Here is a 121,896-nt window from a genome sequence, read left to right on the forward strand (position 1 = left end):
CACCTGGTAATAGGAGGGGGGATGGCGTTCTAATACTGTGTGTGACAGAGCTGCACTGCTTCCAGCTGATTTAATAACTCCAGAAGGAGGGGGAGGTGCTGGGCTAAATGAAAATTTGAGCAAGGTTTTAAAATATATGATTACAGAATGCAATGGCAGTTGCCCTCATTTCTATTTGCTTAGTGTTCCTTTTCTTTTGTGTGCATTACAGCTCAGCTGAATCTGAGCTGTCATTCAGTCATTGTCAGGCCAGCTTTGATAAGGGTGGTAACACTTTAGATCTGTGCGTGCTCAGAGTACAATTCTTGCTTTCTTTTTCCTCACTGAGGCCAATGGGAATATAAGCCCTTTTTAATAATCAGACTGACTTTGTTGATGTTTTTGACAAGTTTCCACAGAGGAAGGCTTTTTTGTAATCAAGGTTGATTTGTTAAGAAGCAGCGAAATATGTCATTACAGCAGCAGAGAACATGCTCTATCAGGACCGGGACTTTCACTGATGCTACTACACTCCTACACTTAAATTCATAACAATAGTCGCCCATACCACTCTTATAACACAGCCTACTAATCTGATTTAAAATTTCCACATGGTATAAATTTTACAGACTACGTGCTGAATTGCAGTTTAATTTAATCCTTTGCAGTCTTTTCACATCCTTTTGATATTGAGATGGAGTGCAGCAATTGAACATGACAAAACAAATCAACCCTGGCTTTTTATGTGTACATGTTTTCATATTTTAATGAAACTGAATTGTTTATGAGCAACATTTAAGCGACTAACCGCTTTTCCTGTTTATGGAGTGCTGCCATGTATTTATGATAAAAGCAGAAATGGAATGAAGCAACTGTTTTTAATGAGAAAAGACAACGTAACTCTATTATTACAATTATTTTGCCACGTTCATTTCTGTAAATTCCCCCATCAAAGCAGCTCATTACATTTAGTTAATTAGACCTAGAATAATTGAACCTTACTTCAAAATGCAGTAATACAAGAGCAGATTTCTGTTGCTTACTGAAATGTAGATTGGACCTCAGTAGCCTAGTTTTTCACAACATCTAAGGCAGCTAAAGGTGATTTTCCACTTTTTAAATTATATTATTATTCCCCTGCCCCCATCTTCTCTACTCCTATTCCCCTTTTTTCTTTTTTCCTCTAGTTTGTCATTTATTTTCTGAACACTCGCAAGGTAAGGCACTCAGCTAGCTCAATCCATATCCTTCAAGTAGCATGGAGACCACTCTCCTTTTAGTCTGTAAATGCTGCAGAGAAATATGTGAAAAGACAGTTATGTTGCTGCAAATATTAATGGCGCTTCGAGTGCTTGCTCCTTGGTAAACAGAAGGATTGAGTTGACATGTAGCCAAAGACATAATTTACATCTGGGGAGGTCACAGGAAACATTAGCAAATTATCTATCCAGTGCCTTCCAAGATCTCTCTGCAGATAATGGAAAAGCCAATCTATTTGGCTGATCAGTATCTTATCAGAAAAGGCTGAGAAAAGCTCACAGTAATTTCAGTTGATATGATAGAAGATTTCCCTTCACTATGAGATTAGGTTTGCCTCGGGGGTCTGTGCAATAATTGTAAGCTTCTAACAAGGTGAAACATTTGTGGAATCCACAACTATATTTTTCCTGAAATATGCAAAGAAAGGGCAGCCCTGTGTGAGATGTGCATGGTGTATCGGGGGGGTGGGTTACTTAATGTAATGTTAATTTTAATTTACAATGAGCACGCAAATACAATCAATTTTGTTTATGAACTGTCAAATAATTTTTGCTGTATAAGCAGCAGTTAATGGTAATCATGAATGTAGCTGCCATGAAGTTGATTGTTTTCTTTTATGTAGAATTCTGTGTCTGCACTTTATTTTGCATTTTCACCTCAGTGTATCTAACTTGGCTTACTCCGAAAATGAACGCGAGTGATCAAAAACACTGATTCATGTGCAGGAAATGGCACACCCAATACTTTTGTGTGTAAGCATTACACACAACAGTCATTTATGCAGTTGGTCAACTTGACTGTGAGACTGTGTTCAAGCTTTGTGCTAAACATGACAACGTTAGCAAGTACACTGCCAATGTGGTCATTGTTGATGTGAGTGTACTAACGTTTTAAATTAGAACTTAACCAGAAGTGCAACTGGGGAAAATAGAGGCCTTCAGTTTTACAAATATTGAGTCATAAAATAATGAATTGTAGAAATAAAAATTTTGACTGATGATTTTGTCAGATTGAAAGCCAGACAATCAGCAGAGATATCGATTGATCCTGTGGATAACTGGAGGACAATATTTCATTTTCAAATTTCCCCATTGTGGGACAAATAAAGGAATATTTTATCTTAATACATCCAATATTTGTTAAGATGTTATATATAAAAATAAACAAGTGGACCTGAGGAACTGAATTTAACGTCAGAGGATAACAGAAGTCAGGAGTGAAGCATAAATGTCAGAATATGGACCCTCCCTTGTCTCTCTCTCTCTTACCTGTCTGCAGCTGCAGCCCTCTCCTCTCTGTCTCTTCCTTTCTGATGGAGCTACCAAACTCAGCTGTTTCTGTCAAAGATAACGTCTTGTGTCGGGCTTTAATACAAGCTAGGCTAATGGACGTTAGCATTAGAGCTGGCCAGTTAGCTTACCTTACAAGCTAACTGCACTGTTTCTTACCTTGCTCCAAGTTTCTCATTCCACCTTCACCATCGCCACCTTTTTTTAAAACATTTTAAAATATTTGCTTGGAAAATTTACCCTTTACCCTTAACCCTTTATTTTCTTATTCTCTTTTCTTTTCCTTTCTGGGTACTGGATTTATAATAATATAGCATAGTAACAGTTACCAAAGGGGGCGGTGCTCAGTGAACGTTTGGTGGCCAAACCATTTGGGTGGGGGGGGTTGACAATTAGGAAGAAAACTAATAAGAAGCTTAAGTAACTCAAATGTTACAATTCTTTCCACAAATAGGCTTACTTTGAGAAATTTTGAAGATTGAATAATTTAATGAGGGCCCAGTTCTGGGTCCCCCACTACCCTGGGCCCGGGACAGCAGACCCGTTTGTCCCCCCCCATCGGCAGGCCTTGCCCCACCCACTGACTTCAGTGGGTGAGTTTGACAGATAAAATAAATTCATGAAGCACTGCAACAGGACCATAAAATAATTAATTAAATTGTGAAATAATTATATATATTTTTATATTTAATGAACTGGTATATTCAATTCTGACCCCTTTTCCTCCATAAATAAGTCATCCCAGTGGATGATTTGTCCTGTTTTTTCCTGGTCTATATTATCTAGTCTAGTTTCTGGAGGGGTCCCATCTCTGGTCTAGTCTAGGTCCTGTGGGGGGGGGGGGGTTGCCATACATTGCTGTAGCCCAATCCATTACTCGTAACTAATTAACTTAGACATGTTCAGGTGCAACATGTGGGTGGAATTGAACCCCACCCTTTGTATTGCGGGGCGGCAGCGCTAACCACGACGCCACCGTCCTGAAAATAACTGGTATGCATCCTCCATCTGTATTTTTCCTTTACATCCCGAACTGGGAAACAGAAATATGTTTTTTCAATGTATTTTTTATTATAAATATGATAAATGATATATATATGATCTACTTTATTTATCCTGAAGGAAATTCACTTCCATGCATCACTCACACAACAGACAAGCAATAAGACACACAGAGACATGCTGCCTCACCTTTACACTGCAAAGTGCTTTACGTCCAACATGACAGACACACAGCTCGTTTTTGTAGAAATTAGATGATGAAAGGTTTAAACACAAAATAGGCTCAACAATGGGGAACTATATTGAAATGTATGTCAATACAATGTGGAACATGAGATATTGTGCTAAAACAGCTGGTTAATATCCACACAGCTCCACTTTAGGGGATCAGACTCCGGGTCTTCTGTCCTGAGTCTCTCGTTCACTTGTCCCATGGCCGCTGCTGCTGTGTGACCGTCCTGAGCGTTCCCCTTTAAGGAGGTGAGTAATGTGTGACATAGTCAGCACGTAGCCGTGTTGTGTTGTGTGTCCCTCTCTCCGGTGAACGGTGTGAGAAGTAACACCAGATATAGCCGCTGTAAGCTTTATAGTCAGTGTGATGAAACCCATAAAAGTCCTGTGTTGTGATGTTGGAAGGACGAAAAGATGTGTTCACCTACTCCGTCTGTCCTCTTATGTTTGTGCGAAGCCCGGATTGCTAGTTACCAAGGTTACCAGCGTCAACGAGCCAAGCTAAGGTGAAACGAGACTTAGCTTTTTAGCTAGCTAGACTAGCATAAGCTGAGCTAGCTAAAGTGCGGAGCCGCGAATCTAACTCACTAATTCTCGCCTCCTTTTCTGCCGTCATCCTGAATCCATGACAAGAAGTACTATGACAAAAGGAGGCAGAGGAGGAACTAGACATGGAGCACACAGGACAGTCTATTAATCAGGGTGAATAGCAGAGACAGCAACACGAGGTAACACACAGCACAACCAGCAGAGACCAGACCCCCCACAGACCTCCACGGACTGGACCCCTCCAGAGACTAGAGACTGGACCGGATCCCTCCACAGACCGGTTTTGTAGGGCCTCTTTAACTGAAGATATTTTCGAGCTATAAACATGTCTGTAGCAGAATCGCGTCAGTGTAATGTGTAATGACAATAAAGCTACTTTCCTGTATTTTCTCAGGTATTTTTTTATACTATAGTAATATTTTAAGCAAATACTTTTGTACTTTTACTTAAGTAATACTTTGACGAAGCTACTTTTACTTGTATTGGTAATATTTGACAAGGAGTATCTGTACTTTTACTCAAGTAGTGAAGTTGTGTGCTCTGTCCGCCTCTGGTGGAGATGAGCCATCAGTGAACTTGAACCCATCTGTTGCACATCTGCAGACTGTAGATCCATCAGAGCGGAGAGGAGAGGGAGGTGGCAAGTCTGAGGCAGACAAAAGCAAATTTTACCTTAATCTTCTGTCTATTCTAGAGTGGTTTCTGGCCCACAGTACTCAACCCTCTAAGGTTTTAGTTAAGCCCAGCTGAGCTACCTTCAGAAACGGTGGTCTGTCTTGACAGGAATGAACTCTGACAGCTGTGAATATAAAGTGGAAACTGATCCGTGGCCCTGTGTATAGCCTCTGGAATTCCACTGCTCTCTGGGGCCAAATCAGCTGTCCTTTACACCGATCGATCCGTGTCCACTGATCCCCACACCAATTTAATTTTCCTTCTGGTGTCTGATTAGTAATGATTTACAGAGCCCTTTGTTCTTCACTCTGAAGCTTGAGACAAATATTCTGATGAAGTATCTGATTTTCCTCTGTGCCTTCCACGTGTGAACCTTAAAAATACATAGGTTATGACCTCACGGGGCCGACAGAAGCCTGTCCTACCCTGAGGTGACCAGGGAGAATTGGAGGAGCTTGTTTTCACCTCCCAACAGTAAATCTAGTGGCAGAGGTCGTCAACGCTGAGAGACACTAACGAAAAGGAGAGCACACGGATTTCTGCTGTTTGCCCACAAAAGTATTGAACTGCACGGATTGCAGGGATTTACAGAAAAGTATTGAATATATATTTTATATATGAAATATGAAATTAGATTATTATAGTTGTTTGTATTACTATGATCATTATTAATATCATCTAAGCTTCAATAGATAACAGATTAAGAAAAAACTGAAAACCTGAAAATGTTGTTAGTGTCTCAGGTTCTTGTGTTATGCTAAACAGTCACAATAGCAACTGTTTTATTTAAGCTTTCCTCCCTTTGGTTAACAGTAACTGCACTATTACACTCACCTGCACACACCCTGTATGTAGCTAATCACTTTTTGAATAAATAAATAAGTAATACATAGTATATGTTAACTTCTTTAGTTTTTCAATTTCCCTTTACTTGTGTGAATATATGTCTCCTTATTTAAAAAAAAAAAAAAAAAAGCATCTACAATGTAATTTTTGAAAAATGCAAGAGCCAAGAGTATCAAGACTGAAAATACAGGAATAGACTACATTAGTTCGAGACCAAGCCTGCATGCCATGCTCTTTACTCGTTATAACCTCCTCCCACCACGCAGTGCAGAGAGCGCTGAGGTCACAGCTGCAGTGTACCGGGGATGTCAGGGCAGGCTGGGTGGAAACCTGGACCTGAGAGAAGAGGTTTTGTTGAAGGGAAGATTTAGAGTATCTCTCCCGCTGTCAGGAGGGAGGGCAGGAAGTGAAACTTGTACCAATGCAGCCTCGTTGGCGGAGGCCTGTGGGTAAATTGAGTTTCACAGCAGGAGCATCCCCGCCCCCTCCCCCTGCTGTGACCCAGTGACTCGTGCTGCAGGTTTCTCTGCTGTTTACGGCCCATTGATGAAACATGAGAAAAGCTCAGACGTGCAGCAACATCCTCACATAAAAACTGTAAGGCATGAGTTTCGTAACCCGTAAGAGATGCTGCTTGTGGCACAGTGTCTGACAACACAATAACAACATTGGGCAATTGGTTTCAGCATCTTTTAAAATACGTTGATGCCCACGCTAACATGAAGGCCGAAAACAAATGGAAACAAACAAGCAGCCTGTCTCCTAACAGTCACATTTTAGATTTAAAGTTATGTACAAATTAAACATGTCTGCACTCAAAGCTCATACTTGAGACTGATATCAAAGTTCACATCTCAACTAAGTACAATATGTATCCTGAAATGTTTAGCTTTTTTCTTGTACAAACCAAGCAATGAGTAGTATGTGTGATTACATGTGTGATTTTAAGACAGAGAAGCCAAACTTTTAATATTTAAAATCAATGAACACTGTGGTTTTTACCATATATTCTTTTAACCTGATCATCTGTACCACCACTGCCACTTAGGAAAAACCAATAAATAAATATCAACATCAGCTTAATAGTTAATTTGATATCGTCCCATAAAGGTAAGTTGAAAATCAATATTTAAGATAAATTATAATTTCCAAATATGAGCATGGCTTGAAAAGTGAGCGGGTTTATTTTGATAACGATTGTAAGTATTTTTTGTTATGACGTCACCAACACATTCAGAGCCACAGCACTTACTGCCTACCTGAATTCAAGTACCACGTGGACTGTAGTAAAGGAAAGTCACGTAACTTGTGGTGTGTAAATGTGAATGTTTGCCCTAAGTCATTTGCCTGCCAACAGATCCAAAGACTCGGGGGAAATGAGGTATGACACGCAGGCCCACACACGTCAGGTTGTGGCAGTTGTTGCTTTGATGATCCAGCGAGCTTAAAGATCTCCAGGTGAAACAGCAGCTCCTGCAGCAGCTCCTGCTTCCAGACGTTGACTGTAAATATTGTACTGTTGTCTATACCACGCATGTAGGGGTTTGACTTTCCTTTCGTGCCCTTTCATGCTATTTATTCTTATGTGTTATGTACAATCTTCCAGAGAACTTTTCTTATTTGTTGCATTACACAGCAGCAGCGCAGCAGATTATTATCCTTTGTTATGTGCGTGCTGGACTGTCTAAGTGGAACATTGGGTAGAGATAGTCTCTGATTATTATCAAGGTGCTGATAATTGATTATGGTGTTTGAGCTTCGGCTGCAACAGCCCGGTAGATTACGAGCTCTGTTGGGTACCCCACTTCATGATAACCCCACACGTGGCCTGATAGTGAGATAGAAACAAAAGGAGCCTTGATAAACTCAAGATACCGAAGTATAAAATCATCTAAAACAAAACGGACAAACAGTTGGGGAAAACAAACTTCTTAAAGATGAAAGTGCAGTGTTCACGCATTCCCGAAAATCAAACACGACCTATGTCTCACGGAATCTAAGATCATATGGGGTGAAATTGGTAATGAAACCAATTTGTTTTCAATCAGAGACTAGATCGTGTGCTGAAATTCCTCCGTGTTTTGAGAAACAGGCCTTGATTAATGTTCTGCCCTTGCCTTCAAAGTAAGCTTCAATAACCCTGTCGCACAAAGTACAAGGCTTCAGAATATACACTGTCATATTCCCACTTCTGTCAAATTATTCCTCTTTGTCTTTGCACTTTGTTTGCCATCAAAAAACATCAAGCGGCCTGTATGCTATTTCCAGGCTCCTGTTTGTGTTGTGTGTGTGCGGTTGTGAGTGTGTGCATTTCATGTGCAAGGTACCTGTTCGCTCATACACAAAGTAAAGCTGATGATGATGGCAGCTGATGGTCTGATTGATTTCTGCAAGAATTCAAGACAAACAAGGCTGCACTGAGGCAACAGGTGGAGATTACTGTTAATGACAGAGTAGTCCAGCATGAGACTCCAGGTGTGTGTGTGTGTGTAGCACTCTTAAGATCACCGACCAAGTGTTTGTATGTTGAACGCACACACAAACAACTGGGCAAGCATCATTTGGGAACAGGTGTATTTCTTTGTCCACATTCATTACATACAAGATAATTAAGCAATTATGAAAACCATCCCCTGAGCAGTAATTGTCCAATTATACCTTAGTAAGGGTACTCAGTAAGTAATAGATCGAACCATGTGTTTAATTGCTCTAACCTAAATGACAAATGTCTACATAACTATCATCATGTTCTCACCACATTTTATGGCATTGCGGGCTATTAAATAAAAGTTGTGGGGAAGATGATCGAGGGTAGTCCGAGTCTTTCCTTCTTCTTTTTTCTTTTTAATATACCAACTCGCTGGTTAGTTCTCATTGTATAAAGCTTTTAGTCTTGTAGCATTAGAGATGAAACCTCAAACACATATTACCTCCATGCCTGTGAAGCCTATAAAATGTATAAAAAAATCAAATAAATAAATCGCACGGATAAGATTAAACCTACCCGGCTCTGCTATGCAAGAGCAATCTGCACCTTCATTTCCATGTCTTTAGCAGCTTTAGCTCTCTTGGCATTATATCACATATATATATTGAAGAAGTACATATTTAATTCAAATTTATGCCGTATTCAGATAATAAGAAATAACCTGGAAACAGTCTGTAGAGCTAAACAGTTGTACTTTAAGTCAACAGAATTGTACCGTAATTATGTAAACAGATTGGTTGGCTGTGGGAGTTTGTTATTAGGCTGTTTGTACCTGTCCTAGTCTTAAAAAAAAAAAAAGATCAGCCACTGGAAGAAGCAAAACTGCCACTGACACCACAGTCAGCTGCATTTGTGTCCAGCAAAAACCAAAGCTTGACATTTGTTGGAACTAAAGAGGGGTGGAGCTTAATGAATGATCAACTGTCTGTAAGAGGAACCTTTTATGTCCCGTCTGGTTGCTTCCTGCCTCCACCCACACGTCTCTCTCCTGTCCTGTGGCAGTGGTGGCAGTGGTCGGGTGTCCTCTCACCTCTCCTCCCCAGAGGGTTCTTTTTCCTTATTCAGTTCCCCCCGTATCCGCCAAATCAAAGGATCTCATTGCGAGCTGTGACACCAGCCAACCTGGTTCTATCAACACATTTAAATAGTATCACATTGTGTCAATAATAGGTTTGTGGTGTCTTACAAATCCTTCTTTCCTTCCCTTTCCTTTCTACGTCTCTCCCCATTTCAACCCCACATCCCCGACAGACACCCCTCTATAAAATTCTCTTTTATTTACAGCTTGTTTGCTTTTTATAAGGCAGCTGTGTAGACCAAAGTCGCTCGTCCTGTTTGATGTGCACATCTCTCATCTGTGATTATGGAGTGAATCTTAAAAAAAAAAAAGAGGGGGGGTGGGGGGGGGTGGGGGACAGCTGTTAAATGAAACGACTGGAGTGGAGCCTCCTTAGTAAAGATTATTCTGCATGCATTTTATTTGCCCGCTCTCCGCTGACAGCACATAACTTTTGTCTGAGATGCTTCCTGAAGACCCCCAACACCCCTTCCTGTGGGCTGAGGGGCCTTGTTTGACAAACCCACCCGGAATCATCTCTACTCCACAGTGTACCTGCCTGCTCAGGACTCCCAGAGCTGCAGCCATGGTTGTAATTAACATGAGTGGGTTCCCACTCTTGCTGCTTGCTGCCCTCATTTACTCACTTAATTTATTTACTAAACAGAGCAGTACTGCTCTTGTTCCCGGTAGCACTCTCTACGCTGTCGGGGCCGTTGCAGAACAGAGCAGTACTTTCTGTGCGTGTCGTAAATAACCCCGGTGCCAATTTTTTTCTGGGGCCACGGAGCTCAGCCAGAGATGAATCCGATTGTAATAGCGAATGGGGAACTTTCATGAGCTGCATTTATCATGACCAATGTGAAGACAATTGGATCTGGCAGGAATGATGGATCTTAAACTCCCCTTAAAGTCTCCTCTTTGTGCTCAGTAGTTTGACAGATATCATTCACTCCTTACTTACAGACAGCCTATTGAATGGGTATACAGTCCACCCCATATCACTTGACTGACCCAGCTACGCTATGCAGCTGTATGTGTAGTGTATTGGTGGGAAGAGGGCACATGCAGAGTTTAGGCAGAGAAAGCAAAACTGCAAGGACTTCTCCATCTCTTCCAGACATTTATCTGACACTTGAGGGTAATAGATGAAGGTTGCAGCATTTTTTGGAAGGGGATGCCAGAGTTTTATTTCACAGGATGTTTTGTTTTTCCCATGGAGGATTTATTTTGGCAGGGCTGTTACTCAGAAGTGCTGCTCTTTCCTCCCTGCTCTCTTCCTCTCTATCTATCTCTGTCCTCTCTTCATCTCCATCCTTTATTTCTCTCCGAGGCGCTGTCTCTTTTCTTACAGCCTCCCCTTCGTTTGATAAACTTTTGAGATTTTGTATAACAAAGCACACAAGAAACAGCAGCCATGAAGAAAAAAAAAAAGGACAATCACACTGTCAAGGTGCTTTGAAGAGCAGAGCACTGCAGCAGCAGATTAATGTCCTCATAAAGCGAGGGAGCTGATTTTGATGGAGGACTTTATAGATTTTGTAGGTGGACCACCTCCTTTGGGTGATATTTCTTTTCTCTTTTGTTCTACATAGTTGAGGTAAGAGAGAGAAAGAGTAGGGAGATATAAGAGTTGTTCCAAGTATGGATGTTGATGGTGACAGTGACTATAACCAGATCAGCTACACAGTCAGTCATGTATATGAAAATTTCCGCCTTCTGGAAGACTGACACACAGTTTCAATGATTATTACTTCCCGGGAAACAAAAGGCAATATGCATCACCTTTAGCCTTTCTCTACCTAACACATACAGACAAACCGTTTTCAGACAGCTGAAAACTGCCATTGATACTGCACCATTAAGAGGCAATTATCCAAGAATGATTGGCCCCTTACAAACAATGAATCAGTAGTTACTATGGAAATACAGTCAAAAAGAAAACAGCAGTGGCTATTGATGTGGGCATGTAATGAAATGATAATACCTCACAGATGGAACGGTTGTCAAGGAGTCATTGACCTTGACCCTCCTTACTGAGTTCCTTTCTGTTCCCTCTGCACATGGTTTGTAAGAGCATACAAGAAATGTGCAAGATCAAAAGATCTGTCACATAAACGCGTGTCTCTGTGCACACATTTAATAGATAGTAACTATTTGAAGCATTTTAGAATTTTTTCCCATACTGTGCAATGTATATCTGTGTTTCATAATGACGAACAAAAGTGAGGGTTTATACTCTACTGGTGAGTAAAGTCTGCTGGAGTGATAACTCAGATGGTGTTTGCTTTTTATAAAATCAAAAGCAAACAGCAGCTCTTCCTGAACATTGGCTATATGTGATTGCATATTTGTCTTGAGGACAAATGAAGAACCTGTGGAATACAAAACCCTTATGCTATATATCTTCGCTTTTTTGTTGAGACCTTTTGATGAAATTCAATTTGATGGGCCAAACAGTAGTAAAAAGCGAGGCTTGATGGAGGAGAGTCGAGTCAGAGCCACACAAGCCAGGGTAAGGAGACCTCCCTCTGGGCCTGGCAGCCCAATCCAGTTTATTGATTTTCTGTCTTCTCCTTCAATATCTGGAATGCGCCATACCCAATAGATTATGACAAACGTGCCCGCCAGAGACCACCGATCCTCTAATTGAACTTGATGGAGTACAGCTCAGGATCAAAGGTTGGGAAAATTCAGTGACATAGCAGGTTTCTCTCCTCCTCACGACGACACCACCTCAAAGTCTATAAAACAGACCAGTGTCACGGGGGAAAAATGGTGTCTTTCTTCAATCCAACCATCTCTCCTCTCTTGTCTTCTCCGTGGCCGTGGACAGCTAGACTTTCACCGCACCGCTGAGCACAATGGAGTCAGTGCTTTACAATAACAACCTCCTGCCAAAAGCACAAAAAAACAAGGCAAGAGAAAAGCTCAGTGCTCTATTTTGATGAAAGTAACAAGCACAGCTTGTTGTAAATAGGCTCTCTGAAGCCTGAGGCAGCTTTTCTCCCCAGGGGACGTGCTTTCTGCATCTCTCCCAGGGTTGCTGTCGCCAAAAGGTTCTCTGTAAGGGAAAAAGGAGGCACAAACAAGAAGTTGCTTTAGCTCTTCTGGCAAGAGGAAATCATCCCTCAGTAGGGTACACTAGCTGGGATTTACCATCCATTCAGATTAGGAATAAGATGTTTGGGTTACAATACACAATTGTGTATGGACCTCCTTGTTAGCTGTGCTGGTAGGATTACAGTCCAGGTGCACCCAGAAGCACATTCTTAGCCGACTGCGTCGAGGTGTTGAGCTACTCAGGAAGGCGGTAGCGCCCTGTCTGTCTGTGAGCTCTTTCTCCTGATCCCTGATAACTCGGATGTGTGCTTATTCAAATGAGCGCTGCTCCGGGCACCCTCTTGCAAATCAGGTGCCATCCACTGTGGCATTGTCACACAAATTAGAAACGGATGTTTTGGGCAGGCAGAAGTGCAGAGTCTGTGGACATAGTTAGACCTGCTTTTTTGGCATGTTCATGTCTTTCTCCACAGCACCACGGGAGGCTGGACCACAAGGCCACATCTCACTCAACCCTTTCCCCCTGAAGGAGGGAAAAGGAACATAAGAGATGATTGTCTCCAACCTGCCACCCACATTTGAGAGAGTAGTTTTTTCTTTAAATAAATCTCCTCAAACCTCTCTTCAGTTACCTTTCTCCCCAATGCCTATAAGCCCCTCTGATCCTTTCCAATAATAATGGCATTGCCAGCCAATCTCTCTGAAAATGGGTTCAGCGCATACCTAATCCCATTTAATTACTTAGACACACAGGGCTCAGGACACACTCCTCAGGCGGCACATCCCCCCCCACCCTCTGTAAGCATGCCCTGTTTGCACCCCATCCACCTCTTCTCATGAATTATGGATCCCTGGCTGCGAGGCGAGGGGTGATCATTCCGCCTGCTCTGTCATAAGGCTCAGGGAGAGCCTTAGCACAGTGTAAATATGGTGCCTGTCTGGGGTTGAGGTGCCCTATTGTGCTTGGTATTAAAAGCTTACCACTCTCCCTCTCAGTCCCTCCGCCGCTGCAGTGCTCACAGCAGGGGGTCAGGGGTAATCGCACAGGCCTTCCAGCACTCTGCTCAACTGCAGCCGGGCTCATGCTGACCGGCATTATGGCTGACAGTCATCATACCTATGAGGATGGGAGAAATGAGAAGGAGATGGAAGCTGAAAACTGTAGAAATGGGCTGAATCAGCTGAGTTCCGCTGTTGATTTGTCAGCACAAATGCCAGCTTACACAGTGAGAAAAAACATCAACACTTTCAGCGTGATCGGATGTCAAAGTCCGCCTGACCCCTGTGCTCTGGTTGATGTAATGGTGATCTGACTCGAACAGACAGTCCCTGAATGATAAGCCAGGGAATGTTTGCAGTTTTAAAAGGGGGTATCTGTATGCTATCTGAACACACTGAGTTGCTGCTGTTGATTCCACTGGCTGCCACAGCGTTAGCAGCTGAGTAGAGCGGTGGAGCACACTGGATAAATCATGCTGTCCGCTCCTTATGTGCTCTGCTGACAGGATCAGACCTCTCCTTTCCTGCTACTATCAGATGCTTCAACTGCACACACTTCTGGGCATGATATACCATTCTCCTGTGTCACTACCTGGCTGGAAGCATGGCGACATGTTTATTGAGAATAAAAAATTAGAATTGGCTTTGCCAGGATTGTATACATTCTCTCACAACGAGTTAAATGAAGTTTGAGATGGCCACTTAGAGACTCTGCAATCGGCAATGTCACAGCTCTCCTATTGTAACATAGGAAGAAAAGAAAGATGATGTCTTTGTCAGCTCTGAGATGGTTCGATGCTGTCTGTCAGGGCCCTGAGCACATATCCCTGAGCTTGATACAGACAGGGCTTGTCTCGCTGCCCTCAGCAGCAGACAGACGTCTCATCTTTATCTCTCCAGATTTCTACCTAATCTGTTTCTCTCCCCTTGGCCTCTCTTCATGAATCTGTCATAAATCATTTTTGGATTCTGGCCCCGTTTGCACAGACGGTTTCATAAAGGGAGAGGAATGGGCATCAGATATCCAGACTAAATAGCGATCAAATTACACGGGATATGAAATGCTGTAGTTTGGAATCCATTATACTACTCAATAAGAGTCTTCTCACTGTAATATGTCAGCTCTGGCCCTGAAGGGACAAAAGCACAGATGGTACTGTATATGTGCAATATGCATATGACTGAACAATCTAATAACTATTGGTGACAGCTGAGTGAATAACGTACGAGCTGAGCGCACACAACTTGTTCAAAACACAAGCCTGCCTTGGTATTAGTTTTCTATACATCTAGCTTTCCCCTATTGCAGCTATATCATACAAAGACGCTCAAAAACATCATCAAACTGTTGGGGACCTTGAAAATCAGTTTTCTGTTGCTTTCAAACCACCCACAGCAGGTGCTCTTATCCACAGAGAGGGCTCATCTCGTGCCGAGCCTTCTTTACTGGCTGCATTGATTCTGCAGGTTAATTGCAGTGTTTTGTTTCTCTTTTTTGTTGTTGCTGTTTTTTTTGTTAACTTCTCTTTCTCTTTTTTCTCTTTCATTTTAGGGTTCACATGAAAACAACTAATTACATTCAATAACAAGCTAAAGTAATGATCATACTAAATGGACTGGACCTATCTGCCTCCATCTGTTAAAACAAGTCTTTTTTTCTTTTTTTCTTTTTTTTTTAAGAGCTCTTCATTTTGACAAGTATCATTGAAAAATTCCATCGCCATGGCAACGACAGACTCATTACATGTAATCCACTAATTGCTAACTGGCTCCACAATTGGCTGTAATTGCTTTGGGGAAACAGTTAACCCCTTGGTTGGTATGCAGAGCAAGGCTACTTCTGCTGGAGTCGGACAAAGGCCAGAAATGAAAGATGGTGCGTTGGAAACCTGGTCCATCAACCTCCCCCCCGACCTCCACCACAAAACACCTAAAGACAAAAAATAATCTGTGCACACTCTGTCCTCATCATCCCCGCATTGCTAAATCTCCCTGTGCAATATTAATTAATGGGGATGGTTGCCATGGTGATTGATCACCATATTCTCTGTCAGCAGTATTTAGTCAAATGGGCCCTAACGTTTGTTTGTTAATGGAGCAGTAAACAATACTGCTTGAAGTCTTTTATTACCTCCTCAGCAGCTCTGCTAACACCTGGGCCATTCAACAGCACACTGTACAGCCAACATCAAATAAAGAGGAGGAAATCTGCTCGCCGTGATAAATTACTTTTCTTTGGGCCCTCGTGGTTAGTGAAAATGATAGACAAAGACTGACAACTACCTAGAGTGATGATCGCTATCATGATATATCTTCTGATAGTTAAAAACTGCAAAAATCCCTGACACGCGAAATGCGTTCTGATAATACAGGTTACTGTTTAGGTTTAGGTCACATATTATAATGTAGTTATTGAATTTACCGTGATGATGAAACATGCAGGAAGAGCAATGTGCAATGTGCTCTTACATTAGTGTGTGCGTGTGTGTGTGCGTTCGCATGTCGGCGTTAGAGTATGTTTTAGTGTGTGTGTGTCTGTATGAGTCGGGGCACTGAACAAACCCAAACCCCTTTGAAGAGTGAAAGGCTCAAAGGATGGAGAGGCAATCCGAGAACTTCACAGCCACAGAGGGGAAATTGCCTTGAACCTTGAGGTGTATGAAAGTGCAATTTGTGTCCCATCTGTTCTGCTTCCCTTCCATTAGGAGGAAGGGTGCTCTAAGGCCACCAAGGAGAAAATGCCCCAGTGAGGGTCTCTGGGTACATAGAGGCTCTCCTAGATTTAATTTGCCAGACTAGTCATTCACTTTTCCTTTCTGTATTATAAGGGCTTTGAATTTCATTACTTTTATCCTCTTTTTTTTTTTTTTTTAAGGATGAAAGAACAATGTATTTTGGTTTTGGAAAAATGTAAATTTTCCTCACAAAACCAGCCTTTGGATTCATGTCTCTGTTTGAGAAACTTGGCAATATGGTCTGTAATATTTCCACATCATATCGACCATCCTTCCAGACGATATGGGAACAATGGGAAAGAGAGAATAAAAATGAGAGTGAGAATGAGAGGAAACCTCGCAGGTCTATTGAGAGAGGAGTCTCTCCACCTTCACTGAATCCTGTCTTCTGTCATACCACTCTGCAAAGTAGATGGATCGACTTCCTTAACTTTTTGCCCTTTCTTCAGAGGGATTTGCATGACAGAAGCCAGGCGAGAAGTTTGTTGCCCGGGCAACGGATTGCCTCCATTTGCAGTTGGAGCAGAGGTGTTACTAGAGGAGTTGGAAACCATGGCATCAAAGATGTGATGGGCCCAAAGGATACATGTTTGTCAGCGCTAAGGTAGCGGAGTGCATTACTTGCCCCAGAGACAGCCACTATCATCGTTTCAGATTTGAAATATAGACAGCATTTTTTGAAGTATCGCAGGTGCATTAGGTCAGCTGCTGACCATTTCAGCCTGCAGGGATCAGCGCAGAGTTTTACATTTGAAAAGATAGAAAACGTCAACATATTTTACTCTAGATATTGAAGAGTATTCATACAGAATCAAATATATGAAAGTTTAGAATGATATAAAATTATAAGTTAAATATTTGTATCATGAATATTAGTTTTATTAAATGGACATAAATACAGGAATGACTATTAGAACTATAAGAACTCTACACATACAGTAGCAAACAGCTGACAACCTGGTGATTTTACTTGGCCTCTTCTTCGGATTTCTTGTTGTCATAAAAAAAAAAAAAACATAAAAGAAATGAATTACCTGATTGGCTGTAACTCTGGCCTTTTTCTTTGGAAATGTTTTGATGGCGCTACTCCAACATTACTGGGGTAAGTTGAACTATTTATTGGTTAACATGTGCATCTTTGAAAATAAACTGGATTCATGCTATTTTAATTTGCATGCATGTCTAATAATGATACCTCTACATACAGTAAGCATACACATATTGTGTGTAATGCCTTTTGTTGTACTTAACCCTAATTATGTCTTTTCTAAAATGGTCTATGCTAGCGCCTGTCAAAATCAAGAAAGCCTTCATTAGGCGTGGTTGCGGTTTCTGAAGAAGGGAGTAAGGTCATAGGTGCATACTGCCACTGATATTAGAAGATCCTAATGGCACCTTTCAGTGAAACCCTCGTCTTGACAAATTGATTTCGATGTGCGAAACAGAGAGTTGTCCCCAGAGACAACAGCTCCTACAACCCTCTTCACGGGTATATGCTGCTAATTCCGAGGAAAGGACAGAAAATGAATGTGAAATGGAAAAGGGGCTGCACTGCAAGCGAAAATTAAAAGTCAAAGTGATAAGGTGGGTGCATGAAGTTGGCGATTAGAGACACAGTTTATGTAGAGGAGAGTGCACACAGTCCCTATTGCCAACTGTGAAACAAATGGCATCTAAATTGAATAATTCAGTCTGGGGGAGAAAGATGTGGGATTTGCACACAAAGACTGACTGACAGATATAGAGAGAGGAGAGGCAGCCAACCTTTAGCAGAGCTGGAGAGGAAAAACAGTAAATGGCAAGTTAGATTAATAGATTGGCAAGGTCTCACAGAAGATGGGATAATAATTCACCAAGTAAAAGAAAGGCAGCGTTTTTTGAGGTCAGAGTTGAGTGAGAAGGAATGATGAAGATGGAAATATGAATACTGAATAATGCAGTCAAGCTCCTTCCTTGAAACAAAAAGGGATTAAGAGTGGTAGACAGAGTCAAAGGTCAGAAGCAGTTGCGGAGAAAGATAGAAATGAGTCAGGTGGGTGTAAAAGGAAAATCTGTGAAGGAAGTGAAGCGTAGTGCAGACAGAGCAGCTGGAGAAAGAAGAGCGCTGGACAGAGGTCAAGGTGTTATTATAATCCACATCCAGCACCCGCTTGAGCACTCACCTCTGTCTGTGTGCCATCTAACCTACGGTTGACATGCAGACATGAAGCTGCAAACGGACATGTAAATGAACACCTGGATTCCTGAGAGCTTCTTTGGATCCACTTTCTTCCTCTGTAATTTTAGTTTAACAAATATAAATCACTCTGGAAGTCAATTATGTCATGGTAAAATGGGAAATGGGCTATTTAAGTTTTACAAGGCAACCTCTAACGCCGACTAATTGCATAGCTCTTATTTCAGCTGGTTTCTCTTCCCCTGTGAGTTGACTGCACGTTTCTTCCCTGCACCAGCTTTGTGCTCCCAGATTTTCCTCTGATCTCATTCATTCGTTGTACTTCGAGCTAAAAATTTCCTGTTAGGATTATTAACTGGCTTTCAACATGCACTTTTAACCTGCTCCTTCTTTCTTGGTTATGTTCAAACCCTTTATTTTCTACAGTTCAACACAGGCACTGGATAATGAACCCACAGGTAATTATCACTACAATCTGCTGTGTTCCTTTTTTCAACAACTGCACCATTTGTGTTTAGTTCACCCACAACAACACAGTTTTCAGAAAGAGCTAGCAGTGAGTACTTACTGAAAAATGTCGGCACCAAGAAGCAGCAAACTGGAACATTTAGCTGTTACTGTGCCCACAATAAGAAGGTTGCATGTTCTCCCCGTGCCTGTGTGGCTTTCATCCATGTGCTCCGGTTTCCTCTCACTGTCAAAAGACATGCATGTTCAGGTTGGTTGGTGACTTGGTGAATTGTCTGTCGGTCTGAATGTGAGTGGTTGCTTGTCTCTGTGTGTTGGCCCTTGTGATGGACTGGCGACCTGTCCATCACAGACACCCAATATGAGCTGTGATTGGCTCCAGCACCCTGCGACCCAGAAACAGACAAGAGGTAGAAGATGAATGAGTGAGTGAGCTCTAGATATTTCCTTCTGGAGTTGATGGAGACCAACATAGAGATAAAAGGAGGGGTCAGGATAGGCACAGGCAGAACATGCACACTCCACACAGAAAGGCCACAGGCCTTCTTGTTGTGAGGCAACAGCGCTAACCACCATGCTGCTGGGCTGCCCAAATGCCCAAATGGTTTTGTTTTTTTTTTGTTTGTTTGGGGGTTTTATTTTATTTATTTATTTATTTTTTTCAGTTTTGATAGGCTTGTGCTTGGCATCCACACTACTTTAGTATATTTCAAATCCCCTAACTGTAGACCTCTGGAAACACTGCAGTCCCTGCTCAGGTTTGGAAGCACTCACTGAGGGCTGCCTCACCTCCTCAGTCAGGACCAGTGAGGGCTCAATGCAATATGATTAACCACCAAAGTCAGCTCGACTGAGTATCAGCGCCGGGGAAAAAAAAGAAGAGTTAAAACAAATGGGGGGTTAGGAGTTGGGGTTAGGGTTAGGGGTCTTTTTGTTGCAAATTGCATCGTTGCAACGCTGTTACTGTTATGGATAACTACAATAAACTGAGCTTATTATGCTGTTGTCTCCAGCTCTCTCAGCCAAAGAGGAGCTGCAAAATTGTTGGGTTTTTTTTTTTTTTTGGAGGGGACTACCACATGATAAGTGATGACTGTATTCATTGACATGTTTATCCATGTCTGTTAAAAGCCAGCCCAACGAGGCACCTTTGGACAAAACCACAGGTGGGGATTGAAAAATAGTATATTCTTCCACAGTGACATTAGAACTGTGCAGATTAGCCTGCAATGTTTTCCATAGTAAATCATTTTTATTTATAGGGTTTTATTGTAAATAATTGAATAAACTGTTGAATTTAAAGTTCATTAAGGGAAAAAAGTGTGTACATTCGTACTTTAAAAAAATTATAACACAACAGTTACTTTCCCTGGTGACTGTAATCTAACCCTAACCCTAACTCAAAGTAACACTGCCGAGCATAAAAATAATAGACCTCCAAAAAAGAGAGATCTTTCAGACGCAGTGACGCCTGACATTTGTGTCAATAGGTTATCAGTCAGATCTAACAGCCGAGGATACAACAGGGACAATCAATTCAAGCATTCCTGATGTTTCTGTCTTTGTGGTTGTTTTGCAGTGACATTATGCATTTTATGATGCTGCATGTGGAAAGGTCATGTGATATATATTTTCAGATGTATTTGTGTGGAAGGGGGTTATTTCTGAAGCAGCGCTTAAATGTTTGTTTGGACCAAGATTTGAAAATGTTTTTTTTTTTTTAAAGAAAGTGTTATTTCTTTTTGAGACCCAGTAATAACCACCTTCATCTTCGTCTTCAGAAAAGGGACAAAAATACAACAAAATTCGAAACGTGTCTCCAAAGGCTAAAAACAAGCCAAGAAAACTTCACATCCTCATGGTCATCATTATCATCATTGCCATTATCATTATGTTTATGCCTCCTGTAGTTAAAACTCTTCTCTTTAAACTATAATTGTTGTTGTGATTATTTCAGCTTCTCAATTCCGTTGCATGGAGGTTTGTACAGAGTTAAGTAATTGGACTGAGAATCCAATGAGAGTTTGAACGCAGCGATTGCTTCTAGGAGACAGCGGTACCCAAATGTTGTGGAGAGGCTCTCTAATGTGATTAGCTGTCTGTTTCGAATTAAACACAAGCCAATAATGTAACTAGGGACGAAGTATCCCATTGTCCTGAGGTTCGCTACAGATATCCTCACTTCTCTGTTTCTTTCTTCACTTTGACAGCTTTTGTTCCACCTTTCATTTCCAGCCCTCATCCTTTTAAGAGACAGACAGTAGAGATGAGGTGAATGTGTGTGATTGTGTGTGTGTGTGTGTTTTGGGGTTGCAGGGTGGGTGAAAGGAGGGAGTGCTCAAATCCCAGTGGCTCTGGGGAACTGTCAGAACTGATAGCGCTCTATCACTTGCGAACGGCGGTGCAAAATTGGGTAGAGCTGAGCATTGTGCGAAAGCAGAGGATGATGGTCCCTCTGTCCACTGGAGCCAGGCTGACTGAGATGGAGACACATGCAGAGTGTTCAACCAGCTGCCTTGACAACATGAAATGAGCAAGCCTTAGCAATTCAAAATGAAAGAGTAATTCTGAATTTAGCAGAACCTGCTAAAAGGAAGAAAATCCTCCAGTTCTATTTCATTTCTATCCAAAAAATACCTAAAACATTACAATTATGTTAAAAATATCCATACGCACACTTTTGCAGGTAGTATGATCTAAAAAAATATATTAAATGGAAAAAGGAGCGAGACGAGCGTCAAACTGTGGCAACTGATAGACTGTAGTTTTTTGATGGGGATCTTAACAGAGAGGAAGGACACTATCTTCCTGAAGTCTTCCTGAAGAGTTTAAGGAGAGTTTAGTGACTGGATCCAGACTGTTTGATACGTGGTGTAGATGGAGAGGAAGTGGACCGTAAGTTGGAATTGTTTGGTCAAACTATTTTTCTTTAGACTCAGTGTAGCTTTTTTTAGTTTAGATGCGCCTGCAGTTGTCTCTCAATACGCCCTTTAATATCTCACCCAAAAATCGAGTGAATGTCACTTTTGCATTTAATCTGTATACTTTTTTTGAAATGCAGTCGGAATAAGCAGTATGGAACTAGGACATAGGGTAGGATTTCACAGAATTTATATTGAAATTACAGTCACATTTTCTGAAGATTAAGGTGTCTAATAGATGACACATCATCACAGAGAAGAGAGGAGTAAGTACATAGCAGTGATGGAAACATCACACTTCTTTTACACGTGTCGATGGCATGGAAGAGCTTGTGTTTGTGCTGAGGGGGCCTCTCTTTAATAGAGCTTGACTAAAACAAAGCAGCCCCTCACCTGTCACAGACACCAGTGCTAAGCTGGCCCTGCATTGTACGGAGAGAGGCGAAGTACAACATAGGAAGCTCTCAAACAACAGGAAGAATAGATGTGTTCTTGGCAGACCTGTCTTAACCAGCTGTCGGAGAAAACCAAAAGCATAAATATACAACTTGGTGTGTGTGTGTGTTTGTGTGGGGGGGGGGGGGGGTCACATAAAGACATATTTTGATAGACGGCAGCATTAGCTACGTTGTTAATATTTAGTGCTTGAGCTATTGGTGGATGATCTTTTTTTTTTTCATTTTACTATCATGCAAATGATTTAACTCGGAGTAGAATATCATTCAACTTTAGCACATTTATATCAGTAAATGAATAAAAAATATGGATAAGTATATATTTTTTCTAATGCTTAATTTTTACATTTTTTTAACGACAAATGCCATGAAAGCTGTTAAATGGGGTCTTTTTTTTTCAGTGTAGTGACAGTTAGCTGTCAGAACTTCTTCCTGAAAGAGTTGCAATTACTGAAACATAACATCTTACCTTAGATATAACAAAGTCAAAGGATTTTGATGGCTCCTCTCATGTGTTTTCAGTTTTTATGAACAGGAATCCGGTGTAATACATGTGATGATGGTCGTTGCTCCTCCTGACCTCCTGAGACTCGTGCACTTTTATGCTTCTATTTCATGGCGACATGTTAAAACCAGACAATGTGAAATAAACAGCTTTTCATCTCTGATCGGCAAGTTTTGTCAAAAGATATGAACATGTCTAACTTCTAGTTCAGTTTCTGCTTTTCACACCCTTGTGGCTGTAATTTGATTTTGCTGTTTTTTTTTGTTTTTTTTTAATGAACTTTCAGGTGCTCCAATGACAAACAACATTCCCACCCAAAGGCACAGTTGTATCACACATTCAGGGTACCAAATAACCTCAGCTCAACCTGTCTGCAAACAGCTTCCTGTGTGTACTCATGTGTGTCTCATGGAGACATCTCTGACTGGTCGCACACAGGAAACCAGATGCTTTCGAGGGTTGAACCAAAACACTGCTCAAGAAAACAGCCTTCCAAGACATAAACAAGTGACAATCTTTGTGTCAAGTCAAGTCAGCTTCACTTAGACTCTACTGTGAATACAAAACAAGCGACAGTCACTTGCAACCAACTGCTCTGGGAACACCTCGTCCTTTTTTAAACACAATTAAGCGACAGTCACTACATATTTTGATACAACTTGAAAACTAAATGTTGATACGTAAAGCATGATAAATTAAAAAAGAAAAGAAACATAAAAGACTAGTTCAAACCTTGACAAAATGTATGCAATGTCCCAATAGAAAAAAAAACAAAAAAACACAGGGTTTCTCCACAGCTGGGATCAAATTCAGAAAGTAGTTCTCCCCTAGTGTGGACATGTGAACACAGGCAGCTACAGAGGAGACAGTGATGTTGTAAAGATACCAAAGTTCATGAGTAACACTTCTTAGTCTGCGTCTGTGTGGCTGCATCGGCCTGTGATCTCTGTCCTGGCTTCCCTTTTGTTCAACAACATTTGGCTGACAGCATGAGGTCCCCTGAGAGACAATTATTTGCCAGTTGCTGATACTTAAAATATTGCGAAAGATGCTCGAGTTTTTCAGGCACTTGCGACAGCAGGATTTCATATATGCTTACTCATACAGCCCTGTCGAGGCCAACAACCTCTGACTTCACGCTGAATGAACCAATGAAAGTCTACTGTTGTGCTTACAACTGTTAAAGCAGGCATGGCTGAATTCTTTTCATTTAATTTTCATTGATATTGTCAACAGGATAGAGAAGTCTTGGTCTTAACTGGTGTCTTGGTTTATTTGATGGTTTTCGCTTCAGGCCTTCTGCTCTTTCACTAAGCTCTTTGCTTTCATGCTGATCTCTTCTCGCTTCTGTCAAAGACATTTAGTGCAGCACTATGGAGACTCAACCCCGCGTAGTGCTGGTGTCATCCTTGCAACATTATCCTCTCTTATCAAGCCTTTCGTCTACCGCCTTCACTTTGTTTGATTTTTCATGCCCTCACTCCCACTCTCAGTCTACTCTTCCTCCCCTGCCACCTCTGGCTGCCCGTGATCTCATCCTCCACCTCTGTGTCCTCTAACCACTTGACACCTTTTCAGATTCATCCCCATCAGTTGGCAGACAGCGTGCATTTCACCCGGAGGGCACAATGCAGCGATCCTCACGAATCAATGGCAGATAAATCAATGCTATCTCTTTTTTCCATGCCTCTGCTGCCATCGATTTTCTTTTTCTTTTTCTTTTTTTTTTGTTACTTTGCTGTTTATGGAGACTTAAACTTTGCTCAATTAGACTGAGTCCACTTTGAGGAACAAATTGTAACAGCGTAAGGCTTTCAGCTCGGAGACAGTCACTAATGTTAGATCTGGCTGGGGCATATGAGAGCTTTATTTATGAGATGCCCCATTCAAACAGAAGCTGCAGTGGTTTTTACTGAAGCCAAACCTGGATTTATTGGTTCTGTGAACCCTCTTTCAGATGAGGCATGCCAAATGCTTGCCTTGGTACTGAAGTCTTTCATTTTGAACCAGAGCTAATACCTTCAACAGAGACAAAGCAAATATCCTTTGACCATATTTACGAAGAAAGAAGGAGGCCCAATTAGCATGTGAATAACCCTTGCTTTGGTGTTTCAGTTAAGCGATCATAGGTTTCTTGGCAGGGAAATATCTAATATGATTTCATATCCAATCTCCAGGCGCGATATCCTGTCACTGGGAATGATTCCTGGGGAATGCACAGACTCAGACATATTATTTTGAAAACTACATTTAATATAGCCCACAGAAAATTATCCGCCGTGATATTTTCGCTAGTCTCCCCCATAAATAATTCATTGTTTTTATGTGCCCTCATGCTGCCTTGGGGATTGGAACAGCTGAGTGTTTTCACAACGTATTTGTGTCCAATCTTCTGCGTATTGGGCGTACTCTAATCAAACCACAGTAAACATGCCTTGAATGTTTGTTGAGTCATCTGCTTATCAGCTAATCAAATGGCTTATTTGCCTGCCTGCCTCGCAGGAGCACAACACAGCCCTGGTTGAGTATTTTTCAATTAATTGTTCATCTGTTTGATAGGCTATGCAGCCGCATGGTGTAGGTGATATGATTGAACTCCACGGGCTTTAATGTATGCTCTATAGGTCCACTGCAGCAGGGAAGCAGCGATGTGATTGGAGCTAATACATTTAAAGGATTGACTTATTTCTGGTAATTTTTAGCCCCTCCGAGAGCTGCTGCTCACTGTTTTACTATCTGTCATGTAGGTGTAAGACAGCATAAAAGCGCCCACATGTACATACAGTATGTAACTATTTTTCTGTGAAAGAACTAGCATGAAAGTGCAAGTCATAGAGAGTATTTCAAAGGCAGAAGCCAGGACAGCAACATGGAGCTGCCAGGGATTGGTGAGCAATCAGATAGGGCAGAATTGATGACCTGGCTCAGGATGGATTTCTTGGAGCAGGCTGCCAGACCGAGGTAATACTTTCAGGCTCTTATCAGCACTGGCATAAGCTGAGTGCTGCATCACCCACTTCCCAGCGTCAGCTTATTATGAGAGTCCGTGATGTGTGATTGCTTGTACTGCCTTTGTGTGTCTTGGGAACTGTGTGCACCGGACACTGTTGGTAAGACGTAAAAGAACACTAAAGACCCTCTGACAAGTAAACCCTCCACACTCACACACACCCACACACGCACACACGGTTGTAATGGTGTAAGTTTTGCAAAAACAGGTGTTTTGCAAGGTTTCCTGTAACTCATGTCAGCTGGAGGTGTCAGTGGTAGAAATCTGCAAAGTTGAGCTGCCACAGATCTGTCGCACCTATTAAAAGACTGTCTTGGTGAAATACGTTTGGATAGTTTAACATCAGATCCAGCCAGTAGAGCCACATTGTGAATGTGTCTGAGTGACAGCATGCGTGTTTATGTGCGTTCTGCTGTAAGAACATAACATCCATTAAAAACACACTCCTAGGACACAATAAACCCCGTGTCTCCGAGGTTGCTCTTTGATGATTGCACAGCTGCAAGACTCTTCATGTTATGAGATAATTATTATCTGTATGGAATATTTGTCCTACAGGAGTTTCAAGACAATTAAGTTAAATAGCATTTTCAAATCAATTCATAAACAGTAGCTTCATTTAGCATGCTAATCACATTTAATTTTATTCAGGTTGCATAATAATACTTTATTTCTCCCCGCAGAGCACCATCCCTGCAGCTTGAGATGATTCAGTGTTTTGCTCAAGGGCACCTCTGCCCGCAGGTTCGAGCCCAGATCGTCCCAGAACAAGATGGTGTCTTTAACCTTTAACCGTGCTGCTGGGGAGGGGGTGAAGTGCCGTGAAGGATAAAAGAATGATTAAAGATCTCAATCTGCATTCTGCCGCGACAATTTATATCTGAGTTTGTTTTTTCTTCCGCGAATAAACAACGTGGTTTCAGACGCTTGGACGCCGCGCATCTCTATGGTAACAGTCCTCAATTATCGATGATTGGCCAGCCCGTGGGAATGTGGGAGCTCCCCCGGCGCCCTGATTGGTCGGTGGGCGGTCTGAGCAGCCTGACAGTCTGCAGCGTTCCGGGTTATTGTCAGTCTCGGCAGCTCGGCAGAAGGGCAGGACCGCATCCCGGAGCTGCCCGAAGCAGCTAGCTCTTTATCCAGACTCAAAGCTTTCCACTTTGGTTCGCACGCCAAAGAAAGCACCTCGGAACTTTTTTTTTTTTTTCTACCAGGCTTCCTCTACAGTCTCTGCGGGAAATCTGCGTCCGAACCGGGAGGCAGGACATCTGACAGAGGCTGCCGACAGCTCGGAGAAAGTGACGGACGGAGCGGAGCCTGATCGCCGGGATTTTTTTTTTATTATTATTATTTAATTTTTTTTAAACACATCGCATCAGTTTAGGATATTTCAGGCAGTTGCTTTGGCCGAGCCTTGATTTCTTTCAGGGTACCTTGACACAATATTGCCGAGGTAATATTACTAACAATTGCATGTTACATTTCACATAAGGTCGCCGACGGTGAGCAGGCGGACCACTTTAAACCTATGCGTAACAGCGGGGGATTTGGGAATACTGCGTAGCAGTTCAACCATCCGGTCATTCGCCTGTCAGCCCTGGTATTTGGAAGTATCTCCGAGAGGACAGAGGGGCAATCGGGACCTTTCACTTTGTTCCGGAGGCTAAACGGTGAAAAACGCGAAGCGCACTTTGTGCGCAATCCTGCCGAGGACGCTCGTGAAATTGTCGACCTGCCGCTTTCTGCCCTCCACAAAACGTTGGCCGCCGAGTCGAGAAAAAAAACGGAAAAGCTCATTAACTTTGCACGCTAGAAGCTATAGTGTGGAATCTAATTTTTCAGGGTTGCCGATATATTTGCAAACCATCGGAAGAGGATAAACTTAATCAGCGTCTGACGTCGACATAGCGGCTGCTGGATTTTGGAGAACAGAATGAATCCTTTTTAATTTGGACCACAGAAGTGTCGGCAGATTGCTCAGTGAACGCTACAATCTGCATGGAGTTCTAGTCTACACTACGGAGCAATTTATGGTAAATATATTTTCAGTGTTTGTTTGTCCAACTCTTACAGATCTTGGCTGTTTCGGGTCATGCTTTGAGCCCATTAACGTGCTTTCAGAGCCTCGCCGAAGCCTTTGGAGTGGTAAATACAGGAGAAGCAGAAAAAAAATAAAAATAACGAATGCTTCATTTTCCCAGGATGCTGCTCACATAACGAAGCCTCGGATTTAAACCCTTTGTTTCCACCCGACAATAGTAAAGGAAGTGTTGTAAAATTCGACTTGTTAGAAAGCCGCTCCCGAATGGCTGTAGGAGCCGCTTTGATGTGTAATACTGGTCTTTTCAAGTGCGGGTAGCAATTAAGTGTATTGTCGAGGGTATCGCACCGCAGGCACGAATATGTGGCACGGAGGACTGGAGCCTGAGCAAAAAGTGCGAATTTCTCATCTGCACGCCCCCGTGCGTCACTGCGTGCAGGGAGGGAGACTGGTGTCTGCTGCAATTAGTGATTTTTCACCCTGGCGTGTTAATGATATACACTTTGGTTTTATAATCTGACTGCATGTCGTGAGAGGCTTTTTATCAAGGAACTCATAAAATTTATGGAGGTGAGTGTGTGACGCTGTAAAACTTTTCACTTTGTGCTCGGCGACACGGATGATGCTCGGTGCTGCATTGAGGTCTGGAGGCAATCTGTCATTGTCCCTGGGAATTCTTCGGCAAATTTGTCCTCTGCAGCCCGGGCCTCCTATGCAAATAGACCATCGTGGGCGTAACTGAAGTCCAGGTTGTGTTAGAAGTAGCCGGCCAACTTTGAACTTTCTGGGATGCTGATGTTGCTTTGCAGCATTTAGCATCATTGCTCACTGTACACCTAAAACGAGCCTGCACCTCCTGCTGACTGTGCAGTCAAATAGCTGCACACAGTATGTTTTATCATTAGACTACAAGCATCCTCAAAATTGATCTCCCTCACCAGCCCCGCTCGCTCTCTCCCCAGCAGCTCCACAGACAGGCAGCTCCCTGAATGTAATATGGGCCCCTACAGCAGGGCAGGCGCCCCCACAGTCAGGGCACCTGCCTTCCTGGCTGTATTGAATAAAACATCCAGTGATGTATGAGGCAGGGGCTGCACCCAAGGGGGCAGAACTGCCTCATTTACTTCCTCCACTCTGTGCCTCTGACCTGCTGAGCAAATTGTGCTCATATTAGCTCTGCGGCTGCTCCTCACCTAAACAAATAGTCTTCCCAGCATAATGCTTGCCTTAACTCAACATGATGGTTGGACAAGGCAGGGGAGAATGAAATGGCAGAAAAGCTTTAATATCTAGGTCACTGAATTACCTTTTGGAGTTTGTAGCTGCAGTTTTGCCCCTTTATTTCCTGGCTGGGTGTAGATCTTGCGTTTTGCTGTGACATTGGAACTTTAAGTGCGCCGTTGCCGACTCAAGACTTCACTCACTTTTCATTTCTCTCTTAACATGCTTTCTTTCTTCAGTTAACCATCAACAAGGGCAAATGTCATCAGTATAATCTTTAAGGTCATATGTGCTTTAGGTTGAAAATGGGTGCTGTGTAAATTTTACCCATACAAACTGTTTATTGTGCTCTTCCTCCCCCTTGGTTGCTAAAATAAAGAAAACCCAAGTTACTGATCTGCTCTGATCATTTATGGTGCCAACAGTCAGAAAGTGAGTAACGTAGCATCACATTAACAAAAGTAATACTCTAAGAAGCCTGGCATTTTATCAATTTGCAACTCAAATTTCATATCATTTTGATTGATTGATAGCACTTGGGTTTCTTACTGTATTCTTTGCTTATTAAAGTGCCTGCCTGAAGTGAATAAGTGAGCTCCACTCATGAATATCGTTAAAGTCACTGAAGTTTAATTTCCTGCGCTGTGTATTAATCTTTTTTAATCCCTGCATGGCTTGATTGTCTCAACACCTACCCAGAGGCAGCAAAACTCATTTTGGCACTTAAAATGACTAAAATAGTGGATACGTGTGCGCGCACGCGTGCATGCATGTGCGTGTGTTTTACGAAAGATACTCATTGCTGAACTGTCTAAGGTTTGCATGTCTATTCTTGTGGCGTTTTCGTTGTTTTTTGTTTTTTTTTTATTTGCACAAATGTGATTTCATTTGTGTGAATGAATGCAATAATATTTTAAAACGGATTTACTGTCTTCAGGCTTTATTCATGGCATTAATAGTGCTGAAAAGTGATTTTTCTCCTGTCAAAGAAAATAATGGACAATCCTTTCTAGATTTGCTGATGTCCAAGGGAAGCATGAAGCTTCTTACTTGGAAATATGATGGGACACTTTAAGGAACATGAACATATTCCCTCAAAGCCATGTCAACAGCAGCTCATTAGGCACCTGATCAAAGTGTTTCACATCAGGAAAAGTCTCATATCGCCCTTGTTTTACCACCTTTCATGTGCTGGAAAACAGAAATGATGCGCCCCCTTTTTTTTGGCAATATTATATAGCTTAATATAAACCCTGCTATCCCTGCAGCGAGATTTGTCTTTAATGTCAGTGGCTGGGATGTGGAGGTAGAGTACAGAGGGGTAAAAAAAACAAAACAACATAAAACAAAAAGCTTTACACACAAATGATCGCTCAGAAACAAAGACACCCTTCAGCCAGACCATGTGAATGAAAAGAGGTGAACGCGCTGTTCAGTTTGGAGTGGCGATGATGGTGTTGATGAGATATTAATGTACAGGCACGGTCAGCAGGGATGGTTGTGTTAGTGTATTTGGCTGTAGTGACTGCAGGTAGCACTACCAGTATTTTATGCCTGACAGTTTTACCTTGTTGTAAACTTGGCTGCTACCACACATCATGCTGCATACTATTTCTAGTTTAGCAGCAAATCATTGACCCTCAGTCAGAATTGCAGCTCTCATTCTCTCCCCAGTGTGTCGGTCTTTCCTCTGTGTTGGGGTCAAACACTCGAGCGCAGGCTTTTTTGAAGGGTCATTGCTTCTAAAAGACAAGTTATCACGTTTCACTGTTTATCAGCCACATACAGTTTTGAGAAAAAATGTAGTGCATTTGCACTTGAGTGAATTTGCGCGAGGTCAATATCGTGGGGAAAGCACCATGATATTTCACTAAATTGTGGTATTTTCATGAACACTCGATCAACTATGGGATTCTCAAATGAGTAGGCACTTGTGAAGTCTTACGAAGTTTGTGGCACACAAAGTAATACAATCTTTTCAAAGTAGTCAATGTCTCAATGAGGCTTGTTTCAATTTATAACCGGGCTTAGTGATTTATTTATTTATTTTTATTTTTTGGTCTGTTACAGAAAAACAGACCAGAAGCCTGTAATTGCAGGGATGCAGTGTTTCAAGTGTATGCTAGCAAGAACCTGTGTGGTTCTCTGCTGGGTAGACGATGAGCCAGATGAGGCTCTTATTAATTTGGCTGCATGAAAAAGGTTTCATGTGCATGTAAAGTGACGACCATGATCCTTTTTACCGCCTCTTTCACTTCCCCTATCACCCTCTGTGAGGTTGAATGATAGTCATGTCTCACTAGGCTTTGGGGTTAATGTACACCGTTTAATTTGGAAAGTTGGAGCAGTTAGTGCATATTTATGTTTGAAAATGGTTAGCGGGTGAAATAAAGTCAACAGGAACTGTGGCGTTTATACGGGGTTAATGAGTATAGTAGTATGAGAGGGTGAGTGCTGTGCAGTTCATAGTTTACTCCATAACCCAGACAGGGGAGGCATGCTCTTTCCAAAGTGTTCTTGGGGAAAGAAAGAGAATAAAGCAAATCTGACAAGCTCTCCAACAGCGAATTTGCTCTCCTTAAAAACAATGCCGCTCTTGCCTTCCTCATGGTCACATTGATTTGTTCTGGGTGACAGTGCAGGCTGCTGTGAAATCACCCCAGCTCCATTGATCTCAAGGAGAGGAGGAGGAGAGGGAATGAAATCCTGGCGACAGTGAGCAACATGGGAAAATCCTCAGTATGCCCCCTTCAACCTTAACCAGTAATAAAATGAAGGCTTTGGTTACTATCAGATCAGCCTCTGCTGTACTTCTTCAGCCACTGGATTGCAGTCTAGTCAGTGCTTTGATTTGTTTTGGAGGCCCCTACATGCTGTTTGATTTGCTATTGTGCCGAGCCATGTTTCACATTATCAGCTGAACTCTTTATTGCCACTGTTTTCCATGCCAGAAGCAAGGCTGTTTTTATCTCATGCAGGCCTCTGATTAATCTTTCCTTCTATGCTGGTGTACTTTAATCTTGAATAGGAGATATCTGATTCTCCTCGGCTATTGAGGAAGATCAAACTTTAATGGAACAAGGAACTGCACATCATCCTAATCTCCGTCTCCCTGCATTTTGGTTGACTGCTCTCCCTTGGGCTTTGTAGCTTTCTGCAGAAGCAGGAAATACATCAGACAGATAAAATGTTTTCTCTTCATGCTTTGGTAATTTATTCCCTTTTGACAATGGCCACTACTTTACATATCTGCTGTTTGATTACCTGGTTGAAGGAACAGCGGGTAAAAGCAAGGGAACTGATTGGCACTTTACAGATGGATATTGTGTGTGACCTAAACGTGTGAAAGTTTTCCAGAAGCTTTAATTGGGATTTCTTGACAGTTAAGTCTTTCCACTGGAAAAACTTGCTCGGCCTCTCTCTCTTTATTGACATGCAAGAGACAGAGCCATGTGTGACCTGTGTCATCTGTCTATATTAGCCCGAGGAGAGATACGTTAGCTGCATGGATATATCAAGGTTCAATGCCTTTGATTACACTCAATCCAGGAATTAGCTATTGACAGCTATTTTCTCCATTCACTTCCCCCATATCACTGAATAATGCTGCACATTATGCTGACCAGCATCTGGACTGTGACTGTCTAGATGCATATTGTTGCAAATGGATAACTCTTATGGGGTGTCACACCTCCCGCAGACGGTTTGTGTCTCTGACAAAAAGAGGCTATTACCTAATTCTAAGGCAGTTGCTCTGAGGTAATGAAATTTCCACCGACTGGAGAAAACAATGTTGTCTGGTCTGGATTGTAATTGCAGAAGCCACCTCACCGTTTTCTTGAGTTCAGCGTGAATGCAACACGATTTAATAAAACTCTGGAGATTTTTATCATTTATTGCCAGGACTGGCAGCTGCATCTGGGAGAGAAGATGAGGCTTGCACAGATAAAACTCATTCAATTTACTTGTTGAATTTTAACCATGCTGGAGAGCATTTACTAGAGAGCCGCCATATGACCCACAGGGAAGCATTTTAATGTTTGTATAGGGCTTGAGCAGGTCAGCTATATTGTTAATGTAAAGCCTCCATTTCCTTAATCTAAATGGAAGAGTAGCCTGGAATTTCCGTCATTTTATTCTGTCTATTATTTGTGTTTTAAAAAAAAAAAGAAAAAAAAAAAGGTTGAAAATCTGTGGGATATTAGGCCCTGAGGCCAAAGAGCTTCTGTGTGCCTGCCTCCACTCACATACAAAAACATAGGAATACTGACATGAGGACATGTATGGACACACACACTCAGTTCCACACACACACGCTCACTCCTAGCCCTGTTTTATTACCTCCTGCCTGCTGCTGGAATTGCTTTCCTCCCTCGAGTGAGCCAGGCAAAGCCGGCTTTATTGTGTTAACCTATTTGTGTGTCAAGAGCGATTGCAGCGTTCTTTATCTCTGTTTGTATTCGGACGGGGAGACGGCGGAGAGGGAGGGAGCGAGGAAGAGGGGAGAGAGAGAGGTGGAGGAAAGAAGGGAGGGGGTTTTGCACAGGAGCCAGGCAAGCCACCGGAGTTAGACGGATGGCCGGTCACCTCGCTCCACTCTGGAGGATAATGACTGGTTGCTTAGCAATAACCCACCCCCACCCACTTCCAGACTTGCATCCAGAGTAATCACTTTTTTCCTCTAAAAGATTTCATGTGTAATTATAAGCCCACTGCTGGCCTTTGAAATCTGCCTAATGGGTCTTTTTATTTATTTAGCAGTAGTAGGTTGAGTAGGTTGAGGGTACGAGCTGAAATTTGAGATTTTGTTGTGGGGGTACTTACCAATTCCTGGTTATTGTTGGTTACAGAGCTGTGGGTGATTGTGTGTTTGTTAGCATGTGGTTATATCTGCTTTGCGTTGAGCCGTTGGTGGAGTTTGACCAGGATTATGATATATTTCCTTAGCTGTTGCTGTATAACCTTTGACCTACGTCATGCTGCAGTGGCAGCACTGCACTCGCTGCTCGACAGATGCGGCCGCACAAGCACGCACATATTCACATATTCTTGTTATGTTGAGCGACCCGAGGAACTGAGTGCTTGTTTTTGTGAGCTTTTAGTTTTATTAACATTTTTATTGAGTTGAACAAATTGCTGACCTTTTTGCGGCGTAATGAATGGCCCGGCTCGCTTAGTAAAAATGAGAGTTTTGGCAGAAGTGACTGGCGTCAATCCAAGCTGTTTAACTCATGATTTGTAGTGTGTTTATTCAGCAGGTGAAAATATTTAATATTGCTGAGTGTTTTTAGCATTTCAATTCTTTTCCAACAGATTTTTATTAGATTCTCCCACCCTCTGAATTTCCCCAGTCAGGATGTTAATCTATATGCTGTCTGTAATCGGCTGTGTTCGTCTTCAGGTCTCCATAATTTTGGTTACTGTGTTTTTAAGTGGCAGGATAAAGGTATCATTTCAGAACATGACCCCAATTTAAACTGCCTTTCATCACCAGCAGTCACTGATGTTGGCAAAAAGTCCAGGGTGGTTTTAATGTGAAGCCAATTATTCTTTCTGCTTTTGGAAATAGATTTTTTTTCCTCCCCCCTCTTTATGATGAAGTAAAACATTAAGTTGAAATTCCCTGTGAAGTTCATATTAAACTTTTAGTTGTTTTGATAATAAAAAGTCACAGCTGCTCAGACTTCATGAATCAAATGAAATGGTATGACTTAGCCATTTGGTGTAGCATTAGACTGTTTATATTCAGATAGACAAATTACAATTTACAAAAATCTGTTTTGTTATTGGAGCTTCTTTAAATAATGTCAGCCGTGTCTGATATTTACCCATCTGTGCTGTCTCTCTATATCCTGTTCGGTGCCATCTTTCCTTATCCGGGCTCATGCACCATTGCTAAAAGTGACAGCTTTGCACGTCCTGGGGAGCTTCATACAGATAAACCAAATACAGCACTATCTCCCACCCCCATCTCCATGGCATGCTTCTGTGGCTGCGTCTATAGGAACAGCTGTCCAGCTGTCACTGCAGCCAGCCAGTCAGCCGCTCTCCAAGGCAACATCTGTAGAGACTGAACGCACAAGGGCAGCCTGCCATTCTCTGCGCGTCCCCAAAGACCGTGGAAGTGTGTCAGGCCTTTTGGCTGCACATTATCACTGACCACATCAACCGTATCACTGGGTTTTGATTGAACGTTATCTGCTCTTGTGCTGCTTAAACAAGCTCTGCAGGCATCAGACTGCTGTTTTTGTTTTTTATTTTTTTCTTGTCACCCACTTTCTGTGTGATCTGTTACTGAAGCGATTCATATTATCACAGCAGTTCTTAAAAACAAAACATGTGACTGTACAGCCAAAAGAAAAAAGACACAACACATTATCGTATCCATTAATAGCCATCTGCCTCTGCACGGATGTGTGCGTGTACGTCTATGTGGATGCATACACATGCATGTGTGTGTCTGTAAACAAAATCCCAGCGAGCAAGGTGCAATGGCCTGGAACTGACGAGAACCCACTGGGAGAGCCTTGCCTTGATGTAGCCCCCCCACCCACACACACACTCCTGCTCCCGCTCCCCAACCTCACCATCTTTTCCTCCTGGCAGTGAAGCAACAGCTAGGTGGGTGGCGGCGGTGGTGCTGGGGGGGAGAGGGGGTGCACAGAGCCATGCGAGTGGGGAGAGGAACAGAGCTGCAGTCCTCTGTCAGACACAGACTAGGATCAGGGATATCGCATGGGACTCTCTCCTGGGATAAGCACCGGGAAGACGGGAGAAAGCAGCTGTTGAGAGTTTTTCTTTAACTTCGTCAGTAGCTTGCTTGTGTTTTTATTTATTTATTTTTTTTAAACCCTTCGTCATCTTCTCTTGGGCTGTCATTAGCTCCTGTCATGATTTTTTTTTTTTTTTTGGTGGATTGTCTTTACAGGAGGAAATGCTTCAAGTGTTGCTGTAGACATGGCTCAGATGAAAATGTGCACTCTGAGCGTGTTATAATCATTCCTGTGCCTCTTCTCGAATGTTTTTAGGAACCATTACAGGACTTGATTCTTTCATCAGTCCTCTAGATAACTGAGGGCCTCTCAGGCATACTGTGCCTCTCCCCACAGACAGCTGCAGACTTGTACAGGCTCTGGGTGAAGTTTGATGGATCCTGTTTACTGGAGCTGAGAGAATGCCTGGGTGTCTCAAATTAAGTGTCACTTAAAGCTTGTCTTTTAGTCAGCTTTCCATTTTTATTCTCCCATCTCTAGTGACAGCACTGTGCTGCCAATTGTAACGGGGTTTGAGAGGAAGACATTTGGTGATTACACATTCTGTCATGATTGAGGGGTGAGGCCAGCGACTGGAGGCAAAACCAAATTCCGTATGGCTGCAGTGAAATCTCTCCACCCATAGTGAGTTACACTGAAACAGCCCCTGTCCTGATGACAGGGAACTCGCCTGCTCATGACTTATCGTTTTATCATTCAAATTTACCCCATTGACGCTTGCCGTGGTGATTGACAGCTGGGCTTGAAAGCCACAGCTATCTCAATTGAGCTGCGGCAGCCAGTTGGTAACCGTGACAATGGTCTCTCCTCTTTGCCTTGTTTTCACACTTTTTCTGCTGTCACAGAAACCTCACTGATTGCTTCTCTGCCAAGACAGCATCCTATTAATCTTTTAAATAAGGGCCATAGCCCAGCTGTATTGTTTGCAGAAAACCGAGAGGACCTTGTGAGATCACACTGAAAAGGAAAAGGGTGCAACCAGGCCTGAATCTGTCTCATAATGGCGAGGAGACCAAGCAGCTTTAAAGCCAACAATATTAGAAACCTCCTGTTCTCGAGCTGCTTTGGAGGTAGATGGAGCTGAGCTTTGAATGCGACCAATGCTTTCTGGCCCCAGCAGATAACTCTGTGGGCTTTCTTGTCTTCCATCATTCTGCTTTGCTCTCCAGGTATATTCTATGCTTTCATCTGCATTGTGGCAGTCTGAATAAAAGCTTCTGTTTATGGCCATTTTCATTTTTCTGTGCACTTATTGATCCCTTTCAGAGTGGTTGGAATAGGCTTTATTTTTTCAATTTCTAGGCTCAAACAACATAACAGCAGCATACTCTGCAGTGGCAAACCATTGATGTCTTGTGATGTGACCTAGGGAAGGATGAATAACAGCTCAGTGCTTTGTCCCTCTGTATTTAGATGACACTTTGCTGGAATGGGACACAAACATGAATGAAATAACAGTATTTTTGCACAAACCTTTTTTTTTTTAACAGCCCTGAAAACCCTATCATGCTTGTCTTGAAAAGACAAACTGTTCTTTGATTTTTATGGACTGGGCTTTTGCATTTAATTAGGTGTGATTTGTGAACATTTCCCAAGTGGCAGGAAGTCTTTTTTTGAGGCTCTGTCTACTTTTGTGTCAAGTGGTTGTTAATGGAGAATTGCCGCAATGCTCTTGACACCTTCTGCTTTGTAATGAGTGCCTATCTTTGCAGAATAGCCCCACAAACAAACCTTTCAAGAATGGGGAATATGTGGTGGCAGTATTTGGCATCTCAATAGTTAGGATGTGTTCACAGTGTGAAGATAGAAGCTATGGGATCACTGCATACTTTCTGCCTTTGTCTCCTCTCTGGCCATAGAAACCCATCCAGGCAGGGATACCTGGATGACAATTGACTCCCAGGTCAAAGCCACATGATAGCAAGATGGCTGTTTGGTGGAAATGGATATACTTTCCTCTACAGAGAGCTGCGACTTGTGATCGTCTGTGTGATCTCACACTCATGCATGCGGACGTGCATGCTGCTATACATGCTTTTCATCCTCTGTGGCACCCAGTCGCTCCTCCACGTTCAAAACACAGGAAATCAGACCATTAATAACAACTTCAGAGCAATATAACACTACTATTTACAGAGGCATTTCTGCCACTTTCCTGTAATCTCACATGATGCTTCTGGGTGAATATTATGAGTCTGAACAACAATATGATTCTGGCTGATGGGAATAAATGTTGAAGCAAAGCATTATTTTTTTATTATTATTATTTGTTCAAATAAAAAGTATAGTGGCCAAGTTTTGTGTTAACAACTTTTTTTGCACCAAGATCACTCTTTATCAGTTTGACACATGCATCTGTGTTTTACCTCTGAATTTGCAAATGTGTATAGGAAGGGCTGTCCCATTGTTCTTTTTTGCAAATTAAAAAAAAAATTATTTCTGTCCTACTTTCACACAGAAGCCCCCTCCATCTGAGCCTGATCCCCAGAAACTAGCCCAAATGACTCGAATGCAACCACGAGCCTCTTCCTCTCCATCCATCGTCCACACAAGTTATCCTCTCAGTTCCTCTAGTTTCTAAGTGCTTGCATAGCTTGACTGTGTCAAAGCATGCCCCTCCTCTCTGACCCCCTCCTCTGAGAGACAGCACTCCTAACCTGCTGCCCCATTGTCTCCAGCCGGGATGGATGGGGAGCCGCCTCTGCCCGTGCAATCCTTCAGTCAATAGCAGCTCCATCTGTTGACTGCGTGACTCTGGGTTACAAGCGGGGATTTTGCTCCGCCTGTGCAGGGTGTGAATGGAGCTATCTCAGGGGGCTTCCTGAATAGGGTTTTAAAACTGCAGTAGCAGGGTCTTGTGATGCCCCTCAAAACCCACCCCTCCACCCGTCATCAGCCCAACACAGCCGGCTGGGTGTGTGCGGGATGAGAGGCCTTCATTGTGCCTCACAGGCCCCCAGGCAACAGGGTCACCTTGTCCCCTAACAAATGCTGCCCTCAGTGTGTGTGTGTGTGTGTGTGTGTGTGTGGGGGGGGGGGGGGGGGGGGGGGTATTTGAGTATAAGAATGCATCATCAGGAAGAGGGCAGAGGCCTTGGTTGTGAGGACATTTATCTAACATCCCTCCCTTTCACATCAAGGCCTATTCAGTGCAACCCTTCTGCATCAGGCTTTCAAAGCACATCAGAGATAGAGAAAACACTCTGGCCTGCTTTACAGGTCAAACTGCTCTCACTAAGCATTTACACCAACAAAGCCTCAAATATCATTTTCTATCTCTCTTGTATATTCAGCTCTGAAAGAAAATAAAAACCCCTTTGAAAATATTATTCGTAGTTTGTCTCTCATGAATTTGAGCTCCTGTCTCTTGAAATGGAGGTAGAGCGCCACTTTGGGTTTTTGAGTCTGGTCTGTTCTGCAGTTGCTCCTCTTAAACAGAGGGTGTTCGTGAACAAAAAGAAATCTGTGGCTGTTTTGACAGCTACCTTACCTTCAGTAATTAATGTTGAAATTACAGTCTGTCAGACATTTGTGCCGAGGTCCTCTGTCTATCTGCACAGGAGTTGTTATTTAGCATTTCCTCTCAGATGAAAATAAGCAGGATCCTGTCCTCTGGGATTCCCTGTGGTGGGGAAAAAAATCCCATCAACTAAAAGAAAAGCCTGTGCCTGGGATGATTCTGTTTTGGGGAAAGAGTTCTTTTATTGCAACACAGGTCCAAATAGTTACACATACAATATTTATTATGTTGATGCTGTTCTAAGCTTTTTGTTTGCATCCACCATGCTTTTGACAGTATAGATAAGTCAGCTACAGTTTAATTCAGTTCTCTTTTCTTTTGTTTTTGTATAATAGAGGAGTACAACTTGCCAGGAGTTTCGTCTTGAAGAGGCACAGCCAAACACCCTCATACCCCCTTTTCTTTTATCACAGGGCCACAGTCATCCTCAGCTTTACTCCAGCAGCCCAAACTCCTAAGCTGTCAGCGGATGTCCCCCAACACACCTTTACCTCAGTTAAGATGATTAAAGCAGCAGGATCGCTCTGCGCATGTCTTCTGCATGTGTTTCACCTCCGCCAGGGTGAGAAGACTAAGTGAGCAACAGTATCAGACTGAGAACCAAGCAGTTGGTGCAGGCGTGGAGGCCCCTCGCCAGACAAAACGGAGTTAAAGCAGGAGGGGGTTGTTGAGTGAAATGAGTGGAGGTAGAAAACTGCAGTGACAGCAGAATGAATAAATTGAAAAATTCTCTCGTTGTAAATTGTCTATCGCTCATGACAAACGATCTGATAGACGAGCGGCCCGGGTTCCCAACACATCCGTCGCAATAGAGCTGTGAATAACTGGTCTATCTCCACACTGCTTAGCACTGGCCCTTCACTTAATAATTCATACAGTGTGAAATATTTTCCCCGGTGCAGATATGCCAAAGAGCTGCCGCCAGCAGGCGGGGGTGGCAAGGGGGGTGTCCCTGCGGTGCTAATTTGGGGGATGGTGACGTGCATAGATTTCTAAGGGGGCTATAGTTTATAGAAGATGCCTCAGACCCATTTGCTTTCCTGTATGCTCTGCCTGTTATTGGAAAGTGCTGAGCTGGAGATGCAGAGTGAGAGTGAGAGAGTGCAGATGACATTTAACTCATGGCTGATCTGCCTGGAACTGGAAACACAGAAGGGAAATACATTTCCATTTAAGCTGTCTGAACACAGTTATCAGTGACAGTGGGGACAAAGAGAGGCTGTAAACCTACTAAGTAGATTTTGCTGTTTGCCCCGGTGAGCGTTGTGGTCACAGTTGACATCGGTGGCAGCAGGTGTCGGCGGCCACCTGGTTTATGTCCTGTTTCCATCAGGTGACTCCTCCTGCCTCAGACCCCTTGATGCCCTCAGCAGCCCAAAGTGGCTCTCATGGTTGCCAACCATATTGTCCCCTTCATTCACAGTTGATTCACATGTTTTGCACCACCTCACTCTTCACAGCAACGGACTTAAAGCCATAATGGCTTCGCTTGAATGTGCAGAAGTGTGCTAGTCTGTGAGAGTGTCCTTATCCCATGTGCCATTTTTGTCCAGCGGTCCTGTGTGGTTTTGTTTGACTCGTTCCGCAGCTCAGTCCTGTACAAACTGGGTTTTTATGGTTCGCATTCAGGCCCTGATACCAATTATGCAAACTATTAAAAATTTAAGGAGGACAGTCTTTTATAATTTAATCCTAAAGTAATAGATTCTATTAAAAATGCATGAGAGGAGCTTTATAGATGGAGCTAGAATTAGTGTCTATCAAAGACTCCAGTCAAGGATGCAGGGGAACGGGCAGCAGGCGTGGAGGTATTGCCTCATTATTCAAATGGTTATGATTACCATAGAGCAGGAGCCCCTCAGACCTGGAGCAGAGCTGGCTGGCCACTGTCATCACAAACAGGACTCCAGTTGGGCTCCTCAGAGGGAGACTGCTCCTTATTCTGGGGAAATGAAACTGGTTTAGGATTTCTTGTTTTAGTTTTCACAAATGGGATTCAAAGTGATATCCGATATGTTGTGGTTTAAAGAATTCCTTTTGGGGAATTGCTTTGTCTTCTTGGGTTTCTGCACCCTGGTGTTTCACTTAAGATTGTTTAGTCTTGTCCTTGCTGAGAGCACATAGAAGGTGTTCAAGCATGAAAACAGGAAGCCTGCAGTGTTGTAACTTAATGGCTCACGCAGCAAACAAGAAGCAGACCTTTTACTGGCCTCAACACTCCCTGGTTTACCCCACACAGCTTCCTGAACAGGTGAAAAGCAAGTCGCTGTCATACCTTACTGAATGTAAGTGTGGTTTTTAACAAAGCAGCCATTTTTGCGCAGTTTAACTTAAAAAAAAAAAAAAATCTGTCATTTTGTAACCTGCTTTATCCTACTCAGGCAGGGGAGCAAGCTAAACAGTTTTTCTGCATCAGAGGTTTTATAGAGTCCAGATAACAGTTGAACAGTTGAACAATTTTACTCTGTTGCCACTGTGATTTGCTTCAGTAATTGCAGGTATATAACTTTAGTGATTTAGATACAAAAGCGGCTTCTAAAAAACTGGTCTGTTTATTAATGTGCTGTATGAAGTGGCTTAAAAAAGCCAAAATATAGGGAAAAAAACAGAGCCTTCATGAAGCTTATATGGATTTTAAGTTTTGCCTCAGAGGTATATTCCTTGCCTTTTTGATGTAATGGTTGCCTGTTTATGGAATAAATCCAATGAGCTTAATCGATCATCTCCGTGGAAAGGTCAAGAGGAGAAGCTCTGGTGTTTGAAGTGCTTATCCTGTGGAGGAGAGCCAGAAATGTGACACCTCCCTGTGAGTGGGCGGTGGTGGGGAGATTAGTGACGGACAGGGTGGCCCAGGGGAATGATTTAGGGATATTTAGCTCTAAATACTCTGCATATATCAGAGAGAGGGAGGAAAATTGTAAGCTGCCTTCCCTTCCCTTCCCTTCTAGTCCCCAATTTCAACAGCAAAGCATGTTAGGAGATTAAAAAGAACATTTCCTAAATGAAGGAATAGGGTAAAAAAAACAAAATAATGTAGTCACAGTTGGTGGTGAAAGGTGAACAAGAGGTTGTAGGTTTTTACCCCGTGCACCCTCTTTTCGTTTAATGTGACTGCAAGTTACCAGCCAGTTTCATCCCTCCGCAGTCTAATCTAATCTGGAGTGGGTGGCTGTGGGCAGCATCTGTGCTCCGAGTTGAAATAGGGCTTTCTCTGCCTAATCCTCTATCCAGGGATCACTCAGTAGGGTGAAGACAATTACCAGCCTGCTTTCTCATGCTAATGGAATCTCTAACTAGATCTTACGGAAAGAGGAGGAAAAAAAAATAGACAAGGAAGAGGAGAAGCAGGGACAATGGTGCAGAAAGATGACCCAACTAAAATGGGTTTTTAGATTACCATTTAATTATTGATAGAGATCCAGTTGTAGGGCCTAAGGTCGGGATTTGGGGAGCATTTTCTGAGAAAGGAGATAGATTATAAAGTTATTTTGGTGTGTGTGTCTGTGTGTGTGTCTGTGTGTGTCTGTGGGGCCCAGGTCAGAAAGTTGCTGAGACAGGGCTGATGTCACTGACATATCAGCAGCTGTGTGCCTTTCACCTTTTTATCACCTGCCTCCAGCAAGGTGTCTGGAGTGGTTTTAAATTGCATTAATATGCAGGAATTTATAGATTGCCTCCCTTGGCATTTCTGCAGGGAGGGGAAGAGAGTATTACAGTCTCCATCTGCACTAATTACTGGGTCTTGGCAGTGTTACCTGTCTCTTGTGAAGGACAAACTAAGGCACCGAGCAGCAACATGCAGAGCAGAAGGAGCTCATCTGCTGGGGAGTCTTCAGCAAGAGGAATGTCTTGGGAGAATTTTAACTCTGATATGTTTGAAGTATTGGGAGCTTTGACTACCATAAAAAATAAATAAATCAATCAATATATAAATAAATTAATCTCTGCTATAAACATCAATAAACTGCCTCAGAGCTCGGAGAGTAAAATTGGGCGTAAAGCCTGTTAACTTGTGTGACAGCTCCACATTCACAACGGTTAGTTAAATATATCAGCATATATTTTCTGTTTATCCTGATGGAAATTTAAAGCAATTGTCTCCAGAATGTCAGTCAAGGCATCTGAAGAGTAAATCTGAACAGGTGTACACCTGCCATGTTTATCCTTGACATGTAGTTCTGAAACCTGAAACAGAAAACAAGTCTTTGTTCTCCCAAATAAATCACTGGAGCAACAAAGGGAATCAAAAATCCTTGAGAGGGGCAAGATAATCAGCCTGTGCACCTATGCTGTTATCTCCAAGATGACCTCGCTTCTCAATTCTCTCCATGGATGGACAAACTCGCTGATAATGGCAGCCCTTATCAGGTGGCTTTTGTCATGGAAAGCATTGGCCATTTTAAATCATTACAACCTGCCTACTTTTTCACTTTCCCCAACCATCAGGTGACACTTAAGACCTTGCGTGTGAACACAAGAGATCAATGCTTTAACTCTTTGTCCTTCAGGTAGCCATGTTTGATTCTGGGTTGCCAGGTTTCTGCATCAAATCAGCATAATTCCAGAGCTAGCTGTGAGTTTCTAAGGTTTCTGTTTGTGTTGTGGGCCTGTCAGAAAGACTTCTTGGATTGCTGTAGCTCGAACATCTTGCTGATGTTTGTGCCATCTGTGCTTTTAGCCAGCAGGTGATTACCAACCCCAGCCTCACCTCCCACTCTGTACAATTGGATTCCCTGTGCTGGCATGGTCAGGGCCACCTTCAAGAGCGAGCAGGATGACAACAGCTGGATGGCACACATTACGGAGGAAAGGCTGCTGAGTCTCGCTGAGGGAAGACTGAAGTGAGGAGAAAATGTGTGTTCTTGCCCAGTTAGCTTAGCTGTGTGCACTCGTGTCATCCTCTCTTTTAGAGTCCTTAATATCCAGCAGAGCAAAAATGGCTTTGTCACACTTCAAATATATCAAATGAGATCAGTGTCAACATTTCAACGGTGCACTATTTGATTGCCTTGTGGGCTTCACAACACACTAATGTTATGCATGACTGACTATTGGATCTGTGACACCCTCCAGTGAAAGACGGCTGAGTTGTCCTTCGGACCATGGGAATTGGGGTCACCTTAGGCCCTGCAGAAAGGGATATTTGGAGTGGAGGCTTCAGCAAGTGAGAGAAGAAATCACATTGTTTGAATTTAATTATATTCCATTGATTTATTGAGCGCCCATTAATAAGCATACATTTTGAGGCTGGGCCATTTAGCGTGAAGGTTTTTCTCCCGCTCTCTCGCTTTCCTCTCGCCTGCTCACTCCATTTCATCATAAATTGACATAAGCCTTTCTTTGAAGTTCAGGAGCCAAGCTGAGGAATGACAGCACAACAAACAATGAACAAAACACAAAAAGACAATCAACACTGTTTGAATATTCAAGTAAGCCACCATAGCATGGGTAGAGGGAAAAAAAGAGCCCTTGTTTTATTGTTGTTGTGTTAAGCCGTGAATGGACCTGTCTAGGACAATAAAGGATCGTGTCACATTCAGATACAAAATTTTGCAATATCAACAATGCTTTACAAATGGTGTGTAATAAGGTTTACTGAGGAAATATAAATCCCAGCATGAAAACCAAGAACGAAGAGCTCATTTTCCCATTTGATTAAAGTAAGTAAGGAGGATTTGTGAGTTATGTTGGGAAGTCCTGTGTAGTGACAGGGCATCTGCTGAAAAAATTTGAAAAGGATCCTCCCCCCCCCCCCCCCCCCCCCCCATTTTTGGTGCGTCTGTGTATCTGTGATCGACTTCTGTGATGAACTCCACAGCTACCCTTCACATTCACATGTCACAGAATTTACAGGGTGTCTGTGTGAAAGAAGTATTACATTACAGCTGATCCTGCCACTGTGCAAAGTAACGCATAACAATAAGGGTGCGGCTGTGGTTGGTGAAGGTTTGTCCACTACCAAAAACAGACACCCTGGTCTGCAAACTGCTAAGCTGTTCCTCTGTTACATGCAGAAATGGAAGGCTGTCTTCACTGCTGGGACAAGCTACTGCTTGGTGGACACCGGGCTTGTTGTGTCAGACACAAGAATTAAAACCTAATGTTATTTTTAATTGTATCATTTTCATATTAAAATAATAATGAATCAAGCAACAGAAATATACCAATCATCAAAATGAAGAATTAAATTTTTTACGCTGAACATTTGCAGTAAATTGATGAATTGGGTACCTAAACATGCAAAATATAAAGAAACATGAATCTTCTGTGTGTAGAAAGTGTGTATGTGGGTTTGATCTTTTGCATATTGATTTGGTAGAGTTAACATATTCTCGCTCTGGAACGAAGCCACCAACATGGCTTATTTTGTCTTACAGGATATGCTTATGATCAAGGTCACTTGCTGGTGTCAGCGGGAGCGCAGAGACCCAGCCATGTTGTAATCATGTCATGCTCCTGGTTTTCCAGAGCTGGACATGAACAGATTTACCTGAGTGAGCCTGAGACGAGTGTTGGTGTTTTCAGGCATGACTTTTCTGATTAGCTTGATATTCTGCTGCCTCTTGGTTTTATTTGTTTTTTTTTTGTTTTTTTTGGGGGGGGGTTTGAATAAATTAATGACAACGTTTGTCAGCAGAAACAAGAAATAATACAGTTAATTTCTTTGCCAAACAGCTTTCTGGCTGCACATGGTTGTTAAGATGAAGCTTGATTCGTTTTAAGTTGCTTTGAATAAAATACTGTCAGTCTTGCTATGGCTACTTTAAGTTGGAGCTTGGTGTTCATAGCCTCTGCTACACACACACAATCTTTTCTGAGTGGTACGTTATTAAGGACCATATTAGTTCCAAAATTTGTAGTAAAGATTTTCAATTATTGCTTCTGTTCCAATAAAAGAATATAATAAATACAAAATTTTCCTTATGGCAAGCCAAACTCTGCCATAAAATGTATGCAGGTGTGCAACTTTCCTGTGTGGCCAACAAGTGTCACTGTCAGGCTGATCAGGGTACGGTAGCCTCTGATCACTGCTCATCTATAGTGTAGGCGTCACTGTGTTGAGACTTGTGTAACTGATGCGTTGGTAAATCCTAGAGCTGAACATGTAATTCTTCAGAGAATTGGCAAGTCTGTTTTTCTTTGGATTGCAGTTGTTTTCCTCACCAGCTTGGGTGTCCATGGTGATACAGGAAGCCTGCAATAGTGTTACAAACAGTTTTTTTTTTTTTTTATTCCAAGTGATTCATTGAAGTAGAGCATGTTATGGTGCAGGGCAAAGCCAGAGGAGGATCTGGTGGCAGCAGGCAGCGGTCCTGACATGCAAATTGGTCGTCCGACCTCGGTATATGGGTGAAAGACTAATCTGTCTTTCAAAGAGTGGACCCAGGTTAGTTGGACTGCACAAATGAATTGACAGATCCTAACAGCACCTAAGGGTTCAATCCACTCAAACCACCTGTGGGCTACAATCTAATAAAACTCCTTGATTGATGGAGCACCCACACTAAATAATTTTCCACATCAAGTAAATACTGCCTGACCACTCAAAATTTCACCCTCAGAAAGCAGCTCGTGTAACGGCTGAAAATATACGATTTAATTCAGTATTACATTCTCAATTATTCATAAGCTCTTAAACATTCCTCGTCCCAGGATTTGTAAAACATCAACCCCACCTGAGTCAAGTTTTCCACTCAAAAATACCTGTATAATTAAAATCTAAATTTCATATTTTCTTGACCTCAGCCTGCATTTTCTACATACTAAGTGCGGTTGCCACACAGCAATCATGACTCACTGCTTTGTGTGCCCGTTATTTACCATTAATGAAACCTAACCCAGCACAAAGATGCAGCAGTTGGCTGTGAAGTCAATTAGTCCTCATCGCTATTACAGGGTTGACATTAGTCTAGGCAGGCGTGTTTTGATTAGAGATGACAGACGACTCGCTGCTATTGGGCTGCCAGACATTCCTCACCCTTCATCCCATGGGTGAAGCTATTGAAGCTGACTGGAATATGGAAAACTAACAGCCGAGTGTTTTTGCCAAGATGCCCTTCATCTGCACAGAAACCTCTTATAAATATGACTGCATGGCATACGAGGCTGTGTAAGCCTCAATAACAGCAGCATGCTGCATCGTATATATAAGACTCCGCTGCCAATATGTTATTCCACCACTGTATATCATGGCAATAATGCCTAAACTGTAGGCTTTTACACACAATGGCCTTTTGTTGTGCAGGTTATTTATTGTGCTGGTGTGAGGTTGTGCAGAGCGGGTGGGTGAGTGCATCCAGGGGCTTGTATTGTTAGGGAATCAGTGGTTCTTGTTTGTGGAGCTGGGAGGGTTTGTTAACAATGCCTTTTTTATGTCCCAGAGTGCGTGCCTGTCGGCAAACGTCCCCTCAGAATTTTTGTTTGTGTGTTGTTTTGTTGTGTGTGTGTGTGTGTGTGTGTGTGTGTGTCTGCGCGCAAGTGGATCAGGGTCGGCGAACAAAACCCTCTCATTGTGCGCCATGTCCAAACAGTCCAGTTTTATATCAGGCATATGTGAGCATTACTGTGTGTGTGTGTGTGTGTGTGTGTTTTGAATATACTGTACGCGTGAAAATTATTTAGTGTGGATGTGTAGAAAATGCTGAGCCAAAGGGGTTTACTGCCAGTCCTTCCTAATGGAGCCTTTCACTCTCCCTCCATTCATGTGATGGTATGGTGACAGAGAAGGGGGAGCTGGGGATTAAGAGGGTAGAGGCAGTGCCTTGTTAAAGAAAAAGAAAGGGTTTGAGTGTGTCGATTGGATTAACTTGTTTGGGCTTATTAAGAGGGGAGACACAGCAGCTTGTTAAAAGCACTGCATGGGGTGTCTCACAGTGAGACGGCAGGGTCACCATTCAATTAGGCCGAAGCTCCACCCCTGTTCATTGTGGAGGCTGTCTGCCAGGCTCTCGGACCTCGGTCGGGTCTACTCTGTAAGGGGGAGTTTCACTGGAGATAGTTTAACTAAGACAGTTGAACCTCTTTTGAAACTTAATGATTCATTCTCTGTACAAGCTGACAGTTGACTGCAAATAATCTATTTTTGCAGCCTTAGTCTGAGAAATATTGTCTACAGCATCGCCATTGCAAAATTCTGCAAAACCCCAGCCTGCTGTTGGTTGGTGGTTGGTGATGGTTAAATAAAGCTCACGTTAATGAGAAACAACAGCGTAGTTATAGTTAGGCATTCAGTTAAAGAGAAAAAGATCATGATTGCATTAAAATAAGAGCACATCCATTTCAGATTAGAACAGCTACACAATCCTTGGTGGCCTTAATGCTGGCTCCTAATATGAATACAATTCCCAGATCAGGACTCTGATCAAAGAATCAACATGACTGACATAAGCAGCGAGTCTCAGTATCAGCTCCCTCACTCTTTCTTTCACCTGACAAACTTAGAACTCAAAACACACGCATACACCCCGTTTATTCACCCATGACCACCCTGCTACACAGGATGCTTATCTTGGCAGACAGCTTTGGGAGCAGGGAGCCATCTCCTCTGATCTCCTCTGGAGTTTAAGAACCTTTTAACTAAGAAATAGCCCTCTTCCAAGCCCACCGCCTCTTGATTCCAGCTTATTCCCTCATCTCATGGGACTGATCTTCCACCCCCATTGCAAGCCCTGCAGCAGCGTTGGCAGAACGGGAAAGAGCCGATAGACATCCTGGCTTTTGAGATATCCCCACACTGGTGTAATAGGAGACCTGTGAGTGGATTTGATGAGTGAGTGAAGTGCAGGGGTGGTTTTTCAAGCAGTGTTTGTGTGTGTGTGTGCGTACGTGCGTGCGTGCGCACGTATGCATGTGTCCATCTGTGTGTATGTGTGTGCGCTCATTCACATTCTGCAGCACCTTTATGGGGATTGACCCGGGCATGACAGGCTGTTTTGGGGCAGCTGGATGATGGGTTGCAGGGATTTTGGTTTGTAGATAATTTCCTGCCATTGATAGACATCTGCCTAGTAGTACAATAACCTAATAGGAGGAGATGAGGAGAATAGGGGACATGACAAACACGCCAAAGACTTGCTCCTTCTACCTCGCTCTTAAAGGCAATAATAGGAGAAAATTGGTTCTTGAAATTGAATTGGAGAAAAAAAAAGCAGGTCTCTCTGCGAAGTATAATGCCTCAGAATACATTTGGCAAGCAGCAAATGGAGAAAAATGGAGGGTAGTTACACGATTGTCTTTCATTTCAGAGAGGGGAAAACTGCCGAGGTATCCACCGTTAAGACTAGCTTTTAGTCTCAATCTGAAACATCTGTCCCTTTCCTCTCTCTCTCAACCACTATCTCTTAACAAATGGGCTGTGAGGATGGACTCGTTGTGAAATTAGTATCCTCACAGAGAGGACACAGAGAAAGGATTATGTGAATAGCCAGTAATGAGCTCAAAGTGCTAGTGTGTTTGGGCCAGGCATGCCTGTGTGTGAGAGGAAATGGCACTGCAAGCGACCTTTTTTGCTCAAGCACCTGGCGAGAAATAGAGTGGTCCCTCTCTTCCATCTGCAATGTGTGTGTGTGTGTGTGTGTGTGTGTGTGTGTAAAAGGAGAACGAGAGCTGTGGCATTAACAAGAAAGTCTCAAAATTAAATGTATTAATGTATTAACATTTATCAGGAAGGAGCATTTTCTGTGAGCGTTTTCACACTGTTGGGTTTGTGCTAAAAGTGTGTCTTTGTGGTGTCTGACTGGGTTTAAAATACACTTTTGACTTTGACTGTCAAGTGTTTTATGCAAGCCTCGGGGTCTGAGGTCACATTTAATGTCTTATGAAAAATGTTTTATTAAAACGTTTTTTATGGGCATTTTTCTGCAACATCTGCTTCTGAACTTTAACTATTCACACCAGGAGAAATCATTCAACCTTAATTATAGGCAATAAGGTGTTTGTCTGCTTCCTTCTTCCAGTTCTTCTTTAAAAAATATATATATTACTTTCTTCTATGAGGAAAAAAATTAAAAATTGTCAAACTGTGCAGCTACAGCAGTGGCAGTGGCTTGCCAAATGTTTTAGTGCAAATGTTTATACAAATGTAACTGTCAATAAAGTAAAATTATATTAATTGGGTCTATATATTTAGCTTGAATGTGATTTCATTTCTTGGTAAGTAAATGGACAACAATCTAAATTTCCATATGAAACCAAAGAATGTATTGTTTTTCATATTAGTCAGATGTCAGATGACCTAGCGATTTCCTAAAAGTAAATTAAGTCAATGAGATAGAAATAACCATCTTGATTTGTTTGATATTTATTATGAGCCTCAACTTTATTTTTAATTCAGATGTTTAATTTTTAAACTATTATTTTTCAGCTTGGTCAATATTGCAGGAAAATGTTGTCATTTTCAAAGGTTGTAGTAATTCAAAACTTATATTAATGGTTTAATATTTTATGGGGAGCTATATTTTCCTTTGTTCCTTAAGTGAGCAACAACAGTAGCTGGTTCTTTTTGAACTTCCATTAATTCATCTCATAATCACTGTAATTGCTTTCTTTCATATTAAAATGATAATCTATACAACTAAGTAATGGACTGATGGCAGGTGGCTAAATGTTCATTTAGTGACTCACTGAGAAAATAAATAACAGGGGACAAGCCTGTGACAGGCGCATGAGAAATCATTTTTCAATAATCTGCCACGCATCATGGCAGGAGACGCTGGCGTTGACAGCATAGATGAAATATTTGCCTCTGTTCTTTGTTTTAATATGGGAGGAGGCTCAGATGGAAACGATAGTGGTTCATATCGATGCGTTTTGAAGGAGCGATTCAAACACAATGCTTCATACAGACACAGACAGCCATGCTTTTGAGGTGAGCGTTGTCTTCTGTTATACATAGTACAGTAACAGCACATGTTTCCTGGAAACCCAACAATATTTTCTAAGTGAACTATAGTGGAGTGAATTTTGATCCTTATCATATAAAAACCCTTTCTGAACCAAAATGGTTTGCTTTTGCTGTTCTCATCTGGCACATAATGCAAGTATAAGACTTTGTAATCAGTCATCATTGTGCTATGTGACATTGGTATGTTGCTGATGAATGATACCCTCCATACTACTCAATTGCTGAGGGTTCTTTGTGAGGGAGTTGTGGGGTGTGTGTGTGTGTATATATATATATATATATACACACACACACACACACACACACACACACACACACACACACACTGTGGCCTGTGTTTCCACTGGGACTGTGATGGGCTTTTTGAGAGGAAACTGGCAGCAAGTGCCTCCCTGTTCCTGAGTGAAGGTGGCTGTGGGGAAAAGGGGGAGTGTAGAGTTGGAGATTTATGGCCTAGAGGGAGATTGATTAGTGCCATCACTAGCCCTGATATACGGTTGGCAGTCTCCCCCTCCCAATCCATCGCATTCGCTCACACACACACACCCACATATGCACAAATGTAGCCATACAGTAGAACACACAGCTTCACACGCATGCAGATGCCGCTCAGTCCCCTAGGCCTTTCCTGACAGTCCCCCAGAGCTGTTGCATGTTAAGTTGTAGCAGCCTGACTGCTGTTTTTTCAGCATTACCATTTTTTTGCTGTTCATAGATAATGTCATCAATCACCACATACGCAGTGCCCTGGAAGGAATGTGCCTGAGTGTGAGTGTGTGTGTGTGTGTGTGTATGAGTGTTGCTACTTTCTGTGTGAGCCCGTGTGTTTGTTTTGCGAATGGTTTCATAGACAGGAGATGTGGTTGAATGGCTGTGTGGATGTGGTGTTTGAAGCTGCAGAGTGACTGGCCTGGACTGTGCTCTGAACCCGTGTCAACCGTGCTGCCCCAGTGCAGGTGTGTGTTTATCATTCAGCACACAGAGCTGAGAGGCAGGCAGCTGTAGGCATGCTTTCCCAATTAAATCCTGGGTGAGAAACCAAGCTCATCCATCCCAGAGCCAGCTCCCACCGGCTTAGTGGGCACGGCCATGGTGCTTTGACCTTGAATCATCCTGCTTAGCTCATTCAACATTCCTCTCTTTCTCAGTTTCTTGCTCTTTTTCTACTCCAGGTTGGCCGCAGAACTCCCCCGGCTGTAGTACTGTGCCCACCTCGCCATGCTGGCCTGTCTGCAGAGGAGGCAAAACCCTCCACCCCAACACCCGGTGTGTGCCAGCAAGACCCTGGAGCCCCCGCAAGTCCTTGGACGGAAATGTAAGTTAACAATGTATCAGGGAGCAGCGGAGGTCAGGAGTTCAGCCCGCCTGAAGCTAAGGAAGGAGAGAGGCTGGTGTTAGCCATTTGTATTTTATCTATTTGTCATGGTGAATGATGGAAACGGGTAGTTAACTCTGACTGTGAATAAGTGAAGGAGAAAGACTTTCCGGTTTCTGTTTGTCACTGTTCCTTCAATACTCTGGGGAATTCTAAACAGTTTTATTCGCACTGCACTTAGACCTTGGATGGCCATGTTGTTTGGCTACTCATTGAGAGCAAGGCTGTTTAGCTGTGCTGATTTTGCAGTCGTGGCAACAGGGCTGAGCAGACAGTGTTTAACGTGCCTCACTGGCCCTGGGTGACCCTGAGGATCTGTAAACATTTACAGTGTCTGGCCCTGGCTGTGCCGGCCGCCTGTAAAGCATGACAGCTGCTCTGTTTGCTCCCCGGGCACCACCCTCTGTCCGCTCACAAAATGGTGTAAAGGGACAGAGATGGACCAGTGTTGAAAACTGTTACGGAGCCGGCAAAACTAGCTCCAACCAGTTTTGGATTAGAGAGCGCTGCAGCAGTCAGGAGTCTGGAAACCTTTGGATAAGGTTTTTACAAGAGAGTATGTTCTCTGGCAAGAAGAAGAAAGGTCTCTCATCCTTACTGAACAGTCCTAAAGTCTACAGTGGCCTTTGTTTCCATGGCAGGCCTATGAGCTACCTCAAGCCGATTAAAGGACTGGTGGTTTGAGACCAGTAGAGCACTAACCTAGTGGTTTATACCTCATCTTAGAGAGGCTTACTCAGAATAGCCCCGTGCTTCTTCATTAGTGGAACATTGTATAAGGTCTGTAACTTGTTCCGTGAAAAGCTTTTAAAAAAAAAAAAAAAAAAAAAAAAAAAACAGTGATTGGATCTGAGCAAAGAAATAACACTGCCTGTGTTTTTTTTTTTTTTTTTCCTCTGTTCCTCACTGGTCAGTTCGCTAAATCTCAGTTCAACAGCACCTTGTCCAGACGACAGCAAAGTCAGAAACCGCTAGGTGGCTGGGAACTTCCTCCAAACTCAGATCAGGAGTTGTTTTTGCTAGTCTGTTGGGACGGGGGATGTACAGGTGTGTGTGAAGCAGAAGGGGACCTCCAGGTATGTCTAGAAAGGAGGACCCTTTCAGCTGAGTGGGGTTCAACTGGGCTTACTCATGAGGATTCAGAGAGAGGGGAGGTGAATGGGACAGGAAGCGGGCAAAACAGAATTAGGCAAGAAGATAAAGAAGGAGAGGAAGAAAGAGAAATGAGGGAGGGGAGTCTTCAACAGTTGTCTTAATCGATTCTCTCCTTCTAATTTAGCAGGATTAGCCCACTTCCTCTTCTGGTTCTTTACTGAGGAGCAGCCAGTGGGAGTCAGGACTCAAATCAATAGATAAAAAGAACAGTCTCCAGTCAGCCCCTTGCCTCCCTCTTACTGACCCTCTCTGTCTGGCTCTCCTTCTCCCTCTCCCTCTCTCTCCCTTTCCACCTGTTAAACCCTTTGATTGAAAGACTACCACAGCGACTGACTTAAGGTTCATAATGAGGATGTTTGAACATAATAGCCTCCTTTCTGTCCTTGGAGGGGGAGGGAGGAACAAGTGTTGGATTTCCACCAGCGAGCAGCTCTTGGCCTCAATAAGGCAATTGTTTGTCCGGGGCCAGAAGAGGTGCAGAAAGGCAGACAGTGGGTCCGGCTGCAGAAGTGGGCACACTCAGGTCACCATGCTGAGCAGGTCCCCAAGATTGATTGTTCATGGACCACTTTGCGCCAACATGGAAGGGGGTTATGAGTAAGGTGACCTGGGCTCTCAACGGGAGTCTGAATACCAGCGCTCAGCCCTCAAAATTATAGAGTGAGTGAGAGTTCAGGAGGAGGATTACCTGAGACTGAGGTAGAGGTTAGCTGTGCAATTTGCATGTTCTGTCCTTTGCACAACAGCTGTGTGTGTGTGTGTGTGTGTGAGCGAGCGTACATCTGTGTGCGTGTGTTTGAGGACTGAGGTGGCAGAGCAGTTGGGATGAGAGGGCGAGAAGGGTTTTAGAAAAAGCCCCTGCATGCAGATTCCGAGTGGCTGCACAGTTCATTGATGCGACTCCCATTAAAAATCCCTCATACCCTCAATAAAAAAGGACTTAACTGGCTCTACCATCAGCTGGAAGCGTTCAGATCGGCTCGCCAGACAATCAATTTCCCCCAAGCGCACAGAGCTTAGCGAGAGAAACGGGAGGCGGAGAGCGGGATGTTTCCATTATCACAGCCCACTCTGTGTCTGGGCTCCGGGGGGGTGGGGTGAAGTACTGTAGAGCGAAGAGTGCAGGGGAGGGAAAGCAGGGAGCGGCAGAGGGAGATGGGGAAAGACAGGCAAGTAGAGAAGAGAGAGAGAAGCAAAAAGAGAGACCGAGAAGCTGGCTTTTCAAAAAGCCATTGACCGCCTGCCCTTAAAAATATCATATTAGATTAGCCTCACAGGGTACGGCCTTTTGATATTTTTTTCTTTGGCCGTAGAATTAAAAGGAGTGCACAGCATTACTTGAATTATAAATCATAGGCACTTGCTTTCAGTGCACCCAAATTCCGCGCATATGTGGCTGCACTCCCCAGCGCCAGCCCCTGTCATTTTTAATTAAATCCCCCCTTATGGGTGACATCTGTAGCTTGCCCCCTCCTTCGTCCTCCCCTCCACGTCTCTCTACCACTGGCCTAGATGGAGACATGAAAGGCAGAAACGATAGCAGAGCCAGGGCCTCTCATCGTGTCATGCCCCAGAGAGAGGGCACCCATCCAGACAGATGAGAGAGAAAGGCACTGCAGGGGATTGGGGTGAATGGATGCCACTGACCCTGGTCGCCCTCAGCCAATGGAGACGTCGCTTGCTACCCATCCCTTTCCATGGTTTGCGTTCTCAACTGTGTGTGTGAAGATCCACGGAGCAGGGGTGCATTACAGCCATGCTCTGTGAGGGTACAGAGAGGTACACCCGTCCAGTGATGAATAACAGTGACATGGCTGGACAGGAGGCCCCGCAGCCCCCACCACTATGGTGCCTCCGCTCTGGCCCAGACAGTAATTACTTTGTCACGTATCAACTAAAGAAAATCTGATCCACAATGCCTCAATTGGTTGGCTAACGGAGATTTTTCTCTCTGGATTTTTTGTAAAATGATATCGCACTTCAACAGGTTTGTAGGTGTTTATTGTTTGTTTGTTTGTTGCCAGTGTGCCACATTGCCATTGTCACACTAGTTGTTGGGTTATATTTGTTTTCCTTCCAACAGGTTAGTGAAGCACACAGGTCACTGTCATTCCCATATTTTCCCTGTGATTGGATCAGACTTTGAGCTAAATGTAAGCATTCCTTCATCTCTGTAACCCCAGCTGTGCCTGACTGACTGACCACCATAGGCCCACGGTGATTTCACATTCTTCACATTCCCGTAACAATAATTCAGACAAAAAATGTGTAATTAGTGTATCTTTGGTGAAAACAACCTTGGTTTTATTCCCAGTTGTTTGTGTGTAGCCTATTATTTGTCCCCAAATCTGCCTTATAGCAGACAGATGCATACATGGGAACACCTGGAGCCGTAACCCTCTGTGACAAAACCCAGGAGGCCTGAGGTGCCAATCAGCCAGGTGTAGATGAAAAGTTTCCAGAAGGCCTGATATCCCAGGTTCATGCTATGTCAGGCCTGGTTCAGCCCTCTTAAAGCTTGATCGACAGAGACAACCTGGCCTTGTCACACACAGCCTGAGGACATGACATGGAGGTTCACCTGGGGATTGTAGTTTTCCTAATAGCCCTGTGCCTCTGCAGGCATAACTGCCAGAACCATTAGCTTGCTTTGCTTTTAGCAGCCTCTCTCCCTAAGCGCCACCACTAGCGCGAGGGAATATGCTCAGGTAATGACCTCCAGCCACCTTTCTGCCACTGTTGTCTGAGGCGGCGAGAGACATAACAGCTGAATTAGCAGGCCATATCAAATTGCAACACAGAGCCCCAGTGGCTGCTATATCGGGTGGTCGAAAAAGAGGGGGTACCGTTTTCAGTTGAATATTTGAAGGTGGTCGAGAGCAGCAGCAGAAATAACAACTTTTACGCATATTCCCATAGTACCCTTAGATGCAGGAGGCATAAAATGGAACTGGGGGAAAAAGAAATGGCGATAGAGTGAGGGTGAGCAAATCTGCATGCACTTGACCTTTTAGCACTGATTGAACTATCTCGTTTCTAACTCCCATTTGGAATTCCACGGAGATGGTCATTATTCCACAGTCTGCAGCAGGGAAGCAGAGGTCATGAGGTATTTTTCACAGTGAAAGGTGATTGACAGCTATCTATGGCCCCTATACCTCCTCCTGGACATCTGCTTATGCAATTTCATTTTGGACTTTCCATGGTTTGCGTGGCTCATGCAATAAATGATTTACATTTTCATCACAGTGCTGTACTTCAAAATCCAGAGTAGTTGCGGTCTATTTCAGAGAGACAGCCATGCGATACTGGTTGTACTGGTCTTACCTCATGCATACTGTCATGTTGGCGTCTCAGCGCTGGCACACAGAGGATCATTTCCGGCTGGTGGCGTCCCACCGAGCCATGCCTTCCCTCTGCCCTCTGCCTTCTGCTGAAAACACGGGGGGGGCGAAGCAATCTTATTGCCTTGGGAGGTGTGCTTGAGGAAGAGGGGCTCTGCTTTAGTTTTTGTCACAGCAGGATTTGGGTTGAAAAACAGGTTCCTGGTTCCAAAGCCTCTGAGCTGGCATTCAGGAGTCCCAGGTGCAAGGCATCGAAACCCTCTGTCTTTGCCTGCCAGAGACTGGGGGTGGGATGGGGGATGTAAGTGAGGGTACAGAGAGTGTCCATGGTCCCTTGCTGTCCCACAGGAAATGACAAGGAGCGTGTGCCATCTCAGAGCTGAGCCCACCGCAGACTGACCAAGTGAGGCAGGGAGGAGGTGCTGCACACTCTTAGCAGGGGTTTTTGAGTGGGCTCTTCATTATAAAACCCTAGAAAAAAATTTGTCATGCTCTAACATTTGGACTCACGAAGTGCGTAAGTAGGAGGACAGGTTGCCAGGCTGAACATTTCCAGTCTGTAATGACTTTATTTCTGGCCTGTCAGTCCAACCAAATCCCCGGGAAACTATAATACATTTGCGGGTTTTGAAGCAGAATGTTTCGGGGCTGCATCTAATGCTAAACAAATGTTGTAAAATGCTGTTATTGTGTTAGTGTATCAGAAAATTAAGCTTAAGAGAAAAGTAAGCCCAATTTATTTGGTGACCATAGAAGGTTCACTGCAATTACGAACAGCATAAATCAAGAAAATAGGTTAAAAAAAAAAAAAAAGAAAGAAAGAAAGAAATGAAGTCACTCATACCCATGAATTTAACTTTGATTTGAGTAAATTCAAATTTGTAGAGAATTTTTAAGTATTGAAAATATTATTCCAGTTTGTTACAAGCAATGCCTCATCTTGTTTCAGTTCAGTATAATTTCTTTTAAAATAATGATACGTGGCTAAATTTGGCTTATGTCTGTTCAAAGTTGTGTTTGAGTTTGTGTAGCATCATATTGCACTGAAGCATGCTTAAGCATGACAGTTTATACAGGGAATTAATTTTGTTATACTAGTTTGAGTTATTGTGAGGAAACTTGCAAATCAAAATGTAAATTTGTTTTCAATTTTCAACAGCTCAGTTATAGGAGGTAAATTAGACTTTTCTGTAAGAAAAGAGAGTTGAGCTGGGAAAATGCTCAAGAAGTTATGTGTGAACAAATTAAAAGCAAAGAGCCTGCAGCAGTGGAGTCTGATGTTTCGGTCCAGATCAGTCATAAACTTGCACCAAATTTTAAAACCATGCCTGGCTGTGGTTTTTCAGTCTACTCTAATAGTGTAGAGGTTTTGGCTGAGGAAGTTGACCACAGTGCAATCTTGAAATCATTGCTCCGCTGGGACATTTAACTACAGTTTTAGTGGTTTTCTCTTCAGGCTCGTTCTCATCAAGGCCATCTTCGCAGGCATTTGGTACATTGTCATTTTAGACTACAGAAATGGCAAGTTTTATCCTCTGGGTTTAAGATTTAGGGTAGGGCTGTGTTTTCTTTTGGTGACCCCTTCCTGTCATTTGCAACTCTGACCGTTCATTTTCACACAACCTCAAGGGCTTTGAACTGATCTCTTACAGTTCTTCAGTTCCACTGACCTTAGTGGAAACACTGCACACCCAGCCATGTGTGTGGAGCATCAAAAGTCTAATTTGTAAAGTTTATTTTACCATTCTGTTGCTGCCAGGCAGTGAAAATGTTATTGACTCGCCAGGTAACATTACAGCAAAAGAATTTCTTAATGAAGTTATAAAAGAGCATGTTGGCTCTGTCAGCCATTTGACCCAACAAAAGCAAAACACTTCAGTGATAGAATAGAATATGAAGAGCGTGTTTCACCACAGACAAAGAGATGGATTAATGGCAGTATATGAAGTAAGAAGCCTTACTGACTTCAACTTTAAGGAATAAATGGAAAAATCCGCTGAACCACTGCCATCCAAATCTCCTCTCTCTTCTCTTCCTCTCCTTCTCCTCCTCTTCTCTCCTCTCCTTTCCTCAGCATGTGTACTGCAGCGGAGTGCCTTGTTGTCTGTGCAGTGTTAAATATTAATTGGGAATCAGTGGAGGACTTGTCTCCTAAATGATAGAACAGAAGGGCCCAGGCTTGCCTCAGGCAGCCTGCAGGCGCCTTTCTTCTTCCATTTACCTGCAGGCCTGTGCACCAGCACTTCCTCCGGTCTGACAGGCCTGCCCAGGCGCCTCCAGCCTTCCCTCATCTCTCCCTCTCTCCCCCACTCGCCCTTCTTTTCCCTTCCTCTCTGCTTTGGTTCCTTTTCTTATCGCTGTATGCACTTACAATCTCTACCTCTGGGGTCTTTTACTCTAAACCTGTGTGTGTTTGTGCTGTTACTCTGTCCATTTGAGTTTGTGCATGACTGTGAATGCTACTGGCTCTCAGCTCTACTTCTATGTAAGAAAATATTGTCACAGCAGCATATTCTCTTAAAGACAGAACAGGCTAGGGGGAGCTTGTTGTTTCTTTCTGGGCTCACTAAGTGGTTTAATCTATGTTTCATATCTGTGATATTTCCCCATAACGCAGTTTATCTTTATTTTTCCCATGAGCCTGGTGTTGTTCGGTGCATCAAGACAAAACAATTCTGGCGCCAGCTGGTTCTTGGTACAATGGTTAGCTCTAACTTGGATGACCTTTTGGGATGGAGTCAACTCAGCTGCAGAGATTTTATTTTTTATTTATTTTTTTGTTATTTGTTTGTTTATTTTGGGATGGAAATCAAACCACTCTGTGCTGTTTTTGCATTTCCAACATGTCTGCTTATGAAAGAGCTTATGAAAGAGCGCAGCTAGTTACAAGCACCATTAAAGGTGTATTGATGAAGTGTTGGGGCTGAATGTATAATGGAAAAACCTAGAGAAAGAAGAGAGGGCAGTGATATAAATGGAGAAGAGTAGGGGGTGGGCTTGACTTTAATGCCACAGGAATGAGTTCACAGGCTCATGAGCAGAGCCCTAATCGCACATGACAATATTGGCTGGTGTGCCAGTCGCAATGCATAACCACCCCACTGCTTGTGCTGACTCGAGGTATTTGCTGATAAAGCTCTGCTTTCTAGACCATGCTGTATGCACAATGAGGGTGGCCCAGGCAGGCCCGAGGGCTGGCTCATCACAGACTGCCCACAAACCAGGGCCTGGGTCCCCTCATCTATACAAAGCTTTGCACTGGCTCTGTCCTCTAGCTAGACTTGATTATTAAACAGAGAGCAGTTTTGTGATGAATATGGTTATTTTTTCCATTTATGTTTCCATTATGTTGCCGATCCAGGCCCATAAATTATTGCAAATGGTAAGAGCCTAGCCAAACTCTGAAATGGGGTCGAGGCTGTGAGGGGGCTCTGTTCACAGTGTGAGATTTTCAGTGTTGATATTTTTCTATTGAAATGCCCTTTTTCATGGGGAGGGGGTTCGGCTGCCATGGGAACAAACATGAAGCTGCTTCTTTTTGTTTGGCCGTTATGTTTATGGAGTATAGTGTATAGTGTGTAGTGTGAGCTAAACGTGTCCCAATTTCTTTGTTTGTTTGGAGCACGTCCGTCCCACAGAAGGTCTGACATGGTGACTGCTGTCCTGCGTTCCTATGTGGCTCAAAGGAAACTGTCCACTTGTGTTGCTTTCGCTGGACGCTCAGCTGGATCGACACGAACACGAGAACTTGTTAACTGAAAGGGTGGGTCAAGGTTTAGTTCTCTGGAATAGAGTCATAGCACGCATAACAGAGAAATAAAGACAAGATGCCAGCATAAATGTCTTTTTTTGTCTTTTCATTAGCCATGTACACAAAGGTTAGTGCTGATGATAATGTTTTTGATCCCCAGAGAGGCAGCAGGTCTGCTCTGGTGGTGCCAGTGGTGTTAATGGGGCAGGAATGCAGGACGAATGCTTTCCCACGCTGTTAGTTTTCTTCTACCGGGCGTGTTTGAGACAAGGCTCTGGGCCGGCTCGCCTCTGCTAATGCAGCCAGAGTGCAGACAAATGGAAAGTGACACTTGTGTGTGTAGAATGGTATTTGTGGTGACGCTTTGACTACAGATAATAAAGTGTTCGCCCTGAGGTAATTTCGCCCGGCAAGCACCCCAGATGAAACTCACTTACTCAGAGAGGGAGATGGAAGAGACAGAGAGGCGGATGAGGAGACAGAGAAGGGAGCAAAGAGCAAACAAAGACCACAAAGACATAAAGAGAGAAGGGAAGGAGGACGAAACAGAGAGAAAGCAGCAAAAAGATCAAGAAATGCGTAGGGAGAATTTCAACTATTTGTAATTTGGGTGGTTTATAGGTCAGAGGGTGCAACCATCGTTTCGGAGATATGTGAATTTTAGAGGTCAGGGAACTCAGCTTGGGATCTGTCTGACCTGCTGACTCTTCTTGAATTTAGGTGGATATCATTTTTATTCACATAGATGCGTGTTTGTGCGTGTATGTGTCCGTGTGTGTGTGTGTGTGTGTGTGTGTCTGCAAGGCTGTGTGTACAGAGGAGTCCTTGAGGATCAATCAATCCTCAGTAATTTCCCCTACAGCCCATAAAAGCCAGGTCTGTCTGGAAGGAGCATGAGGTTGCCACATCAAACCAGCTAATTAATTTTCATGGCTGATTCAGTAACATCTAGCTTTAGAGATAAATTCTAACGAGAAAATGTAAACATGACAGTTCTCCGGTGTTGTAATATTTCACTTTTCTTGTGGGGGAAACCTTTTATTAATTAGCACGTAATCAGCGGTTTTGATTGGACACATTGTCCACTGGCACCCCATACACATATGTGGGACTGTAAAAGAATTACACTATTAATGGTCAAATATTTTGCCCTGAAAGTGAAAACTGCTCTTGTTTGTCTTCAGCTCCCTCCCACTGTCATCCATACCTGTTGTGGACGTTAACCACACTCATGCACTGCCTCACTGCAGGCTTGCTAAATGATCTCATGCTGCAGCCTGTGACAGGAGGAAGCCAAAATTACTCTCCTAGTTTGGTATTTTTTCTGTCTCCTAAATCTTAGATGTGATCAGCTTTAATGAAATGAAAGATTAGATTTGGGAGTTTTGTCTATATTTTCTTTTCCCCCTCCTTCTTCTTCTTATGATTTAATTCATTTTTGACTTTGTGCCATGTCTATTCTTGTGAGGATCAGTGTGCAGATTGCTTTAACATTCTCATTATCCTCTTTGTTATTTGCGAAACATGTTGGCAGGTTAGAAGCCCACTGTGTTGTTGTGGTATGACCCTCCCTGTTGAATAATGTTGTCCAACTACTTCTTTTATTTACTTAGTGATTTAATCAATTAAACACATATTTTTTTCCCCTATTTAGTGCTGATATTTGATTGAAAAGTAACTGTATGTGGCTATAGAATATGAACCTGTATAATGGTCAAATAGAAACATTTTTTATTGAACTAAGGTACATTCCAAATCATATAAGTCAACCAATTAATAATACACTTTAAGAATTTACTGAGGCAGAGAGGACTAAAGTGAAGTGCACATTTTCTTTTCAGCTGCCTACCAATGATGTTTGATGATTATGATGACACAAGCAGCTTTGAATTCAGACAGCTCTATCCTCTGAGAAATCATGGCAGTTTGATTTTTATCTTTGCAATTATAGATAGCAAAGGCCTGACAAATAATTTCCTTGATTTTTTTTTTTTCTCTGCCATGTGTTGTTGCACAGAAAATCAGCCTTGAGACGAACAGAAGGAGTTGAGTGTTCCTAAAAATGGCTTTTCTGATATCAAGCAAGCAGCAGGGTTCCCTTTTCCCTTCACGTGCTCTTGAATTGATTAGCACTCTGGCTGAGGGCATATTCAACATGTCTGCCCCCTGCGAGGCTGCTCTTCCCTGTTGATCACTGGCTCATGCATGCGCTTCCTCTGCTCTCTCTCGTCAGGAAGCTCCTGTGGGGCACTGAGGCTTTGATTGACTGGCGGCCGAGTCCACAGGACGCCTCTATTATTATCATCTCTACCTCGGCAGAGGGGCGGAAGGCTATGTCCAGGGGGTCTGGCCCACAGCCCCTGCTTTGTGAGCCCAATAGTCAATTAGAGGCAGCACACTGCCGGAGACGAGTGGGATGCAGGGTTAATTGCAGAGGACCAAACAGCTGGCTCTATCAGGGCCCATTGTGTTTGCAGCAGTTGTCACGGCAATTGAGGCCTGGCTGTAATCGCTGACTAATCAGCCCTGTGCCAGATGACACCTCCATTAGCACAAGGCAGGTATTGTTCAGGACGCAAAGCTGGTTCTGGCTTCCCCACCCGCCTGCCTGTCCTTTTACAGAAAGCTGATGGAGGTGGAGAGAGTATGTCATAGACCCTGATCCTATCTGCTCAGAGCTGACCAATAGCAATAGGTCAAGGGTTCCTCCATGAAACAGTGCTTTTGAATCAAGGCCACAACACACTTCACAGGCCAGACGTTTTCCAAGCTGAAGGATTCAGATTTAAAGGATTTAAAGACCGCTTTATCTTTTAATTATTAATTTGATTAACTTCATGAAAATGAGGTTAAGGGCAAAGTGTCCATTAGTGAAATGTGCAATGAGTCTGTGGAAAAATGGGTTGTCCTGCTGGCCCAGAGGTTTCATAATTGAAGAATCACACATTTTTTAATCCTGTAGGGTACTTTGTTGCATCTTATTCCAAATAAAAATAGTTGCATGTTGAGTGCAGCAGCTATTATCCCTCATATCGCACACATTTAACAAGGACTGTCGCTCTCAGAGGAAATGGCTCTCAGAAATTGCGGTTGAAGTTGGTCTGGAGCCGGCCTCTTGTTGTCTTTCATCTTTATGGTAATCTCAAAGCCTTGGGTTTGCCCTAACCTCATCACAGACTGCGCTCTTTGTCTGACTAAAGTCTTTGTATATCATGCACTCATTGTTCTGTGAAACTTAATTGCAGTTCAACCTTCTCTCCCTTCATCTAAACAAGCAGTCTTTTCCCTCTGCTCACCAATGAACATGGTCAGAGGGGATCAAAGCATGCAGTAAGTTAGGATATGGGCTTGTAGGAGTGAGTGAGAAAACACTGAGGGCTTTTTGATGTACTGGAGAATTTTCTCACTAATAAGAAGAAACTTCTCCAACCTGCTCATAATTTCACAACACTTGGACCACTAATAAATGGGCATTTCAGACAGTTCTCACCGACTTGTTCCTCTGCTTATTCATTTAAACCTCTAATTAAAATGCAAGGCATTCTCGTGGTCTTCTGGATTTGCTGCTAAACGCTCACACAGCCTCTGACTCCCTATCTTCTCTGTATTTTCCTCCACTGCCCCCCCCCCCCCCCCCCCCCCCCCCCCCCCCCCCCACCACCACCACCCCTCCTCACCTAACTTGCCGCTCTCATACACTCCGTGTCTGCCTTTGCTTCTTGTGATCAACACAATCTGACCTCTCACTTGGAAGAAGTGCACAGAATTTAATGGATTTTTTACAGTCTAATCTAACCAGTTCCCTCTTTATTGCTGTTTTGTACCCAGTGGACCTCATCTTTACCAGACCCCCCCTCCTCCTCCTCCACTACCTCCACCCTCACACCAAGAAAATTAGTTCATCAGAATTCAAAATGTACTGCTTGCTAATTAAAGGAGTGCTAATTGAGTGTTCAGAATTGGGTACCCCCTTCACCAAATACACACAGCTGTACACACACAAGCACACACGCAATCACAGTGACAGAACTGGGTACACCAAGGACGATGCGCTTGGGGAGTTTCATGCCAATCAAAAATGGAGAGAAAGGAGAGTGCCCAGCCTCCAAGTGAAATGGGATTTCTAGATCATATCATGGCCTACTGCAGCTCAGCCCGTCCCGGTGCTGCCATGTTATCCTATCCCAGCTTTGCTATCGCTGTCTGACCGCTGGAGAGTGTAACACTGCACAGATAGCCTCTCTCACTGCGTGTATCGTGCTAATGAGGGATGGCATTTAGAGATGTGCTGCTCTGACACATGGGCATTGTGTGCCAGGCACTGGGTGATTAAGGACGAAGGTCAGCCCATTAATTGCCTCCCTGCCATCTCCGCTCCCTGGCGCGTGATCTCTCAGAACTAATGCATGTGTTTTCCTGAGCTTTTATCTCATCTCCAATGCAGTTCAATCATATTCTCTGTTTGTTTACATTCCTTTCATGTGAATTTTTTTTTTCTTGCTTACTGCAAAACTGGTGCTAGACTAGGTTCTCCTGTTCATTTACTATAAGCTGTTTCATGTGCTTGTGAGTGCAGATAGCCTCCTGCTCTCAGGAAGGGAAAAAGCATATTCTTCAATCCCCAGGGGAAATAATTAATCCTTACAAGGCTGTCGCATGTCGAAATGAAGCGAGTGTGAAGCATTTAGCCCAGGAGGCATTGCAGGCTGTCGCCCGCACAGGCACCTGTTGTTGTCCCTGCCCTACATTTCATGTGAGAGCACTGAGCAGAGGATAACAACATGCTCCACTGATGGCAAATGAGACACACAACTGCAGATGCAGGTTTGTGTATGTGTGTGAGTGTGTGTGTGTGCGCGAGTATATGTATATATTTGCGCCTTTAATCTGTTTTCATGCATTGTGTTTGCATGCATGATCTACGCTGGAGAGTGTGCACAGGTGCAGGAAACCCCCTACCTTATGAGGAGGAGAGGGCTCACACAAAGGGGCCAGTGGTTGCTGCCTGAGAGGGTGTTTATCAGCCAGCACCATCTGTATGCTGCTGCTCATAGCTATGATCTACTGCAGCCTAAACCAATAAGTCACAGAGCGTCAGCCTAAAAAGAGAGTCTCTCCTTTAACCTCCATGTCCTCCCTTATAGACTTACTGTTCCGGAGGAGAGAGATGTGGAGGCCCTGCACATCAAACACACTGTGTGTGTATAAGAGAGTGAAATTACGCCCCGGTTTGTGGCCATACTTACTGTAATCAACTTTGCTATAAAATTTATACCATGGAACTTTTTAAAGAAGAAGCTGGAATCAGAAGCATCCAGATGCTCATTTGCCTCCTCCTCCTCCTCTTCTTCCTTTATGCCTGTGGGTTCTAATAACCGGAAGCCTTTGTGGAGCTGAGATGGGTTTTGTAGGCCTGAAAGGCCTCTAATCCCTGTGGCCTGTGAAGTGTGAAACCCTTTGATGCCAGGTTGGTGTGCCAAAGGCTCTGCCTATTGACATACAAGGGCCAAGCTGGGAAAAGACGAAGGGAGACGGCTCCCTTCTCTCTCTCAGAATAAATGCAGGCTCAGGCATGGAAAATATGGACTCAGTCAGTGAGAGGGAATAGAATTAGCCACCCTTTAATGAATTTCCTGGCTGTTTTTATAGTTTTCTTTCCTCATGTGGCAGTAATTAGGTGGAATGATGGGCATATTCCAGCTGGGGGCTTGCAGGGGCGGCAGGGCACAGGCCCTTGATATGCCTGAAAGCCACGTATCTCTCCTCATTTAGACCATGTGATGATCAAAGATGCTTTTTTATTTTTTTTGCCCTCATGTAAAGAAGATCAGAAAAAATGCTGCCATTCCATTTGCATGTGGACCAGCAATGTGCTTTGAAATGAGCATGTTTTTCTCTTCTGAGCAAATGAAATAAGTCTTCTGTCAGTTTTCCACTGCAAGTCAGAACATCAAAGCGGATGGCACTGCTGTCACCAGGGCAGCAGAGCTTCGCCTCAGTAAGGTTGGTTAGATCTCAGATTGGCTGGCCTGGCACACTCAGCCAGGCCCATTAGGATGCCACCAGGTTCCTCCCCATTCACATTATTAACTTTAAAGCAAGCTAATAATGTCATGTTATTATTCTCCCTTTTACCCTAATTTTTACTAATTAAATTCTAATTCGATGTCTGGTGTTAAGTCATTTTTAACACATGTTGTCTGGTGAATGAGCCCAACTGAATGAAATAGGTTTTGCACTAAATTTGGTTTGGGAACTTTGTAGTCTCTTGCTCTGCAGCTAAATTCCCAATTTATTTCTTTTATGATATGGATCTTGTAGATTTAATCATTTTCACAGTGGGAGACCCATAGGGTTGTTAAAATGAACTCCCCATGCTGTCTGTAATGGGAGCAAAGGAATGAGAATTGTGACTACTTGGCTGTGGAGTCTCTTTAAAATGATTTTGCAATAGGAAAGGAAATGGAGTGAGTCCTAGTCACAGGCTGCACCCTGCAGACTCCTTGGGTTGCCAGGACATTTGCTGATGGCGCAGTTATGGCAGCTGATTTTTGTGCGTTTTGTTAGCTTTTGCATAAAAATGTCATTTTTGAAGGGGTTGCAAGTCATTTGTGGCTGCTGATATATTGCTTGTAAATTGAGTTCTTTTCCCAACCCCCCACCCTTTTTGTTGCACTGAGCTAAGTAGCCATGAAATTGCCTGAATAATGTTGTTTAAATCCAATCTCACCGTGGCCCCTCACCTCTATGCCCAGCCCCCAAACAATGACACGTGGTGGGGTTTTTAGAAATTGCCATTTTCCTGTTTGCCACCTCAATTCACAATGGCCAAGCATTGGCTCATTGAGCAAGGGCTATTGCTAGTCTCACTCGCCACGTTCTCCGTTGAATTGAATTTTGGAATCAAAGTGGTTTCATACAGCAAACAGTGAAGCAGGGCATTGACACATACATTAATAAATTAAAAAGTCTTTGTCATGGGAGCATTTCGCAATGTAAATTGTTTATCTAAAAGGAAAATAATACCTGTCCACAAAAGGTATTGTTCTTCTGCTCCTGCTTGTTATAATCTTTCATAGAAATAGTGCTTTCCATCAGTACGTCTTATATTTATATTTTATTGTTATTTTATCTTTTATCTGCGTGTTTGCCTTCATTCGTCTTTGTAAACCCTCTCACTCCATCTCCAAACCGGTTTTTCAGTTTGATCAAGATTTCAGATAGCAGCACCCTAATGTTTTTGACTTGGCTTGCTCTGATATAGTTCACCTTCACCGGGTTAGTAATTCCCAGTAGATGTTTAATTGTATTTCTGAGGATCTCTCCACGCGCTCCTGGATTGTATAAATGTGAAAATTCTGTGGCCAAGGGTAAGACCCAGTAACTGATACCACTTATGAATCTCAAAATGTGCCACCGCAATTAAACAAGCTTTTATCCCTTCCCCTCCATCCCTCCTCGCCTGGTATCCAAGGCTAACCCAATTCAATGCTAAAGAGAGTCCGAATTAATTTCACAACGAACTGATTTAACAGCGCCTAAGGTACCAGGCTTTGACAGAATGAGTTTTTAAAAAGATCCATTTGTCTAGGGATGAACTTCCACAGGAGGGTGTGAAAATGAGATGGAAAGAAAGCTCAAAAGGAGGAGGAGAGTGATGGGACATAAAGGAACGTCAGTTCTGATTTACATTTCGCAAACTTTGTTTGGGTTGTTCTGCAGCGTTTCTGTTGTTTGTGTCTCACCTGCTCTTGTAGAAACAAAATGGCATTTTTCAGTATGCTGTAGATATAGTTGCCAGGTTTTGCTGCCGCAGCAAAGTAGTGGTTGCTGAAATTGATTGATTGATCTGATTTTGTGCCTGCCATTGCTGTCGGCTCTTTTGATATTTCTTGTAATTACACCCATGGTCTACTGTTTTGTTCCTCTGCACATACAACCATGTGTGTGTTTGTGTTTTTATCTCAATCATTCTCTTCACTCATACGTTTCCTCTGTTTGTCTTGTAGGTGAGCTTTTGGTGCCCACACATTCCCCACGCTACCCAACTGCAGCAGAACTTGACGCCTACGCTCAGAAGACAGCCAACAGCCCTCTGTCCATCAAGATCTTCCCCACCAACATCAGGGTACCCCAGCACAAGCACCTTAACCGGACTGTGAATGGATATGACACCACAGGGCAGCGCTACAGTCCTTACCCACATCTCCATACCGGGGGCTACCAGGGCCTGCTTGCCATTGTCAAGGCCTCTGCCTCATCGTCATCATCATCAACATCCACCTTTATCCCTTCAAAAGGTGTCCTCAAGAACTCTGAAGGCAGACGGACTAAGCTCTCTCCAGCCCACATAGCTGTTGCCCCATACCCGCCCCCTAATAGTAGCACTTTAGCCAGTGGCCATGGCCAAATGGTATACCACACTGGGCCCTCAAAGCCTCCAGAAGGTCCCGGACTTTCAGTTCCCCCAAATGTCACTGTAGCTGGCTCAGTGATTCCTGTAGCAGGGGGCCGAGGCCTGGCCCTGCCTGCACAGTCCAACCTCCCCTCCATCCAGAGCATCATCTACCAGATTAACCAGCATTGCCAGGCCCAGGCTCTGCAGCAGGTGTGTCAAGGGGCTGCCACTGCACCATCAAATTCTAGCCCCTCCAAGCAGGGAACAACTGTCATGGGGGTCACTTCCAGCTCCTCAGGTGGAGGCTACGTGGTAGGAATGGCTCCCCAGGCTAACATGGTGTACACAGGGCCAGGGCTTCCGGCTCAAAATGCAGAGGCAATGAAGACTGGTGTGTACACAGACAGTATGGACTATATTCTTTGGCAAAAGCAGCAACAACAGCAACAACAGCAGCAGCAACAGGCTGTGCTTCGTATGTACAGTGGAGGTAGTGGAGGAGGGGGCGCCATCAGCAAGTCCCCCGAAACTTGCGGTCCAGGGGTAGGAATTATGGCATCCCAAGTATCCTCCTCTTCCTCCAGACCGTACCATCTGACAGCCAGTGCCAGTGGAGGAGGTGGGCTGGACAAAGTCAGCTCTTCTCCGTTGAACTGTGTGGGTATGCATGGAAATTTCTCAGTGGGTCAGTACTTTGCCCCTCCATGGAACAGTGTGCTGGTGACACCTGACAGTGACTGCTATAACACCCAGGAGCTTTTGGGCACCTCCACAGGAGGGCCGGCCACGGGGCACAGAGAGACGGGATACCCCCATCACCATCACCACTACCACCACCACCATCATCACAACCACCCTGCTATAGACAGCGGCGGAGGTTTGTGCTGCAGTCTGCCCAGCAAGAGCTTGTGCAACACATCTGTGCTGAGCAGCAGCTTGCAATCTCTGGAGTACCTGATCAACGACATCCACCCACCCTGCATCAAGGAGCAGATGCTTGGCAAAGGCTACGAGACTGTGTCTGTGCCGCGTCTGTTAGACCACCAGCATGCACACATCCGCCTCCCTGTTTACAGATAGAGGGGACTGAAGAGGAGGAAAAGAATCAAGAGTTGTGAATTTGTGAAGAAAATCAAAAGTTAAATAACTGAGATGTTTTTTTTTTTGTGGGCTACGAGTGGCACTGCTTTAACTAGTGTGGAAACTTAGACAAGGGCAGTCGTGTTGTGTGACCCTAGCTTTGGTCGTTTTCAATGCAGGCAGTGGGAATCCCAGATATGAGCGGTGGTAGTGATTGCCAGAGGGAGAGAAAAGGGATTTCAAGATTCTTCAGATGTTCCATTGTGTGGTTTGCCAATAGGAATTTTGGAATAATTTTCTTCAGTTTTTCTTTTGTGTGTTTTGGTTTTTGTTTTGTTTTTTGTTATTTTCGTTTCATTTCGTTTGTTTATTTGTTTTTGTTGTTGCTGTTTTACCTGCCTGAGCATTTTTGACAAGAATCACAGCGTGACATGAAGTGCATACAACACTTGTGTACCCCTTCCAAATACTAAGGATGAAGCTACTGTGTAGGTTGTCACTGAAATGGTCTTCAAAGGGCCAAAGTTTAGGGCTGCTCTGAAAATCCAAAACTCCAGTGCACACACAAACACACACACAGATACTTATACATGAGAAGAATACGGTTATAGGCAGTTCTTGGGTGTTATCTACAAGGATCATAAGGTTGAAATAAATGGATAGTACAATATTAGTTATTATTGCTGTAAAATTGATCCATAAATTGCACTGCTTGAATCTTGTTAACTTTGAAGTTTGAAATTGGGTAGTTTGGATATGATATATTTAAGAAACTTGAAAAACTTGAACCTATTTTTTGTTGTTTTATATATTTGTAGGTATATTATATGCATTGGCTGCTATGGGGAAAAGTGTCTCAAATGCTTTTTTTTGTCCAGTTTTGTTTTTATGATTTCATAATTCCTCCTCAAGCTGATGTGCAGTTTCTTATGTCCTGGCGTGAGGCATAGTTGCTGCTTTGGTTCTGTAAGAACCTCATCTGAGAGTTTCTTCTTTTTCCTAACCAACACTGGAATCTACAATAAATCTTGAAATACTTACTTAAAAAGAAAATGACGGGAAAAAAAAAAAAATCAAGAAATGAAATGTTACAATGAAGAATGTGATGGGGGGGGGGATTATCTACATAACCTTATGTGTATGTTAATGCGTGTATGTGGCTGAGTGCATGCGTGTGTGTGCATTTTAGTTTGTGTTCCTCAAAATCCTCAGACTTTTTTTGTGCGTCATCACAAAGTTTCTACCACAGAGACCGAAAAACTTATTCACCAGTCCCATAAACATCATGTCTGAATAATGTACAGGAGTTCTTTTGCAAATCTTATTCCCTTTTATTGGAGGCCTGACATACTTGCTGGAGTTATTTGAGACCAAGTTCTCACCCCTGGATAAGTTAAACGATGGTTCTGTAGCCCTTTTCTCCATTAGGTGTTATACTGACAGAGAGGGGCAGACACAAATGGGAAGGGAAAGCTTATTTTAGGGGCATTTCCCCCACCCCTGATCCTGCAAACAAAAACAAAATGAAAACAATCATGCCCTGTCCTCTGGCACCAGATAAAATGAGACGACCCTCGTCCTCTTCAGCCCCTGGTTGGGATGTATTTAGCCTGGACCAGTCTTAACTTGATGATTCAGAGCAGTGAAATATTTATAATGACTGTGAGATTCCCTTGAATGTACTGCACTTAAATTACTGCGATGTTTCATTGCCTTGTGGGACTCAAGTGAAAGAGAAAAATTGGATCAGTGCAGCAGTCCTCTGGTCTTAAATTAGCATTTTCTTTTGTCAGTCAAATTTCAATGGTAAATTGAATTTATTAACTAGAGAGAGAGAGGCAGAGATTCACAGCTTTGTTGTGGGGAAATACTGGCATCAGTCTAGATTTATGAAGTGCAATTATTATGACTGTATTCACATTTTTTCTCTGAGCTTACACCAAAAAATGTAAACTACAGTTGTCAATACATTCCCAATGTACCACATCCCCGATCCCTATTCTTTTTTTTTTCTTTTTTCTCTTTTCTTTTTTTTTTTTTTTTTTTGAGGTGTAAAATAAATTTCTTTAAGAATATATTCAGAGGCCACATCCTGGCTTTGAAGTCTGTCATTTTTTTAACATTCGTTCTCTAAAGGTAAGTGGGGAGTAAACGGGCCTTTGTTTCAGCATCAGAAGCAGAGCGGAGCGTGTTGTGTGAAGTAGATCCTGTCCTGTTACGAGGAAACGTCTGCCGCTGAGACAACCTAGTGTACGTAGGAGATCTTATTTCAATGTTTATACTCTTGGCATCCAAAGAAAAGCGATCAAAAGTATTGTTAGAAATGACCTGTGAATCCCCTAGGAAATAGGAGTGATTGTTTCCTTGATCACTTGCGCTCCATAAATAGTCTCGGTCCTTAAGATAACGCTTGCTTGATGGAAACTCTGAGCCTGAAATTTTTGAGGCACTGTCTTTGAAGGCTGACAGAGATTTCAGCCTCAAGCATACCAAGACCCTTTGGCTTAAATTTGCACAGTAAGCCTCCTTAACATTCCTGTGAAAATTTTTCATGTTGTTTCAACAGCTTAATACCCCAGCCACAGTCTGATTCCAGCATATTTTCTGTCTTGCAGAAATATTTTGACAGATTTACAGATACATCCCGTCCCTAAATCCCCTCCGTTTGGCTTCTGCATCCAAGCATTAAACCCTGTCACATGATGTTGAAGTGAAGAGGAGACACTTGAGGCAGTGGAGATTCTTGTGTCTGGCCTTTCCCACCAGTGGAGGTCTGAAGCACCAGGCTGCCCTGCTAATGGGAATATTGGGTGACGCCTGGCTGTTGGACACAGTCAGCAGAGAGCATTCATTCACTCAAAGGGTTGAAACCAAACCCTCTTCAACTAGCAAGGGAATCCCCATTAGGTACTGAGAGGAATCTGGATATTTTAGGCCGAGTTCAACTGAATGAAGCCTAAAAAAAGAAGACCCAAAATCAAATTCTTTCACATCGCACGTAAAAAGTCAATTTCAAAGCAGCTTTATTGAATATTACGTGTTATTTTGGATAATTTTAGCATCTTTTCTTTGTAGCCACATTTTCTCCCATGTAGGCTCCAAACTGTCTGCACCCCCCACCCCATCCCACCCCCAGTCCTTTGCACACATTAATGAGCTCCTATTGATGGGATCCATCATAGCCCTGCATCTTTGCTCCATTCCACTATTCCTGATTTGGACAATGGACGCTTAACCCATATTAGGATAATAGAATTAAATTTCAAATAGATTTGTGCCTGAGCTGATCCATGCACGCCTTACTCAGCTGCAGAGGCAGAGTGGCATATGGCATGTCATTATCTAAGCCCACCCTCCCCCTGTCCGGGGCCAACAGAGTTCAGCAGTGCTTAAACAAACTGAAGGTTAGGGCTAGCTGGCTGGCGTTGAAGGGGAGGACAGCAGGGTTTGTTGAGGGGGGGGGGGGGTTGCTAAATCACAGCCTCCACAGCGTCTCAGAGGGCCTCAGCACCACACCATGGCGCCTGGGCTCAGAGGCCTGCTTTAAAAGCTGGGCTGTGTTTGATCGGGGGGATTTGTTTTCTGTTGGATTATACATGGTTGCTCCCTGCCTGGCTGAGGGGCCCTGTGCAATGTGACAGATCTCAGCCAAAAAAAAAAAAAACTGGAGAAGAGAAAAAGATACAAGAAGGGATTTTACAGGGGGAGAAGCCACGAAGCATCAGTAATCAGGATAATTGCCACGTTCCTGGAGCTGGTTTCAGCCTCCCCTCTCAGGCTCTGCGGCCTCATATTCAGATTCACACTGAACAAAACACCCTTTTCACAGAAAGACTTACTGTGCCTCAATTTACTAAATTCTACCAAGTAAGAGTTTAATTTGTAATTAAGCTTTTAATGCTTGTAAAGTTATGATGCCCAGGAAATGATAAATTACACCACTCACACTCCATCTGAATGAGGACGTTAAGATTTATCACTTATCTCTGTGGCTACAGACTATTGACTGTTAACACGTTTTCAAGGGCAATGAGATACTCTGAAGGAAGGCCCGAGGGCAACGTGGAGGGGAATTGACTTACGCAGGTTGTAAAAATCCCTCAGTAAATCCCAATAAGTCCACCAAGACCTTAACCCAGTGCAAAGGTCTAGCTGCGTCTTATGCACCCTAAACACTGCGGAGGAAGGAGGAGAACGGACAGACCCTTTCAGGGCCAGCTTCTTCACTCTCCAAACAGTGGACAGGAGGGGAGGGAAGTGTGAGAAAAAATAAAGGCAGCTGCTCGCTCTGTAGAGTCTTGGCGCAGCTTCTCTAACCTACAGATGACAGAGGGGGGTGTGAGGGACTGATGTCCCCTCCTCACTGCTTTGCTCAAACCTCAGTTATGTCCCCTCGTTGCCCTTGGTACCCCGGGGCTTCCATTTCAGTCCTTCCCAGCAGAAGATAAAATCATGTGTCCACTCATCTCTATTTGGCTTCTACCTAGAAAGAAAACACTTCAATCAATAATTCAGATGGTCCTGTGGAGGCTTCTATAGTTAACTCACCAGCCTTATAGCCATTTTGCACAATAACGTGAAAAGATTTTGCTGTGTTTTGCCACACTTAGAGCACATTGCCATTTCTTTAGTGCTGCTGAATAAAATTAGATGGGTCACATGTGAGTATTCCACAATTTTTTTTTCCTCCTTCTAAATGCAACACAAGGTAAAACTCAGCACAGATCGCATACTAAATCAGGATCTTTTTCCTCAGAGCCCGTTTCTAAAAAGGCAGTGCAGCAGGTCGTAATTCCAGGATCTTACAGCGTTTTCTTACTTCAGCGTCACAACTATGTATGATCAGCTGAAAAAGCTTATGGCCTCCAAATATTCATCTAGTTGATGTGTTGGGTATATTGTTGTATCCAATCTAAACACAAAAGTCTGGGGATTTTGCGTGTTTTCTTCCTGTTTCCTTTTACTGTTTGTGTGGCTCTCAGAATGTTCCCCTGGACAAACAGGGCTGTTTTTTTCCCCGGAATGATCTCAAATGCACCAACGCTGCCAAAGTCTGAGGGTGCTGCAACCTTGAGAAAATAATATATATGGAAATGGGAAATCTATAAAGCATCTCTCTTATTGTTCTCCCTGCAGTGTTGTATTTATGTTTAAAAAAATGATTTTGTCTCCTCAGGATGGATACCTTGCTTTTTTTTTTTCCTTCTTTTTTTTTGAAAATGATAACATATGAGTCTTAGATTTCTAAATAAGAAGTCTGAATATATATAAAAAAAAAAAAAAAAAGCTGTAAAATCCTTTAGTCGTGGGGTTTTCAACTTTTGAATGTGCCTACAGCCAAGCATCCCAGTGATTGCTTACCCTCTACCCCCTCTCCAGTTCTGCAATCTCCCCCTAATCTCCCCACAACCATCATCTTCAATTTGCTGAAACTGCCACTGACCCTCCTCCATCCCAATGACCACAGTAGATATTTTGTCTGTTCCCTACTTTTTGTCAATCTCAGGACTGAAATTTCTTTATTCCAATGTAGATGGTTGCTTTTCATTTGACCTCTCCTCTCTTATGTATTATTGTTTGACATAAGTAAATAAAGCAGATGACTTCTATGATTGTCTGGTTACTGTATTCTGACAGTAGAGCTTTCTTTTTCTTTCTTTCTTCCTTCCTTCTGAGATATTTTTAAGACTTCACTATAATGATGGTAAGCATATTAGTCCTAGGCTTCACTTTGCACATCACCACCATATGCCAGCCCTCCACGATCTTGTTGTTCACCTGACCTTTTCACCTTTGCAGCATCATATTGTGGCATCATTAAGGCTTCACAGCTTATAAAGGATGTGTTCTCTGTGCCATCATTGTAAAACAATCTCAGGCCGTCAAAGAGTCACAAAGGAAGAAAAAGTAAGTGGACTGTATCCTTTTATGCTGCGGCAATGATTGACATTTTTCTCAGATGAGGATTTGGAGAAACTGCTCTTAAGCAGAGGCAAAGGCAAGCTAAGTCTCTTTACACGCAATTTACTAAAGTGGCTGAGACAAGGTGTCCTTCTGTGAAGCCTCAATGTTCAAGCCACACAATAAGGGAACATCAGCTGTCATAAATAAGCTTGTTGTGTTTCTGAAAATAATTTGTTACAGATCAAAGCACAGCCACTGATCTTCTCACCCCTTTGTTACAAACACCTCCTCCCAAAACACACACCACCAACAAAGAGAATTAAAATTTCATCACAGGCTGTGTTTTAATGTCAACAATGTAATTTTAATATTTTTGAGATTTTTGTCTTTGTTTCACTGCAAATTCAGTCCCTGAAAAAGAAACACAACGTGTACCCAATTTACATTTTTCACAGCAAAGATACCATCAAGAACTCAATACTTTGGATTGATACTTTGTCCTCTTTTTTTTCTCTCCTCCATCCCAACCTCTCCACCCACCTAAAACATCAGATAAAGCGTAGACTGATGAGCCAGCCGCCTCCACCAGAGCGTGTGGTAGTGGGAGACTGCACACTGATTTCATACACGCTCGCTCAGACAGAAAAAGAGCTCTGTGGAGCAGAAATGCTTCTCTTATTAGCAAAACTCATTCACCTGCACGCCACATTGAGTCCCTGGCAATTTCACAATAAATCATGAGAGATGCCTACAGAGGCCGGGGCAGCAGGTTGACGCTCTGCCGCCGAAGCGCCCTCGCCTGTCAGTTTAGACACTCTGAATCATTTTGGGTTCAGCAGCCTCGTTTCATCTCAGATGAACTGAAAGGTCATCTCACATGCCACCTAACCAACATGTCTGTGGCTGCTCATCGCTGAGTGTATCCAGTGATTGCTCATTCTATTCAGAAATACCACACCTTTGTGAAATATTTCACTGGGAATCATCGGAGGAATTTCAAAGAATTATTTGAAGGAACTGAATTAGCACTGACTTAAAGCTGTGAGAAAGCTGCCTTTGGAATTAGCGTGTGGGCCTGAACCTGATAGATCACAGAGCACAGATTTCTTTTGCAATTTTTGTTTGTGAAATAATTAGTGATACTGTGATCTATGCGTGGCCATGTTTCCTCCTCTGTGTCAGGCTGCTGGACCTCCAGACAATGAATGTTGCACTCGAGGCCATTGAATGGTCTGGAGTGTTGTTAAGCGAATAAAGAATGAGTTGGCCCAAGTCCAGCCTGATATCCGCTTGAGTCTCATCGGCCTAAACACCTTAAAGCTTAACTGGCTGGACAATAGCTGAACAATTTGTACTGCCAATATCTAAGCTAGTTAGTTTACTTAAGACTTTTGGTTGAGACAGTCAACTTTCCCTTATGTGTGGTTACTAAATGAGGGCTGTTACAACACGATCCTGCTTGGCTGTCGCTGGGTTTGTTGAGACACATTTGTGGCAGCGAGCACACACATGCGCAAGCAAGTGAGCCATTTTGTTAACAGCTCACACTTCCTGTGCAAGTGTGCGGTTCCAGAGTTGCTGACACTGACACTTGCAGGACCGAGCCCTGCCCTACTTAACAGGCTGCAGGGAGGAGGGCAGGCCAAGTTGTCAGCAGCACTAGGTGCTCACTGCTTAGATAAACCTGGAGGATTAGTGGCCCAGTTAAAGTTGGGGCAAAGAGGATTAGCCTCTTCTCTGAGGTGGCAAGAGATTCCCTGTGTCCTTCAGTTTTGCCCGCCTCAGAGAGAGAGAGGGAGAGAGACAGGAAGGGATGGAGGATGGGAGGTGAGGGATGTGGGATGAGGCCCCGGCTATCATGAGTAAGAATCACATGGAAAATGAAAGTTGAGGTGTAATGATCAAAGGTGAAAAGCAATGAAACACTCCATAAATCGTTGCCAGCTTGTGGTTTCATTATGAAGGCAAAAGCCCATAATTACTGACCAGGTGTTACGGCGAGGTCAATGAGACCCGAGAGCCACAGGAAGAAAAGATTTATCCAGTCGGCTGCATTCAAAAAACCCCAACCCCTTGGGGTCGTAACCGTTAGTGCTGACAATGCAACGTTTACAGCTACAATTTAATATCTATGTATGTTACATATATACATACATCTGCAGGAGCAGACAGGAGGAGAGTTCATCTGTGAGCCGTCAGTGCAACACAGCAGAGGAACTTGGACCTCTACAGCCATCAGCAGGCCAGAGCAGGAACTGCAAAGGAGCATTTACAGGTGAAGACTGAAGAGTCAAACTGGGCTCTTGAGAATGAGTGAGAAATTGCTCAATATATATATACATCTATGCCCATATCGATATAGATATATAGATAAAGATTCTTTTGCTTTCTTTCTTCTGTTTGTCCTTCGGTTTGCTCATTCTATGTTAATCTTATTTATTTATAGAGCACATTTAAAAGAAACTATGGGCAAATATGCTATGATAATTCAATCAGTGATTTAAGAACTGATCAGAAAGCATTGCCGCCTGAGAAAAATATCATTAATCTATGCAGGAATCACAGTTACACTACTGCATGCTTTAGAAAATAATTTCTGAGTTTATTGTTTTTTGCAGCAATATACAAACCATATAATAAATCATAGAAATTTGTTTTTATAAAAAGCAATGTAAACACAATGAACAATGGCCTGTGACCTTCAACAGAAATGAATGAGTGAAAATGAAATGTATGGTCTATTTGCTCTTAATAAAACCTATCATGTAGTGCAACAACATACATACATACATACATACATACATACAGTAGAGATGCATAAGAAATGAGATGCTATACAGGGCGAGGAGCCAAATGCAGTGAAAACACTGCAGCAAATAGAGGCAAGTGCATAATGGCAAGGCCTGAGAGTTGATTATGCAAATACCCCAGCTGCAAAGGAACAATAACTCTGGAAATTCAAAGACAAACCACAACAGGGAAGGCTATTGTCTCATATTTGTACATTTGCTTGACAACTACAACCTGCTCATCATGCCCATGTTGTTCTGAACAATGTCTTTGTATTCACATAATAATGCACACATCGGAAACTGGCGCAGTGCATTGTTTCAGTTTTAAATGAAAGCTATGCTCCTTGAGCTGGCGGTTCAGGCCGGGGACTGACATAGTTTTGAAACTATTTTATTAATACAGTATAGGAAATGGAAATAAAATATATAGTATAAAATAGACGTATCCTCTCTCTATACACTGACACCCAACAGCCTGAAAAATAAACATTCAAATCAGCACCTAGATTTTAATCTTTATGGACACCTCATGTAGGGTCCTATTAAATATAAATCAAGCTGCTATAAAAGCTGAATTCTACTCTATAAAAAAACTCCCATCTCTCATTGTGGATATATTTCTAAATAGTATTTTTATCAAAGCCTTTGTTTATGCTGCTAGCACATTATAAAATTATATATTAGAAAGCTCATGATTCTGTTTTCTGACAATATTATGAGACATGAAATGCTGAAATATTCTGAATCTTAAATCCCTGAGTGGTCAACTTCTGATATTTGAAATGCCAAAGTAGTCCATTACATTTTCAAAACAAGTTCCCAATTCTTTGAGTTAAAAAAAAAAAGGAATTTTACAGTTCACGGTGTGTTTAATGCCACTTTATCCTTGTTTTTGACTCTGACTCTGTTTTGCTTTTGTTTACCAAGAAATTGTACATCCAGTGTCTCTGTTTGAGTGTAGTCTTTTCCTATGATCCCGATTACCCTGTTGTAATGTTTATTACACTTTTTATAAACAAAAGGCACAACTTACTGCACTCAATGGCCACATTGTCTCCAGCGGAGTGATGTTACTGATCATACCAATGTTTGGAAAAAAGCGCATCACTTGACTTCTGCACGTGTCAACGTCTGCGCGTCAGGGGCTCCATCTCTATCACCGCCTCACGACCCTTACTTAACTCCACCACCCGTGGGACCACGGTGGACCAGCGGTCTTGATAGGGATAAAAAAAAAAAAAAAAAGAATTAATTTCTCTAATTGATGTAAACAAATGGTTGTGTTGTCCCCAGGAATAGGGAACATCTCACCTCTCCTCAAGACTCCAACTCCCTGCTGCAGCACGCTGGCTTGGCTGGTCTCGCTTTTTCCTGGATCCTCATTGATTATCGCCAGGTTCTGATTCCAATGACACCAGCGAACCTCGTCCACCCTGATATAACAAGACATCACCAGCATTGACAGGTTTCCTATAACTGGCATTGATCGTGAGTCGCTAATACCTGAAGCACCAGCGTCGGTCAGGTGTGCCGTCCCAGTTCTTCCCAACAGTCACCATCTCCCCGGCTCGAAAAGACTTGCGGAGGCAGACTGGGAACGAGCGCTCAATGTCCAAGATGGTCGTTGCCCACTGGGAGTATAGATTATTTAAATATGTTAAAGTACAGTGTTTCTTTCACTTACTTTGTGTTTATAGGATATTATTAGAGTGGCAGAAGGAGCACCTCCGATACAACATGTTCTTACAAGTCAGACTAAATGCTGATGTTTAAGATTGAATATTGACTCCCTTATCGCTGCACACCACGAATATTCAGCTCACCTGAAGCTTCCAGATCTTCTTGCTCTCCTTTGACACCTGCCCCACCGTCTCGCCCATCAGAGCGATCAACATGTTGAGCAGCAGCACAAACGTGAGGATGATGTAAGTCACCAACAGGGTGAGGAAGACTGCTGGATACTGTGCACTGTGGATCATGTCCAGTTCTCCCATCCCTATGGTCAGCTTAAATAGGTCCAGCAGGAAAGTGCTAAAAGTGTCTGGGTCTCTGCACTTGGGGTAGGTGGGGCACTCCCCATCACAATCACTCCCCGGTGGAGGACACACTGTCAGCAGGGACACCAGAGCTGTGGGGTGAGGACAGGTAAGGTTTAGGTTCTACATTTTAAAGTGAAGCTACAGTCAAGAGACCGAAGAGGAGGACCTCTACATATTACCAATGGAGGTTTTGTACAATCAAACTAAAAAGGTGTATAAGCAGCATTAGCGGGATTAGTTTGACATTTATCTTACCTTGGCATCCAGAAAAGAGCTGTTCACTCAGTGCCAAACCTCAGTTAACATCTTTGTCGCTCTCTCTTTATATTGTAGTTAATAGATATGAATGTTTTTATTATTGTACCTCCGGTTCCAACTAATGGCAAAATAAGTGAGAGTAAGCCTACCTGATGCATATCCAATCATGAAGAGCACATACACCAGCAAAAATCTGAAAAGGTCTTTGAAAAGAATCTGGGAATTAAAAATAAAAGACGTTTTAAGACTCATTGGCAGTGATGATCAAGGTTAATTCATTTTCTGTAAATTTCAGCATCAAACCTTCTGTATCATAATGCTGTAGGTTCCAGTGAGCTTCAGGCCTCTGGTGAAGTAAAGCGTGTTCATCCAGCCAAGGACAAGTGCAAACACCATCACAGACACATAGGCTTTAATGCCAGACAAGTAGAGAGCAGCTGTGACTACAATCAGTACAGAGTAGATGAAGCTAGAGAGGACAGAGAAAAACTTTGTCAAAGAAGCAGGGCCGACACTTCAGCCTGTGATAGTGAACCAATGCACAAAGGCTTGTATTTGGAAATGTTACAGGATGTAAAGATCACAGCCACGTTGCTAATGATCTCATTGAACACGGTTCAGAGAAGTGCATGACATTATGTGCTCTTTGTTTGTATCATGGGCTCAATTAAATATATTAAACATGCCAGCAAGAAGGCTGCGATAATAATTAGATGACTCAATTAAAAGGATGCAAAATCTGCCCTGGGTAAAAGTCAGCAAGCACTGCAGCAGATATGAGGAAGGACTCACTACAGCAGCTGAAAGGATCCATCAATAAATAAAGACTTCACCCCAGGACACTTCTTCAGGAAGACATCTTTAATCTGCAAAGAGCAGGAGAATCAACGCTGTAGTCCCAATTCAGAGTTTGTAAAATAAAATAAAACAATCAGTTTTCGGTCCTTAAAGATGCATCAGACTCACATTGGTGAGGAAAAAGAAGATTCCCGATGCTAAGGTGACGATCTCTCCCACCATCCGCAGGTAGTCAGAGGAAGTCTTGTAGGGGTACGGAGGCTGGGGAGGATAATCATTTATCATTTCATTTAGACAGAACACTAACTCAATCTCAATGTCTTGGAACATTTAAAATAATATCCTTTTTATTATTATTAGTTATTAGTCATATAAATGCTAACATCTGGCTGGTACCGACAGAGAATGCAGTAACAAATCTGTGTGACACCTATTTAGAAGATTGCAGTCCATAAACTGGTAACAGCCACCAGTGAGCTCGGTTTAGCTTAAACACTTCACCCTCCATCGGCTCCTAAATTTAGGCGTGCTTTTCGTGTGCTGTTTGAACGATTTCAGTATAATGTAAAAAAAATATATATGATTTTAAAAGCGTCAGTTGGCGGATTTTGAAGGATTTTAACTGGAGGACAGAGTCAGATTATCTTTTCTCTATTTTGTAGTCTTAATCTTATACTCTAAACAGCTGCTTGCTGTAGTTTCATATTTAGTGTACGGATGTGAAAGTGAAGTTGTTTATTTATCTACATCTTGCTTAGAGTGCAGATGTGCGAAGCCCTTAAATGCCTGATGCATTTGTCTGCAAACAGTATTCAACCATGTACAGCCCATGTGTCTTATATACAAAACACAGGACACAAATATAAATGGGCACAAATTTAAATACCTTCCATGGTATAAATATGTTCAACTGGAGTATTGAAAATTTGGTGCTGCAGGGGCAACATTCACCACACCATGAATCACCGATCCGTTCCCCCTTCAATCTCACCAAGCTGTGAGAACAATCTCCATTTTCAGTCGCACACCCACCGTTCCCTGAGTTGGGTGGTAATAAGCCACGAGGGTGAAGCTGATCATGGTGAGGAGGTAGGACACCACACTGATGTAAAAGGTGACAGCAGCAAACTTTTGCCATTTGGCCCTCAGCAACTCGTTGATTGGTTCAACTGCCAGCATCTCGTGGCGATTCTGACAACAAGACGAGAATAATGACAGAAATAAAATGTGATAGACACCACAGAAAATCTCTGTAAAGACTCCCTTCCTTCACCTCATTGCGACTGTTGTAGACGAGGATTTCCAGCACGGACGGTTCTTCTCCACATGTATCTAACGAAGACAGATCGTAGAGGGAGGAGTACACCGGGCCATAGGCCCAGTCCTTAAATTTTCGAGACAGATGACGAACCTCCTCATCTTTGATCTCACGGCGGATAATGTGCTGAAAGACCTGGAAGGACACGGACAAGCTGGCCTAATGTTGTAATGTGGTGAGGCAAAAAAAAAAAAAAAAAACAACAACAACCAACTTTCATTATTCCAACGCTATTTGACACGTGAAGGCAGACATTAACTATACCCCGATCTTGCCCAGCTTGGCTGCCATCATGAGGGGTGACATGCCATCACTGTTGAGCACTGTCTCCAGGCTGCATTCTGGGTAAAGCTTGGCGCTCTTGATTAACAGCAGGTCGTACATCTTTGTGAGGAAGCGCGTGTTGTCCTTGGTGTTGTCCGCGATGTGCACCAGGGCGTGTAGCACCGTGTTTCCACGTGAGTCCTGGCGCCGCAGGTCAGCTTTCTTGTGTGGATTCTCGGTCAGGTAGTGCACAATGTCAGGCTGGTTAGTGCATGCAGCCAGCGAGAGAGGAAGCTCACCTGGGAAGAGAAAGGAGAGGAGGGGGGGACTGACTTTTCACTCCATTCACTGGAGATTAAGAGAACTGCATTTTAGCTTAAAAATAAACAAATCAACAGGAGGGTTAATTAAGAACTGTAGCTGGCGTCTGTATGTATTTTTTTTTTTTTTTTTGCAAAGCATACTAAACATGGATCAAAGATTTGACTTAAATCCCTGCTATGAAAACAGCACAATTAGCAGTTGTTTGAGGGAGGGGCCCAATGGGGCCAGCGTGCCAAAAGCAGCTGCTGAAAATGAGCCGTTGCCATGGGTGACAGATTACTTTGTCATTTCACATAGAAAACGCTCCTCTTCATGGATTTGCACGGGTGCATGCGGAGTGTTAGCGTGAGTCTAAATCCCATTAGCCATCAGCCCTGCCAGGTTTCTGTTCACCTCACCGCAAAGCTCCGCAGCAAATTACTCACACTGTGCCCGGACACGCTGGGATTTGGGAATGACAACCGTGCTAAGTGCAAATAGAAAATCATCTCCTCTGTGATGAGTGAGGAAGAACACTTGAATGCAATCAAATAAACAATTCTTAAATTGGGTTGGGTAAAAAATAAATCCATAACGAGCCACTTCTACCTACCTTTTCTTTTCTTTTTTTTTCTTTTTTTTTTTGAGTAACATTGAAATCAATTATATCTTCTGTAATCATCATCAAAAAGCTAAAGTGGCACTCTGTTTTAACTATAAACTCCGTATAGTGCCATGCTGCAGACTGATGGCCTTAGCAGAGACCAGCAGAGGGCAGTGTCGAGTTTAATTTATAGACTGAATATCTTACCCTTGACTTCGAGGTCAGTGAAGTTCCTCCCACCACAAGAGGATGTTTACTTTTGTTAACTGCTGAATACAAGCACTTTTCACCGGCGGTGCCTCTATGACATAATGCTTGTCTTTCCAAGTGTTTTTGGAGCAATGCCACTGACGATTCCTCGTACGATATTTAAAAAAAAAAAACGTAACACAAAAAAACGCACATTGGGTGTGAGGTGGAGTTCACCTCTGGACCACTGATGAATCCTGCCTGTTTTAGTCCAGCCAAAGCTCGCCACATCAGCAAGACTAAGGGAGGGGTCTAATGTCACTTAGTTTGTGAATGGAAACTGGAAATGGAAATTGGAAGATCCTTCCAACAGTATGAGGCAGAAAATAGTGACAGCTTTTCAGAGTCCTGCCTGAAAGTGTGTTTTATCACCTCATGTTAAAGCATGAATGTAAATACAGAATCTCAATAAACTCTGCTGTTCTGAAACAAGGTTTATGTGTACAGCGAAGGGCATTACCAAAGTAGAAGTAGCCCCCTTCATCTTTGGGCTGGAAGAAACGTCCCCTGGCCTGGGCGTGAACATCGGCCCCCTTCTCCACCAGCAGTTCAACATATTGCTTGCAGCGTCGCTCTATGGCAATGTGGAGTGCAGTTTGCCCTGACAATGCAACAAAACACAATACAGAATTGATATTTCTTCCTTCTTTGCTATACTCAAATGAAAAAAAAAAAAAAAAAACCCTGAAAGGTTGTTTTACGAGGAATGATGACTAAATGGAGCCGTATACAATAAATTGTGTTTAAAGGCATTCTGTTAGCCAAGTTATTAAGTCGAACTTGGCATTTCTGCAGAGGGTTTTTTTCTTTTGTCAAACCAGCGTCCAATTATGAACTGCGGGTGCAGGTCATAAAAAAGTGACTTAAAACTTTGGAGGGTTAAGGAGAGATTTATGTGGAGGTTGTTTCTCCCGGGCCAGCACTCATAGACAGTGAGCCCTTAAACATTTTTATGCTGTCACATAAAAAACATTTCTGCCCAAAAAGAAAAGAGAGAGAGAAGGAAAAGAAAAAGAACAAAATTATTTGTGAACCAGTACAAGGTACATGTGCAGTTAACAACAAAATGTCACAGTTTGTATTACCCAGTGTTCCAAGGTGAAAACGCCTCATATTCATTTCATATCTAATAATGCCACCTATGAATACAAACAAGGACATATACAGCTCTGCTCCATTCAGCTTAACTGTACACAATTACTGCATGTCGATAATTGGGCCTCCTCCACCAGTTCAGCTATAATGAACTACTTTCTTTTCTGGGTGGAAAGAATTTGCAGGCATCTATAAAACTGCACAAAACAGCAAAACTCATTTAAATTACAAATGAGCTTTATGTAACTGCAAGTTCTCCATATGAGGTTGTTTCCATACCTCTGTAATAGAGATCCCTGAAGGGCGAATTTATGAACTCTCTGAGGTTTCCGGTCTTCTCTGCGATGTCTACGAGCAGCGGGATGGTGTCGTTCTGACCACCGTAAAGGTTCATCAGGGCTTTAGACAGACAGGTTTTACCTGTGGATGGCTCTGATAGAAAAATGAGACACAAGGAAGAAAAATAAAGAATTGTTTCGAGAGAATCTGATTGTTTTGTTTACTGTAGTTTTACCTTCATATTCCAAAAATGTTGATTGGAAATGAGTTTATTATGATAAACATTGTAAGCATTATTTTACATTACTAACATACATTGAAGTTTGCATTCATTCTAATTGTAAAAGCTGGACATGTAAACCTTTTACTGTAATCTACTTAGAATATTTACAGTAGAGGATATATTTCAGGTATATTCATCATTTATTAATTTAAACTGCTTCCATTAATAATCCAGTTGTTTATTCATTCGTTTTTGGTGTCTCATTTGGTTATTTTTAGCTAACTCTTTCCAACCTTCTCTTTCCACACCTCCAAGTAAACTATTTTTCCATTCATCATTATGTTACATTTATTTTGTCTGTTAATGTTGATTAGTTTTGTTCTTAATTGTAAATGATAGTGTCAAAATCAAACCAGAATTTCTTCTTTTTGACTAAGCAGATTTTTCCGCAACTTTTCCATGTGTTCCTTTCAAGTAAAAGGTAACTAATAATAGCAAAAGTCTGAGGACATGGGTCAAGCCAGCCCCTTTACTATTGTAGTCTAAACCAGGGAGAAATGACAGTTTGCTGAGATTTTTCTCTGCTCCCTGTTACTGGCCTGAAAAAAGCTCCTCAAATACACAGAAAGCTTTCCTCGGACCTTCCCTCAGCAGACAAAACTGTGGCATTACTCCACCTTTTCCCTCTCATATCCTTAGAGAAAAAAACTGCAGAAAGCGGAAAACAAAGGAAAACAAAAGGTCAGAGATGAAAGCATTTGAATAAAGTTCAGTTTCTATGTCGAAGCAAAGGAGGAGTGGTGATTTTTAAAGGTTTGAAATTTGACTGAAAATGGTGCTGACATTTGATGGTGGCATGGTGGCAAATGAACATTTACTATTTGCATGTTAACTCTTTTTATTCCACTTTTCAATGGTTTGTTTGAACAGATGGAAAATAAGATCATAAAAATCTACAGATGTCAAAGTCACCTCTGAATTCCTCATCACTTAACCGCTTTCCGTGGCTTTGCAGGTACTCCAAAAGGCCTTCAAGGGCCCCGGGGTCTCCTCGTGACACACAGTCAAAGAGGAGGGACCGGTTGAATGTCTTCATAACCTTTGGTGGTTCTGAGCTCTGGCCATCATCACTGGATGTCTCTGTTTTACTAAGGAGACAAAAAGGATAATTCACACTTAAGATACAAAGTGATTACAGCGAAACCTAGAATTCTATTTAAAGCTTTTCATTCTTTTCCAAATTTCATAGAGAGAAGTTTTGAAACAGAAACCAAACACCACCCAAATCAGCCACACCCTTCAGAGCTTCAATAAATGGGGCTCTGTGTCGTATGAGACAGGTACAGCAGCCAGACACAGGCGGCCGCCTAAATATTACATCAACGGCAGCAGAGCAAGCAACAACATGCTCTCTGTTAGATCTATGAATGAAGGCTGCAGCCTGTGTATGTGCGTCTGTGTGTCTCTGTGTGTATCTGTTTTTATGAAAGCAGTTTTCCAAACAAGCCTTTTTGTCACCCACAAAAAATGTACAGTCTTGGTTGACTCCTGGTGGCAGAAGCAGCAGAAGTTTTCTGTAACATATGTCCTGGAAATGTACATGAAAATGTTCAGAGACAGTGGGGGCTCTTCTCACCCTCGTGGAAGCTTCTTCCTGCGTCTTTTCTGGTTGCTCATGTTGCCGTAGGTGCCATAGTCAAAGAGCGAGTCCATGGGTGCTTTCTTTGGGCCTGGAACCACATTTGACTCGTATATAGTGGACTCCAAAAGGTCCATCGGGTTGGAAATGCCCTTTTTGAAAGCACCCTGGAATTTCATCCGCAGATTCTGTCGGCCGTCTGCAGGCTGCAGGCCGGGCTGAACCAGCTGAACCACGGCCGAATCCTGATTTGTGTCCTGAGTTGATGAGGAGGCATCCACGTTCTCGAACAAGTCTGATAGTTCGGACAGAGGGAAAGCTGCCTCGCCATCAGGTTGAGCGACTCCGCCATCATCTGCATCCACAGAGAGAGCAGCTTTGGCAGGAGCAGAACTGAGGGTGTCGGCCCTGGACAGGACAAGGTGGCACCTTCTGAGGAGAGCAGCACGGCCCTGGAAATAAAAACCACAACATTTTATGAGTGAGCTGCACAACATTTACAGTCTGATCTGTCACAGACATTAAGGGTAGTTTGAAATATTTCACATTACTCAGAAAACTGACTTTTGATACTCTGTCCTCTCCAGCATGAAGGCTCAGGCTGACTATTTAAACCTATTGCCTATTGTGTCCTGTCTTTCCTTGTGTGTGTGTTTATGGTTATTATAGCAGCATTAATAGTGACAAAATGTCCTTAATGATGGTGCAGTCAACAGCAGCTGATGTCAACAAGCCAGATTGATGAATGAGTTGAGAAAAATGATGTCAAAAGTAGCATTAGCAAATTAAATAACAAAATAAAAAAAATAACAATTTGACTAATGAGAAATCATTTCAGTAGTAGAACTATAGTTAGATTTTGAAGAATACAAGTGCCATTTAACCCCCATGTACCTCATTCATCCCTTTTATTACAATGATGTGTCAAATTCCTCTTCAACAGAAACTGGAAATGATGCTGAAGCATGTGGGAACCCTGAAGAAACAGAAAGGAGGAGGCACCATATAATTACTGCCACAGAAGTACAGAAAAAAGTAACCTGTGTGTCTTAGGTTGCATAAAAAGAGCTCTGTCGTTCAGCCTTTGGAGCTTTGTAAAACAAAGAACTGATGCCAAGCCCAACATGAGTCTGTCCACTTATTGGCCAGAAGCAAAGGCCTTCAGTCACATGCAGAATCGTTCCACCTTCCTGTTAAACATATAAATAAAAACTGTGGTCCAGTATTTTCTATATGCTGCAGCTACACACTTTACTGCTGCAGGATGTTGTCACGTGCTCCAGCTTCCTTTTCAATCCTTTGGGAGTTTGTTCCTGACATTGACAACTTATCTGGAGCAGACAGTGGTTTAAAAAAGCAACACAAACAGGAGCTGGGGTCTTACAAATGGAAGGAATGACTCATAACCCCGTCTGACACATGGGATTATCATACCTTCACACTTCAGCAAGCACTTGATAGTAAATAGACAGAGGAACAAAGAGGGACTGCCCTCACTAAACTGTTAGAACAGACTAAGAACAAAGGATGAAGCTGTTTAGTGGAGAGAGGAGCCACTGTGTATTAAAACTGTCTGGGTGATAGAGAGGAATCATAAAGCATCAAGTGCACCCAAAGCTCTCATATGATCCACTTATTGGGACTTTCTAATGGTAAGTGACTCTAATGTCCCATCAGAGATGAGGAACTTCCTGTTCTGTCACTGCTGATGTGACATTATCCAGAGCAAAGGAGGCTGGGAGCTCTGCCCAATGGCTGCTGGGAATCAGTTAGGATAAATAACAAAACAAAACAAAAACGGCAATTAAAAAACATCTCGTGTTTCCAAAAAAATGAAGGTAAGACTCAGGAATTCACAAGATGATTTGATGAATAAGGAATTAAGAGTGCATACATTTTAAAAAAGGGGGAGACGGCCAACAACGAATAAATAAATAAATAAATAAATAAATAAATAAACTTTAAAAGGTAACTTAATGAAAAACAAAAATCCTAAACTTGAGTAACTGTTGGAAAGTTGAGGTTTCTTTTTAATTAAGTATTGAACTGATAGCGAAAGAGAAGTAAGAGAAACTTGTCAAAACAAGCTGAGGAGCCATCAGGAGTGTTGCTTACCTTGATTCAGTGGATTGATCTCATTAATAAACCGAATTAGAAGGATTTTCTCCCCGCAGTTTGAAAGAAGTCCACTCCTCTCTCTGCCTCTGCAGGTTTAATGATCCTCAGCCTCCTTCTGCTTCATGTGGCTACGACAACGAGAGCTTTCACAGATTTTGGGTGGGACAAGGTCCGGACCAAGTTTCCCGAGAGCTGCAGCCAACAAGGGACTATTGAAGACGCCAGTACCAGCCACGGCCGATAGGTGGCGCCACTGAAAGAGGTGTCCACCTCTCTGGTGTGGCCTCTGCAGCATGCCCCTCTTCACCTCATGAAATATATGATGTACAAATAATGCATTTCCTCAGGAAGTTCTGCAGCTGTGCATCATGTCACATGGTCTTCCTCGCTGACTTAAAAGCTGCTGCTCGCTGTCAGAGTGGCCTTTGAGTGAAATGAGCAGAAAACGTCAGGAGTCATATTTCATAAATACCAACCCATTTCTCAGCTTTTCAGAAAGACAATAGGAGAACTGATATCAATGAACCTCCGCAAAGCTTGACAAAGGAGGTTAAATGAAAATAGTCAAAGCCATAGAAAAAAGAACAAAGTATCCCTGTTAGTTATGTCAACACCTTTTCGCACATAAAAATCTGGCTTCACACGTATGTAATCTGTGAGCAGAACAATATGTAGTTTGGTTATAAAAAGTAAAAGTTCTCAGGGTGATTACTGTTTAAAAAATACCCTTAAGTGAAGAGTTAACATAAATATTTGCTCTAAATCGTTGCTGAACTATTCTGGCGTCAAACTGAGCTGCAGACACACAAAAAGAGGTGGAAAAGGTGGAAAAATTGACATCACTGTAGCACATATATTTTATTGCAAATCAGATTTTCACAAGTTGAAAATGCAAGATATTACTTTACACTGTTCACACACTGCAACACAATTTCAGCTGCAAAACACCAGACAAGCATTTCAGATCATGCATTACTCTGGTCATGTGCTCCGACCAGAGCGATCAAACTTCTGTTCATTAGTCAAATGTACCGTTATTTTAACAACCTTGGACAGGGAAAAACTATTCTAATGAAAAACTTTATGTCCCCTTGACAATTTGGTTGAAAGAAAATACATATTTAGCTTTATGGAAGAACCTGAGAGCAAAGTGGACTTTTGGTGCTTTGCAAAAATATTAAAGATATGCAGGTCCTGCATACAAAAATGAGCGTGATAAAGGCTGACCAGACCCTCAGTGCTAATTAACATAATTTTTAGTTGGCTTGCCTCATTTACATAAAGTGATGTACAAAAATATATGTGCTCAAATGCAGTCCCTTAAATGAACTGCACCACTAGCTCAAGGCAAAAATAGTTGTGTAATGTTAACAGTCATTTACGGCAGTTTACAAAGTTTATTGTGATGGTTTTTTTGCTTGTTTGTTGGTTTTTTTACTCAAACGTGAAGGAAATCATACTGTGTATGTGTTGACACAAGTTAAACTGCTTTATATAAGTTAATGAATGTAACAATAACTTAAGTAAAAACGCCGATCAAATCTTGAAGGTGAAGCAAAACAAGATGTCACTTCTGTCAAATATGTGCACTCTGTATCAGGTTTTGATTTTTTATTTGTCTATATAGATTTTAAGTCCCTCTGTGATTGATGTTATCCAATTCAATCAAATGAAATGTATTACAAAAGGAACCAATTTAAATGTTTTACATTTTTTCTCATTTGCAGCATTTTCTTCCTCCTGACGTAGACAAAAACAATGTTGTCTTCACTGTAGATTTTTTAGCGTTTGCAATGTTGGAAGCAAAATAAGGTGTCAATTACTGTAATAAGTTTACTTATTGCTTTTACAACAGTTCGGCTACTGCCTTGAAAACATGTCCTGAATAGGTAGCACTTTGATTTTCTTGGTATCAAAGTGACTCTTGAAAAGGAATATAAAGAAGTACAGCATTTAGATCTGTAGATGCTTTGGAAATTTTTTCAAAACAACAGTGAGGAAAAGGTACAAAAAGAAAGTGAAAGCAGCCAAGCAGGTCAATAAAAGGAGTAAAAATAAAAACTTTAAGTGATTAAAGATGCGCAAACTTTTAATGTGTATTATAAATCCACTCTTGGAGTGAGCTGTCAGGTGACCTGAAAGGAGTCAAGTCAACATGTAGACTGCGTAATGTGTACTGAGTGGATCACTGCAGGAGAGAGGAACATCCAACAGTCACACCCTGTAGTCGAGGTCAGCATTCATCTTATTGTACATGTCATATATAGCATCAACTGTAATAGAGAAGTTGATGAGGAATTTTTTGATTTTCTCCAAGCACTCCTCTTCCTTGACTTCCCGGCCCTTAGAGAGGGCCTTCAAGAAATCTGACTTGTAAGGAGCAGCAAAAAGAGCTGCCTATAGAAGCAGACAAAAAGGGCAAATTTTAATAAATTACACAGACCAGGCCATTGGTATGGGCTCTAAGCTATACATTTCTTATAAAAATGAGAGCCAGGTGACGCACCTTGAAAAGCTGTTGCACCAACCAGCCGTGGTACTTCTTCAGGGCGATTTCATAGGCTTTGGTCACATTAACTCGAATCAGGTTTGGGTTGCTCTCATCCCTCTCGCCATCTGCCAGGCTCTGAAGGAAAACTTGAATAAATCGAAGACCTCTGTGGAGAAAGAGGGCATGCACCGTGATTATGTAAACATATGAAAAAATACACAAATGTAAAGTTGACCAAACCTTTTCAGCCACATGAGAGCCAGTGTCGCTCCAACTTTGGGCCATTCTGCTCCGTGCATTTCCTTCTCTGCTTCCAAAATCTGCTGGAGTGTCTTGTACCGTCCTGGGTTTGTGTCATAAACTGCCTTGATTTTCTAGTAGTAAAAACAAAGCACTGGTATGAAAGTATGAAAGTATTAAAGACAATCTATGCAAAACACTCGAGTAAGGTGAAATATTTAACTCATCTTATGTTACAAACAATGACTTATACATACTGTGATGTTTCCAGATATGTCAGCTTTAATAGGTGCAAATATAGTAGATCCAAGGCAGTCTGAGGAGAAATATTTACACAGGGTGTGACTGAGACTTTGTGCAAGACTGAAAACTATTGGCTTTTTGTTGGAAATTGTCAGAAATATTTTGATTTCAGTCATGAAATGAAGAAAAGCATCAACGGTGTATTTTAACGCGCCCACTGGAAAGGATTTCATTTTTAATAGCTACAGTTTTCTTTTATGACATTTTCATGGGTCTTTCCTAAAAAATAAATGTAGTTAAAGCTGCTAAGCTTCGGAAAATCCATATACATTACTTACAGGGCAAGACAAGCAGTGGTGCAGTTAAAATAAATTCATCTGTATTTAATGCTGTCAAATATTGTCCGAAGAAATATTTTATCACATTTATAAAATACTCGTGTAGCCAACAATGAGGCTGGAAGATGAAGCACTGTACCTTCTCAAATAAAAAAAAAATCACCACAGTCTAAACACTGAGTATTTTAATTAGGACCTGAGTATTTGGTGACGAGGATGTGAACAATAAGGCATCTCAAGTCCCGACCACACACAGCTGCTGGTTGAATTACTACACAGAATACGGCTTTCAGCCTCTGAGCTGTTAGTGGAAACTACTCATGACAAAGTGTGCTGTGCTGAGGTGATGCATCACCACAACACTGATGGAAGCATCAATTGTTTAGGAGACATCTTCTTTTTCCATAGAACTTTGTATATGTTTTTCTCTATGCACAGGTAAGAGGTTTTGGGGTTTTGTTTAGTTTAGTTTAAGAGTAGGGTAAGATAGTGTAGTGTAAGATACAGAATTGTTGTGTATTAGCAAACAGCATCAATTTTAAAGGTCTTGGCTGGTGGCAGTCCTGCACAACAACACAGTTAATTATTCTGGATTATTAGGCCTCTTCTGAGGGCAAAGTTGGACAATATGTGGGAGTTTGCTGAAGTCGCTAATAACATAGACTTAAATTAATTATAGAAATATTTGCTGCAGTGCAAAACAAATATCACAACTCAATCAAGTACCCTCCACACAGTATGGAAGAAGAGGTCATTTAAAATACCGGTGTGAACATATTAGGAGTGTGCAGGACTTTAATGGCTTGTAGGAAAGTTGGCCAACTAATTTCTAGGTCAGGAAGAACAATGGTGATAAGGAGGAAAGAGCTTAATAGCAACAGCAGACTTGGTTCTTCTCAAGGGTTTCACATGGCAAATTCAATAGAGGACCTTTGGCATATTAATACAAAATGAAGTTACACAAAGATGTCCTGCTGCACCGTGCCGCCAGTGAATGGGAAGGGGAACTCAACACCATACTAATCAATTTTCACAACTTAAAATCCAGGCCAGTGGATTAAATTATGCATGCTAAAGGATTGTGGACAGCTTGATGGAGGGAAATACGATCCAAAAAAAGATTATCATTTGGAAATAGCGTGACCGTTTCATTAGGATACAGAAGTGTTGTGACAGATTTTCTCACAAGTATTGTTTTTGTGCTTGTTTGTCAAAGCGGCACAAATTCAGCATGAAAAAAAAAAAAAAAACTGTGGAAAAATATTCCAGTAAATTACTGGAACAATTTTTTCTGCAGATTGAACTAACAATAGTCAGCTACACAGGGATGACACAGTTCTATAAATCTACCATCTTAAAACTAATGACCATTTTGTCATTATAACAATTTCAATAGAAACATGTCCGTGTATAGAGGAGCAGACAGTCACATCTGACAACTCACATTTGTTTCAGCAATAGCTTCACGTACAGGAAAGTCACACCAAGGTGTCACCGAGTCTACCAACTGTGCCACACAGTGGGAACTTCACTTACCAAAGAATGGTGGAAGGTATGACACAGCCTCCAGGAATGGTCTGGTCTCGACTTGCCTGTCAGCTGGCAGCTGTCTGAACTGGTGCTCCATCAGCAGAGCCATCTCTCTGGTGCGGACTCTCTTACCTCTGAAGGGAAAGCAACAGGTTGTCAGCTCAACTCTCCACCTCATTTACAGAGACACCGGGGGAAGCTGTCAGTCTGAGTCTGTGTGGGAGGGCGGGGGGGTTGGTAGGCAGTAAACATATGCTGCTTTACTGCCAACTAATGGAGTTTTATGGAACACCTCAAAATATAGCTTCACTATGATTTAGTCACAGTGTCTGCGGGTACTGTTAACAGTATGGTGACCAAATGTCCTCTTTTGCCCGGACATGTCCACTTTTCTTGTCCTGTCCAGGGCGTCCAAAAGGATTTATAAATTCATGAAAATGTCCTGACTGAATTTTCAATCCATTCTATCTAATTTTCTATCCATATGGGGGAGTCATACTTTTTCTAATTCTATGGCACCTTTGAGTCAACGTCATGTGTCATTTTAGTATCTCCAGGCCGGGCTGAGTGTCCCATTTTTTGGAAATCAAAATATGGTCATACTAGTTAACAGCTGTAACGATTGTAATCTGGAACACTTCCTGGTGAAAAATGCCATCAAATCCCAGCTAATCAGGATACTCAGAACTCAAAACTTTATCATATTGGTTGATGTTGATGTCAGATTAGATTTAGGCTTCATATGCTGTAGCAAGACAGTCACATGACTTCTTAGCCCGCATTTTTACACGCTCAGTCATTTATTGTTGATAGTGCATTACGAAATCCCCCTTCAACAACTGTTTGTGTATTTATTAATTAGAGAGAGAGAGCAAAATCAACTCTAGCTTTTGCGACCACATTATCATTGTACACACATATAAAATCACGTGATCAAACCACAAACCTTTGTCAAGCTATTGAAATAGAGTTTGGATATAAAAGCTGAAACACAACTAAAGAGCTTTGACTGTCAACATTTTACATTTTACACACGCCTACACAACCACACTTAAAAAAAACTATAAACTAAAAAGGAAAATAAGTCACGAGTTTTCCCCAACCTGGCGATAACACTAGAAAGAAAAGGACAAACTTTTGTACGGTGGGTACGTGTTTTGTTTTGTTTCTTTGAAAAAGCCCCGTTTCGCGTTTTTAACCCAGTTTTTCTATTTATTTTGGCCTTAACGGCTTCCGTTAGCGGAGGAGTAACTAGGAAGTGCACGGGTAACCAGGGACGTGTGTCTGTCTGCGTGTGGCGGCTCAAAACACCGACTGAACCTAACGAACACCGGGAAGGAGGGAAGTCACCGCAGCGGAAGGGTAAATGTTTATCATTCACCGAGCACCAGGCTCCAAACTGAGCTCCAAACGCAGCTACCTGAGCGTTACCGGAGAACCTGGCGTCCAAGTTACGGCTTCGTTCGTCGATGTTTTGATTCCTTCTCACGTAAAAAGCGTAAACGACACAGAAACGTGAAGTTGACTGGATCATTTTTCTGTGTTTGTGTGAACGGGTGGTCCTTAGCATCTCCATAACACACAGACACACACACACACACACACACACACACACACACGTTAGCCAGCCAGGTTACGCGTTATTTATGAAACAAGCATCACTTGGCAGCGGGTCATATCTACCTATAAGCTGTATGTCGTTTATCGTCCAGGGCTATGGCTCTGCCGACCCTCTCGGCCTGTGTACCCAGCCGGTCCCGGGTGTTGGCCGGACAGCTGGCCCGGCAGCGGGAGCAGGAGGCCCGTTGGCGGCAGCAGTGGGAGTCTCATGCTCGGTACTTCAGGGAGCAGAGTGTCCGCAGCCAGAGACAGGCGGTGTGGAGCTCCCGTCAGTCCTACCAGCAGAGGTAAGCCCTCACGGTTTCACCAGCAAATCCACAAATCTCTGAAACAATCCCCAGAAATATGCCAGCCGAAGTGCAGTACGAATTACAAATTACAAAGTGGAGGTGCTCAGCTACGTTTCAAAAGAGAAATAGTCGATTTTTGCATACGACACCTAAAAAGCTAAAAGAAGTTCATGGCTCCAGCCTCTGGAATGGGAGGAATTGCTGGTTGATCCTTGTTTTGTTTTGTTTGTTTTTGCTTCAATTCATGACAATAAGTAGCATTTTCAATGCAGGATTTTGAATTGTATCAAAATATTTCTACAATGTGGTGCCAGTACTTTTTCTGTGTCGAGTGTCTGAAAGCTGCTTCTACTGTACCAGTGACAGTCTTTGCTTTTAATAGTTTCTGGTCATGTGTTTCCGTAATCATCCATCTTCCTTTTTAAGAAATTATTCCCTTTTAAAAATAATTGCAATTCCTTCAATTGAAGGAATTGCAATTATTTTTAATGTTTATCCTTAATCATTCTTCCTGCAATGGCTCTGGTAGCCATCCCATACTCACACATAGTACACTTAGTGAAACACAGTTAAGATGTATAATCAGCAAAAATAAAATTTTATATATCAAGGCCATATTGTGAAGGTGTGGTTTTTCACCTCTTGTTTACAAGTATGTATATTTCCCTTCTAAAATCGATAACTACTAAACTTTGCTCACAAATAATATCTTAAATATCAATTGTTTACAAAAGGCAATAATGTATAAATCACTGCCTCTGTGACAGCGTTTACTGATTATTATACTGTAGGCTTGCAGAATATCAGAATTCCTTCCCTTAAATATATTCAGACTATTAATGTACAGTGGCAGTTTGTGTGTGTGTGTGTGTGTAATAAAATATACTTAGCTATAGTTTTGCAATACTTTGCTTCGTGTAATTTGGCTGTCATTTTCATCAGCAGACAAAGGTAAAAAGAAGTAAGAGAAAGACATGCGCATGCATGTTTTGTTTTGTTCTTTTTTTCACTGTTTTGTCAGTATGTCAGCATATTATAAACAGAGATTGAAAGAGGAAAAGAAGGCCAGCCTGGAGCAGCGCAGGAATCGGCTCAGGGCCATGCTGCAAGAGGAGAAGGATCGGCTGGAGGTGGAGCTCAGGGAAGTGGTCCATGGCACAAGTACACTGGCAAGTCAACTGATGCAAAAAACCGAGGAGCTTCGAAAAGCTAAAGAAGATAGAAGGAAAAAGGTGGTTGCAGGGAATTACATGCATATTTCACATTCAGTCAATTGTGCAGGGTGTCATTCATGTTTTTTCTATTTTTCATCCCTAGCTTGCACAAGAGCTGTTGAGGGAGCACTGGAAGAAAAACAACCCAGAGCTACGAGAGGTAGCCAAGTTTAAACTATTAATTCAGAGGTGCCAAGTTGCCAAACTTCTTACCTCAAAGTCTGATTGTTGGTGAGGTGATAAATGGCCCGAGGAATCTGTTGACGTCCATTTGATCTGGAAATTAATAGGGCTGTTGATGCCAATGTTCCATGACTTAGGCACTGTCTGAAAAGAATAAAATGTTGTGGTGTCCTTTCTGCTCGGCGTCAGGTTCATCAGTATCTCCATTTCATCTATTTCAGATGTTAACTCTTTTAATGTGTCTGCAGGTTGAGTCGGCATTACATAAAGATCATGTTGTCAGCACGTGGCAGGAGCAAATGTCCGAGAAGAAACAGGTAGGCAATCCATCACGTTTGTCACACAAAAGAATACAATTTCTGTTCATTCAAGAGTTTTAATAACCATAATAAGTTTTTTTTGAGTGGGTGTGTAATGCCCAATTATAATCAAAACAAAATTTCTCCCCAGTACTCTGAAGTATCACCATCATCAAGTCAGTGATGTTGCATAAGAGCCACATTAAACTGTCATTATCCTTTAATGTGACTGATTATTAATGTAACAAAACAATTTATAATTAAAAGGTGCTCATGTCACCTGTGAGCACAGTATCACGCCTGAAATCTACTCAGGTTAGTTCCCTCAACATGGTACATAATTGAGAAAGTTTGGACACCTACTTTAAGTGACCCATCTATTCAAACATGCAGCAAAAAGTGGCAGAGCAGGAGGAGAGGACGCGCTTTGAGAATGAGTATGAAAGGACCCGAAAAGAAGCTCTGGAGAGAATGAAGCAGGCAGAGGAGAAAAGAAAAGCAGAAGAGCACAAGAGAGCAGAAGAACTTCACAAGCAAATGGAAGAACTGAAGCTAAGGGAGGAAGAGGTATACAGATCTTGGGCAAAAGTATATGAACTGGGAAAAATTATATCACAGGATTCAGCATTTTTCATCTTTTTGTTTTCTCTAAGGCCACTCGTCTAAAGAAAGAGCAAGAGGCTCTGCTGGTCCAGCAGTGGCAGCTGGAGAAGGTAGAGGAGGAAAGGAGGGAGGTGGAGAAAAAGCAAAGGAAGTCTGAGCTGGGGTAAGGGAAGCTTTTTCTGCAGAAAGCTGACCACATGATCTCAGGACCTGTGATACTTGGGTTTATCAGATTCATGTTCCCCTAGGCGTTTCTTGATCCGTCAATACCGAGCACAGCTAAAGAGAAGAGCCCAGCAAGTGCAGGAGGAACTTGTGAGTCTAGTTGTTGATACCTCGGGGTATTGGTCAACACGTCATCCATCTTCTCTTGGTTTTGATATTTTCCTTCCTCTGCTCCCATCAGGAGGTTGACCGTAAGATCCTGGCAGCCCTACTGGAAGGAGAGCAGGAGGACAGGAGGCTGGAGACCGAACGGAGGGAAAGAGCGATCGCTGATGCTGCTTGGATGAAACGAGTGATTGAAGAGCAGCTTCAGTTGGAGCGTGAACGGGAGGCTGAGTTTGATATCCTACACAGGTGAGTACCAGTACTTAAAAAGGGACTACTGCTTTTCCTCAAATATAAAACAATGTTTATCGACTATTTTTAGAGAGGAAGCTCAGCATGTGTGGGAGAAACGAGAGGCACAGTGGGAGAAGGAGAGAAAAGCCAGACAACGCCTCATGCATGAGGTAAATTGGTTTGGCTTTGGCACTTTGAATGATTTAATAGAGATTAATACATTTCTGGATTTTTCTGAAAAAAGGTGCTCGTGGGGAGGCAGCAGCAGCTGGAGCTGAAGATCCAGAAGAACCGTGAGGCTCAGGAGGAGTCCCTGAGGAGACGAGAAGAGCTGATCCAGGAGCTGGAGCTGGAGAATGAGATCAGACGGCAAGAGAAGGAGCGAGAAGAGGGCTGGAAAACAGCACGGATGAAGGAGTTAAATGCACAGGTTGGCACATACTGTATGCTAATTTGTGTTTTATCACGGACGATTTAACCAAAAAAAAACCAGAGTAACCAGAGTAGCTGCTTGCTATACTTACATCTCTGAAAACTGTTGACATTTGACCAGCATCACACAATGTTTTTATTTAGAATTTTTTTTGTTCACACTATAGGTGGAGCAGCAGGGTCGAGAGCACTGGGAGGAGCAGTGCAGGAGAGATCAGGAAGAAAAGGAGAAGAGGGAAGCTCTTCAAATCCAAGAGGAGGAGCTGAGGCTTGAGATGCAGCAGATGGCAAAGAAAGGGTATCAGGAGAAGGTAAGACTGAAGCTGCGCTGTCTGAGCGACAATCCTGAATGTTGCAATTCCAAGATCCCCAAATAAGCTTCAAATTTTTTTATTTTCAGATTCACAGCAGACCTCGATCCGCCTGGACGTGAGCGACCAGCGAGACTGAAGGCGAAAAGGAATTGAGATGTGTATTTTTCTAGATGTCATTACCCTTAAAGGATAGATTCATATTTTTTCCAAGTGTCTTAACTCACACAGCCAACTAAACTTTTACAATTAGTGGTCACCTCAAAATTTTTCCAAAAATTTGTAATACAAAAATGAACAATCATTGAAATCAAGTGAGGATTTTTTTTTTCCTTTACTATAAACGTCCTGTTTTGTTTTCCAAAATGTGATTTTTATCACTGAACCACAGGGGAATGTAACCCAAGAAGAGAATTTCGTACTAAAAGATGTGAAGATAATTGTTGGTTAAACTTTAAAACACATTTTTCCCCACAGATTGAGGACTGTGAGTTTTGTTCCTTAGCTCTTGCATTTTAATCACAGGTTTCATTAAGACAAATCCCTGTGTGAAAATGAAATGCCTTACTAAGAAATTATATATTCCTGTTTAGGAGGCCATACGTTTTGCCATCTTGATGTTAGTAATTCAGTGCTATTGTTTACTTTTATACAGGACATGTGCACTTTTGCAGCTGTTCAAGGAATATCTTATGTTTAGATTTTTTAAATTACTGTATTAATAAAAGTTGATTATCTTATTCCAATGAAATCAATCCTGTTTTCTGTAAATGACATCAAAACGTGCAGCATGATCGCCACAAAATCTAGCAAATCACAGCATGATAGTTATAAATTATGTTTATTTAGAAATTTTTTTTTCCCAAAATGCAACTTAACAGCTGCATTCACCTACATTACCTTGATCAGATTTCAAAATGACAGTGAAGTCTGAAACACTTGGTGAGGATGAACGTTGGGTGGCACAATTATACAGGAGATGTCTACAGTTCTATCCCACGTTGCACATTAAATACAAAACTAGCAGCAATGGAACAGAGCACAAAACACATGGATGTACATACAGTATGACCGTTAGCTCTAAATATCCTGCAACATCATCAACACTGCAATGGCACACAAGACGGTAAATACAGTGCAGAGCCTGTTAGAAATACACCAAATCATTATAGGTCAACACAACAACATCTTGGTGCTGGTGAAGAATAGAGCATGCCCCCTGAAAAAGTGTTGTTTGCATTCACTGACTTGGCAACAGAAATAGCTGCTGTAAGTGCACTGCAGACTGGATTACATCGGGACGGGAGACAACCCATATAAATAGCTTTTTCGATTCAACACACATTAGCATTGCAAAGTTACAAAGTGTGCAATGAAGTTCCCAACATTTAACGATAGTTTACTAAATGGTCAATTTGTTTTTGAAGGTTCAACTTTAAAATATGATGATGCTTGCACAGTGCACTTAATGAGAGGAAGCTCTTTTTGCTACCGAGTGTTTACAACAGCCTTCAGTGACAATGACTCATGACTCATTTATGGCTTTTCAGCATCTGTGCCTGGCTTTGGACTGATAATCATATAGGTTTACCGATAGGTATTCTGTGCTTAAATCCCTCTCTCAGTGGAAAGTTTTTACATTATGGACTAATTAAAGATTATTTGTAAATAAGAGCAGAGTTTCACTCATCTAGACACCGTTATCTTTCCCTGACCTGCTTACTGCTGCATGTTGTCTTTGCCTCAAGAGAAATTGTGCTATTTCAGCAGCTTGAAATTCCAAAGTAAAGCTGCTGACTTTCTTCCCTTGAGACTCCAAATTTGTACAGAGTTGGCTTTAAATAGTGTCAATACTTATTCATAAATTAAAAAATGCATGCATATACCACAAATACAAAAAACCCAATAAAATTTTTTTTTAAAAATATAGGAACAAAGCTGAGAAGCTAATGGCTTTGCAGCCTTGTAAGTGCTGTTAGTTGGTATTCTCCTTTGTGGTGATGGTCACAAGCTGTTTGGCGGCCTTGGCAATGTCATAAGCACATTGGATGACCTGCTGAGTGACCAGCTGCATGTCCGGTCCTGGGCAGCCCTCTGAGGGCACCGCCTTTCTGCACTCGCTCTGAAGTCGGTATGCGCTGGAGGTCAATAAGCGCAGAGAGCCTCTAACTGTCTCTGAGCGTGGCCTCTGCAGAGTGAAGTTTAAATATCGTGATTCTCATAGAAAAGGTGCATTCAAAAGTCAACAGATTGGTGAAAAGGAAGATGATGGATGGATGCATGGACCTTCTTCATAAGCACATTAATCTCTGCTGGCCAAGAACTGAGTGGGGCCAGATTCTACTTTGGGTTTTATCACTAATTTGCATTATTAAAAATATTAGAGCATTTGGGCCTTTTAAGGTATTTGTTTTTCATTTTAGAATTATCATAAAACAACACACTATGGACTCATTCTCTCCAGGCTACATATATACAGAGTTGTTTTCCTACCTTGGGAAAGAGAGCAGCCATTTCTGTTACAGCCACGTGTATTCTTTCTGAGCAGGGTATGAAGCTGTGAGTAGAAGAGATTTGTCAATGAGTTCAACATAGTGAAGATTATATCCATACTTATTACAAAGTCAGAACAAATATTACCTATTCATTATCCAAAAGCCATTACATGCAGGTCACCTGATACAGTAAGCTAAAACATTGTATTGACAATACACCATGCTGTATCATTTACAACCTCATGCTAAAATCAACTTAAAACATGCTATTAAATTTTTCACATTTTAGTCCTGGAAGAACAATTTTTGTATTTAAAAATGAGGGCTACATAGTAGAAATAACATTCACCTGGGAAAAAAAAAATCTCAGTAATTGCAAATATGTAATTTCTGCAGCAAACTCTGCTTAAGAGGGAAATAAAACAAGAAGTTTTCAGCTGAACAATTTGAAGCATTTAGTTACACATCAAGCAAGAAAAGAAAGCTTGTTAGTAGGTGAGTGAAGAAAACACGCGAAGCAGTAACTGAGTGAGGGAGAGGAAAATGAAACTGTGCCTGGGAGGCAGGGACAGAAGCCAGAGTACCAGGAGGTGGGGTCAGGGGACCGGAGGCTTAATGGCTGAAGGGAGGGGGGGGCCTTCTCAGCCCAGGGTACCAGCGTGCTGAAACATCCCAGGCTGTGCCTGAGCCGGCGCACACCTTCGCGCTCACATGGTCTGCTCTCAGGAGTGACGGAACGGGACAACACGACACCAAAACATATCAGCAGAGCAGAGTGGAAGTAAAATGAGGGGGAAGAGAGAGGATCACAGAAAACAAAGGGAAGTGATAGATGCTAAACAGAAGAATGATGACTGAGAGGAAGTTGGGGTTTTACATGGAAGCAAGGAAACAGAAAATGAAGGCTAAAATTCAGATCCCTTTCAGATTCTGACCTGTCATGTTTGTTCTCCTGAGCAGCTCGCAGCAGCTCTTGGATATTCTTGGTGATCTGTTCAGTTTTGCGGATGACGTCCTCTGTGCTGGGAAGAGTGGGGTCCGATTCCTTTTCCAGATCATCAAGTTCAGGGATGGAGCTGCTGCCCTCTCCGAGCCAGCCACTGCTCCTCAGCCTCCCTCTCCTGCACAATCTACAGGGGCAAAAATCACAAGAGATTCTTTGTTCTATGCCAAATCCACTGTTTCATAGCTTAATCGAAAGGCAAAACAGCACATAATTTTACTTTAAAACCCACTTAAACTGTATTTAAGAAACAGGAAACACAAATCTCTCTCTCATTCATCAAGCACAAACTTGCTCTTACCCTGACTCATCCATCTCAGAGTCATAGAATGTGTTATCATAATCGCTTTCTGGCATGCTGCTTTGCTTCTCTAACTTTGAGGCCTAGAGGGAAAAGGGAAGAGGGAGAACAAAACAAAAAACTGATGATGTGTCTCGTGTGAGACATCCCACATCTCTGAGCATACACAAATCACAAACAGCTGCGATGAAATCACAATTTCAATGCTACATGTGAAGTTGTTCAACAAAGAACAAAAACACATGTTGTGTATGTATCCCCCTCTGTATGATGAACCAACATCAGTGTGACAAAGACAAATTAGAATATAAACATGTAAAAGTGATGCAGGTGACTGAAACAAGGCAATGAAGCTGTGAAGCAAGAATAAACAGTAAGTTTACAGCATTAAGTACAGGATTAATAACAGTATTAGCAGAGTTCAGACAGTTTATTCATGTGAGATCACAATAATTATTCAAACTGATAACTGCCACTGCTGACTTGCGTGAAATAAGCCAATTTTTTTTTTTGGTTGTGGAAAACTTTCGAACTCCTTGGATAAGGGTGGATTCATGGATGACAGCTGACAAAACTGTTAAACAAAAGGACTAATAATCGGCAACACATGGCTCAAAATATCCCATCAGTCTTCACACACAAGCATTACTCAGTCTCCAAATTAAAACTGAAGTAAACCCCAGAGGCCCATTATTTGAGGATGGTCAGGGTTGAGATGACTTCATAAATAAAACCAAGTCAGACGGAGCACAAAACTTCCCTCCAACTTCACTGCGATCGAAGATGTTCTTTGTAAGTAGCTTTAGACGTAAAGTTTCATTTATAAACAGAAACTAAGTGCACAACTCGTTCAGAACATTTAATCTGTGTCCAACAATCTGAACGGATTCCTTCATACATGTTGAGATAAGCCTTTGTTCTGCCTGAAGAGAGGACTATAAACAACTACTGAGTCACCATGGTGGTGGCATCATGCTGTTAGAAGCTCGCTGTGCAAAATGGCCAAGCATTTCTCAGAGAGAGGCTAAAATGGAAAACGTGTTGCATTTAAAAACTTGTGCATGAAATATACATTGAGCAGTCTCAGAAAAACAACTGATTTACTTCTCGTTGTTCAGAGAAACAGCTAATAATGAAAAACCTTTCCAACGGCTACACAGGTTTCTGAAGCAAAGAAAGAAAGCGGTAACATTAGCAGGTGCGGCATTTCAAGCGGAACGTTCTGCTCACTGTTTAGAGGTCAGGCAGAAGTTTTGCTTTCACAAGACCACACAGTTCCACTTGTTTAGCTGCACAGTGAGGACGAAACTGATGTAGGCAGGTATCTGGAGGTGAGGGCAGCTGGTGGAGGGTTGGCTCATGCAGCAGGGCAGATGAGGAGCAGTGTATGGAGGACAGAGGAAGGTGAGGCAGGAGAAAGAGGTGGTAATGGTAAAGGTCTCCGCGTTGATTTGCTTTGTCCCACCAGGTGCGGACCGAGTGAGGATGTACTTAACCTTTTGAGCACTTTCATCCTTCGACCAAGACAGGGTGGATGGAAATGAGGGGAGGGATGAAGAGGTTGTCACAAAAGCGCCCTTTTCCGTCTAAAGACAGGGTTCAAACCATATTTTAAGGACACATTTGTCAAGTTAAAAAAAAGTTAATACAAATTAAATAGACATATGAGGTTAGATGTCCCACAAGCCTTTTTTAAGCCAGACGCGGCTCAACCCGATTCTTTATGTGGAAAAACTGAGCTTCTGGAAAACTACCTCTGCGTTAAATATAATCAGGTTCAGGTTTGAAGATATTCATTATTTTAATGAATATTTTAATTAGGCTCAGGATTGGTCAATGCTATATAGACTACCTGAAAGAGCTGAGTGGTCACAGATCATCTTGGCATTTTACTCAGCAGTTAGCTGGAAAAAACATGACTGAGCAGCCTGAGAGTTAATTCATCATGGGAAACGTGGCATAACTGACAGACAAATTCAACAATGTAAATATATAACCCAATCAAAAAGAAAATTTTAACAGATGAGAAGGTGAAGTAAGTGTGTGAATTATCATGCATTACAAAAACACAGAGTATTTGTATGGTAGTTTTAATGCTTCATCAACATAAAACACAGTACAGACCTTCAAAGTTATCATAATAACAGCATCCCCTTGCTTGTACAACTACATTTTGTCTAACAAACAAGCAGCACTCTAGTAAACAACAGATATATGCAGATAATAGTCTGTATGCTTCAAAGCTGGACAAAATTGTGATCTAAATTCATCCTATTGTGATTTTTGATGGCTGTCTGTGATGCGGCAGAAAACCACCCAGTGGCAGATGAGTGAGGAAGAAAATGTAAATGAATGAACAAACACATTTTTAAAAAGATAGAGAGAAAGGTTTTGAAGGCAGGGTGAACACAGGAGAGACAGTTATGGGAAAAGAGCAGTGGAGTGGAAATGGCAACAGAGGGCTGGGAACGGGTCTTACTTACATGAGCTGGGAAGGGTTGCAGGGTAGGGATACCCTCCTCTGGGTAGGGAGTTTCCCCTTTAGGGAGATAAGGCTTCAGGCCTGAGCCAGTCTCATACATAGACATGGGCCGACTGGCCCGCGCAGACTGCCGGCGTTTCAGGGCTGAGGGACTGGAGGGGTCAGGGTAGTCTGAACCGCTGGGGATCTGATAGATATTGGTTGTGACCTGCCGCCTGAGAGAGGTGTTCTCGATTTGCAGAGATTGCAGCTGGAAGAGACGGTCAGCAATACACTAAGAGGTTCTCTAAGCAAAGCAAGCTTTGTCTTCTGTCCTGATCGATTCTGTCTTTACAGCATTCAACTCTCCTACCATTCTTCCTCTCAACATTTCTATTATATTTTGAAAGTCTGTGAGCTAAAAGTCAGTCAATGCTGCTTATCTTTGACTTTTTTAGGAATAAAACATCTTTGTGGATACGATACTAAACCATGTAAAAAGTGGTGTTGCTCCCATGATATAGTGACTCAAATACAACTTTAGCAATTAAAGAAATCAGAGAACCAACTCTCAAGAGTTTGAAACCTGAAACTGCTTCAGTGATAATGAACAGCAAAGAAACCAATGGCTACTGACTGTGTACTACTATGTTTCCATGAGTTCTTCCTTAAGCTTCAGAGAAACATTTGATTAAGTTTTGACTGAAGATGCTCTTGTGGGAAAATGTTACCCTGTACATCATCCCACAAAAATTGTGTTGTTCAATATCCACAAAGTTGATAATCCCTGTGACTGTTACTGCTTCCAGCTTTGACAACATCCAGTAGTAACAAGCTATGAAAGATAGCATGGTCTCATCTGAACTACCACACAGGAATAAACTGAATTTTGCTTTAGGAGGGATTTTTCCTTTGGTCTAAAATGCAAAGCAAGTGATAGGCAAGCAAAGGATTGTTGCATAGGTAAGCAACACAGGTGCAGTTTGAGTCAAAGGTATAGCTACAGTACAGACAGCTTGAGAGGGATTAAAGAATGAACAAAATCAAGATGATTTTGTCAAAGGTAAACTAACCTTATTTAGCACAACAGTGAAATGAGAGACTGTGTGTCCGGGTCAGTTTCATCAAGACTGATTCCAATTAAGCTTGAAGATAGCATATTTTTACATTATGTTGTGTTAACATATAAGAGATAACTGAATTACAGTTCATCTGTCTCCTTGAATGATCATTCATAAGGATCACCACAATGTCATTGCAAAATGCATGTCCTTTTTGTAAATCTTCGTGTGAGTATCGTCTCTGTTAAGAATCTGTCGTGCCATGAGTTATGACAGTCTATGCTACAGTGTTGTGTCTAATGCATGGGGATAAAAGAACAAGCTCAAGTGAATCCTTCTCCCGAACAGCCAAATGAACGGAATTTAAACACAAAAAAACAAAAAGTGAACTCTCTGCCAGTAATCAATTTGAACAAAATACGTGGTGAACATGTTTAGAACACCTGTGATCAAAGATAGAAGATTTGTAGCTATATCAAATAGCAACACTTTACTGTAACAGTCAAAAAACAGGTGTGCATCAGTTGAGGGGTATGCTTGGTAAGAAATGTACTCAAGGATGTCACCAAAAGACAAGAGCTGGACATCTAAAAACATTTTACCTAACACAGTATATGTGATGAAGCAATGCACACACATACAATTTCAGTTAGTCACTATGTACTATGAAAGGATTAAAAACCAGTCAATTGTGGTCATGCTCTTAAAACATGCTTGTTAGTAACATTAGACTGAATGGCTTGAACTATAATTTATATATTTAAAAAAAAAAAAAAAAAAAAGTGAAAACCGTGTTTGTTATTAACTGGAGCAAGGGTGCATTCATTCTTCTTAAATCCACAAAAACGAACCAACACAAAGTGAAATCGCCAATTTACATTCAAGCTTTGAATTGGAACATGCTGACCAAAACAGAGGGTGGACCAGCAGGGTGTCACAGCAGCCTTGTCTTGCAACAGAGTTTCTCTGTTCAGGTAACTCAGCCCTCATTATAACTCACAGCCTGAGCCTCCACACCAGAGAGCCATCGCACTGGGCAGGAGAAGAGCTCTGCTTACCGCTGTGGCCCCCCCTCAGGCTGGCCCCCGGTGTTAGTGATCTTATGGGTGGAGCTCGGTGGATACCTTTTTCTGCATGAGCCTCAGCTCATCACTCAGGTTGTTGTTGGCTTTCATGAGCTGTTGAATCTTGGCTTCAGAGACAGAGAGTGCATTTTTCACCTCCATGTATTCTTGCATAGTGATGGGCGAATCTGAGAGGTCAGAGTCCAGACTCTGTGAGGTTAAAACAAAACAGTAAAGGCAGATGAGAAAGAGAGAGAGAGAGAGAGAGAGAGATGGCCTCTGTCAGGGATTTCACAGAAATCCTACAGTACCTTAGTCCTATCTCCTTTGCTGGAGGGGAGCTCTTGATCTGTATCCTCATCAGACGCCACGCTATCATAGTCAGGCTGGTCATTGTCCTGGCTATCGCTACAGTGCCTGACAGACACACTCATCAAGATGAGTTCAACATTATCTGAAACGAAGGGACACAGAATGAAATACTTAAACCTGTGCTACGCTGACAAGCAAAACTGTCCCATGCCAATGAGATGTTGGAGTAAAGTCACATTTCTCACTCACCTTTGGGACTGGTTACTGAGTTCCCCTGCTGTCTCCGCTTAGCATCACTGAGTATGTCAATCACAAGAGTTGCAAATTCATGTGCATTGAACCTTGCAAGTTTCTGGCGTCCCTAATTGGGGAGGGGGAGTCAGATCTAAGGTCAAAATGAATATTCACATGGAGAAACCGAAAAGCATTGGGAGTCCTATAAAGCTGGCTTGCCTGGTTTCGTGTTGATGAATATTCTGGATTCACAGGGAGGAAAGGCACTACTGTTGTCTCTGTCACCAGAGTGCTGTGATTCTGTGTGGCCAACCACACTGCATGATGCATGATAAATTGAGTGGTCAGTTCTGCATTTAGCACGATTTACCACAGTAGTCAGTATACAAAACATAACACTTTTACCTGCATCGGTCTCTCGTCTGTCAACTTCATCGTACACATCCATGGCCAGCTCTTCAAATAAATGATTACTGAGCTGCATTAAAATTAGGGAAATGACAAGTAGTCAGAGGAGGGAAAAAAGTTCACAATGAAAGTCTACAAATTGTTTTAATACATACAGACTGTAGTTTCTTCTTTGCTGCTTTGGCCAGTTCAGACAAATCTAAACTGCTAAAAACAGAAAAGAAGTCTAATTACTTGCTCTGGTCAACGTCACATATACATTATTCTGATTAATACTTACATGTTCCTATCCATCATGAGTGAGCAATAAATAAAAGATCAAACGTTACATTTCAGTTGAAGTTTAGCAGTTTTCTCAGCCACAAGAGGCTGGTTAAAGTTAAAAGTTTAGATTGGTGTGATGAATTATTTGCTGCAATTATACAATTAGTGGGTATGTCAACTATTTCATTGGGCTTGGTTCCTCTGACAAAGATTAGAGATACTCAGGAAGCTCAGCGGCATGTCAGAACAGGCCCCAAAGTAAAAATATGACTACAAACAGCTGCTTCACTGTACTGCTGCTGACTTTACTCATGTTAAAACCAATCGGGTAGACACATTACAATTCAAAGACAAATCACTGGATATCCACACACACAACATCATCTTACCTGTCAGCCATCTGTGGAACAATGAAGTGTTGGCCATTTTTATGATCTGAAAGGAACAAAAAGAAAGTTCTGGGTGACTGCCTGAATCATTGTGATCGTCCTATCGATCCATCTGTCCTTGTCCACGTGCATGACGATAATTTTCAACCCAGTTTTGGATCACTCGACCATGACAGGAAAGTATTCAGAGTCAAAATTACCTCCCTGTTCACATAGGCAGAACACTCACATAGACTTTCACACACATTTTCTTTGACAATTTCGATTTCATCACTTATTCATTTTTCTTTATTTCAGAGCTTTCACTACACACCTGGTTTCCTCCCACACAGATAAAACGACAGTCGATCAGTGAGTTCATACTGAATCTCCACCAGTCTATCTGCCAGGTCATGGTGGCCAGCTTCCCTACAAAGGAAAAAAAAAAAACATTTAACATTGCCAGAATCAGGCCCATAACTTTATGTCTTTGTATCTTAAAAGATTACTGAAAATGGTTCACCTTGCATAATCAATAGGAGTTTTGCCTTTGGTGTCCGGGGCTCCAGGATCTGCCCCATAGACAGTTAACAGTTCAGCCTGAGATACTTGCCCTGCCTTAGCAGCTACATGCAAGGGAGTGTTTCCTTTTTCCTAGTGGAAAACCAGATTCAAGGCCTCAAATTAGCAGAAAAGCCAGAGTGCAAATGAAAATTCTGATTTTAGATGGAGTACATGTATCTTACAGGGTGAAAAAAATTTGCTTGTGCTCCCAGGGATAGCAACCTCAAACAAGTCTCAAGATTCCCAGTGCGTACACTAGAGTGAAGTTGCTGAAGAAACAAGAAAAAGCACAATTACTGCAAAATTAACAGGATACAGCAATAACACAATTTGTTACAGTTACCCTGTTTTGGTTGTCTCAAGTAATTATTGTGTGCAGCTTTACCTTGCTTAAATCCTTGGCTGTCGAGCTGTCATCCTCTCTGCAGGGCAGGCGATGGACAAATGCCAGCATTTGATATTTGGCTCTTATAAACTCTGATTTGTTTGGACTTTTGGGGAAAAGTACCAATTCAAAGAGAGGGGAAAAAAGAGCAAGCAGCACATATTAACAGGATTTCAAAAATTGTATTATTGTTTATTAAACCAAAAACTACAAAATATAAAGATGTCCATCATCAATGTCAAACTATTTTGACTCACTGCAGTTTGTCCTGAGGGTTGGCCTTGCGTTTTCCACTCATCACAGATGCAGGGTCCAGAAGAGAGTGCTCCCATATAGAATTAGCACCATTGCTGTATAACGTCTGAACCATCTAGGTGAAATCAAAGAGAGACCTTTAATAAATGTCCGACTGATTTAGCAAGAAGAACTGACTGGCTGTAAACAGTTCCCCTGCTTTAATATATTTGAACCAAATCGATACACTTCCACTGCATCTGATGTTCAGCTCATGTCAGAAGATTTATCTTAAGCAAGGAGATAGGGCTGCAAAATTAGGATAACATGACCTCAAAGCATTTCAGGAAACAATAACTTCACAGCCCTAAATATCAAAATGTGTCAGAGGCAAATATTGATCTGTGTGGCATTATTACCTTCAGCTGTGTGGGAGGCCATGGCGTGTGCGTAAGGTGGCGAACTTGGGAGCTGTGTCTTCCCAGACTTCGATGAACACTGCAGCACTCATCACAAATCAACACACCCCTGTTTACAGAGGCCCAGCGAGGTTCTGACAATAAAGAGAAATCTGTCACAGTCATCTGCTCTCCTCGCATTAAATAACATTATTCACCCCATTCGTATTCTGATCTCAACATTCAATGCTGCTTTTTTACTGATACAACATTTGGTCCAGTCACACCATTGGTGACAGACATCTTTTTATTGTGTCACAACAAATGTGTATTCATACTTGGCTGAAAATAGTCCACAATGCACTTTATATGAAGTACATGAACATTGCATTGTAATGCAGAATCCTGGGTTTGATTCAAATTTTCTCTCTCCTCCCCCTCAGTATTCACTGTCTCAATAAAGCCATGAAAATCCACACACACACACACAAAATAATCTAAGCCATTTAAAATAAATGAATAAATAAGATCAGTAAAATAAACATATAAAAAAAAAACAGAATGATGATAAATGCCCAGTACAGACCACTGGATGCATTATTCTGGTCAAACTGATAAGACTGCTGACAGTGAAAGCACTGCGAAAGCAGAAGTGAAGACTAACAGTCATGGACTGAAGGACATCACCGTCATAGTTGAGTAAGAGAGCAGCTTCCTCTTTCAAAACATTGTAACAAAGAACAAAAGTGTTATGAAGAAATTAGTGATGTATATTGAGAATACAGAGCGCACCAACAAGATAGACACATTTATTCTGTGCCCAGAATAAATGTGTACTTAACCTCGACCTATTTAGCAGACTTCCTCTAACACAAATGGCTGTGTTGTCATCCATCTGAACAGAGACTCTTCTGGTAGCAAGTATCTCAGGATCAAAATTAGTGTAAATTCATGTGCCTCTCCCCACAGGCAATAAATTGTGGAACAGATTGCATGGCTGGCATTGTGACAGGACAGAAAGTCAAGATGTTAAGCATCTTAGCAGCAGCTGAGGTTCAGGAGGAACAGCTGCACGGGTTGGTGATTGGACTCTGGCACCTGGTAGCCAGTTTTCAGAGTCTTCTCCTGACTAACTATCCCCCAAGACTGCAGAGTTAGTACTGACATTCCTCTTTTACCCTTTCCTCAACAAGTGCTGCTAAATTTAATACCACATCTTTGAAACTCTAAAAATATTCACAACTAACAACTGGTGACAGTCATACAGAAGGCCAGGCCAGCTGCTGGGGGCTAATTTGAATGATACAATGGGACACAAGGCACCAAAACACCAAAACCTGAATATTTGCAAACACGTTATCATTCTTTTTGATTTTCACTTAGCAATAGACATGTAAATCTATACAATTGCTTTTTAAATACATTTTTAAAAACAATCTATGACCTGCTCTCACTGTATGCCACACTTACACTGTTACCGTTATAGAAAAAAAAAAATCTGCATTGAAAGCATGCGGTCAATTCACTTAGCATCCTGTTTTGCTTCCTGTGCCTGCTGAAAAACATCACGTCATTTCTATACAAATGGGACATCAGAAAGTACCTTAGACACAATGCAGAAACTGCTTCTGCAGCTTCCACACAAGCCTCGGATTGTTTAAAGCTTAATTTCCTTTTTAACTCACCACTAATACGATTTAGAACTAACAAATCAGTAATATTAGACTTAGATTGCTAAAGGACTTTTCGAATAAAATCGTTTGGCAATTAATACAGATTTACAGATTTATTTTTTTTTAGTAAAGATTTGGGTTCAGAATGTAAAGCTATAAAACACCAAACCAAACAAAACTCCTAAAAAGTGATGCATTAGCAGTAATCACATAAACTTGAGTTCAGTAGATGGGACAGGTCTTTGTCGAGCTGCAGGATTCCTGCGTGGTGCACAAAAAGCATCATGACAGCAGACCACAGTCCCACCGCTTCCTTCACATGAATGATTCAGTCATCCTGGTTGGACTGCACAAGTTGTTTCCTGCAGACTAAACCAGCATGAGCTGTGTTCACCTGTGACAAACATGCGTTATATGCATGTGTTGTGTCGGTGTACACCAGACGTGACCGCCTGATCCTCTTTGGTAACACCGACTGGAAAGAGTTGTCAAGTTGGCCGTTATAGGTCTAATTACATCCTTAATCCGGGAGCTATATGACCTGAGGGATCTGTCGAATAACACCTTCAAAACTACCGTAAACTGCCCCCCCCCCCCCCCCCCCTCCCTCCGGAGATGAATGCAAACGGGGGGAGAGATCAGAATGAGCCAGCACAGATAAGCTGCTTCAAATCAGAAGTGTGAAGTGCGAAGCTTTGGCTTGCTGAGCTCGAAGGGGGCAAACGTCAGTGGATAAATGAACCCTGCAAACCTCTGTGTTTTCTTACCTGGGACACTGCAGTCCGCACACACCTCGGTGTTTCTCAGGCGTTTGGACATCCTCGCCTCAGGAAGAAATGTCTTTTAAAGTGAACCGAGAGCTGAGTCCGCTCGGCTAATCATTGATCACACCGTTAGCTACACTAAGTTAGCCGATTACCAGACAGCCCCCACAACTCGGACGCGCCTTCATTTAACTTCGGACCGACGTCGGGAGCATTTTAACGACGCCCCTCGGCAGAAAGGTACGGCGATGGGCTGACTTAGGAGCTGACTTAGCACCTGACTAGCTAACTAGCCTGTGGTCGACGGAGCTGCAGCGAACCCAGCGGCAGCTGCTGCCGCTAAGACCAACGGCGCGGCGCCTCTTCGCCCACGGTTTAGCCTCGCAGGAGACTAACCACACTGATATAATAGCATTACAGACATAACTCCACTTTGTTGGATCTCACCCCGATTTTATCTTTGCGGGTGGAGGTAAAACAAAACCCATAGGATAACAATATATTGGCGTCAATTTTCTATGGGTTTTGGAAGATACACACTGACAGACCATAATGAGGGCCCATACACTCCAGGGTCAAAACGAGGGGCAGGAGGTGAGTTTGATCTGTTCACCCTGTGACCCGGTGTTACGAAGGAGTGCGATTTACTATTAATACTAACGACAGTGCTTGTTGGTTGAATTTATGTCTTCCGGTAGTGATCTTTTATAACACAACCTAATAATCAATATCACTGTTAAATTCTGAGATATACTGACAAAAAAACACTAGAGTTACATAATATAAAGTAACTACAGTTCAAAACTACCCGGTGCCCTGATGCACATCAACACATTATTGCGCTGGAGGTGAAGCTCCAGATTTTCAACCAACCCCCGCGTACAAGCGCTGATCCCATTTCAGTGTCGGCAGGCTGCTTAAGTCATTTAAATGTTGGCGTGTAGTATTTACACCGTCGGTTTTGTTGATATTTGAAAGGCGTCGGTACGTTAAAATTCTATCATTTTAACATTTCAAAATGGGACTTTGGACCTAGTGTATACACACACAGTTTGGATGTTTGTTTTTTTTTTTTAACCCCCGCGGACACGTCAAATGGTTGCGTCCAAACTTGGAACTGTCTATTCTTTTATTTTTTTTTCCTCAAAGGCGAGAATTTGATCTAAAATGATCTATTTTTGATGACATGGCCTAATTAAAAACAATAGCCCATGCACATTAACGAAGAAGTGTTTCGGAGCTCCTCCGTGAGGAGTTTAAATTAAAGTTCAGGAATAATATAGCGAGTCTGTCCATATCGGACACCCCTGCAGTGGCTGGGTACGACTCCTGGCACTTCCTTGTTCAAAAGTTTTATTTGGGAGAAGGCTTGCGCAAAAGTTGGTCGTCGGCTCGATTGTTGTCGACGTTGTTGGTCTCAGGTAACAGCAGCATGGCTCACATTCATGGTACATTTTCCCGTAACTAGCGTGCAGCTGCCACAGTTTTCCCATGGCTGTGATGACCAGGAGCTGGCTAACGTCGCACTGAGAGGCTCCGCCGAAGAGGAAGATGTCCACGGCTAACGTTAGCGATGACATCCGAGCGAAGTTTCCGCTCCACTCCGCCGTGTGGGAGAATGATTACAGGAAACTGGAGGAGCAAATAACGACCCCGCAGGTTGGTGAAAAATGCCCCCTGAATGTGCTGTTAGCTCCGCAGGCCGATGCTAGTCAACCCCGACGGAGGCAGAAGTGAGCCGTTAAAACCTCCGGAGCGATCCGGATAAAGTAGGCCAGCCGTGTTGACAGATGCTCATCGGTGTGACAAATCTACATCAAGATCAAAACAAAAAGCAAAAAAAAAAAAAAAAAACCATATCTGTTTTCTGATCAACAGGTTTTGTCTGTTTTCAAACGAGTGGCTTTAACAGCATAAAAAACAAACCCCACTTATTAAATGTGTACATTCGTGATGTATTGTGCACCTGACCGTCATATGAAATGTCTTTCAAAACTTAAAAAAAGGTGATAAATGTTGTTTTGTCATCTCATCTGCTGACTTTTATCTGCCAAGCTATTACTTCATAAGACTCTGATCTTCTTGTTGTCCTCGCAGTAAACAATCAATGTTGATTCTGTTTATTAATGCAATAAGTATTATGATCCAGTTGCTCTAAAACAGCACTGATCAATAATACATTTAGCTCAGCTGGATGACTCACAACAGCCAGACATGATGTTTGGTACTGTCACAGTGCTGTGTACTGCAGTCCTGTATCATTATCGGTGTTTATCTAGCCAGCACATACAACAACAGGTTGTCATGTTTCACTACAGTGTTTAGTCTGTCCTGGTGTCTGGATTGTGTTACACAAATAAAAGTGCAGGGTCTGTCTTGGATTTTCTTAGATTGACATTGAGGCTGTGGATCCCAGAGGTCGGACACCTCTGCACTTGGCTGTGTCACTTGGGCACCTGGAGTCAGTGAGAGTCCTTCTGAGACACGGAGCTGAAGTGACTAAAGAAAATGCCAAGAACTGGACAGGTTAGCTTGAAAGCTCACTATTTTACAGACAATGAAGGTTTTGAAACTATGAATATGTTTATCATGTCTCTGGCAGGTCTGCTTTTCAGTGATACACAGACTGTTTAATCAGTTTCTACCCCTTTTTCTCAACCAACTTATCATCTGCTGTTATTGGAGTTTCTGGTAGAAAGTGCATTTCCACGCCTCAGGCTGCAGTTAAATAGTTTCACTTTCCTTGGTCTTTACCGTCATTGCTGAGGCCTTTTAATGGAGAGTTGTTGCTCTTGGGGATCAGATGCGGTTACTTTAAAAGGTTTTGTGGTTTGTTTATACTTATCTGTCTCTGTGCAGTACTGCAGGAGGCAGTCAGCACTGGAGATCCAGAAATGGTGCAGCTCGTGCTTCAACGCAGAGACTACCTCAAAGCCTCAGCTGCTCTGGGAGGAGTTCCTGAGTTGCTTTCAAAGATTCGCAAGGTTTTGCTCCATATCTTTTTTTCTCCCCCCCCCCCCCATTGTCTTGTCATCCATCTCTATGGGAGAGTGGTAACATTAACTATCAAAAGACATAAGTGGTCTCCTTTGTTTTATCCCCAGTCTCCAGACTTCTATATGGAAATGAAGTGGGAATTCACAAGTTGGAGTAGGTTCTTATTCTTATTCTTGTGTGTTTGTGTGTGGCTAGATATATATCATTAAAGTAAATTGCACATTTCTTTTCATAGAAACCTGTGAATGAAGTACAGACTGGCTATCAGCATTTCAGTATATCCAAGAAGAAAGCATCAGTTGTTTTATAACTAATAATTACACGCAAAAAAAGTTCAAAACTTGAATCAGGTCATGCAGGAAAAACTACATACCTGCCTTTGTTGGCTCATCTGTTTTGCTTTAAAGTCACGTTGGTTTTCTTATGCTGAAACATTTTTTAATACTGTTAGACATTCACATGCTGTTGCTTTACAGTCCCTCTTCTGTCACGGGTTTGTCCAAGTGATGTTTGTCGCATTTGGAAAAGTGGTGCCAGCCTGCGAGTGGATGCCACTCTCCTCGGCTTTGAAAACATGACCTGGATCAGAGGACGTAGAAGCTACATCTTCAGAGGGGATGGTGCGTTTTTCAGTTCCCTCACAAATTGATCTCTCTGTAAGTTATTGTGTTTCTGTAAAATGCTTTATGTCAACCCCAACCATATTTGCACAGACTCGTATGCAGAGTTAATGGAAGTCAACCACGATGATGAAGTAGTGGACACTGAGCGTTTCAACATCTCCCAAGAAATTGAGGATTTCACACTAGAGTCAATGCAGCCAGCCGAACAGGAAGTGGCCAAAAGGTTAACTACTCCCATTGTCAACACCTACTTGGATACCAAGGATATTGCTTTTGAGAGGCAAGAGTCACATCTTTTTCTGTCTTTTTCCCCACAACATGCAGAGATTTCACAAACTCTACAGTGAGAGACAATATTATTTACACCTCACATGGTTTTCTTTTTTTTTTTCTTTTTTTTTTTTTTTTGTTTGTTTTGTCACAGTGGATGAGCAAATGGAAATATTCACTTATGATTTCATAAGCAAATATTTCCATTTAGATTTTTTGTAACTAATTTAAAACACAATATTTACAGACTCATTTGTTCAATTATTGTAGAGTGGTCAGTGCTCACTTTAATTTGTTATTCCTTTATATATCTCTTTATGATCTTTTTTTCACAGGAACAAGTCTGGGATATGGGGCTGGAGAACTGACAAAACTGAAGTGGTCAATGGATTTGAAGCAAAGGTTCACTGAAATAACGCATTTTCTATTTATTAGAAGTTAATTGTAATGTCAATAATAAACTTTGCAGCCCATTTATCATATAATCTGACATTACATTTAATTTCTTTTTCCTAAGGTTTTCAGTGTGAACAACGTAAATGTGGTAATCAGGACACGAACAGAACATCTTACAGATGAGGAGAAGGCTAGGATAAAGAGTGAGTGTACATTATTCTGCATGTGGGACTTTACTGTTTTTATGTTAGTTGAGAAAAAAAAAAAAAAGTTATTTGTTTGCTTTAAGGTGAAAGGAACATCCTGGAGTCTCTGCTGGGGACCGTGGAGCAGCACATAAGTGCACAAGGGGTGGGTTATATATTCAGTTATTCAAATAATGTATTTTGTTCCCACTTAGCAGCTCCTTTTGCTAAGACTTCTTGTCTTGGCAGGACCTTACTCTCGAGTATGCAACTGCTACCAACCCCACTGCCATCACTCCAGAGGAGTATTTTGATCCTGACTTTGACCTTGAGAACCGGGACATCGGTCGACCCATTGAATTAAGTATTCGAACACAGAAGTAAGACATGTCTCTCTAAACTTATAAGAACCTCACACTTTATTTCAGATAGTTGTGTGTTTTATATAAAATGAAGCTAAATGTGTCCCACTTTCCTGTATGTCTCGTCTCATGCAGGTTCAAAGGTACGTTGTGGATGAGTGAGGAACATCCTCTGTCCCTGGTGGAGCAGGTAACCCCCATTATTGACCTCATGGCCCGAACCAGTTCCCATTTTGCACGGCTACGTGACTTTGTAACCCTGAAGTTTCCTCCTGGATTTCCTGTTAAAATAGGTGCGTGAAAGAGACTGTCCTCTCAAGAAGCCTTTTAATTTCTCTTATCTCTTTTTCATATTATGTTTCATTCTCTTTCAGAGATTCCCCTTTTTCATGTACTAAATGCCAAGATTACTTTTGGTAATGTAAACAAATGCAGTACTGCAGAAGAAGTTAATACAACTCCTACGGCCTCGCCAACTTCCTCACCAGAAGATGGAGAAGCTGCAGGTAGCAATGCAGCCAGTTTGACCACTTTTCAAATGAGCAGCAAAGCTATGATTTCAACACTTATTTAATGTTTTTTTTTTCTTTTTTTCTTTTTTTCCTCCCTTTAATCTCATCCCGTCCAGCTCCCCCTCCATTTACTGTGTCTCCCTCAGTGTTTGTGGTGCCTGTCAGCTACCACTGCCGAGGGGGCAGCCGCCACACACCCATGTCTAACAATGATGAGGAGATTTTGCAGTACGCCATCCATCAGAGTCTCCTGGAGTCCCGCAGAGTCCCCGGCCAGGTCAGGAAAATAAAATTCACCATTGCCCTGTGCTGTAGTTTTTTTTTTTTTGTTTGTTTGTTTGTTTTTTTGTTGTTTGTTTGTTTGTTTTTTGTTTTGTTTTTTTTCCATCACTTAAGCCCCCTCTGGTTATGTTTGTGCCTTTGAAGGAGGGGATCTGGGATGATACTGATGGGGAATTGAGTGACGTAATTCCCAGCAGCCAGAGTGACAGGTAGGAACACAAACATAATTGTAGCATAATGACATGTAAAAACAACAGCTGTTGCTACGAGGTGACACTGAATGCATGTTCACTGCCTGGATGTGTTAATAAGCGACAGAGCAGAGCTGGACCTCACCTTCTCTTCTGTCGTTCAAGGAGCATCCCAGAGGGGGTGCTAGTGGACTATGGAGACACCTCCAGCCCTGCCAGCTCCTTTTCTGCCTCTAGCCCCGACTCAGACCTCCGACTGGCCATGGAGCTCTCCGCACGAGCCCAGGAGGAAGACGAGAGAATGAGGAAGCAAGAGGAAGAGGAGCTGGAGAGGATATTGCAGCTATCGCTTACTGAGAAGTAAAAGGAATAAGAGGGAATAATAATAATACAACTTTTGCAGATACAGAAGCAACTACCACACCTCAGTTGTCCTTCCTAACCACTGTAATCATCTATGCAACCGCAGATTTCTTTCTGTAACAGATCATTCTTGCACAGGCAATATCAAACTCTCGGTATGTAATATTTTCCAAAAGGTATTTTTGGTAAGAGTATACTCCTTTTTATATATTTCTATTTCAGCACAGGGCAAGGGTGTCTTCATCCTCGAACTTGATTCATAGACTCTTTGAGATCATCTTGGGGGGGGGGGGGGGTTCTACTTTTTATTTATTTATTTTCTTTTCCTATTGAGTCACAGCAGCAACCCACATGATGATCATGACATCATTTGGACTGCTGTCGAGTCAGTGTAATTAAGGTTCTGTAAGCATTAATGACTATTCAATGTAACTTTGAGTAGTGTTGGCACTCAGATGTGGAACTTAAGGTCCAGAAAAGTGTTTTTGTTCTGGTTTAATATTCTTGGTACCTACCACCTACTGTGGACCTAAAGGGACAGAATTGAGTGTTTTTCACAGGGAAGTTTTCCCACAGTCACTTTGTTGAGGACCATGGGCTCACTGAACAACAGACATCTCAGGGTTTCAATTTTACACAATTTCCCTTCACTTTGGAATTTGTTTATTGATCTGATGAAAAAAAACAAACAAACAAACAAAAACAACTAAGAACTAGAAATTGCTGGTAAATGTTTCTTGGGTGGCATCATTCATACATATCACTCTAGGCCACACCAATATTAATTCAGAGAGTTGAGTTCATTAACTAAAAGTCTGTAAATTGTTGTGTGTTCCTTGTACTTTGTGAATGTAGACTCTACACAAGGGCAAACAAAGGCCAGGAGAGAAATTTCAAATTAGCAGTATGGTAACATAATAGCGTTAATGCATTAAGGAAAGGTTTAATTTTCCCTACTTTTCTCTTTTTTTTAAATTTCAAGACTTTCTCTGATTTCATGATGAGAGAGGATGCATTTCTGCTAACTGTCATTGAGCAGGTTTTAAGCGTCGCCATCTCATTTTAAACATGCAATAGCAAGAACCAGTCCGTCTCAGCATCTGCAGTCATCGCGCAGCTCACGAGCAGTGTAGTAGAGATTTTCTAGCCATGAACAACTTTAAACCTCTGAGCAGAGGAAACGAAAACAGACTGAAAGGTCTGCTGTAACTGCCACA

The 121,896-nt window shown here is 42.4% G+C and overlaps 6 protein-coding genes across 15 annotated transcripts; 3 read left to right on the forward strand and 3 right to left on the reverse strand.

Moving 5' to 3' along the window:
* The first annotated feature begins 26,880 nt into the window (after positions 1-26,880).
* On the forward strand, positions 26,881-72,276 carry fam222aa (family with sequence similarity 222 member Aa). Its single transcript, XM_029510076.1, has 3 exons — positions 26,881-27,741; positions 52,338-52,480; positions 68,800-72,276. The coding sequence occupies exons 2-3, from the start codon at positions 52,384-52,386 to the stop codon at positions 70,266-70,268; spliced, it is 1,566 nt and encodes a 521-aa protein (XP_029365936.1). The 5' UTR covers positions 26,881-27,741; positions 52,338-52,383; the 3' UTR covers positions 70,269-72,276.
* Positions 72,277-78,357: 6,081 nt separating this feature from the next.
* trpv4 (transient receptor potential cation channel, subfamily V, member 4) lies at positions 78,358-90,343 on the reverse strand. 2 transcript variants are annotated; one of them, XR_003841080.1, is made up of 18 exons: positions 90,149-90,343; positions 88,928-89,009; positions 88,031-88,485; positions 87,367-87,542; positions 86,172-86,324; positions 85,258-85,398; positions 83,642-83,940; positions 83,333-83,512; positions 83,092-83,250; positions 82,228-82,320; positions 82,054-82,127; positions 81,565-81,730; positions 81,411-81,477; positions 80,788-81,092; positions 80,468-80,595; positions 80,276-80,397; positions 79,998-80,180; positions 78,358-78,427 (listed from the first exon to the last, which is right to left on the reverse strand). XR_003841080.1 is itself a non-coding variant. In XM_029510077.1 (17 exons), the coding sequence occupies exons 2-17, from the start codon at positions 88,934-88,936 to the stop codon at positions 80,089-80,091; spliced, it is 2,619 nt and encodes an 872-aa protein (XP_029365937.1). In that variant the 5' UTR covers positions 88,937-89,009; positions 90,149-90,343; the 3' UTR covers positions 78,760-80,088. The 2 variants fall into 2 exon arrangements, 1 of the variants encoding a protein (XP_029365937.1); XM_029510077.1 differs by lacking the exon at positions 78,358-78,427 and having other exon boundaries at positions 78,760-80,180.
* A 721-nt stretch (positions 90,344-91,064) lies between these two features.
* Positions 91,065-96,861, reverse strand: gltpa (glycolipid transfer protein a). The gene is made up of 6 exons (XM_029511149.1): positions 96,677-96,861; positions 95,000-95,127; positions 93,140-93,198; positions 92,883-93,016; positions 92,658-92,808; positions 91,065-92,548 (listed from the first exon to the last, which is right to left on the reverse strand). The coding sequence occupies exons 2-6, from the start codon at positions 95,100-95,102 to the stop codon at positions 92,366-92,368; spliced, it is 630 nt and encodes a 209-aa protein (XP_029367009.1). The 5' UTR covers positions 95,103-95,127; positions 96,677-96,861; the 3' UTR covers positions 91,065-92,365.
* Positions 96,220-101,255, forward strand: tchp (trichoplein, keratin filament binding). The gene is made up of 13 exons (XM_029511148.1): positions 96,220-96,355; positions 96,706-96,900; positions 97,925-98,135; positions 98,221-98,277; positions 98,549-98,617; positions 98,993-99,166; positions 99,253-99,365; positions 99,451-99,517; positions 99,609-99,781; positions 99,855-99,936; positions 100,011-100,196; positions 100,366-100,509; positions 100,599-101,255. Exons 2-13 carry the CDS (start codon positions 96,710-96,712, stop codon positions 100,629-100,631), a joined length of 1,500 nt encoding a protein of 499 aa, XP_029367008.1. The 5' UTR covers positions 96,220-96,355; positions 96,706-96,709; the 3' UTR covers positions 100,632-101,255.
* Positions 101,256-101,354: 99 nt separating this feature from the next.
* Positions 101,355-116,270, reverse strand: git2a (G protein-coupled receptor kinase interacting ArfGAP 2a). 8 transcript variants are annotated; one of them, XM_029511138.1, is made up of 20 exons: positions 114,502-116,270; positions 112,083-112,216; positions 111,687-111,799; positions 111,430-111,535; positions 111,227-111,313; positions 111,004-111,134; positions 110,815-110,909; positions 110,502-110,547; positions 110,004-110,055; positions 109,846-109,918; positions 109,660-109,757; positions 109,456-109,567; positions 109,201-109,348; positions 108,955-109,102; positions 106,792-107,040; positions 105,805-105,894; positions 104,309-104,391; positions 103,940-104,134; positions 103,003-103,066; positions 101,355-102,697 (listed from the first exon to the last, which is right to left on the reverse strand). In XM_029511138.1, exons 1-20 carry the CDS (start codon positions 114,551-114,553, stop codon positions 102,485-102,487), a joined length of 2,289 nt encoding a protein of 762 aa, XP_029366998.1. In that variant the 5' UTR covers positions 114,554-116,270; the 3' UTR covers positions 101,355-102,484. The 8 variants fall into 8 exon arrangements, with proteins under 8 accessions (XP_029366998.1, XP_029366997.1, XP_029367002.1 ...); XM_029511137.1 differs by having other exon boundaries at positions 108,955-109,104; positions 109,206-109,348; positions 114,502-116,264; XM_029511142.1 differs by lacking the exon at positions 108,955-109,102 and having other exon boundaries at positions 109,206-109,348; positions 110,004-110,052; positions 114,502-116,269.
* ankrd13a (ankyrin repeat domain 13A) lies at positions 115,645-121,430 on the forward strand. Of its 2 annotated transcripts, none has more exons than XM_029511147.1 (15): positions 115,645-116,157; positions 116,889-117,024; positions 117,358-117,482; positions 117,603-117,648; positions 117,972-118,115; positions 118,209-118,398; positions 118,724-118,790; positions 118,906-118,987; positions 119,074-119,135; positions 119,219-119,349; positions 119,467-119,624; positions 119,706-119,840; positions 119,960-120,120; positions 120,270-120,334; positions 120,482-121,430. In XM_029511147.1, the coding sequence occupies exons 1-15, from the start codon at positions 116,050-116,052 to the stop codon at positions 120,678-120,680; spliced, it is 1,809 nt and encodes a 602-aa protein (XP_029367007.1). In that variant the 5' UTR covers positions 115,645-116,049; the 3' UTR covers positions 120,681-121,430. The 2 variants fall into 2 exon arrangements, with proteins under 2 accessions (XP_029367007.1, XP_029367006.1); XM_029511146.1 differs by having other exon boundaries at positions 119,706-119,837.
* Positions 121,431-121,896: the final 466 nt, after the last annotated feature.

Source organism: Echeneis naucrates, chromosome 9, assembly GCF_900963305.1.
Source record: "Echeneis naucrates chromosome 9, fEcheNa1.1, whole genome shotgun sequence".
Classification (NCBI taxonomy): Eukaryota; Metazoa; Chordata; class Actinopteri; order Carangiformes; family Echeneidae; genus Echeneis; species Echeneis naucrates.

Bases quoted from the DNA above. Each gene is read 5' to 3' on its own strand.
- fam222aa (XM_029510076.1), top strand. From the start codon at position 52,384: ATGCTGGCCTGTCTGCAGAGGAGGCAAAACCCTCCACCCCAACACCCG. The intron at 52,481-68,799 runs GTAAGTTAACAA...TTTGTCTTGTAG, and splicing joins GCAAGTCCTTGGACGGAAAT to GTGAGCTTTTGGTGCCCACA.
- trpv4 (XM_029510077.1), bottom strand. The intron at 85,399-86,171 runs GTATGGAAACAA...TTGCATTGTCAG, and splicing joins CAGGGATCTCTATTACAGAG to GGCAAACTGCACTCCACATT. The intron at 80,596-80,787 runs GTGAGCTGAATA...CTATACTCCCAG, and splicing joins AGAAGATCTGGAAGCTTCAG to TGGGCAACGACCATCTTGGA.
- tchp (XM_029511148.1), top strand. From the start codon at position 96,710: ATGGCTCTGCCGACCCTCTCGGCCTGTGTACCCAGCCGGTCCCGGGTG. The intron at 99,782-99,854 runs GTGAGTACCAGT...GACTATTTTTAG, and splicing joins GAGTTTGATATCCTACACAG to AGAGGAAGCTCAGCATGTGT. The intron at 100,510-100,598 runs GTAAGACTGAAG...TTTTATTTTCAG, and splicing joins AGAAAGGGTATCAGGAGAAG to ATTCACAGCAGACCTCGATC.
- gltpa (XM_029511149.1), bottom strand. From the start codon at position 95,102: ATGGCTCTGCTGATGGAGCACCAGTTCAGACAGCTGCCAGCTGACAGG. The intron at 93,199-94,999 runs GTAAGTGAAGTT...ATTTCTCCTCAG, and splicing joins ATACCTTCCACCATTCTTTG to ACTGCCTTGGATCTACTATA. The intron at 93,017-93,139 runs GTATGTATAAGT...TTTTACTACTAG, and splicing joins ACATATCTGGAAACATCACA to AAAATCAAGGCAGTTTATGA.
- git2a (XM_029511138.1), bottom strand. From the start codon at position 114,553: ATGTCCAAACGCCTGAGAAACACCGAGGTGTGTGCGGACTGCAGTGTC. The intron at 111,536-111,686 runs GTGAGTCAAAAT...TTTCCCCAAAAG, and splicing joins AACCCTCAGGACAAACTGCA to TCCAAACAAATCAGAGTTTA. The intron at 110,910-111,003 runs GTGAACCATTTT...TTTCCTTTGTAG, and splicing joins ACTCCTATTGATTATGCAAG to GGAAGCTGGCCACCATGACC.
- ankrd13a (XM_029511147.1), top strand. From the start codon at position 116,050: ATGTCCACGGCTAACGTTAGCGATGACATCCGAGCGAAGTTTCCGCTC. The intron at 119,136-119,218 runs GTGGGTTATATA...TTGTCTTGGCAG, and splicing joins AGCACATAAGTGCACAAGGG to GACCTTACTCTCGAGTATGC. The intron at 120,335-120,481 runs GTAGGAACACAA...CTGTCGTTCAAG, and splicing joins CCCAGCAGCCAGAGTGACAG to GAGCATCCCAGAGGGGGTGC.